Raw genomic sequence first — 132,144 nt, 5'->3', positions numbered from 1 at the left:
TGTATATTTGAGCATTTTTTGAAGTGGGTATACTGTATATATTTGTGCTATTCAAAACAATGGATCAATCAATTTTAAGTGGGTATACCGAAATCCCTGAAATTTAGAAGTGGGTATACTCCGTATACCCGCGTTCTACGTAGACTACACCACTGGTGTCTCATACAGCTACGGTATTACTACATACAGTCACCGGCCACTTTATGTAACCAATACCCTGTAATATCTGTCAGCTGAGTGTAATGTAGAAAAGGCATGGCTGTTGTTGCCATATGGGCTTGGTGTGAGTGTTTCATAAATCGCTAATCTACTGTGATATTTGGCTCAGTCGTGACGACGCAGTAAGATTTTTGTTAGGCAGTGGGCATGTGCCCTTTGCCAGTTTGATGCGCATGCCCACTGCCTAGCAAAAATCTTACTGCGTCGTCACGAACGAGCCTATTCACGGACAACGGCAGTCATGGGTAAACGGTTAGGGTGTCAGACTTATAGCCCAAAGACTCCCGACCCGCCTGGTTGGTGGGAGGAGTAATTTAATTAACCAGTGCTCTGCCCCATCCTCCTCTGAGGTACCCTGAGCATGATAGGCTACCGTCCCACCGCACTGCTCCCTTGAGGCACCATGGGGGGCTGCCCCCTTACACAGGTGAGGCATGAATGCAATTTCTATAGGCACGGTCGCAACCGAGCATAAAAATGCTTGATCAACACGAGATCTGCTTAGTCTAATAAAGGTGGAGTTGAATGCATGTTTTGACAAAGTTTTTGGTGAGAGCCCGCACACCTCGAATGTTTCTTTTTTAGCAGGTGCAGCTTTTCAAGGTACTCCAGTCTTCATTTAACTCAAGGAAGAGCGCGACACTGCTTCTTCACAGTTCACCCCTTTTTTTCTTTTTTCTTTGGTGCTGTCGTTTCGGCACTAGGCCTTCATCAGAGTACTCTTTGGACAGTTGGAAGTTGGACAGTTTTTTCTAACGGGATTTCCCACGACATAAAAAACGCTGATTCCTACTTGGAGCAGCGAGTGAACTGCCTCACTGGGCTACTGGGCTACACCTGCAATTCACGTCAGATTGATGAATGCCAATCACAGCAGATTACCGACGGCATGGAGGAGGTCTTCTGCCCAGCAGGAGCTATTGTGGTACTGCGTGGCTGCTTGACAAAACTTTTGTTCCCGCGATGGTTTAACGCCATGTGACACGACTGCCACGCAGAGGTCACTCCCTTAGGCCCTACCGTGGCCTAACGATAGGGCACTCGTCTACTATGTGGCCGACCTGGGTTCGATTCCCGGCCCGGGTCCTTTGCCGGCCCTACCCCGTCTCTCTCTCCCAGCTCGCTTCCTGTCACCATCTTCACTGTACTGTCATAAGTGGAGTCAAAAAGACCAAAAAATATCTTAAAAAAAAAAGACGTCACTCCCTTAAACTGCGTCGTGAACGGAAATTCTAACCAGGATGCTTCACACGGACACAGTGAGCATGCTCGCTGCCAAGCAAATTTGCTGCCTGGTTGAAAAAACGCCATCATGAACAACCTTATTGTGTGCTGTGGAGTTTCCCAAGTGGGCTTTCACTTCACAACCATATCTAAGGTTTACAGAGAATGGGCAAAAAAAGAGTATATCCAGTGAGCAGCAGCTCTGTGGGCAAAATGCCTTGTTGATGCCCCACACAGCACCTCGAACCTTGAGGCAGCAGAAGACTCCACCAGGTGCCACTCCAGTCAGATATTCCCACAGGCTCACCAAAAGTGGACAATAGAAGATTGGAAAATGTTGCCTGGTATGATGAGTCTTGATTTCTGGTATGGTCCGAATTTATCATCAACAACATGAAAACATGGATCCGCCCTGCCTTGTATCAACGGAGGATGCAAATGAGAACATAACCTCTGAATTGTGCTTTTGTGAGATATTGAATATAACTCTGACCATCAACCACGTCAGCCATATGTCACACAAGGGCCACAAGCGACACGAATGTGCTGGTAGGAACTCATTTGAGCTCAACACATATTCGTTATTCTTCACCCTGTACTGGAGTCAATGACGCCAGTCCCTCATATGACTCGCACAGCAGGTCACCCTCTTATGAGAGCAGTCATGCCACCCAGCCTCAAGGCCTGGAAGGCTGGCACACGCACAGGTCACCAAAACACACTCACTGCAGTGTCAAAACAGCCAGACTTTCCCAGTGTAACTGAGGTTATCCTGCGCTGGTTCTCCACTCAGGGCTCAAACCTGACACCTACCAGTCAACGCTCCAGCATGGGAGGCAAAGCAACTGAGCTACTGTAACGGTCCAGACCGATAGTGCAGCAGTAATACTATATGAGGCTTCAGGAGGGAGGGAAGTTTACTAACGTTCTACGCCAAACTCTGCTAGTTGGCATCCATTACACCAGCAACATATTTTCAACCATAGTGATGGCACCGCATCACACATTTCCATAATTTCCTTAAGGGGTAAATAAAATACTTGTGATCTGCATTCACAATGCACATCAATGAGATTTAAAGGACCACTCCACCCTTTTTTGATTTTCACACTTTTGCAGTGTTACCACATTAATCAACTGAAGTGGACCAAGGATTTTTTTCCTCCAGTCTTTTTTTAACATTTCTGAAATGTTGAAAGGAAACACACAAGATGCACTTTAACAGCATATTTTCAATATACTTAACCGATACCAGAGCCATGGGAAGAAAAGAGATGGAAGGAAAGGAAATGTTCATTATTATCCAAGCAACAACGCCTAAAAATCATGACACCTCTGGGGTATAATTAACCTACAGGATGCAGTAAACCTGCTAATAGACGTACCTGCAGTCCAGACATAATTTAACTAAGAAAACAAGGACTCTAGGCTCTTTTATAAGATTGCTTACCTCTATCACAAGGTTAACTTAACCTGGTTTACTACTGAACAGCTTAGTAGTATACCCCCTCCATCACAGGTGTCTTGGCATGCGCGTGGGCATGTAGCTGACAAATGCCTTAAAATCAGAGACCCATCAAACAGGTGTCAAATAGTGATTGGCTTCCCTTTTGTAGTCGAGTGGCATGAAATGGTGTTAAATTACATCAAAATGTCTTCAAAGCGCTGCAAACTATTAGAATTAAGTTTTAAATCTAATCAATTTATTCAAATTAAATGAACACACATCTGAACACACTACAAATTAAGGCTTGCAGACGCCATAATTGGCTGTGAACATTTTAAAATATTGCAGCACCTTATAAAAAGTTATTATCAATGACTTGGCTAATGTTCCTCATGGTGCAAAATTATACCTCCCTATCAAATGGTTCAGAATACCTATATATTTTGACTTACTTTAGATTTTCTGTTGAGAGATTACTTGGAAAAACGCTTGTTCAGGCAGCATGACTTCACTAGTTGCCCTGCAATCTTGTGAAATATAAAATGCAATTGATTATTTCAGCATCAGGCAAGACTCGTAAACGCGCACAATGTAGCCTACCTCGAACTACATGTGTGAGCACTGTGAGCATCCCCAATCTCGTGGTGGTGGTAGGGTAGTAGAGATAGGCAGGACCAGAGCCATACAGAGGGGAGAGTCGGGCAATCTCCGCCGTGTGCTTAGGCCGACTTCCTCTTTAGCAAAATTAGCTGTTTTAGCTTCTCAGCACTGCTCAGCGTTGCGAATGTTAGTTCCTAGCAGTGGGCGTAGCATAGAGCAAATGTAATGCAGGGAATATGACAAGACTTGCTGTTCATAGTAATAACTTCAGATAAATATCACAGATGGTAAACTGTTGTGATTATCACCACCGAGACAGTTGCTGGTTTACATATTTGTGGTGATTACCCCGCAGTATAGTTCGTTAGTCCTTATTTTTGGCTGTTAATGTGGTGGTTCTATGTTGAGTCTATGGAAAGACAGCCGCTTTAGGAACACCCTTATCTCGCTGAAAGGCGGAGCTGGCGTTTAATTCCTGGTCCCCCAATTGCGTAACTCTCCCATCTGTATGGCTCTGGGCAGGCCATGGCCTACGTAAAACGAAGCGTAGCAAAGGTCATAAGGGGGTCAAGGCCTGGACTCACCTGATGACAAACGCAAATGCTAGGTGTGCAACAAGGGATAGCTCGGCCTTCGAGTTTTATACCATGGTAGTCCTCTTGGTTGAAGTGATTCACGCCAGAGGATGACCATGAAGGCCAAGTTTGTCCTTACACAATTTGGTATAATCTCGTGTTTATTCCTGCTTTTCTCAACGTTCCCCCGCGTATCTGGTAAAATGAGCACAGTGTTTCTCACGGAAGAATCTCCCCGGGGTTATTCCTCCAAACAGACTGCTCCACATCATTCACCGTTTACGGACACAAGAGATGAAGACCAATACCTTCAGTTCATGCTAGAAATGTACAGGAAAGCTGCGGATACAAACGGAAGGCCTAAAGGCCACAAAGTTTTCGGGTCGAACACCGCGCGGCTTTTACGCGCGACAGAACACAAACGCAGACTTGTCTCATCAACAGGTTAGTGTTGAGCTCTTCTGTTGTTTCTTTGTTAATGTGTGTGACGTGACGCGATGTACTGTTCTACAGCTGTGTCCTGTTCCATCGGTGTTATTGAGGAAGCCCTTTCTTATTGTTGAGTGTGTGATTGCCTATGTGGCAAGGTAAAGTTAGCAGGCTTTGGTGTTGCCAAGCAGGTGTTCAGGTGTTGCCAGATCTGATGCTACAAGACTAGGGCGATCTCTCAGCCTTCAGGAAGCGTGTGTCTCCTCTGAGGCAGGGCAAAACGCGCATACTCATCTGCACAACCTTGCTTAAGGACTATAGCCTGCATGTAGAAATGCAGCAATATTTAGTTGGATCTTTTCATAATGACGCTTTAGAAATTGGACACAATGATCAGTAGACAGCACAATGAAAAGTAGCCAGTGGCCTTTAACAGTGTGTGTTTAAGTTGAAGTGTATTATATACAGTATTTAGTTCCTTGAAAATAAAAGTGTGTGTGTGTGTGTGTGTGTGTGTGTGTGTGTGTGTGTGTGTGTGTGTGTGTGTGTGTGTGTGTGTGTGTGTGTGTGTGTGTGTGTGTAATGGGTTGTTGGTAGCAGTTGTGACACTCATAATACTGGGCACTGATCGTTCAACATGGCAAATAACTCTGAAGATTATGTTCTTCAACATAAAGATGGCCTAGGCTATAAGAAGATTGGTAACAGCCTGAAACTGAGCTACAGCAGAGTGGTCAAGACCCTCCAGCAGTTTAGTAGCACCGGTTGGCTGGTGTTAATTTACAGCCCTGTCCAAGACCAAGCAGTGGTTTAAAATGACTGGTTCCTCTCAGAGCAGGCCTTATGGCCGACCAAAGAGGACGATTGCACGTGCTCAGCCTCAGTGTCACATCCAGAGATTGTCTTTGGAAAATGAACACATGGGTGCTTCTATGCTGCTGGCAAGGTTGAAGGGGCGGGCGTTCATCCTGTCACTTTTCAATCCATATGCTGCTCGCTGCATCAAAGCGCTGTGCATGACAGAAAGTGAAAGCCGGCAAAGCACAACTGGGAAACTCCAACTTGTCATTGCGACACCGCACTCCACAGCACACAATTGCACACTGCACACAACGAAATTGCATTTATGCCTCACCCGTGCAAGGGGGCAGCCCTCATTGGTACACGAAATGAGCAGTGCAGCGGGACGATACCATGCTCAGGGTACCTCAGTCATGGAGGAGGATGGAGGAGAGCATTGGTTCATTACTCCCCCCACCACCCGGCAGACTTTGGGCTTCAAGTCTGACGCCCTAATCCATGACTGACATCCCAGAGGAAATCCTCCTCCTCTAAAAAAAAAAAGCAAAAGAAAATCAGTTTTCTTCAGGGGATTACTAGAAACATTTCTTGTGGTCAGATGAGACCAAGATGAACTTCTGTGCAAACTCTAAGTCCAAGTGATCCAAGTAGAGTAATCAAATTCAAAAAAGTTGACATACTGTCTACTCTACTGTGTCTGGTTGTATGTGCAGTGCTTATGTCTCAGCAGAGAGTTAGCTGGATGGAGGGCCACAGGGATATATCATAATGTGCACTCAAGCAGTGATTAGTCAGTGTTGTCCCATGAAAAATAGTAGATTGACTTATGATGGGAAACTCTGTTGTGCCACAACTCTGTTGTGCCATTTCATATGAAATGACATGAAACCCCCAGAAATGAAAAGCTTAGCCTATACGATTGTACATGCCTTCTTTACTTTTCAGGGGTCTAGGTGTGAGGTATTTGCAGTCAAGATGGCTGCCTCATAATTCTGGGGCAAAGTCTGGTTTGTTTTCATATGTATTGTAATGTCTATTGATCCAAAATATCGTTTGTCACTTCCACAGATGTGCACTTCACACTGCGCTACGAGCTGGACAGCCTTCTGCTGGAGCGGCTGGTGCGAGCCTCCCTGGTCCACATGAAGCTCCCCGTGGGACAACTCCAGCCGCTCAGCTGCAGAGCCAAGGTGTGGCACCTGGGCCCAGCTGGCCAGACCATGCCATCCCAAGACAAAGTGGTCCTCGCACCTCAGAAGCTGTGGCTGGAGAGGGACGTCACACGGCAGGTGTCCCGGTGGAAAGAAGGAGGCCCCTTGTCCCTGTCTGCCCAGTACCGCTGCCATCCACTCAGGAGGGTGGGTGGCACGCGTGGCTCGAAGTGGGACTATCAGCCCCCTCAGGTTTACCTGATGGCCCCGGCTCTTCTGCTCTTCCTGGAGGAAGACCAAGATCAGCGTCGGATGAGCAAGTGGCCGTTCGGCGGCCCTACGTCACACGGCGCCCTTGGGAAGCGCCCCACAGAAAGTACGTCGCTCAGTGGGGATCTACTGCCGCCACCTCACGGTTCATTGGAGGAGTACTCTGTGGAGGAGGGGTTGTTTGGCGCCCCACCTGCACCACACGTCCCACCTGCAACACACGCTCATTCCCGACGTCGCCGCTCGCAGATGCCCGGCAGCATTGTGTCGGACATCCTCAACTTCAAGGGGGGCAAGAATGGTGCCCCAAAGAACCAGTGCAAGCGCCATTCCTACCAGGTGTCCTTCCGTGACCTGGGCTGGGACAACATGATCATCTTCCCGGAGAAGTACAACCCGCACTACTGCATGGGCGACTGCCCGCGTGTCCTGCGCTACGGCCTCAACTCGCCCAACCACGCCATCGTGCAGACCTTCATCAGCGAGCTGGGCGTGGCGGACATCCCGCCGCCCTCCTGCGTGCCCTACAAATACAAGCCCATCAGCGTGGTGATGATGGAGAAGAACGACATTGTTTACAAAGAGTTTGAGGACATGATTGCAGAGTCTTGCACCTGCCGATAGAGGCTCTATATAGGAGGAGATGTTATGAGGAGATGATGCGATGTCAAAAGGAGATACTGGGATGTTATCGGCACCTCCCTATGGACATCAGCACCTGGCCTTGTGTGTCTGTTGGAGAACATAAAGAATGTCTTTCTCTTGGGTGCTGTGAGTGAGTCCGTGGCGTGTTTTCACACATTTGAACCACCAACTTCTTTTTTTTGTACCAAATGTATGTACACAGATGGTGGTTCAGAGTCTGGAGTTGTCTGTGCTTGTCTGTGTTTTGTCTGAGTGTACGTCTGTTTACTTGTGCAATGTGTTTCTGAATGTGTTTTTTTACATGTGTATAATGGTTATTGACGACATTGACTATCAGTATGTAGGAGGAAGCAGGGTAGCATGACTTGTGTGTCATCTCTGAAATCCCACTTGGCAATATGTATATAATTCAATAGATTTTGCACGTACAACAACATAGGATTTCTTCCAATAGAATATGTTGACATTCTTTAAAATGTTGTAATTTAAAAAAGAGAGCGTGAGAGAGAGAGAGAGCGAGAAAGAGACAGAAAAAAATGGCAAATACTTTTTAGAGCTGTATGCCCAATGTTCCCGCAACTGTGTGCCCAATGTAGAGGCATATAGTTCTGCTGGAGTGTTGGGCAAGCAAACTCAAACTCCTGTGACCATCTGTGTCATAGATGGCTTGGTCCACTTCCTTTCCTTTTCTCTGCTCCTGGTAAGTTACCTTAGACCAGAGAAATGTTGTGAGAAGTGGAGCAGAGAGAGTAAACTGACTTGGGATGAACTGTTAAAGAATTATGTGTTTAATGAGATGTGAAAAAAGAAATAACTGAAGCCTTGACAGTTCTTTTATTAACATTAATGGGTAAAAAAAAAAACAATGAAATAAAATGCATATTTTGTATGAATGGTTTCGATGTTCGCTATTTATGACTTAGACAGGATGTGTGTTGATCTTGCTGCATAGTGTAGATTAGAACATCTTTACAAAACTGAGTGAAGACTACCCCCCTGTGGTCACAACATGAAAGCATAAATTACAGTAGTTTTAAAGGTCCACTCTGTAGGTTGGTGGCCAGAGTAGGCATTGCAACTAATGTATGCTGATCATTGAAACTGTGCTGTCTTCTGCCAAATTTGATCTTTCCGTTAGTATGACCTGTGCAATTTTTCCAGTCATAATGAACACTTATAATTTGATGGTGGTGGTAAGTACTCATGAAAAAGGTAACGTGTGAATGTGCAGCATACGTTCTGGAAATAAACTACTAAAATGTTACACAGTGCACATTTAAAAGTGAAAAACATTCCTTCTCTTCATAATAGTCATGATGTGAAATGTATTATTTATCATACTGTATCTCTGAGCCTGAAATGTGTACATCTGACTGTTCATTAATGTATCGATGTCTCCTACCCATTGTTTTCTTGCAGCATTGTTGACTGCCCCCATACCCCCCCCCCCCCACACACACACACACACACACACACACACACACACACACACACACACACACACACACACACACCGTAATAGTCTTTCTAAAGTATAGATAACAGGTACAAGGATTGTACAATGTGTGTGCCTGTGTGTTTAGGTGTACATGCTGTGTGAGCAACACTATCATTGATAAGAAAGCTTGTAAGTACAGCTGATGGAGGTGGGCAACTTGTCTGTGGAATGGTTGGATCTGTGGTACACTATTGGAGGTTCCCCATACATCGACCCTCAACAACATCTTTGACCTTGAAGATGCCAGAGTCTAGGGCTCTCCCTTACCTCTGCTGGCCTGTTGAGTGATGGGGTGGGCTGAAGGGGAAGGAAACAAAACCAAAGTTGTCTCTAGGGTAAGACTGGCAAAGTCAAGTGATTATACTGTGTATACATGAAGAGTTTCATTACAAAATGATGTGCCGGTAAGCACAATTTTTATTGGAAATGACTGTTCAGACGTCCTTTCATCTGTGCGAGTTCTTGCCAGTCAAGTAAATGCATTTAGCAATGCAATGGAATCCCCAATACAGACATGTCAATGTACGACAAAGATCCTCACACCCCTTTGCATTGGGTGGGCAGAGTTTGAATCCTCTTTCTCTAATCTACTCTCTTTGATTTGAAGGGTAGCTTAACTGTAACTGTAACCTCAGATGGACAGGATATCATGTTTTTCTTATTGTGGTAATTCAAACAATGGTGATCCCAGTTCTTTATTGTCTTGTCATTGCCTAAACATGTTGTTTCATTCCGGTTCCAGGTGAAGTTTTGGCACACCATCCAAGATGCTGCAAATTTGTGCTGTGCAGATTGGACAACACTGATCATGGAAATGGTACGATTCTATAAGCTGAAGGCCATTGTAGATTTTGGTATATCTGAGACTGATCTGATCATCCATGGTGGTCTTGTGAGTTTTTGAAGAGATTATGAATCAGTTTGTGTGTCATGTTCCTTCTGCCAGCAGTTCTTTGGCACATACCTTCTTAGAGAATGATGTGAAACCCACTGACATAAATGGCACTCCACAAAATACAGTGCACTACTTTGTACACAACCCTCTGCTCATCAACTGACCCCTCAGGGTGCTACAATCAGATACAACAGAATACAGGCATTGAATTTGCTTTCTAATCAAAGATAATTTCCTTTTACACAGGACCCTTTCATAAACCAGACGGTTCTTCGACAGCCGGTGGAAAACCTCAGCTCATCAGATGTACATCTCTGTCTCTCATTTTTTTGAAAGGTAATACCAAAACAACACTTGATATTTCTCTAGACGTAAGCTTCCCCTTTTTCTCATTACCTCCATACTTCTTACATGCATCTGTTTTCTGATTACAAACCTCACATTCCTTTACAAATGGCCCAGAGATATTAATGGCATAGCAAATTCTGAAGAAAAATAGCATGTCAAATGGCAGCGATTTTTGTCTATGAGTCTTGTGACCTGTTCCATTTTTTGTCATATCTGGAAGATTCTTGACGTTCTTCATACAATGAAATGTGTTGTCTGTACAGTTTGCAATGGCCAAGGATTTGAGGATATTACAAGGACGGAAGTAAAACATATTTTATTTTCCATAATAATAATAAAACCATTACAACAACATACCACTACAACATTTTAGAACATCGCTCAAATAAATAACAAAATTGATAATGATAATGTTATTTATTTCTATGCAGTTTCGAGCATGTGTCCATCCACCTCAAGCCACATGTAAGCATGCTGATATACCACTGACACACATGCACTTTGATGCCTTTCATTTATTGAATTTGGAACAATAGTGTGACAGAACTCTGAATCTGGGACAGACCATCCGCTATGCTCATGGGCAGCTATCCCCATGACCAGTGAAGGCAGAAATATGTGGTTGAATGACGTGAATGGAGTGCAGGGAAAAAAGACAGGGCAGAGGCCAAAAACAAAATACCCAAACCATTTAAACTCCGAAAATAAGCACAGTAGCACACAGTGTACTGTTTTTGGTTTTTTTGGTGCAAAAAATTGTATGCGTCACTAAATGAGAATGTCGTAAATGTTGCAGCATCCTGGCTTCCTGAAAGCATCCACACAAACCCCCATCTTCTTATTTTTCTTTCCACATTCATTTTTTCTTAAGAGTCTCAAAGCAATCATGTGTTATGTTGTGAATTTCTGGCTACAATTAAGGTTGTAATAGAAAAAAAACCTCCTAAAGATACATATAGCCAAACAAGTTTGTATTGTTTAAGTACATTACTATCTACTAACCACATTCTGAAAGACATTTTTTTTTAAAGCATGGGCGAATGTACAGTAGATATCCTAATCAGAGTGCTGATGAAGCATTTTTTCCCCCACAGTTCTTATCAGGGCCACTGAGTGCGTTGGATAGGGCCTCACTCAGGGCTGGACTGGGACCACAAGTCGGCCCAGGCATTTTTGGCATATAACAGCCCCTCACCCCATCCCATTTCGTACTACAATTACAGTGGGCTCAATCCACTGTATATTGAGGATGCACCGGTGGGCTGCCCCATCTACATTGGCCTCTAAGGAAAATTTTGAAACAAACAGAAAAACAAAAGCATCGGCCCCTGATGACTGTCGGCCCACCGGGAAAATGCCCTGTATGCCATATTAACGGCAGTCCATCCCTGACCTCAGTCTCTGTTGAACTAGCTGTGATGTGTGGTGTGCGCTACACATGTGCAGCGTTTCACATGAATGCTGTAGTCAGAAAGTGTGGGATGAAGGGGTACGGCCAAGAAACAGATTGATTGGCAAGCAGAACTATAAACATTGGCTTTTGAACATTGATGTGTATAAGCTTTCATTATACACATTTTTTTCAGAGGAGATATAACTATTAAAAGTTCCACTTGTTGGTTCATTGTTTTTTAAGTTTCAGATGCTTTTGTTTTCTTTTTTGTATTTTAAAAAGGGCAGTAATCAGTTGAATTAGTTGAAATGACCCCGTGTTTGGGACAGAACTCAGTTGGGACAAAAAGATGTTAAAGGAATGTCTTGTAAACCATCTCTAGACTGTGTATAGGCTATTACATCATTAAAAAATGTCAAGTTGGCTCTCCAGGTAAACACGCATTGTCTTTATTTTATCAGCAACAGTCTCTAGCCGTAATGTAATTCCTGGGCATTGCTTATGGTCCAGTTGTACAAAAATTGAATAAATATCCTGAGATGAGTTCAAATAAATTCTGATTCTGTTTAGTGATGTAATTTTCCAAAATACAGAACTTCAAGGAAGAAAGGCAAGTGACATTGTATATGAGTCATTTTCAATTAGCACTGTCAGCAGACAGTTAACCAAAGTCTTGTTTGCTATCAATAATTTATCATAACCAAAAATTTGCTACTGTAGAAAATAATAAACAGTAGTTTGGATTTGCACAAAATAATCTGGGCTGACATTAAAGTTAAATGAACTGACAACATTTTGGGGGGCCCAAAGGATCAAGACAGCAGTAGCTTTGTGCTAACCAAAGGTTTGGGGTATTTCAGAGTTATAGGCCTAGTTTGACATTTTAATTGCTCCTAACAACTCATGTAGACTCACGTAGAGGTGCTCCCGTTATAAGACACTAAGTAAATTAAGGCAATGTTATAATTACTGGCAGTCATAAAAAAATCACATGAAATATGAAATATCAAAACAGTAATTTCACTTATTTGAAGTGAGAAGCACACATAATAGCACATGGTTTTTGAACATTTTTGTTTTGAAGATGGGATATATAGCATTTTGGAAAATACCTCTTCTCATGACGCAGGGTGGGACTGTGAACCTTTACCCCCCTTTGGCATAGGGTCGGCTAGTTCAGGACACTGCACTGTGTGTGCAATCTGATGACCATCTGCCAAGACTCACAAACACCAGAGCAAGTGCCAGCAAAGGTCATTTGTGTGTGTGTGTGTGTGTGTGTGTGTGTGTGTGCGTGTGTGTGTGTGTGTGTGTGTGTGTGTGTGTGTGTGTGTGTGTGTGTGTGTGTGTGTGTGTGTGTGTGTGTGTGTGTGTGTGTGCGCGCGCGTGTGTGTGCGTGTGTGTGTGTGTGTGTGCGTGCGTGTGCGTGTGCGTGTGCGTGTGTGAGATGAGACCTTGATGGACTTGTGCACCTCGTGTCTCCCTCTCCTGATCCTGACCTCCTGACATCATGGGCCCACGACAGCTTCAGAAACACTCTCTTAATTAAGAACCACATGTTGTAGCAGGAGCAGAAGGGCCTGCATTCCTGCCATTGCAAAATGTTAAAAGGGTGACTCAAATGTGTTCAATGTCTTTTTTTTTCATTGAGTCACCTGCTATCATGTTTACTATGCTTTGTCAGCTCCGTCTGAACCCTTAAATGGGGAGCTATGCCATGAGCTATGCACAGGTTAGATGGGCAGTTGGATAGGGCAACGCAAGGCAATTTGGATTATAGTAAATTTCATACATAGAGTCAGGTCAGTGTGCTTTGCAAATGTTAGGCCTACGTTGTCTCTGATGCCTCCATGTCCATCTTGAAATGGTTCATGGTAATCACTTCATAGGGTCTGGTTCAAATCCACCCATTTGAAAGTCACTCAAACAAACAAAAAATATGGTGATCTTAAAAACATTGGCCTCTAATGTCTAATCAGTTTATCCATGTGTCCATTTAAAAATTAAAGTGCACACAGTACGCGTACAGTCGAACAACTGGAGGGCAGCAGGACTCGCACCTTCAGAAGAGAAGGACAAGACAAGGGCATACATTTCTATACTATTAAAATTCATCTTTAGCTGATTCAAATGTTTCACGGAATAATTTAGTATCATGTAGATGTAATCTGGTTTCAGGGGTGAATATTTTTTTGGATTAGGGTTAGGGTCAACTGCCGCAGGTCTAATGATTCAATGTTGCAATATTGCCACTAATAATCAATTCATTAAGGCTAAGGTTTAGGTTTGGTTACACTGGTTGGCATTCTACATGCAGGCCCATAACTCATGAAATACTTAAGAGAATTCCGGAAGAATTTTAGTTGTGTTGTAATGCACCCGCCTCTTCCCTCAATGTTATCACGTGGATGAAATTGTCTTGTGTTCATGTTTCTCAACATTAATTACAAACGTAAGTGTCGGCTATATTTATAATATGGACAATTGACAATCAGTCCATTACTTTATAGGTTGCGTAATGTTGTGTGTATGTGTATTTGGAAAGTGCTTTGAGACAACATCAGTGTTGTGATACAGCTCTATAAATACTTATTGTATTGTAAAAAAAATCTGTGGTTGCTAAGGAATGGGGTATGAGGGCAATCTGTTGATATGTTTCAGGTTCTGAGTCATAAGTTTGCCAGTCACAGATATTAACTATTCATTTGTTATTAAAAACTTCCAGGTAAAACAGTGGGATGATCCAAATGTGGATGTCAGCTGAGGGACACATCTTGAGTTCTACCACTTCACCGATCAGTTTACGGACATTGCACCTTCACCATACATGTTCCAGATGTCTTTTTTGTGTGGTAATATTAAGCAAACAGGTGACATCATGGGAGCAGAGCACAGAGAGAGAGAGAGAGAGGGAGAGAGGGAGTGAGAGGCTGGTATGAGACCTTGGGAAAGGGAGTGGGAAAGTGGACAAGGGAGCGAAGAGCAGGCCGCACCAATGTGACCCGTGTGTCTCGTGGGGGGGGGGAGGGAGAGAGAACACATGGCGTATAAAAGCACACTGAAAGTTTGACATGCTTCCACTGGCTCCCTGGCTTGCAGAATCATCTCATCCAGCTCCTTCACATACACTCCCGCCTCCACTTAGATCACCTACTCAGCATGCAGGCACAAACACACATCTGCAGCAGCATGAAACTCAGCACATGGTGCCTACTTGCACTGCTCATCCTGCAGCAGGTAAGAAGCTTTTTTCCCCATTTTTTTATGTAGCTATTGTGTCTGTGTATGTTGTTCTGCATGACATTCATGGCATGACATTTGTTGCATGAAACATGACTGTTCCCAGTGTATGAATTGCACGAAAGCAACAAGAAAGTCACCAGTTCAGTCCAACGACTAAGATTTGGGCCATTGTTTTTAAGAATATGGTGCCACAGAATGCATGGATCTTTAAACTTAAGAATATGATGCCTCCTTGCAAAACAAGGCAGGGTGATGAAAGTTTAACCAACAAAAAATATCCATGCAGTTCTTTTCCATATTTTTTTGTCAGTTCGATGCATCGTTAATGTGATGCATTGATTGTGCAATGGTGAATCTGTCTCGTCAACTAAACAAAGTTTTTTTTTACAAATCATTCATCTACAGTTAACTTAAAAGTGCAAAATCATCCCTTGAGAAACTAATCCTTCAGGGAAGAAGTCTTAACCATGTGTGCTGTATCCCCTTCCCTATAGGTTTCAGCTGGTCCTGTGCTGCAGCCAGACTCCCCATCTGGGTCTGTGCAGAAAGTGCTGACGCGTGTGGCCAGGATGACTCCCTTGTGGAGGATCATGGGTACTAAACCTTTTGGAGCTTACTGTCAGAACAACTACGAATGCTCAACAGGAACATGCAGGTATGCACTGCTCCAGTAATCCTCAAACAAGTCTTCTTTTGAAATTAAGTTGTTTTTTTCTGGACATGAGCCTTTTTGATTCAGACATTTGTGTTTAAAGTTCAGAATGCAATGCATCTATATATTTTTGGCTTAAAAATGCAGCATGAGAGTTAACTGTTGCTTCTGGCGTAATTGGAACTAATGCATAACATATTACCGGTCTCCTTCCAGGAAAGGTCATTGTTCGTTCAACCAGTCCGTGAAATCCTAGAGGTGTGATGGGGCTCCTGAATCCTCACAGCGTGACTGCAGACCCTCTGACACACATATGGTTCTTAAAAAATGCATCTTTTAGGGCTTTCTTGACTTTCTTATGACAGAGATGGTGAAGAGGGGGAGTGTGTGCTTGTGTGTGTGTGTGTGTGTGAGAGAGAGAGAGATGGGGTAGGGTTTGGGATTTAAAGGCCGGATTTAAAACTGGGTCCCCATGGGCAGGCAAGCCCTTTTGTGGGCCGGTGCGTTAGCGCGCTGCGCCACAGCACCCCAGAACACATCTGGTTCTTATCATTGAGTGACACATGTAGGTTGCTAGTAGATTAACTCCGGCTATTAACTAACCTGTAAAGCTTTGGCTGGGCAGGACCACATTGATCTGCCAAGAGCCGGGTTAGTTATTGATATGCATGACTGTGTACAATGAAACGTTCAAGAGATGGATTTTTTGCACAATCTTAGTCATTTAGCTTATTCTGAAAAGTATTTATAGGGAACAAAGTTACCCGATATGTAACTTGATATACTAAAGTACTGTACCAAGCAAGTGCCTGTATTATTTTTTTCTCTTCCTTTCTTTTTGACATGAAACCTCATAAGTAACACTACGATTATAATCAGTAAGCACGACACTTAGGGTGTTAAAATACAGAAATGGCACAGACTGCAAAAGCGTTTTCATCTGGCATGGGTCTTATATTTGAATGCAGTGTTTGCCTGTTGGACTTAAAGCGAAATGTGAGAACAAACCGTACAGAGAACAGAGGTCAGACCTTAGTGTCAGTGAACTTTGCCAAACTTGCAGAATTAGAACTCAAATACTATCTATGACAAGATAAAGAGTTAAAAAGAATTGGAGTATTACAACCCATTTTGCACTTATTTGTTTGTTTTTTAAACTGTCTTTTTGTTACTTACTCTGTTAATATGTATTTTTATATTTGAAATTGTCATTAGAAAAGTGGTGCATCTTCTATGCCTTACAACATGCTCACTGTAAAACAAAACATGGTGACTGGAATATAATTACAGTAGAGTGTAGGTTCTTAATTACCTTGTCATTTCAGCATTATTTTGTGTTGGTTTTGTTATTATTTTATTTGTAAAGACATATCCAAATGAGAACCTTCAGATTGTCTTTTCAGTACGTACTGTGGAACTTGAAAGAATTTGGAAGAATACATGTAGAATGTAGCAGTTTATATTTGTTAAGCCTCAATAAAGCAATCAATGTTTCCAATTCCAAAGAGCTAAATGATCTTGAGACTCTTTCTTTGCTTTCTGTCATCAATGTTTACTTATGTTAAGAACTCCATGGAATTCTGTTAGCAGAGGCGTATATAAGACACTTCATGTGTTAGTATTTCTAGACTTCTGGAAATCATTCCCATACACACATTGTGCCAAGAGACCATCTGTACCAGGTAAAACATGCAATACAATGTGATTTAATGAATTATGTTTAAGATTTATTTGCAACTAAGGGCCTGGTAAATGCTGAATAATTAGGCCTATATTGAAACTGAATGAAGTTATTGCCCCTGCAAATGTGAAGCCTCATAGCTTGTGAAACACAAGCATTGGGCTACTGCCATCACATTTCACCATAACTACATCACTTATACATAATTCTCTCTGGTCATGTGCACTAAAAAAATCCTCCAGAGCTTTCTGACACTCTGGCATGCTCTTCTGGATAACCTGACCTTATGGCTGAAGTCCAAATTCTTCATTGCATAGTCATCTGGCTCAGGGCTGCTGATGGGGTTGGCTGGGCCTGGGACAAAGTCATCTGAAATGCCCTCCCCTCTCAATATGTGCGGATCCCCCCTCCACCTGGGCCTGGGACAGCACACCCTTTTGCCCCCCTTTCAGTTTCCCTCATCTGGCTGATGTGTGGGGGTAGCCAAGCATGTGCGGCACTCTGTGCATGCCTTAACTGAAGACCCATCTCCAGGGACCAATACATCACCCAGCAGAACATCGCAAGGGACCTTGTAGCAGAAATGCTGTTGACTAAGCATTTTTGATTCTTTTTTTCTGAGAAAGATGGGGAAGAGAAATCAACCACAATCAATGGCACACATGAACTTGAGTTGAGTTCCAGTGATTCTGAGCTTTTTTGTAAAATACCAGGCACAGAATCACATTAGTGCTGGGTGGTCAACGATTAATAGAACAGATGTTTAAATGTTTGCATGCATGGCAGAGATGTGTGTGTGTTTAAATGGTGTCAACCTTTAAAATATAATATAAAATTGAAATGACTTGGATTGAGGTAAATCAGGATGGTACTATGATTCAATTTTAATCCCGAACTTCGCAGAGCAGTTTAGCTATGTTGATGTGGTTGTCTAGACCAGGGGATCACAAACTTTCCCATGACAAGCCTCCCCCGTATAGCGGTAGATTCCAGCTGAGGCCCCCCTTGAGGCATGCCACACTATTTTTCCTGTGCATCCCCTTTGACAACCATAGCATAGATCTATAAGTCAAAGCCCCACTGGGATATATAAAATTAACTAATAGGAATATTGTTTTGTTTATTTTGGTGTACATTAGTTATTAAATGTATTCAATCATTTATTTTGTTTTGCTACACATATTTTTCCCATCAACATTCCGTGGTCCCCTATCAACCCATCGTGCCCCCCACCCCGGGGTTCCCCAGCCCCCGCTTTGAAAACCACTGGCCTAGACCTAGACTCTGCCCTAAACCTAACCATCAGGGAAGTCATGCTGCCGCAAGGACGTGGCTTTGAGTGCAGCAGATGTTTTAGATGACATGCACACTTATGACATGCAACATTGCTGCCTGGTCAATGGCGTGAAAAGTGACGCTTTGTAATGATACTGTGTGATACAGAGTGGGTACAGAGTGCACCCATTAGCCTAGTGATGGTGACACTGTCACACTACCTTTCCCTTCTGAAAGCATATGTGTTTCACATACTCAGAGTATCCCTCTCACAACTTACAGGGCCGCTTACATCAGGGCCGCTGGCAGCTCTGGCTGGGCCAAGGACAAAGTCATGTAAAAGGCCGCCTCTTCAAAACGTGCAAGGGACTGAGGACACAATTCCACAATTCCCCTGGGTTTCCTAAGCCTTCAAAACATCTTTATTCTTTCAGAATGCATGTGTCTGCAGAATGGGCACTACAAGTGTCAAGAGCAGTGAAGGACCTTGTTTGGCCTACCTAGGCCTAGCAAAATTGTCCTGTTACTGCACTGCCCTCGTGTGGATGTGGTGAAAAGTTGCCCATCCACACATGCAGAATGTAGTCAGTCAATTCAGATTAAATTAATCACATTTTCAAAATTAATATAGTTGCGTAAATGTATTAAAACATGTATAATATAATATTAGAACCATATATAACACAACAGTAGCTGTAACTGAAACTAGTTGCAGGTGTGGACTAAAATGTATGCTGCAGAAAACAATATTCTGAGCTACTCTGAGGATTCAGAGTATTCTGGGAGACAATTCTGAAATCTATAAAGATGAACGCATACAGTATATCTGAAGACAGTTGTATTTTTGAAGTGGCTCATCATGTAATGACAGGCAGTGAACATGTTTTAAAATGATCCACCACACATGTGCTGCACCATAAACAGTGTGACCTTAAGGTAGAGCGGAACCCAAACCCTTGCACCAACTTCAAGACATTGGATTCTAGTAACCTAGCGTCGTGGTTAAATTTAATTATTGCGCGCACGATTGTAGTGTCGTTGAACCCAGTCTATGCGTCGAGGGACAGGAGCGCGGAAGTTCATTCCAGCCCATTGCACTTCTTCATAGTCGATCTATTTTGCTTCCTAGTTGGTTACTGCTAGCCAGACAGTGTGTCACATACGCGATTACGGTGCTAAGTGTTTTGAGGAACTCTGTGCGTAATGGCTTGTGGATAAGAACCGAACAAAGTTGCAGTTGCGTAAATTAAACTAGCCTTGTCAAGCCAAAGAGACATCTTCAGCTGTTGCATAACGTCAAGCGAAATGAAACGGTGAACTAGCAGCAACAGCATGGCACCTTAGTTTTCTGAAACTACATTTGGAAATAGGAAACCTGCGTAAAAGCAAACGGACACAATGAGGAGCCGCAGTAACTCCGGAGTAAAACTTGACAACTATGCTCGGATGGTTCAGCAAACCATTCTCCGTCACCAGGTAGGTGTCGTCCCCAAACGTTTGACAGTGCCAATTGAATACACTGTTCATGCACCAGTTGTTAACTTTTTGTAGTCCTTGCAAAAGACTGTCATTAATGCTTGGAAGCGATGCTAAGGCCATAATGCAACGCACGGAAACACGTTTTGGTTTTGTGCTGCTTCGTGAAAGCTGTCAACAGTTATTAGCTCAGTCCGGGCGTGTTTTTTTTAATTATTTCCATGGGCCTATCCAATCATTAAAAATTTCCACAGTCCTGTCAAAGATCCACACACTGACGTTCTTCCCCGGGCAGACACACGACGTCATTCTCCCAGTTTCATATCACTTCATTCATCATCCCAGGGCATACACCTCACAAACCAACATCTGTTTGATGTCCATGGAAATTAAAACGATTTGATATGATTAAGTTATAGTTGGGACTGTTGGTTCGAGTGTGTTGATGAGGTGAAATAAAATTACAGGAGGTTTGGTAGTTGTGCGACAATATGCTTACGGCCTACATGGCTGGAGAAGAATCTGTGTAGTAGGCAGATGATTTGGGACTGTTTGGAAAACATGTTTACAGAAGAGGGAAATGAGAGCACTACTATTTGGGTCTCACATGGTGCTTGTTTGGGCTCTCAGTCGTGTTGAGATTGCATTGCTGTTTTCACCAGAGGTAAAGACAGCACTGGGCCCTCAAACTGTTAAGAACCTTCTAAAAAGATGTCTGAAAGAATGAATTGGTGAATGTAATAGAGCACCCACATAGATTCCCTTGCCAACCACAGAAAAGTAAAAACCCTGCCTCCAGTCAACTCAATTCACTCACCAAATGACACCAAGTAATGGCATGATTAACAAAGTTAGACGTTTGTCTTAAGTTTGAAGTGCAGTGGCAGATGGCTTTAGAGAGTATAATGTATTTTAGTATCTGAGGAGGGAATGTCCACCTTTGGGTAATAGACTGGAGTTGAGTAGAGAGAAACTGCATTAACCCCAGAGGGATTGGTGGTGAACAACAGGCAACACAATACAATGCACAATCCACAATCCACAATGCACAAATCCAACATACCATTCATATCTATGTTTTTTATCTGCTTGGGCTGGTTACTGGTATTCGTCAAATTCTAATAATACAGTGTCAATATTTGTTTTGGAATTTCACCCAATGCTGTAATCTCAGTGTTGTGTTTTTTTGGTGTTTTTTCCTCCATGCGTTGTAGGACCCGGTGACGGGGCTGCTGCCGGGCAGCGGCGAGATACCGCATGCCTGGGTACGAGACAACGTATACAGCATCGTCTGTGTCTGGGCCCTGAGTCTGGCGTACCGCAAGAACGCCGACCGCGATGAGGACAAAGCTAAGGCTTTTGAGCTGGAGCAGGTACACTGAGGGGACAGGATGGTATAATGGCATGGTGAAGAATATGGTAGGCCTATGTGGGTACATGGTATTGTATTGTAGACAGTATATTACAATACAGAAGAGTGATTCATCTGACTTGAAATTTGAAATTACAATGGGCACAAATGTTTCTATTTTTCAAGAAAAGCAGGGCACTGGGCATAGGCATATGAGCATAAACTATACAATATTACGCCCTCGAAAACAGACAGGTGGTATAGAAGAAGCTCCAAGTGCAAGTTGGGCGTAAATGTGACCATTTTTATTGTAAAATAAAGTCTGCATTTGTAAAAGTTTGTATGAGATGATTATGTTTGTCTGTATTTGATGTCTGGTTAGGTTGAGTGGTGCGGGCCTCTGGGGTCTCGGGTTACAGTACGCTGTCCTAATAGCGGGAGGGAACAGAGAGAAAGGGCAAAGTTGAACTGGGTGTATGTTTGGTTGCCTCCACCGTCGGGTAAAGATCTCTCTCTCTCTCTCTCTCTCTCTCTCTCTCTCTCTCTCTCTACCGCTACCTCTCCAGGCAGCATGTTAAAAGGTCAATAATATGCACGGTACAGCAATGAGTAGGCATGTTTATTTCTTTATGAAATACCTTACAAATTGGCATTCAAAAGTCATATCACGTGTACAATTAAAATCTTGTATTATATTCAGTTAGTTCAGTGTCCAACAAAACCACAACTTGTTGTCCAAAAACAGATTTGCTGTATCAACCAATCTTTCTGGTACAGGGCTGACAGTAGAATAGACACTGACCAAACTGAAACCCTGGATTCCAGTGTTTTTGCTTTAATAGTTGTCATTGAGCATTATAGTGTTTACTAGCCAGGCTCCGCCCTTGTAATGACGCTACACCTTCGGCTCTGCTACTACTCAGGCAAAGAGCTTGTTCAGGTACATTCTGAGCTCAGCCGGGCTGGGGAACTCCACCCACTTTGTCAGGAACCAATTAACTTTGAGCATCTCCAACGGTCCTGGGTAGAAGTGTGTTCAAGGCATGATGTGGTTTAAGCAGAGAAGTTCTATTGGGACTAAGCAAATGTTTGGTTTAAATTTTGGCTCTGCCTTTTCTGCCCTCAACCAGTAGCAAACCAAGGGAATTGGGTCAACCTTGCCGTTTGAGAATGTGACATTGAATGTGACATTTTCGGAATAGCCACATACATTCATCTTCATGAAAATGTATAAAAGCGATGAAATGTTTTTTTTTGTTTTTTTTAACAATACTTGAAATAGATAATAATGGATGTAGTAATTGATCCATAGTTAATTAATTATTTAATAAGGAAGGATGTATGTGTGAATTGATGAATAATTATATGTATGAAGACAGTTTAGCCTCTTAGACTCCCTTTCCTCAGGCAACTCAGTATTGTTGTTGTTTATTAACCAGAAGTGACACCATTCTTCCCTTTTTCTTCTGTCCCTAGAGTGTCGTGAAGCTGATGAGAGGAGTACTACAATGCATCATGAGGCAGGTGAGTTGCGGCCTAATGGTCAGGGACTTGCTCTTTGGTTGCAGGTTCAAATCCCACCCTCACCTTTCTCCACAAGTGGGGGGGGGGGGCATGTACTGATGCAATTACTTTTTCACCATGCGGGTTTGGATGACATTTCTCTTAACAAACAAAATAATTACAGAAAAACTGCATTTTATGAGTACTTGGGTTATCCTTGTTTAATGTTTACATTTGTTTGGTCATCTGAAAAGGTTAAGTGTGGCAGATGTGCAAAACGGTAAAAAATCAGTAATGGAGCAAATACTTCCGCACAGCACTGTACTGTATATGCCACACTGTGTCGTTTGGTCCATCCATCAGTTGGTCAGTCTGTCGGTCAGAAACCAGTTTTCTTTATGGATAGTTCTGTTGACCTTGTTTTGATGTTGAGCATCTTTTTCTGTCCTAGTTGGATAAAATTGAGAAGTTCAAGTACAGCACCAGCACAAAAGACTCCCTGCATGCCAAGTATAACCCCCATACGTGTGCCACCGTATGTGGGGACGATGAGTGGGGCCACCTGCAGGTGGATGCCACCTCCCTCTTCCTGCTCTACCTGGCACAGATGACCGCCTCAGGTATAGTAGGCCGGGAGCATGCATTCATGAGCATCCTTCATCAGCAATGAAAAAATTTGTGCTGAAAAAAAACATCCCCAAAAGAAAAAAAATGTAGCAAAGGTAGAACAGTCAGGTAATGTGACAAAACATTAGCCTGCCCCATCCATATGTAAGCTGCAATCCAAAAAATGTTCCTTCCGCATTACATCTGGGGCACTTCCCACTCTTCAGTGTTCACCCCTCCCACTACTAATCTTGTTTTGTTTTAGATGTCATGAGTCATGACTAAATTAAGATAATCTACAAATAGCTAACAAATACGTTTGGCATTATAGTGTTCATGTAAGCTACTGCATGATGATGTATCAACAGCTGCAAGCCTTTTTCAAGCTTTTCAACAATCAAAAAAAGTGTGAGTAGATGTGCATTAGGTCACGCTCTACCAATCCCTCACTTGTCAACATAACTATCAAAATGACCACTCTTAGCAACTGAAAGCTATGTTAACGATCATTTAATTGCTTTTTCAAATATTTGTGATTGTGAGGCTGTTTATCCTCCTGTAGAATATGGATAGAATTTTATTAAGTTATTGCTATTATTGGGTTGTACATTTGTTCTTTATTATGTTTGTATGTCACAGGACTTCATATTATTTACACTCAAGATGAGGTGGATATTATCCAGAATCTGATGTTCTACATTGAGACTGCATACAAAGTGGCAGTAAGTACAACCTACAGTACTTCTAGAAATATTTTAAATTCTCTTAAAAAACTCAAGAAAGAGAAACTTTCTACAGGGATTGTTGATGTATGTACAGTAGGTTTGTTTCTGATGACACATAATCTTTGTTGTACATTTCTGGTAAATGTTTTGAGTTGTTTAGTGGCTGATGGGAGATTAGAGTCTGTAGCCTCTTATCTGAATTGTAATTAACCCATTTTAGCCTTGGAAGGCACTTGGAAAAAAATACCTGCTTAATGCCTAAGCCATTTTTGGGAAAAGGTTCCCTCTGCCAATTAAAACCTAAATATCTCAGCTTCCGAAGCACATAAAAACATGAAATGAGTTGCATTTAAAAGCCAGTACCCCCATCTTGCATTAGAATGTGGTCATCCAGCTCTAACATACCCACATTTTTCATTTAAAAAAAAGCTTACACTGGTTACATTGATGAAGGCTCTTGCAGCCGAAACGTCTGTCTGACCCGGCAATGTATGACTAAAAAGAGAAGAAAAACAAAGAAGAAAAAACAGAGTGCGACTTATTCCCTAATTAGTTAATAAAAAAAGCTCAAATCTGAAGAGCCTGAATGCAGTGTATGCAGTATGTCTCTCCAGGTGGCAAAGGTCAAAGAACGTATGCAGCATCAGGTTAAAATGGGTTAATTAAGGAAAGGATTTGTAAAGAAAACGGAAAACTTTGAAAATAAACTGTATGTGTATCTCTCCCTAACAGGATTACGGCATGTGGGAACGAGGTGACAAGACCAACCAGGGCATCGCTGAGCTCAACGCCAGCTCTATTGGAACTGCCAAAGTAAGCCCAGTTCATAACGCAAGACCAATTGGCAGTAGCTTGACTAAGCTGTGCATGTAAATAGCGGTTTGCATTGGCATTGCCATTACGATTTGATTTGATTACGACTTGGGAGGTAACATTTAATGTAATATAAACATTTCTACTTAAAGCAAGGCCCTTTTTTCATCAGTCACGAGGCAATACGAGAGAGAGAGAGATCACTTTGAAGCCTGCTGACCTGCCCATAACACAGGGGAGATTCAAATAAACTACAGGTGTATTTGTGTGGATGTGTGGTACATTCAGTTTGTGGTTTGAGTCTGCGTCGAAAATATTCTGGGTCACAATTCTGGGTCGTTTGCTGTTTGTTGCTGCTCTATACTTTAAATGCCCCATCATTCCAAGTAGAAGAAGAGGCTCACTGAAGTGAACTGCAAAAGCTGTCGGCTTCAGCATTATTTTCTTGCAACGGCGAACCAATTGCATCAGTACATCCGACTTGGAGCAGACAGGGGTAAGGTGCGAGCTAGAGTAACGTAGAATGACATTTGGGATTGCAGCCTTGGCCAGAACACGCTGTCTCTCTCACTCTGCCTGTGGCCTTCCACTGAGCAGCTGGGAATGCCAATCTGGTTGGCGTGTGAGGATCCATGAACTGGGAAGCTACTCTGTGGGCATGCTGACCTTATATAACCCCGCTTTAATGACACTGGTGTGGGGTATACGCTTCTCAACCTGGCTATGACTCCTCCAGCCTCATGATGAAGAGCATACATTTGTATTTGAGTAGTGGTTTAGTGTGACCTCTTCTGGGTCTTGTGAAAGGCCTGTGTCGCTGGGTGGGATTACTCGTGTCGAATCCCTTGTCAACCAGCATGATAGCATTACAAACTGTCTATTCATACATTCATTAAAAATCATTTGGGGTGCTGTGGGTTGTCATAACTATTGCAGTGACGGTCAATGAACCTGCTTGAGAAATTGAGTCCAGCAATGTTCTCTTACTGCCTGTCTTCAAGGTGGTGATTTCGCACATTTATGTGTGCTTTTACGTACACATACACCTTACACATTCACTGAAGAGCTGGGCTCATTTGCATCTGTGATTTTAGTGAATTGTCTGAGAGAACATGTAGAATTGCTTTCCCAGAACCCAGATCTTCTACAGTAGGGGCAATACATATTTGATCACTTGATTTTGTAGGTTTAACTGTTAGACCCTGGATGTGCTTGCTTGCTATGTTACTTCACTTCCACGCACAACTGTGTGTGAACGAGTGCACATACTTGTTGAAGAACTATCAGAGCAGCAGGTACGGTACAAGTAGGGGCCAGATAGCTAATGGGTGTGTCATTAATATGTCCCACCATTGTCCGTTACTGCGACCTCAACACGCTGGACGTTTAGTGGCCAGGTTGAGTGAAGTTGGTGGCCAGCCTAATGATTAGGGAGTTGACCTCGGAATTGGAAAGTTTGCCAGAAAGTTTGGACTGAAGTGCTGCTGAGCAAGGCACCTCACCATGCATTGTTTCAGGGACTGTACCCAATACCCCATGCCTATATTACTGTAAAGCACTTTTCATAAAATTGATTCAAGATTCAAGATTCAAAAATCTTTATTGTCTCACAAGTTGCCATGATGGAAAATGTTCTTTGAATGTTGTGTGTGTGCGTGCGCGTGTGTAAGAGTATTTTGTTCTGTATGTGTATTGTATTTGGCTTGTCAGATTTCCCACAAATTACCTTTTTCGCCAAAGGCACTATCCTCTGCCTAAAGGAAGCAGTACAATGTAATGTAATGAATGGATGCCTTCTGCTGTACAGGCTGCTCTAGAGGCACTAGATGACCTGAACCTATTTGGGGCCAAAGGAGGCCCAGGGGCTGTTGTCCACGCACTACCAGATGACATCCAGAACTGCCAGGTAATGCCAGTGTAATTGATTTAAAAAAAAAATTAAACAAGAAAGTGACTACTTAAACCAGACCTAAAAATATGTTTTGATCATTTATCATCATCGTCTTTGTCTTTATGTTGCCGTCAGATCAGAAGTGACTAAAGCCGTAAAAATCGTTCAAATGAAGTGGCTAAATAGTTATTATGTTTACTTTTGTTGCTCACATAGATCATGACATGAGAGATTTAAACATTCACTCAAACATTCAATGTTGTGGCATTTGATGTTGCTGCATTGCAATCATTTCTGAATTCTGGTTGGTTATCAGTGTTTCACCGCCACCGCATGCCATAACTCATCTGTTTTAACTCCTTTTGCTCTTAGTTGCCCTTGTGTTATATGTTTAGCTGCTGATCGCATTCGTAGCCTTAGTTGCTTGTTTCCATTCAATGGTAAATACTTCCCAGTGATTTTACATCTTTTGTCACTTTTGCTCTGAATGCAGCCTCTGACCTTTCCTCACATGACACATTTATCTGAGAAGGTAATTTATCTGAGAATGATATTGAAGTGTGTTTGTTTCTTGCTCAGTCCATCCTTAACTCCTTGCTGCCCCGAGCTTCAACATCCAAGGAAGTGGACGCAGGTGTCCTGTCCATCATCTCTTACCCTGCTTTCGCAGTGGAGGACATAGAAATCGTCAACCTCACTAAAGAGGAGATCATCTCCAAGCTGCAGGTCTTTACTGTGTAATCTTCATCTTTTACTCTCAACTATTCAGCCTTTAGGAAGAGTAGTTCCTATTCAAATGACCATGTATCTCTGTCTTCAGGGACGGTATGGTTGTTGCAGGTTCCTCAGAGACGGCCACAAAACACCTAAAGAGGTGAGGGTTGTGGGGGTTGAATGGATTTGATTGTGAAATAAACAAAAAAGCTAATAGAAAGCATTGAAGTGCAGCACGATTGCTGAAAATATTGCACAAAAATACACTACATTGTTCATCAAATATCACTGTTGATGACCTGTCTGACCTGTGATGCATATATTCTTTATCAATGTGTTTTTTTCATTAAAGGGACACTGGGTGAGATTTTTAGTTGTTTATTTCCAGAATTCATGCTGCCCATTCACTAATGTTACCTTTTTCATGAATACTTACCACCAGCATCAAATTCTAAGTATTCATTATGACTGGGAAAAATGCACTTTTCATACATGAAAAGGGGGATCTTCTCCATGGTCCGCCATTTTGAATGTCCAGAAATAGCCATTTTTAGCTGCAAAAATGACTGTACTTGGGCCATACTAGAAACTATTAGTTTATTACTTAGTAAACTATCATGAAAAGGTCAAATTTGCCAATAGACAGCCCAGTTTCAATGAGCAGCATAGTTGCAGTACCTTTTTTGACCATTTCCTGCACAGTGTCCCTTTAAGGTAGTTTCGCTTTGGTGTGTGCATTGTTGGAATTTTATTTGTCTTGTGAATCCTGAATGTAAGTAAGCTTTATCTTTTACCATTTCTCCAGGACCCAAATCGCCTGTATTATGAATCTGCTGAGCTGAAGCTTTTTGAGAATATAGAGTGCGAATGGCCTCTCTTTTGGACCTACCTAATCCTAGACGGCATCTTTATTAAGAGCCCTGAACAGGTTGGTTCAGATCAGTGGTTCTCAACCTTTTTTGAGCAAACGCCCCCTTGACCAATCAATCCTATAATAAAATAAAAATGCAAATGAATGATTGCAACCCATTTTCTGTAAAAATCAGGTGCAGGAGTATCGGGAGGCTCTAGATGGTATTCTTATTAAGCGACAAGATGGTATTCGTTTGGTTCCTGAACTGTACAGTGTTCCAGCAGATAAAGTAAGAATGCTCCCTGGTCTTCTAAACGGCATGCATCATTTATATTTGGTATATTTCAGTTTGTTTACACAAATGGCATGCACCATTTGTATTTGATACACAATAATTTTGTTCATTTACATTAATGGTGTCATGTGCTCATCCAGGTAGATGAGGAGTATGTAAACCCTCACACTGTGGAAAGAGTCGCTATGGGAAAATTGCCTATAAAATGGGGCCAGTCTCTTTACATTTTGGGAAGCCTCATGGCTGAGGTAAGATATTAATTTTTGACGTGTTTTTTTATTATTATTTCAAATGTTTCATTGATTTTTTTTTAATTGCTACATCAAAAATTATGTGCTTTTGCTTGTTATTGTGCAGTATATCAGTAATGTTACAGTTTTCTTGTTTGAATTTAGCATAGAATGGATAATATTAACTCGGGTCTAATTGCCCTGAAGTTACGGAAGATTTGTGAATAACATTCATCGTGTTTTGGGAAAGAGCTCTTCATTTGTTATAAATGTGTCCTGTATTGCCTCAATCGATTATGTGTAAAGAAAAAAAAAGGACTTTTGATTGTTGCCTAGGGTTTCCTGGCTCCTGGAGAAATTGATCCCCTGAATCGCCGCTTTGCCACCATCCCCAAACCAGATGTTGTTGTGCAAGGTTTTTCCTATATTTATACTATTTCTTTTAAACATTCTCTTTTTGGATGTATGCTTGTTGTGTATGGCAACGACCTTATTGTCATATAATATAATATTTATGAGCTTGTCACATTATTTTTTTTTTGCGTTTTCAGATTGATATCCCACTGCGATGTATATTATATAGTGTTTATAGATATGCAACATGGTTGATGCTGTGATGGATTTTTTTTTCCACTTCCAGTTTCCATCGTGGCAGAGACAGAGGAGATCAAGGACCTGCTGGTGAAGAATGGCATTGAGGTGGAGACGGTGTCCGACATCCACCCGATTCGGGTGCAGCCCTCCAGGGTCCTCAGCCACATATATGCAAGGCTTGGTAAGGGCTGCTACTATCGCCACTACAAAGCTCTCAGAGCTAGATCTCTGGACTAGCTGTAGTCATTTCAGTTCTCAGACGGCGGGCTTAAGTTTAACATTAAACAGCTGACACTTTCATTCACAGTGAGTTAGAGTTACTAGGCATCAAATGCCTTTGTATGGTAATGGTCGAAGTGAAGTGTTTCTTTTGTATTTATTTGTATTAATCTGCACAAAGTGTCCATAATTTAACACTCAAGTGTTTTATTTTACGAGTTTCTCCCCAGGAGCTTTACACGTTTTTAGACAATATTCATTTGTGTTCTAGCCTTCCGTTTTCAGTATTTGTATGGCTTGGTCTGCAGGACGAAACAACAGACTGGGCCTGACTGGTAGACCGTATCGCAGGATCGGAGTGCTGGGAACCTCGAAACTCTACATTATACGCAACACCATCTTCACATTCACTCCTCAGGTTTGTGGCAGTGAATGTCTCGGAGTTGTTCACAGCTTCGGATCCACTAAAGAAGATTCGTCTTTACTACATTTGTCGACTTGTTTTATTTCCACTGTGTGCGTGTGTGTGTGTGGATGTGCCCATTAGTGTGTGTGTGCATATTAGTGTGTGTGTGTGTGTGCGTGTGCATGTGCGTGTGTGTGTGCGCATATATATACATTTATGTATGCATTTATTCATATTGTATTTCTATTTATGCTGTTGTTTGTTTACAGTTCATTGACCATCAGCAGTTCTACCTGGCCTTGGACAACAGGATGATTGTGGACATGCTCCGTACTGACTTGTCTTACTTGTCATCCCACTGGAGGATGACCGGGCGGCCCACAGTCACCTTCCCCATCTCACAGACCATGCTCAGTGAGTTCATGCAGCCTTTGCAATGACATTAGGTCTCATGAAGAATTTCAGCAGACTGTGCACACTTAAAATCACCTTTCAGTGATAGGAGACAGTGGCCACGTTTACATTATGTTTTTAATTCTGGATTCAATAGTTTAGTTGAATAAAATTATTTTTACATGAAGCGGTTTCGTTTAATTCTGAATGAATGCCTGAGGATCAAAAAGCATTTCGATTGGACAGAGGATGCACACGCTGGGTCTGCAGACAATGAGTCTGGGTCTGCCGCTGCGTCGTTGCCTATTACGTCATCACAAAGCAACGAGCATACGCGGAACTGCCAGAATTGTTTTTAAAGCGGAATTAAAGTATATATGACGGAGGAATAAAGTTATTCAGAATTAATAGAGGAATAAACCACCCACTTTATTCAGAATAGTCAATGTGTGTGTCTTTGTGTTGTGTTCCAGCTGAAGACCACAGTGATCTAGATCCAGCCGTTCTTGCAACACTCAAGAAACTCCAGGATGGGTATTATGGCGGAGCGAGGTGAGAACTGGAATGTTGGTGTATGACTTTGTGATTGGTTTACAAGGAAGGTAAGCCGTATGCATTGAGAAGCTACCATGAATAACATTAAAGGACTGTGAAGGCAATACTTTATTTTTTCCTCAAATATTTTTTAATTAATCAAGACATTAGGCAGCATGCATGCATTGTACCTTGACGATGGGTGCAAAGGGTTTGATGAAAGTAGGAATCTTTTCCATTTTTCCTAAAAGCATTTATATTTTGTAATTAACATTGCTAATTTTCAAACACAGAGTAACACAACAATTACAATCAAGGTATTCAATCAATACCGTAATCCACTCTACATCTAAAAGCATATCTTCAAACCTATCTCCCTCTCAGGATACAGACTGGAAAGTTATCAGAGTTCATGACCACTTCCTGCTTTTCCCACCTGAGTTTCATGGACAGTGGTAAGGTGCGGGCCAGTGAAATGGCCTGGGATGAAGATGATGAGGAGGAGGAGGAGGACAACAGGGACTGCTTTGATGAACAGTCTGTGCATGAGTACAACTTTGATGATGGTAAGGGGTGGGGCCAGGCAGTGGCATCAGCTTCCAGCACAGGCCTATTGTGGCTCTAGGGCGGCACTGGACGTGTTCACATCAAAGGCTTACGATCTGCCGTAGTAATTAGCTTCCATTGTAATCAACTGAACTGCTATTACACATGGCAGCGCAATGAACATTTTTGATGCAAATTTGCTTAAAGTAACGCAACGCACTCCAGTGCAGTCCTAGAGTGATTGAACCTGGATTTTTAGATGCTGCATTCCAATAGCACATATTCCAAATCGCCTGTGTCTACCTGTTAAAAACAGGTGATTTTTTTTAGTAATTAACTCCGTTGACTGAGTGGAGAGTTGATTGATATTAGTGTATTAGATTTTGTGAATTAGATGTAGTAAATAGTTAGAAAGAATATGGGACACTGGAATGCAGCACCCTAAACTATCCTTGAGGTAGCCTGGCCTTTGCCACTCGTAAACCTCCGGTTGATTGCCATTTCCCTCTACCTTACAAATGAAATTTAGTACAAGGGTATGGAAGGACCAGGCTATCATTGTGGCCCCATTAGACAATTATTTATCAGAAATGCAAAAAAAAATCATTCTTCCTTACTTACTGAAAGAAACCTAAAGGGCTGGTGCCACTGACTTCAGGCTGAATTGTCAGGTTAGTGAAGAATGAGTGCGATGCCATTCCACAGTTAAGTACGTTTGCCCCAGTGGACTTTTAGAAAGGCTCTATACTGTTTGTATTTTGGCTATTTCGTATTTGTTTCGTCTCAAATCGTTTCGTGATGTACATGTATGTTAAAGTATTCTGCATAAATCATGACCTGACTGGTAAGCAAGTCTTTATGCAAACTGTTTATAGAACTTGTGTCATATTTTGTGCGTCATTTAAAAATGTCCCTTTGTGTTATCTGAAGCTGTCTTTTGATGTTTGTGTGGTTGAGTTGTTGCTTTAAGTCCCACTTTGTTGCTGACAATGATCGAATCACTAGTGCATTTCCAAAGAACGTCTTGTCGTTGCTGTCCTGCTGCTGTCTGCTCTGCTTTGTTCACCACTGGTATACTTTGCTTCCCTGAGCCAATTAATTGCCCCGTGGCTGAGAGCCCAATTACCCCTACCATCATTATGTGACTGCTGTGTAGAATAGCTCAACTGTTGCCTCCTTGCATGCCAATGGCATGGAAAGCACTCTGGCAAGGTGACTGTGACTGTGTTGACTGCCAAAAGATTGAAACATTGAGAGAATGGATGCTAACAAGAATGAAAAGAATGGGGGAAAAAATTACAAAAAGCTTGTGAGTGCTTGTGTGGAACTTGTGTGCATATATTGATCTATTAAGCATGCCCTTTCTCCTGCTTTGAAAGACTGAACATGCAGAAATTACTTTTGTAATTGTACAGTACTGTAAATTGAACATGTTTATACTGTAGCTTTATTGCGGACATTGAAAGCATGATTTTTCACCTGCTTGGGAAGTCTGAACATGCAGTTGTGACTTTTATAATTCTGAACGTAATAACAATAATAATAGTTAGATAATTAATACTAATTAAACATATTAATCTACAGGTACTCTACTCTACTCTACTCTACTCTACTCTACTCTACTCTACTCTAATTAATAATGATTAAACATATTAACAGGGAAGTAAGCTGGCTTTCTAATCCTTGGATTTTGACTTATTTTTAGAGACAGACGACCTGGCTCAATATCTGGATCACCTCTTGGCTACTTCAGTTCCCCGGCGAGCGAATCCAGCCGCTCCCAAACTGAAGGGGCTGAGCCGTTTTAAAGCGGCAGCCTCAAAGACGAGAGATATGGTCGTACTAATGCGTCAAGCAAAAGAACTCCAGATTCATGGTTAGTTGCTGTGATTTTCTATCGACTCAAAGAAAGTGTTCCCTTGGGCTTGTAGTACACCTCCAGGAATCAGACAGGACAATGAGAGAGGCAGGAAATGAATGGGGAAAGGAAAGGTGGGTAAGGATCTGGGAAACAACCCAGAGCGCGAATCAAACTCGGGTCTGCTGTACAACTGCGCTACACTCAAGGCCACTAGCCCAATGAGCTTCATCACCCAGTCGCGATATTTTTCATGTGTCAGTGTTGGTGTTGATTTTTTGGTGTGCTGTTGCATACTGTGCTAAGGTATCATACCATACAAGTGGCCAGTGAGACCCCAAACAGAGAGACTCTAGATGAGATAGAAATGAATGCGTCCATAGAAATGAATGGGCTGATTCGTATTGCCAGTATGGCGTGTGCTTGCACATCTCCCACCTTTCTGGCAAAAAGAGCCAATTGCCTATTGAGCTGCGCTGTTATTGATCCAGTCATCCCAGAAGCAAATGCTGCTTATGCACAGTTGAAAAATGATAGAGAAATAGCTGCCCTGAGACGTTGCTAAGATGGCTTCCAAGTGGAGGGACCTATACAGAAGGACTTTGCCCCAGGTTCAAATTCGGCTTGGCTAATTTTTTTCAACTGTACCCCATCTCTTTCCTACTGTATTCATTTGCTGTCATCTCTTCACCGTCCCTATTAAATAAAGGTATAAATCAAGAAAAATATAAAAAGATGGAGAAATGTGTTTCAGTTTTTGAATATTTTATTATATTTTATTTCATATTTTATTATGTAATTTAATACTATTCTATATTATTTCAGATTGATACTCATCTGTGCATCTTGTCCCTCTAGATTTCCACATGTACCTCCCCTCGAAGCTCTTCCGCTCCCCTCAGCCTTCCCTGCACCTTAGAGATTCTATGACTCAGGTTTGTCTTGATTTGCATTGGTCAGAAGAAGACAAAGTTACATCAAAAAATGGATGAAATTATTTCTTGATATAGTACTTGTACTTGTAATCCACTCCTCCTGTCCAGTATTTAACACATGTCTGGTCCTCAGGGTCCTGAGCTGTTAATGACGGCCGCCGAGAACCTGCCCCGGAATGCAGCGGGTGCCGTGGACTACGATGCTCTGGCTCGGCTTCTCTCCGAAACCCACAACCTGCAAGACCAGGCCGACATTTTATATATTCTCTTCAAAGACAAGTTAGTATGACTTTTTAAAATGACAGTGACAATTTTTTAAAACTTTTTTTTTCATCCCTTTACATAAGTTGTGATAGGCCACCGCTCATCTGTTTAAAAGGTGCAGGATTCAGTAGAAATTTCTGTATAAAAAGAAGGCAATCCGCACACTTCAGGTCTATTTTTGTGCAAAGAAGCTTTACTTGACTTGCAAGCTTTCGGTCCTTAGACCTTCATCATCCCTTTACATGAAATGCCAATAAAAACAACAGTGATGGGTGTGTTTTAGAAAACTTTGGTTGAAAAAAATCTCCATTTTAGGAAGCTAATGCTCCATTAACGTGCTAAAGGCCCAAACAGATGTGATTACAAAATCCACGTGTGTAAACGGTGTTTAAAAATGTTAACCTCTTACATAAATTATCCCTAAGAATTAAATGTTGTCATGAAAGTAGAAAAGACAAAAAAAAAATTAACGCTTTATTTTAGTGTCCACATGTTGGCTACTAACACTTTTCTAAATGTTTGTATAAGTGATGTATAAGATAAAAAAATCAATCCTTGTTAGGTGTGTATTTAAATTTTATTTTTCTTCTTTGACAATAAGGCTTTTATTATTGATATTCATAATAAGGACCCTCTAGGCCAGTGTTTCCCAACCAGGGGTACGTGTACCACTAGGGGTACGCGAGCACACTGCAGGGGGTACTTGGAAAGATGTTCTTATAATAACAAATGTATGGAGCAGTCACATCAGGACAGAGAAAGCGATGTAGAACATGAATTAGGGGGTACTCAGAGCACAACAAAGAGGTTTAGGGGGTACGCGAGACAAAAAAGGTTGGGAAACACTGCTCTAGGCCCCTGTTTTTGAATAGAACATGTTTTCGAGTCACTTATGCAGGGAGAATTATATGTATTAGTGTGTAAGGTGTACCCTAAAATAATAAAATAATAATCTTTCGATTCAAACCTGTATGTTGGAAATGTACTAATTTTGCCATATGGAGTGTCTTCTCTTGAGTCACATCTCTCTCTCTCTCTCTCTCTCTCTCTCTCTCTCTCTCTCTCTCTCTCTCATCCCTGTGCATAGAGGGATGGATTGGGACACGCAGCTGCATGGTAAGGGTACCACGGTGCGGCGTCTGCTCCTGGAGCTCTATGAGAAGGCAGGCGACATGCGCCAGTGGGGACTCATCCGCATGATCTCGGGCATGCTCCGCAAGAAAGTGGAGGAGCTAGACTGGGTGAGATCACGCACACTGTTTTTTTTTTTTTTAAATGTTTTTTTTTTCTTGCCTTTATTTTGGACAGCACATTGAGACAAAAAATGGGTGGGAAGAGAGAGGGGAAGGATCAGCAACCTCTGGCTGGAATCAAGCCCGGGTCGCCACCGTAATGATACGGCGTCAGCTCATTGAGCCACCACATAGATAGATAGATAGATAGATAGATAGATAGATAGATAGATAGATAGATAGATAGATAGATAGATAGATAGATAGATAGATAGATAGATAGATAGATAGATAGATAGATGGATTATTTATTTGTCCTTTCGGAAAATTGTTCTGTGCCATTTTCAGTGCATCTGATACAATTACAAAGACATTACAATAAACAAGAACACAATAGACAAACACAACCCCCCCCCTCCCTCTATAGGACAAAAAGACAGGTTGACAAAAAACCCAACATAAACACAGTAAAGTGCAGTATTCAGTACCAAAGTGCAATGTGCTATTCAGTCTAAGTTACACAATGCCCACAATGTTGTTATTGCATTACATGACATTATATTGCATTTAGCGGATGCTTTTATCCAAAGCCACTTCACAATGAGGTGTGGAATATCAGAGCATGCAGTCCAAGCAGGATCAGTGCAGATGAGCTTGCAGGTTATGAACGTAACATCAATGTTTCCAGCGTAGCAGTATGTGTCATACCTTGGGAAAGAGGTGACATGCGCTCTAGCTTTCTTGGTGCTCACAGTCCTCCAGGACTGTAGACAGTAAGAAACAATCGGTCCACTTAGGAGAGATTGGGCCAAGGATGACTGGAGCACACAGGATACGTTTTTAATTTATTTTATTGTGGTGCAAGCATGACTCGTATGTCCTACCTTATTCACACAAACACAATGCATTTAATTTATGTTAGATGAACACCCTGGATTCAATCGGCATGTTATAACAAAACAAATGTAATGTCCTACTTACAACACAAATAAACCTAAAGCTAGTATACTGTACAATTTATGATGCATTTACCGACTTACTGACACCTATTGCCCTACTTTGGGGATACACAAATTTCAGGGCCACAAACGAGTGCTGTCATACCAGTCCTGGGCTACCTCGTAATGATATATAAATATGTATAATAAAGTCATTCTTTGTTGTTGAATTGCTGTGAACAGGCTTGTACTGACCTGCTGGCGCATCAGAAGCACCTGACCGTGGGACTACCTCCCGAGCCCCGGGAGAGGACTATCTCTGCGTCAGTTCTTCACCACATCAACCCTAACACACACAGCCACTTCACACCAACCCTAACACACACACAGCTACTTCACACCAATCCTAACACACACAGCTACTTCACACCAACCCTAACACACACAACTACTTCACACAATCTCCAGAAATTAGTGACGGTTACTGTGATGACCATAACCTGTCACCATAAATTGTGAGTGTGCTCTGTCTGTTATGATAACGAGCCTGGTTACAGCCTCTTTGCTGTAGTGGTCAGAGCTCCAATTTGGTACCTCAGAAGGTTTGGGTTCAACTCTCGGTAAGGCAACTCCACTCCCCTTTGCTACAGTTACCATACATTATTTACATCACTTTTGTGACCCCAGAAACTCTAAATAAGCTGTATAGATGATTTAAAATGATGAAACGGAGAAGAACAAAGACAAAACTACGAGAATTAGGAAGAACATTAATTAAACAGTACAGATCAACTATAAAAATCCACAACTTAAAAAGAAAATGTTGAACAGTTCAATTGAATTGAGTTGGTTAACCTTGTATGACTGTTATATTAATTCCAATATATATTTGGATAAGATATTGCTGTCCACTTAATGACACAATAGAATACCTACAGTATGTGTGAATATAAAGGTGCAAGTTAGTTCTACATTTTTGATGGTGTGTGTGTGTGTGCCTGCGTGTGTGTGTGTACACGTGTGTGTGTGTCTGTGTGTGTACACGTGTGTGCGTGTGCGTGTGTGTGTCTGTGTGTGTGTGTACGTAGGCCCATGCCACCAGATGAGCTGGTGCGACTTATTGACAAGGCCAGCGAGAGCAACCTCACCATCGCCATCCTCACTCAGGTAAACTCATTCTCATCACAACCTACAACCTACATCTCAACCTTAAACAATAGATAGATAAATAGATCTATTTGTTATTGAGAAAAGTTATAGTCTTGTACTGAACTTCTATCAAAAATGTCTCATTGCGCCTGTGAGTCCTTATCATAACATACATCCAGTGGTTGTGAACCTGGATTCAGAGGCCATCATCCAGTGGCACATACAGTATTCCAAATGATCTGGTTGTATCTATCTAATCAGGACAATCGCCTGCTTGAATTGGACAGGTCATACAAACAGGTCATTTGCAATGCAGTATGTGGTACAGGATTGTATCTTCTTAATCCAGGTTGCCCATCACACTGCCTACATCTTGTCATTTAGAACCACTATATCGATGTTTTTATCATTAAAAGATATTTAGTATTTTTAATGAAGAAAAGTTTGTTTCTTAGTGAATTTGTGTCAATAATGTATCATCGTGCCTTGTAACACAGGAGATCATGGTGTACTTGGCCATGAACATCCGGACTCAGCCGGCACTGTTCAGCGAGATGTTCCGCCTCCGCATCGGCCTCATCATCCAGGTCATGGCCACCGAGCTGGCACAGTCCCTCAACTGCTCTGGTAATCCTCACCAGCTGACAGGTTTTCTCGATGGGTCCATTCCAAATTGGTAATGTGCCTTTCATGTGCTCTCGGAATTAGATATCATCCAGTCTTGGCAACTCGTACATAAACAAGTTTTCAAGTTTCAACCACCGCAAGGGGGCGTTCATGTGTGCTTCACATGTCGGCGTTTGGTATTTACAATAATTCCCAGAGCACACGAAGGCACCATAACTCTCTTCCTCTCCTTTTGCTTTTGGCCTTGTGATGCGACAAGGCAAGATGTCAATGGCGATGAAGTTTTATTCAATGTCTCGCAAAAGCACAATTCAAATGTGATTTCCTTATTTGCAATTGGGATGTTGAACGGGGAAAAGCTGTCTAATAGTTGAACTGCCAAGTCTGACAGCGGGAAAACTGCTGTTTTCTCCACGGAGGCGGGCGACACCAAAGAAGCTAGAGGCCACAGGCGAAAGAAAAGAACGGGATTTACCAGTAAGAGTTGGACTTTCAGTAGTCCTTTGGTGCAGAGTGGACCACCGGCAATCAGACTCACTGTGTGCCCAAAAAACCCAAAAGCTTGACTACAACATGCCAACATTATTATGACATTACTGGCAGTCTTAAGTAGCACTTTGGGACTTGGACAGTACCATTTTGGTACCAACAGCTTGCTTTATTACCCAAAATGTTTTTTTTAACATTTCGAGGCAGGCTGTGCATACTGAAGGTTCCTGTCTTAGAATTTAGTTATCTGATTACAATTAAAATAAAAAATAAAAAATACATATGTATTAAGTTCATTATGTCTAACTGTTTAACTTAAACACTTAGGGGTTTCTTTTGCCTTAAGACATGTAAAAGTTTTTATCTTTTACCTGACATGTTTCGACGGTGTTACTTCTGTCTTCATCAGAGGGTCACTGTGATGTTGATGAGTGACGTGCTTTAAAAACAGCTGATGTTGTTGTGGAGGTGTGACCTCCCTGCCAATAATGACAGGTTGGTCACACCTCCTGCTGTTAGAGTTGTCCTCTTAGGATGGTGGCCCTACATCAAAGGGATCACAGAACGCATACAGCGAGTCATGAAAAAACACAAGATACAAACACCAGTAAAGCCACACACCAAACTACGACAGCTGCTAGTACACCCCAAAGGACAAAATAGACCAACATAACAAATGCAATGTCATATATGAGATCCCGTGCCGGTCATGCAACAAGTCATATATTGGGGAGACAGGGAGGACATTCAACATAAGAAAAAATGAGCATAAGAAAGAGTGTGAAAGGGAAACAGAACAAAGACATACAAGAGCAGTGAAGGAGAGAGCCACACATGAGAACCTCAAATCAGCAATAACTGACCACTGTAGGAGGGAAAATCACATCATGGACTGGGACAAGGCAAAAGTCATACAGCAAGAGAACAACAGATACCACTGCTGGATTAAGGAGTCTATGGAGATCAGAAAGCGTAGCCCAAGTACCATGAACAGGGATGAGGGGGCATACATGCTCTCACACACCTGGACCACCATCCTAAGAGGACAACTCTAACAGCAGGAGGTGTGACCAACCTGTCATTATTGGCAGGGAGGTCACACCTCCACAACAACATCAGCTGTTTTTAAAGCACGTCACTCATCAACATCACAGTGACCCTCTGATGAAGACGGAAGTAACACCGTCGAAACATGTCAGGTAAAAGATAAAAACTTGTACATGTCTTAAGGCAAAAGAAACCCCAAAGTGTTTAAAATAAAAAATACATTTTTTCAACATGTTTCGGAGTGGTGAATCCTAACTGAAACAATTATCTGAGGTCATTAGATTAGAAAGTCCCAAAGACGACCTAGTAAGTAACCAAGGCTAAACTGTAAACAATAAATTGGAAACTACTGCAAGTCAAATTATTCCTGTAATTTGGCTCTTTAATCCCAACTACAGAAACAAACACCTTTCGTATGTCAGTGATCTTACAATGGTGGCAGCTGTGGCCCAATTGTTACCCAAACAAATGTATGTCACTTTGGAAAAAAAGTGAGATGTGGTAAATTAGCCTGTTTCACCTTGATGCAAGATAGGTTCTGTTTCTGAAGTAAAGCGGGGAAAAATTACCTCCGTTTTCCATGGAAAATGGGGTGTAAGTTTATGTCTCTGCCACCGGATGCTACTTTTCCTGCTTTGAATGCATTGAATTGAAAGTGTCTGTCACTCATTAGTAAATCCTGAACTGTGTTTTGTAGGTGAGGAGGCCACGGACAGCCTCATGAGTCTCAGTCCAGCAGAGTTGAAGACTTTGTTGCATCACATTCTGAGTGGCAAAGAGTTTGGCGTGCAGAAAAGTGGTGAGTATATGACTGGTGTTAAATTACAAAATCGTGTGTAAAATTGTTTCAGAAGTTGTGCAGAAGTGATGGCGGTATTCCAAGAAACTGGTTCAGTAGTGATCCAGGTTAAGTTATCCTTGAAGTTGTGGTTAATCATCTAAAAGAAGAGCCTGGAATCCCTATTGTCTTCAATAAATGAGGTGTCATAAATAAATGAATGAGGTTTACCACTTACTCATAGGTTAACATAGCCCGGGTTATCACTTAACCGTGTTCTTGGGATACCACCCATGATTCAGAAGGTACAGTACATACCAGCACATATTCCAAATCAACCTGTACCTGTGCACAACTTATCTACCTGGTGGGCTGTCAGAGTTAATTTTGTGAATGGCATGGTATTCATGTGGTATACAGTGGTGCTCATATGTTGACATACCCCAGCAGAATATACGCTTTCTCTGCGATTTCTCACAAAATATGAAGGATTACATAAAACCTTTTTTCCACTCATTGCTAGTGACTGGCTTAAGACATTTATTAGCAATCTTCTGGGTTTACTCTTTTGAAAGCATGATCACAACCCAAGCTACCCAAATGACCCTGTTCAAAAGTTTACATACCCTAGTTTCTGATGCTGAATATGGCCCTGTTTAACATCAGGCACCACTCTAAATTGTTTGTGGTAGTTGTGGATAAGGCTCTTAATTTTCTCAGATGACAAAACGGCACATTCTTCCAGGCAGAATGGTTGTTTCCTATCATTTCTTTGGGTGTCTTGCTGAAACCTCACATTTGAGGTTTACCTTGTCAGTATTTAACTGTATAATAGTAGAGTAGAGAGTAGAATATAATTTATTATTTTAACCCCCAAGGGGAAATCAGTAAGTTATCAGCAAGTGATGACTGTCACTGGGCCTAACTTATGATTTTGTGTGTGTGTGTGTGTGTGTGTGTGTGTGTGTGTGTGTGTGTGTGTGTGTGTGTGTGTGTGTGTGTGTGTGTGTGTGTGTGTGTGTGCGTGTGCGTGTGCGTACAGTTCGCGCTGTAGAATCAGGTGCTAGTCCTGCCATTTCTATCCATGAAATGGGCAACGTGGGTGCAACAAAAAGCGAGAGAGCTGGCATCAGCAAGCTCAAAACCGACATTAAGATGGTATGAAACCCTCTCCTATATATTCTTCTATTTTCTGCCTCATAAGTTGTGTGATATGGCAATTCACTTATTGGCTATCGACTCGGACATGTACAGGTGTTATCCCTTACCTGACGGTGATGGTGATGGTGTAGCTTCCGTCTTCCTCAGTCCAAATAAAATGAGCGACTTAAGAAGAAATAATATAGTAATAATCGTAGCAATGCCTTGGTATTTAAGTCCAGAGTATCCATGGTTGGAGAAAGACACATCTGTAACGTGATGTTTCCCTTGTAGTTGGAGGAACGTAGGTGGTCTTGGTCAGCGGACACAAAGATATCCCCGTTGTGGTCTGAAAGAGACCAGGTTTGGCGAGTTGGATCGTTTCTTTGCTTCTGGTGGTAATTCTACCAGGTCTAATCCTACTGGGGAGTAATGAATGCTAATTGGATTGTGGGTAGGAGCAACAAATTCAGTCACAATGGATAAAATCAATCATAATGGATAAAATCAGAATAAAAAAAGATTATGATTAATTCAGTTTGATATGTCAACATACTAATTTTCTTTTGACTCAGACTTATCTTTTCACTGAAATTTGTATTATTTACCTGACATGTTCCGATGGTGTAACTTCAAAAAAACAGTCAAAAGAAAATGAGTTACTTAAAGTATATCACGTAAGTGAGTACACCCCTCACAAAAGGGATTAAAGAGAGGTCATCTGTGTGTGTTTCAACCTTTTTGTACATTGAACTTTTACATTTTGAGCAGATCATGATACTCTCAATAGGATTGCATTCAAATCTCACACCAATCTATCTATCTTAAGCCAGGTGCAGACTCAAAATGTAAAAGTTCAATGTAAAGAAAGGTTGAAATGCACACCAATGACCTCTCTTTAATGCCTTTTCATTTCGAGACGATTCGAGCCAACACGGCCCCTTCTCTACTGGATTGTAATCTGGGGTGTACTCACTTTTGTGGGCAATGTTCAAATGTTAATGGCTGTATTTTGATTTTTTCTGAGTGAACAAAAAATGTAAGCAGTTATATATGTTGTTAAAAGGTCATTAATCATTGTGTCAAAGTGACATTTCTTTTATACTCTCCTATGAAAAGATGTACTCACAAATCTGCAAAAATCTGAGGGGTGCACTCACTTACGTGATATACTGTAACAAGAAGACACACAATGAATGTGGCACATTTATTTTGTATGAAATATGTTGATGATAAAGCAGGAGTATCCATGGTTAGAGAAAGACACATCCATAATGTAATGTTTCCCTTGTAGTTGGATGAACGTAGATGGTCTTGGTCAGCGGACACAAAGATATCCCTGTTGTGGTCTGAGCGAGACCAGGTTTGGCGAGTTGGATCATTTTTTTCGCTACCGGTGCTAATCCTACTGGGGAGTAATGAATGCTCATTGGATTAATTGGGTTAATTGGTAGGTAGAAGCAACAGATTCAGATTTGTGTCATAATGGATTAAAATCTGAATGAAATAATATTGCGGATCATTCAGGTTCTTGATGAATCGGGGTGGTTTTGGAGTGTAATTTATATCGATCACACATTGATAACATTGATGATGCCTTTTCTTTCACAAGACAGGATTTTGTTCTGAAGAACAGTCTTAACCTGCTGCTCCTGTCTCCTTTGCAGGGCCAGCATTCACAGCATCAAGACGCTGCTGAGCTTTCGGTATCAGCCGGGGTAAGAGGACACGTCTCCAGAAAGTCCTCAATATCAGTGTCAGCTACATGCAAATATGTTGTGCTACCCTACCAAGCAAAAAGGCAGTAACTGCGCAGATATCCAAAATGAGGAAAATTACTATTAATATCTATTGTGTCTACCTTAAGTTTTAAGTAGATTATTGTCATGTGGTAGTTTTGTCACTTTATATTACCACACAGTCTTTGTAGATGAATCATTTTATTTAACTTTAGATTTTGGTACAGTATGTCATTAAATCATTTTCACCAACAATGCAGTCACTGCCTTTTTGCTTTGTAGGGCAGTTTAGACTACACAACTGTAGCATCTTTAATGGCCATTGATATCATTTCAAATGGACTCTCTTTCTTTGTAGAAAAGTCAAAGTCGCTTTCCGTCCATTGAGTGTTTCGATGGGACGGGGGCGTCCACTAAAGACAGTCGCCAAGGCCAGTGGCTGCGCAGGAGAAGGCTGGATGGGGCACTCAACAGAGTCCCCGTGGGCTTCTACCAGAAAGTCTGGAAGATCCTTCAGAAGGTCAGCAACATCACTTCAAAGATCATTTAGTATATAGCGCTTTTCTATTCCTAAAGCGCTTTACAAATGTGACTCACAAACCACAAAACCCACTGTCTAACACAACATGGTACCAAAAGCAGAAGCATTTGCGGAGTGGAATTTCAATTTTTGCATTTGCTTTTGCATCTGATGAGTCCACTCTTCCAATTGGTTTGTAGCTCAATCCACTGTTTCTGTGCGTGCTTCATATCCCCTGCATTGCTCTGTGTAGTCAGCTGCCACCACGTAAAATGCCTGGAAAAGAATACGGTGAATGGTAACGGCATGTGTTTTCTCAATGATGACTTCTGTCTTTGTATTTTCCTCAGTGCCATGGCCTCTCAATCGAGGGATTTGTGCTCCCATCCTCAACTACAAGAGAGGTAAAACCTAGTTATAACAATACATGTAATAGTTTTGGTCTCTCCCTTCACTGGTATTTTTAGGTACTCTGACAACCTCATATTCTGGAGACACTGATGATGGTCTAGACTGGAAAAGTTTCTCTCCCACAGCCACTTCTGTCAGCTGTTTGTTATTTTCGTCCTAGTTTTTCTGATTTGCATTGAGCTCTTTTGTGCGCACACAATTCTTTTTTCTTAGATGTACTATAACATACATTATGTCTGAAACTCTTCAGACTTGACTTAACAGTTAGACATGTTAAAGTTCCATCCTTTACCTGACATGTCTTTTTCTTGTTTCTCTACCGCCCACATTTTGAAACTGCTTCCCTGTTCCCTTTTAGATGACCCCGGGAGAGATCAAGTTTGCGGTGCACGTGGAGACAGTCCTGAACCGCGTGCCGCAGCCGGAGTACCGCCAGCTGCTGGTGGAGGCCATCCTGGTGCTCACCATGCTGGCCGACGTGGAGATCCAGAGCATCGGCAGCATCATCCATGTGGAGAAGATCGTGCACATGGCCAACGACATGTTCTACAAGGATCAGGTGGGTTAGCGTAACTACAACACTGAGGCCTATATTATCTTATAAAACAAACAATCTGGTGCAACCAGAGTAGGACTAAAACATAAGCAAAAAGGGAAAGAAATCAGGCGCCACACGGATGTCTATTTTCTGTAATTTATTTTTTAGTGCAGTGAGACTAACGCCCCAACATGCGTCTTCATCAGAGTCCTCAGAGGACGCATGTCGGGGCGTTAGTCTCACTGCACTAAGAGATAAATTGCAGAAAATAGACATCCGTGTGGCGCCGGATTTCTTTCCCTTTTTGCCTGTATTATCTTGTTTTCAAATATTATTATTGAGTTAATGACAGGTTTTTTGGGGGCTCAGATGTCATGTAGCGCAACCGCTGCTAATGTCCATAAATTAATTAGTAGTTTGTAATTAATGTACGGCAATGAATGTGCTTCTTAGGTAATCCACTAAAAACAAAATAACTATCCATACAATAGTGGCATTATGTCATTGACCCTATCGTATTTCCTCAAATAATTGCCCGGGCTACTACTATTGACAAAAAAAAAGAATTGGACCAGGCAGACTACAATATGAAGGAGTCTACAATTTGGGGCAGTCTTTTAGTACAAATGGAAAAAAGCTTTAATTTATTGAAAATGTTTTCTATCAGGCTACTTAACGAGGCAGGCTACTCCTATTAGGGGCCAGGCTATACAATGAGGAATTTTTGGCATTTCAAATTAGCTACGGTAACACTTTAGAATAACATTCTTTAAAAATCTTTTAAAACACGTAGAGAGTTAACTAATTATCAACTACACATTTGCAAATGTTTATAAAGTATAACGTAAGAATTACTAAGCGAACACAGCAGACACAATAGAGCCGCAACACTCCTGGAAATGCATCCTCTAAAGAGCAAAAGATATGTAGCAACTAGATATAGAAGAGTCAGGCTGGCAAACGCATGATAAACTCATTCTGGAGGAGCCGATTCCCACTCTGCTGTGCAGACATCGGTTCATTCTAACACATTTATTTGTAAATGTTTTGTTTATTGTTTATTTTTTTGATAAATGTTTTGTTCAGTAATAAATGTGAATAACGTGTTACTAAAGCATTTTAAGGGACTGCTATTCTAAAGTGCATTAATCTACCGCTACCGCTGCATTAGTCATTAGTTCTGATCATATAATTGTGGTAATATTTTTTTGGCCTTAAACCTTTGCTCTTTGCCTTTTACAGAAAGATCTGGGCGCGGAGGATCATATTCTGGAAAAAGAGCCAGCTACGGGCATTTGCAGGCAGCTGTATGACAGCGCCCCAAGTGGCCTTTATGGTAGTATGACATACCTCACCAAGGCAGTGGCCATCTACGTTCAGGAATTCCTTCCAACAGGGTCCTGTGCATTTCAGTAACTCTCCCGTCATGTTTTTTGTTTGTTTTTTTGTTTTTTTAAAGATGGATCGACCGGTAGCTTTCTGCCAGGTAGCTGTGTAGTTGCAGTTATGACTTTTAGATGTCTGTGGAATTAATTTTAGTAAATGCTTGCATCGAGCATCTCTGAAGGTGGAATTAGTGAAACAGTTTTGGAGATTAGGAAAAAAGTTCTTACCTTTGTTATTAGGATGATGTGTGTTACATTACATTGCATTTGGCATATGCTTTTATCCTGGCTACTTCATCATGGCTACTTATACCACTAGAGGTAGTGTGGGAACTACGGAATAAAAAGGGAATGTTATTACACAAACATTACACAGTGTGTGGAACTAATGAAAATGTCAGGGTGGTTTATGCTAGCCTATATACTAGCATATTTTAAGGAATTGCATGTGTGTTAGGGCATTTGTGTTACAGCACGAGACTGTTGACTGTTGTGTGATCACCTGATTTTTTTTTTTAAAAAATCAAAGAAACTTAAGAATGCATGAGCCCTCGCAGTTCAGCACTTTAAATAACTGTTCACCACAGGAATTACTAAGTTTATTTATTAAAATATTTTTAGAGTGCAGAGAGAACAAAAACAAAACTTACGGAACCTCACTGAAGAAAAAAAAACCCACTGTGTTTCATTTACCTCTGTACAACTGTAGTGTGGTTATATTTTGCTGTGTTTATTAAGTGCTTATTAAAGAAGAACTACTTACATAAATGCATTTTTTGTTGTGGAATTCCTTACTGATAGCATGTCTAGAGACAAACGTACAAACATGCCAAACAGGGCAAACTTGCCAAACAGGCTGGCATACACAATAACTCTGGGAAGAAGAAGCTTTTAAAAATAGTGGAGTGCATTTATCAGAAAAATACACCTAACCCCAACAAAATTCTAACAAAAGGTTTCTCAGTGGTTTACAGTAGTATCTGATGTACTTAACAACATACTAAAAATCTGACAAAATCTGACTTCAGGAAAGGCCCCATTTTCAAGATGGCCGCCGCCTGGCCCTTAAATTGACTCTGGTCTTAAAATTGCATTGAAATTACCAGGAATAGTGTTGTTTGATGCATGTTTCGACATTGTAATGTTGTAATTACAACATTTCCTTGATGTATACATGGTTATAAGTGCAGTTTGCTGTAAAAAAATCGATTTACAACTGTATGGTATTCTATTGTAATATTAGACAAATTTGGCGTAGCGCCTGTAGGCTAATTACCGCTAACCTCTTCTTTATAGCATGTTTTCTTTATATCAATTTTTACAAAATTATTAATACTAGGCTACCATACAGTTGCAAATTGATTTTCAACAGCAAACTGCACTTATAACCATTTATATATCAAGGAAATATTGTAATTACAACATTACAAGGGACATTCCATAATTAGAGGACATTTTGGCATATGAATATCTGAAAAAAATCTTCTGTTTTACCATGTTTTGATGCATATTTACAAAATGTGGGTCGCAAACTACTGATTTCTATGATTTGTCAAGCTCAGGCATCAACTGTCCTTTTTGCACATTAATGCCCATAGGCTACATTAATTATCGTAACAGGGTTGCAAATCCATGCTAATATAACATCTACCTCAGGAACAAAAGCTGGTTAGGAAATTTAGCTATTCTACCAAGGTCAAGAACAGATATGACTTCACAAAAATATAAGAGTAAAAATTATATTACTTAAAATTATTTGTAGAATATGCGTAACAGGGTTGCGTGTCTATGCTTTACACATGCGGTTATCCCACATAAGAAAAAAGATATTTTAAAAATGTAAGCCGTCACTCCTTTGGTCTACCCATGGTTTTTGACAATACTTTGAAGATGTCATTTCATGTTCATAATGTGTTGTAATACTTTAACCCTTTGATAGCCAGGCAAAAATGCGAGCATATTCAGGGACACAAGTTCATGGCACAATAAATAGTATTTAGAATACATTAAAATGGTAAAAATTAGTTTTAACAGATAAAGTAGATACATTTAATGATAAATAAAGTAAAAACAAGACATTTAATATGTTAATTAGATTTTAAAACTGATTTTAAGTTTGCCACCAGGAAGCTGGGACAGAAGAAAAAACTCATTTTAAGGGTTTCTAACAACTACTCTGCATTTTTAGTCCTGTATAGGAACCACTATTCGATGAAAATTGTCATATTCTATGTTAGGTCATATTAATTTGCAAGTAAAGTGTCTTTTTTTCTTATTTTGGTCACAAATATTTGTAATATTAGGTGCGGGACAGCAAATGTCCTCTAATTCTGGAATGTCCCACAAGGTCGAAACATGCATCACACACCACTATTCCTGATCATTTCAATGCAATTTTAAGGCCAGAGTCAATTTAAGGGCCTGGCCGAGCCATCTTGAAAATGGGGCCTTTCCTGTAGTCAGATTTTGTCAGATTTTTAGTATGTTGTTAAGTACATCAGATACTACTGTAAACCACTGAGAAACCTTTTGTTATGTTTTTTGGCGAGTACATTTAGGGTTTAACCCCAACAAATTGATACAAAAGGTTTTTTTCATGGATTCTATTACTATTGGACCTGGTAAATGACATACTAAAAATCTAGTTAAATCTGACTTTGGGAAATTAGTTATTATTATTTTCAACATGGCTGCCATAGGCTTATTATAAGGGCAGAGAGACACTCCAGGTGAATAGGCCAAAAATTTTAGCTTGCCGATATCACCATGAAACTTAACCCGGTGATTACTCACATATTTGTGAGAAAAAAATGTATTGCAAGTTTTCTGAGATGTTATGTTTTAATATGGTAATTAGACTGTCTAATTAAATATGCATTAAATTTCAAAATGCAAAAACTCAAAATCTGAAAAAGCCAGGCTCAAAATTACTCTTTTATTTTGTTTCTAGTAAGCCAAAAGATATCTTCAGAAGAGATTATGGACATCTTTTTTGTTTTGTAGTAAATCTAAAGATCTTTGTGCAGACACGCCAGCTAGCAATGTTTTTCAAAACATTGTTATTTAACGCCTCTCTAAGATTTAAATAATTGAGTTTCATGTTTCTCATGTTCTTCCAGACATTCTATGAGTCTGGTAATATCATTCTTAGCATGTATCATGGCAAGGTCAGCTGTCCACAACTCATAGCCTCTCCACAGGGCTGTCCTAAGGGCTGGTGCTTGGGCTCTTATTTGCCATGTATACCGCGTCACTGTGTCATGTCATCTGTACTCACAGCTTCTCATACTACTGTTACACTGATGAAGCACAGTCATATATGTCATTTGTGCCAGATGACTCCACGGTCTACGCACACCTTACCGCTTGCCTCTCTGAACTATCCACAAGTAGGCTATGAAGGAATGCCACCTGCAGTTGAGTCTCGCTAAAATAGCACTGCTGGTGATCCCAGGCAAAGAATCAGGCTGCCACGATATCAAACTCAATATGGACTCTGCTGTTGCCCCAAATAAGGCCACAAGAAACCTAGGTGTCATTATTGATGACCATCTACCATCCTCTGACCACATAGCCTCAGTTTCCCAGTCATGTCGCTTCTCAGTAACTTCAATATACATACAATCAGACTGTGCCTGACCTAAATGACTCAACTTCTGGTAGGCCTACTGTCCATCTGACCTCAACTACTGCAACTCCCTCCTGACTGGTCTTCCAGCTTGTGCAATAATACCTTTGCAAATGTTACTGCACGTCACTCCTCTTTTTCATGCCAAATTGAATACAAGGCCCTGACCCTTGCCGACAAAGCTACAACAGGCCCTACTTTGGCGTATCTGAAAGCTATGCTAAAGCCCCATGTTTCTTCCAGGACATTGTCTTCAGGCTACCAACCATTTTCACCTTGCCCTCTACTTACACAAGTGGCTGCTCCTGTCTGTTCAGTTCAGCTGCTGAAAGACCCAAAACACCCAGTGACACCATGATTCATCACTGATGATGTGCCCTGACAAACAGCACATGAATCTTACCATAGCAGTAGTGTCTTTATCCACCATAGAGAAGTTGAACAATATAAGGAAGTTAGTATCTGGCAATTTTGACAAATATGTATTGCTGACAAAAACGTATTAACATACACAACATTTCTGGGTTTCCAATATAAAATAAATAGGTCTTTTGAAGTTAGCTAATAATGTAATTATCATGTAATAACCTTTATTTAAAAAAAAAAAACTTTGATCTTGAAAATGACACCTTTCCTGAAGTTAGATTTTCCTAGATTTTTAGTATGTTCGTAAGGACACCTGGATGTATTGAAATCAGTTGAAAAACCTTTTGTATCAATTTTTTTGAGGGTTTAGTGTATTATGGCCATAGATGTACTCGACTATAAGTCATAAATGCACTTAACTAAAATGCTGCTGAACAATCTTGTCATGGTGGAGCGCAAGAGACGCCCCAATACACCAGGAGGCGCTATAACACGTGTCTTAAAGGTAAGTCCTCGGAAATCAGCGCAAGTAATCCACTACATCTGGAAAGCTTCATAATAAAGTTTGTTATGATTTATGCCAGACAAGTTTGTGCTCGAGCCAACAGATATTCTCCTCTCGTTTCGGTGACCCATGTTGGATAGCTCACTTTTTTATCGAACATAGTGGAGGAAAATGTTGTCGCACACAATAAAATATAAATTAGCGTAGCTTTATTTTGAAACCACAAGCTACGTAAGTCAATATATCCGGCATTGTAACTGAGTGCACGCGCACCCAAGGCAACAGCATTTCCACTATTCATTTTTATTTATCCTAAATGAGTGACGATCTTAACCTCCGCGATGTCAGAAGAAATGTCCACTACATATATAGCCCCGAATACATTGAGATGTGCGATTCTCTCTCAAAGGTTCAAAACCGGGTGAGACCAGCATTGATGATCACAGTCCATGCTAACCTATTGACTAATGCTAAGCAAAGTTGTTTCTTCAGTGAGCCAAACTGTTGTTGATTGTTTTTAAACTGCACGTTGCATACTCCGCAGTCGATAATAAGAAAACAACTGTCTCCCTCACAGGCATCAATGGTACACTCCCTGATAGAGGCATATGGGCTAACGAAACACATGAAGTAAGATGTTCTGCACAGTACACTCAAGTGCATTGTGTGCAGCATTAGTTATGCTGATGATGACAGTGGTGTTAATGGGGTCGCGTGTGCTCAATTATTATTTTTTAAATAAAATATCAGATTTGATTTAGGAGCTACCATAGATACATAGACTCGTGACTTGATCAAAGTTTGCGCTTGTTTGCAGGATAATAAAACCACAGCTTGCCTCAATGGAGCAGATGGCGGCATTTCATACAGGCTCTTACCTGGAGCACCTGCACAAAATCAGTCAGGATGGAGACAATGATGATCCTCAGTCTTCAGATTTTGGGTTAGGTATGACACCACAGACTGAAATCCGATTGATGCACTTGCATGGGCTCTGTTGCAATGCTGCTCATGATTTTGTATACATTTGTTTACATCTCATTTCCTCTTCATGAAGAGGTCAACAGGGCCTGTATGTTGCTCAATGCTAGACCTGCCATTATTAACATGAAAGATTTGTGAAAACTTGAAGTGAACGCATATACAAAACAAAGTCCAAGTTGATCGAGGAGGATACAAGTATGTTAATTGTAATCCCATTCTGATAGTTGCTTCAGATGGGTCTATGTTGGATCAAAACATCATTCAAACATCAATCATCACCTTTCGTAATAAAGAAACCTAACTAAACCTAACCTAACCTAACCTGCTCGCCCCTTAGGTTACGATTGTCCAGTGGTGGAGGGCATCTTCGACTACGCTGCAGCTGTTGGTGGTGCCTCTCTCACGGCTGCTCAGTCGCTGGTGGATGGCAAATGTGACGTCGCCATCAACTGGGCCGGGGGCTGGCATCATGCCAAGAAGTAAGGGGACACACAACTGGACTACCTAGCCTGATTATCATCGACGTTCAAATCTCTTCGAGACTTGGTCTGACCAAGAGCATAACAATTAACGTTTCCCAAACGGCATGGTTGACCTGCCTCCCTTAGTTTGCTTATGGTTGTTTGCTTATCGACAAAGTGGAAGGAGTTCCCGTATTTGCGGTAACTCAGAAAGTACTTGCATTGCTCTTGACCTGACTAGTTGCAACGCTGAAAGTGTTGCGTCACTAGGAGGGCACAGCCCGGCTAGGAATACCAGCCCTATTGTTGAAGTAAGCTGGATGCTATCACGACAAGTGGTGATGAATTCACCTCCGAATTCAATTGGACAAATGAAGCCTCCGAAGTCAGTTGGACAAATTTGGTACATTTCAGTGGATGACTGCAAAAACTGGCATACATGTTTTCTTCACTCTCTGTGAAGAAGGGGCACAGTTGACTATTTTCTACACACTAACTTGCATAGCATGCTAAGTCCTGTTCTGTATCTGCCAGGGATGAGGCATCTGGATTCTGTTATGTGAACGATGCGGTCCTTGGCATCCTGAAGCTGAGGGAGAAGTACGACAGAGTCCTTTACATAGATGTGGACCTCCATCATGGAGATGGTAAAAGCGGCCACGCCACTTTTTCCATTACGGTACCAGTACGCTAACTCAGGGATGTCAAACTCAGTACCCAGGGGTCCAAGTTAGTTCTTTTATTTGGTCCGTGAGATTTAAAATGTTTATAACTGTTACACCATAGTATATAGTAACATGACTTCATCAATTTTGGTATGTCACAGGAATGTGAATGGGTTCCAGGCCAGTGTAACATATCCCAATCATTTCCAACAGGTTATGTGCAGGTGCATGTGAGCTACCATATACAGTATGAATGTTTGTGAAATGTATTTATTTTAAAGAAATTCAGTCTGGCCCAATACTTTGTCTTAGATTTAGATTTCGCCCCCCTGTGAACTTGAGTTTGACTCCCCTGTGTTAATTTGCCAGTTAATTTCCGATGTATTTACCAGTTATTGTGACCACATGAACAAGACCACTGTTATTGCACAACTGAAAAACCCCAGCAAACACCCCATGACTGTTGCCATGAGATGCTAACCCTTTTTGTGTGCATGACACATCAAAGTTGAAAGTTCAGTCTGGTGAAGGAAGGAACTCACAAATTACTTTTACGCATCTTGACTACGAGAGGTTACATTAATCATAAAACATACGTACATCTATTGGGGGACACATTGGCCCATTACTTTTAAGCCCGATAACAAGAAGAAATATTTTAGGGAAAAACATATAATGGTGGATTCAGTAGTTCACTCACAGCAATGTTAGATGACTTGAGCTAGGGCCTTGCCTGTCAACAGTTTGTCCAGTTGATAATAAATGTCTCTCCACAGGAGTGGAGGATGCTTTTACATTCACATCCAAAGTCATGACTGTGTCATTCCATAAATTCTCGCCTGGCTTTTTCCCTGGTAAGTATTTATAAGCAGTCTTTCTTTGCCTTTACTTTTACTTTAACCCCTCGGGACTGTGGTGTAATCTAGAACCTAGAACATTGACAAATACTGAAGGTATAGGTTATAATATCATCCCTGATGATGATGAATTGGAGACAATACATTATACTGTATGTATTGTATACCTATGATACTATCAGAGGTTGAGGTTGCCTCTCATAAGCATTCTCTACTGTAGGGACGGGTGATGTGACGGACACAGGCCTGGGGAAAGGACGCTGGTATACGGTCAATGTCCCACTGGAGGATGGCATAGGAGACGACCGATACTATAATGTGTTTACCAAGTACGTTACCCATGTATTTTGAAATTAGACCTATTCATTGATGTAAGAGCTGTGGTCCATTTAAGTTATTTTACCACAAACATAACATGTAAGATTGTGTACTTGCACTGGACCTTAGGGTTTACGTTTGGTATGTTCTGTGTACAGTAAGTACATACAGGTCCTTCTCAAATAATTAGCATATTGTGTTAAAGTTCATTTTTTTCCCCATAATGTAATGATAAAAAAATAAACTTTCATATGTTTTACATTCATTGCACATCAACTGAAATATTTCAGGTCTTGTTTTGTTTTAATATTGATGATTTTGGCATACAACTCATGAAAACCCAAAATTCCCATCTCAATAAATTAGCATATTATGAAAAGGTTGTCTAAACAAGCCATTAACCTAATCATCTGAATTAACCAATTAAATCAATTCTAACTTGCCAGACAGAACATTCCATTGACTTTCAATGGGGTTTCATGTCTGGCAAATTAGAATTGATTTTTCTTAAAAATAGACAAACTTGGTATGGAAATCTATGGAGTATAATGAAGAGGGAAGTGTGGGTCACCAGATCAAAGAACAAAAAACAGCTGACAGCTAAGCATCAGTGATATCTGGGCTTTCATAACCCTCATGCAATGCCACTGCCATTGACTTCAATGTTAAACACAGTCAGGTCAGCAGTCTAACCCATGACTGCGATTTGAGTAATGAACAAGGCTGAGACTTTTTAAAGCCTCAGGAAGCTTTTACCAGTGTTTAGAGTTAATTGGTTAATTCAGATGATTAGGTTAATGGTTTGTTTAGACAACCTTTTCATGATATGCTAATTTATTGAGATGGGAATTTTGGGTTTTCATGAGTTGTATGCCAAAATCATCAATATTAAAACAAAACGAGACCTGAAATATTTCAGTTGGTGTGCAATGAATGTAAAACATATGAAAGTTTATTTTTTTATCATTACATTATGGGGAAAAAATGAACTTTAACACAATATGCTAATTATTTGAGAAGGACCTGTACATTAGATGTTGATGCATGAAGTGGCACTAAAAAAACACTGTAAAATAATGTGTTGTCAACAAATGTAGCACTACATAATTCTTTTGATTGTTTGCTTGGTAAGTTATTTTGACACTAAGTTGGAAGCCTTGTGTGCCTAAATTGTCCTTTACTGTGCCCCATGGACTGGAGGCAAATGGCTGGTTATTATGAAGTGCCATCAGCAACAGACACATAACTGGTGAAATCTGCCAGCTACTTCCAAATTTACCGGTTTATGCCCATGTCCACGTCACATACACACACAGTTGTCAACGTGGCTGAATACCAGGACATTTGCCTCTAGTCAAGTTTAGCCATGGGACAGAGTTAAGGCCCATTTTAGCACACAAAGCTTCCAACTTTGTGGACCAGTAAAACAAAGTGTGTATTTTCCGTTGTCTTAGTGTGATGCAGCAGGTGCAGACGCTGTTCAATCCCGAGGCGGTGGTCATGCAGCTGGGGGCCGACACCATCGCCGGGGACCCCATGTGCTCCTTCAACATGACCCCCGTGGGAGTGGGCAGGTGCCTGCAGTACATCTTGGGCTGGGAGCTGCCCACACTCTTACTCGGTGGCGGTGGGTCTGTTTTTTTGTTTTGTGCATGGTGGTGACGCATCCAGGCAGGGTGAATTGGCATTTAGCCGTTATGCTGCCTAATGCTGCTACCAGCTTCCTGTTGAAATTAGAACAGCTCCAACAGTGGTATATTTTAAAAAGAAATTGAAAAACAATATATATCCACATGCCTTTGATTATGGTTATTTCTCTACCGTGTCTTTAGATAGTATTATCTGTAATATTTTTCCTCATTTCTTCCTTCTGTTTCTCAAGCACATTGAATAACAATTTTGTATGATAATGCGCTATACGAATCAGTGTTAATTTTGTCAGCTTTTTTTGATTTAGTCGTAGTCTTAGTCACAATGACGAAAATCAATTTTAGTCTTAGTCATATTTTAGTCATTGCCTTCCCAATTTAGTCTTAGTCTTTGTCTAAATGACGAAAATCAATTTTAGTCTTATTCAATTTTTAGTCATTTTAGTCATTTTAGTCAACACTGTACATAATAGAACTTCTCCACACACTGCTTCTCTTTTTAACATATATCATTGACTGGACATAATAAACCTTCTCCGCGCACTGCTTCTCTTTTTAGCATGTATCACACTGTGCAGAATGAAACACTGCTTCGCTTTTTCTCTATTGTATTTAACACCAGTGTTAATTTAGTCAGTTTTTTTCAATTTAGTCTTAGTCTTAGTCACAATGACGAAAATCAATTTTAGTTTTAGTCATATTTTAGTCATTGCCTTCCCAATTTAGTCTTAGTCTTAGTCTAAATGACGAAAATCAAAAAAGGGCTTTGACGAAATATTTTAGTCTTAGTCATGGTTGACGAAATTAACACTGATACGAATGTGGCTGTTGTTGTTTTAAGTCTGCCGCAAGTTATTTCAGATGTTTCATGTGATATGACGTACTGTTCCTTCAATCAGGAGGTTACCATCTGGCCAATACTGCGCGCTGCTGGGTGTACCTCACAGGGACAGTGCTCGGCCAAGACTTGGCCTCGGAGATACCAGACCACGAGGTAAGACTCGTCTCTAGCCTTGCTTCAGTTTTGTTTTTATTTCACCGTGACTGGCTCCTTTTCCTTTCTTCTATGGAGTCTCCTATTTGTTCACCTTTGCTGAGTCATCCGCCCCCGTCTAATCAAAGAGCGTCTGCTTGCTCAGAATAAATGCCTCTGTTTTCAGGGAGAGCGAGAGAGAGAATGAAGGAGGGACTACTTCGTCAACAATAGTGTTTTGTGTTCTCTGCGACCCATGCACAGAAACACTTCACTCTGAAATGAAGTGGCTTTTTTCAAAGGGACATTGTAACTTCTCGATTATAACATAATGACTTGAGTTAGTAAAAGAGAGGAGACAGGATGGAGGACTTTTATTTATTTACTTCTTCATTAAGGCAGAGATATCGTTCTGTCCTCCATTGCCTTTACTGGTGACTGACAAAGAGTCCCTGTCTGTGGTGGCGTTGGAGATTTTTCATGGTCAACTAAATGAAAGCTGCTCTTGTCTGTGAGCCTGACCTTCTAGCATGTGTGTGACCTATGGTAACCTCATTAGGGGGTGCCACTGAAACACAGACACCCTCTGTCTGCCACTGTCTGCAGACTCCTATGACACAGAGCAGAAGCGAGGACAGAAAGAGATGCAGATTCAGAAGGATTGTCAGTGGTAGTATTATCCCCAGCTTTACACATGAAAGCCATTGTTGAAAACTATGCAGTGTATTCTATGCAATTAGAACATTGACAATCATTTGGCCAATGCTAATTTCGAGGTGGTCTCGTTTTTTTCCGCAGCTGTATATATCATTATGCTGGGGGAAATGTATATAAAATGGAGCAAAAGAACTTCAAAATAAGAGGAGGAAGAAAAAGTGTAGATGTTTTCTTCAAAATCAGTTGCATTTTTAACCCCTTGTGGATCATGGTGTCCGGCATGGTATTCCATAAATGTGCAACAGCAGCCGTATTCAGCCCATTTGCCTGTGGAGGTGGTGGTGACTGTGTAGAGTCTGATTTTGGTATGTGGAGGAGACAGTCAGAGTATGCAAAGTGTAGAGAGACCGTGTTGTGGTCAGTGGAATCCACTGATAACTCTTCTAGGGGAACGAATAGCTATAAGAGTAGAGAGGAATTTGGAACAGAAGTGGGATGAAGAATAAAAAACAAGGAAAGAGATGTGAAACAAAAGAGACTTTGTACACGCGGTTTCTCTCTCTCTCTCTCTCTCTCTCTCTCTTTCTCTCTCTCCCCTCCTCTTTGTGTCTCAGGTGTAGTGGTCAGAAAGCCAGGCCTCTTTTACTCTAATGCAGGCATCACACAACTGGTTCATTCATAGGTCCAGGTCTCCTGCACTCCAGTACAGTCATTCTCCATCTGTGTTAAGCAAGGAGTTTTTAAGCAATCCTAAAGGTGCAACTGTGTAGGGGGGTGGGCAGAGTAGGTACTGCAACCAATATGCTGCTCATTGAAACTGTGCTGCCTATTGTCAAATTTGATCTTTTCATAAATATTTGCAAGGTAATAAACTAATATTTACTTGTATGACCAAAGTACAGTACATTTTGCAGCTTAAAAATGTCTTTCTTGAAATTCAAAATGGCAGACAAAGAGAAGATCCACCTTTTCATGTATGAAAAGCGCAATTTTCCTATCATAATGAATACTTTAAATGAATTTGATTGTGGTGGTAAGTATTTGTGAAAAAGGTAACATTTGTGAAAGAGCAGCATGAATTACTAAAAATATACACAGTGGACCTTTTAATATTGCTGATAATGATATTGGTTGGGGTTTACAGGTTAAAGCATACACGGGTGGGAGACATGACGCCTTGTTTTTTCGTAACATTGGTTAAAAACCGACAAAACTGCTATTTTTCCTTTAAAAAACACATGTCAATGAAAGAAGATGTGGTACATTATGTTTATGCAGAATACGATTGTTCATCGCACCTGGCTCAACTTTACAGGCTTCTCCTCCTGTCCCACCTTTGAGCCAGTGGCTTGGTCATCGTAGCCCCCCCCCACCCCCCAAACTCCAGAGGCACCAGGTCCTGAACTGAGAGGCTTCAGTGAGTCGTCAGGTGGGCACCCCCTTTCAATAGCGTGTTTCGCCGATTTAGTCCCACGACAATTTTGGGGGCTCGGCGGCAGAACCAGCGTCCTGGAACTACCCCCACCTCCACCACTCAGCTCAGGAGTCCCTCAATGACCTATAGTCTACCCTACTCTACTCTATACCTCCTGACACCCTGCTCTGAGACCTTGATGTTCCTTTCTCCCATCGCTTATCACGGTTCAGCCAGATCCACCGGGATGCCACCTCTGCCTGTTTTGTCATGCTGCTTATGAGCTGTTTTCTTGCCAGTCCCTCGATGCCGAGTTGTCCTAGCGTCCGCCAGAGTGCTCTCCCTGCGAAGCCGCGACAACCCACTTCCACCGGCAGGTTCCAGGCTTTCCAACCATTCTGCTGGCAATCAAGGATGAGGGCCTGATATTTCCTTCGCTTGAACTCATGCGCCTCCTCCATCCTCTCTTCCCATGGCACGGTTAATTCCACCAGTGCGACCTGCTTGGTGGCTTTGGACCAGAGAACGACGTCTGGCCTACAAGTTGTGGTCGCTATCTCTTCTGGGAACTTCAGCTGCCTTTGTAGATCTGCACGCATTTCCCAGTCATCTGCTGTAGTCAAGATACCTTTCGCTGTTGTCTGTGGCACACTGGTCTCTCCTGCCCTGAGAAACTTGATGTACTGTGGTCCTTTAAACAGCTTTCTCTGCTTCCTCCTGGCTTGTTCCAGACCTTCCGCCAGCTTGGTCAAGACCTGGTCATGTCTCCAGCGGAATTTCCCATCTGCCAGGTTTGAACGGCATGAGGAGAGGACATGTTCCAGGTTAGCTGGTTTTCCACAGAGTGTGCAGCCAGGACTTTCTGCTAACCCCCATATGTGCAGATTTGATGGTGTTGGCAGGACATCGTACACAGAGGACAGTAGGAACTTGACTCTGTACCCCTCCATGTTCCATATGTCCTGCCATGTTAATGTCCTTTCCTGCACCCCCTCCCACCTTGTCCAGCTGCCCTGCTTGCCCATCGTCACTGCCTTGGCCTGCCTGGTTTCTTCTTCTCCCCTGCGGACTTCCTTCTGCACCATCCCCCGGCGTTCTTTGGGGGTCGCTTTTGCCCAGCTTGCCCTTGTAATGCATCCCAGTCCCAGCCTGCCTTGGGCCACTGTGCCAACGATGTCGGCTTGGTGCAGGCGGTCTTCTGCCTCTCTCAATGCCTTATTAGCGGACCATTTACGGCCAGTTTTTACTTCAGTTCCTGCTTGCCAAACTTTCTTGTCCTTGCTGTCCCTCAACATCATTGCCAGGCGTGTTTTCGATACCTTGAACTCCTCCACCACCGAAGTCACTGGCATCTGCAACTTGCTCCCTGTGCTGTAGAGTCCAATTGAGCAGAAACTTCTTGGTACACCAAGCCATCTCCTCAGGTAGGAGCTGATCTTCCTCTCTAGCCTTGTCCACCGTGGGACACAGGTACCTCATACACAAGTAGTGGCCAGAGCGCTCTCGGGAGGACCCCGTGCTGGTACCCCCAGGCCTTGTATTTCCCAGGTAATCCGCTCTTGTCCAGCGCCGTCATCCACTTATCCACTTGAATGAGTGTCTCTTTGATGCTTTCCCTGTCATTGAGGTCTGCCCTGAACCACTTGCCTAAACTCTTCACAGGCTTCTCTCGAACTGTTGGAATTGTGACATCCTTGATGTTAAAGCGCATACTGTCCTGGACTCGTCCCTTCCTCAGCACTAGGCTCCTGGATTTTTCTGGCTTAAACTCCATTCTTGCCCAATCCATGAGTTCCACCAGATCTTCCAAAATCCACCACCCCTCTGGTACTGACTTGGCTGTAATAGTCAGGTCATCCATAAATGCCCTTATGGGTACCTGCTGGACGCCACTTGACAGTATCGCGCCCCTGCGTAGTTTCTCAGCTGACTTCACAAGTAGATTCATTGCTGCAGAAAACAGGACCACTGATATCGTGCAGCCGGTCACAATCCCCACCTCTAGCCTTTGCCAATTGGTGGTGAAGTTCCTGCAGGTGAAGCGCATGTGGAACTTGTTGAAATATTCCTGCAAGAGACTCTGGAATTCGTTGTGGAACATGGTAAGTCCTTAGGGTTGTTTCCACTAACTTGTGGGTGATTGTACCGTAGGCATTAGCTAGGTCAAGCCACAGTACTGCCAGATCACCCCGGTTCCTTTTAGCGTCCTCTATGATTTTGGTGACTACACTGGTGTGCTCCAGGCACCCAGACACCCCTGGGACACCTCCTTTTTGCACTGATGTGTCCATGTATCCATTTTCCAGCATAAAGGTTGTCAGTCTCTTTGCCAGGATCCCGAAGAAGATTTTCCCTTCCACATTGAGGAGCGAGATGGTACGGAATTCCTTGATGTTTGAAGAGTTTTCTCCTTTTGGGATGAAACACCCATCTGCTCTCACACCCATTCTTTCTGCCAGAAAGTTCTTTCTCCATGCTGTCTTTAGCAACTTCCAGAGGCGTCTCCTGAGCCTCTCACAGTTTTTGTACACCTTATATGGAATACCATTAGGCCCAGGGGCTGATTTTCCCCTGGCTTTCCTGATGAAATCATTCACTTCTTTCCAGCTTGGCTCATCTACCTTGAAGGGGGTAGTAGGTTCAGGTGGTGTGATGATCTTCTCCATCTCTCTCAAGTTTTCCTCTCTCTTAGGGTCGCTATGCACTTTATGAAGGTAGTGCTCTACCTCCTCCTTAGTTTCCTGCATCTGGCCTGATCTCTTGTCCCCTAAGAGCTTGGATAGGTACTTAAAAGGGTTTTTGGTGAAGTTCGCACTTTCCTGCATCCGACGTCTCCTGTCTCTGCGATGGTACTCTGCTTTTCTCAGTGTCTTTATACGCTCCCTTAGATGCGATCGGATCTCTGCGAGCCCTGCTTTTTCTTCCTCCTTAGCTTCGCGGAATGCTTTCTTTAATCTCCTCAAGTCGCCTCTTAAGGTAGATATTTCCTTCAATCTTCGGTTTTGTCCTTTTGCTGGAGCTAGATCCTGTTCTCACCTCCGCTTTCCCAAACCGCTCGATCCCCATGCTCCAAATGATTGCAGACATAGCCCTCAACTTTCTATCCACATTCCCTGTGCTTGATGCTTCCAATATTTTGTCGACATCCTCGTCAAAGGTTGCCCATTCCTTCCGTTCCCTTGAAGTTGGCCACTTCACCTGTTCTTTCCTGGCCTCACTGGTGCTGTTGTTCTGGATAGGTCTTGTGGCTTGATTGGTCTCAGCCTCTTCCTGGTGCCTCCCCACCTCCTCTACATCAGCGATGACTGCCCTGCCACTCTCGTCGTCCTGTGCTTGGAGATTCTGCGGACTGTGGTTTGGCTCCTGCCTCAGCCTCTCCTCCGTCTCACCAGGTTGCCCTGAGCGTTGCGCATGACTTGTGAGCTGCTGGCACTTCATCTTTGCCTGATGTATCTTTACTCCCCTTTGGTTTTTGCATATCCTCCCGCATCGGCAGACTCGGGATGGGTCAATCTGAGCCGTTGTTGATTGGTCGTTGCCAGGTGTCGTATCAATGGTCTGTCCGATGGGTCGATCATCCTCCCCCGCTCTCGCTCGGCCCTGGGGGTATCTCACAATAAATCTTTCCATAGCGTGTAGTGGTGGGTTTCCTCCTTACGAAGGAAGTGCTTCAGCTTGCCAGGCCTCCACACCCCAGGTTTGGTCTTTCCCAACGTCAGCAGTCTTTCCTAGCTGTCACCGTTCTTCCTCGGTCGCCAACTAGTCTTTCCTAGTTGTCACTGGGTCTACCAGGAAGGAATATGCAGAATACGATTGTTCATCGCACCTGGCTCAACTTTACAGGCTTCTCCTCCTGTCCCACCTTTGAGCCAGTGGCTTGGTCATCGTAGCCCCCCCCCCCAAACTCCAGAGGCACCAGGTCCTGAACTGAGAGGCTTCAGTGAGTCGTCAGGTGGGCACCCCCTTTCAATAGCGTGTTTCGCCGATTTAGTCCCACGACAATTTTGGGGGCTCGGCGGCAGAACCAGCGTCCTGGAACTACCCCCACCTCCACCACTCAGCTCAGGAGTCCCTCAATGACCTATAGTCTACCCTACTCTACTCTATACCTCCTGACACCCTGCTCTGAGTCCTTGATGTTCCTTTCTCCCATCGCTTATCACGGTTCAGCCAGATCCACCGGGATGCCACCTCCGCCTGTTTTGTCATGCTGCTTATGAGCTGTTTTCTTGCCAGTCCCTCGATGCCTAGTTGTCCTAGCGTCCGCCAGAGTGCTCTCCCTGCGAAGCCGCGACAACCCACTTCCACCGGCAGGTTCCAGGCTTTCCAACCATTCTGCTGGCAATCAAGGATGAGGGCCTGATATTTCCTTCGCTTGAACTCATGCGCCTCCTCCATCCTCTCTTCCCATGGCACGGTTAATTCCACCAGTGCGACCTGCTTGGTGGCTTTGGACCAGAGAACGACGTCTGGCCTACAAGTTGTGGTCGCTATCTCTTCTGGGAACTTCAGCTGCCTTTGTAGATCTGCACGCATTTCCCAGTCATCTGCTGTAGACAAGATACCTTTCGCTGTTGTCTGTGGCACACTGGTCTCTCCTGCCCTGAGAAACTTGATGTACTGTGGTCCTTTAAACAGCTTTCTCTGCTTCCTCCTGGCTTGTTCCAGACCTTCCGCCAGCTTGGTCAAGACCTGGTCATGTCTCCAGCGGAATTTCCCATCTGCCAGGTTTGAACGGCATGAGGAGAGGACATGTTCCAGGTTAGCTGGTTTTCCACAGAGTGTGCAGCCAGGACTTTCTGCTAACCCCCATATGTGCAGATTTTATGGTGTTGGCAGGACATCGTACACAGAGGACAGTAGGAACTTGACTCTGTACCCCTCCATGTTCCATATGTCCTGCCATGTTAATGTCCTTTCCTGCACCCCCTCCCACCTTGTCCAGCTGCCCTGCTTGCCCATCGTCACTGCCTTGGCCTGCCTGGTTTCTTCTTCTCCCCTGCGGACTTCCTTCTGCACCATCCCCCGGCGTTCTTTGGGGGTCGCTTTTGCCCAGCTTGCCCTTGTAATGCATCCCAGTCCCAGCCTGCCTTGGGCCACTGTGCCAACGATGTCGGCTTGGTGCAGGCGGTCTTCTGCCTCTCTCAATGCCTTATTAGCGGACCATTTACGGCCAGTTTTTACTTCAGTTCCTGCTTGCCAAACTTTCTTGTCCTTGCTGTCCCTCAACATCATTGCCAGGCGTGTTTTCGATACCTTGAACTCCTCCACCACCGAAGTCACTGGCATCTGCAACTTGCTCCCTGTGCTGTAGAGTCCAATTGAGCAGAAACTTCTTGGTACACCAAGCCATCTCCTCAGGTAGGAGCTGATCTTCCTCTCTAGCCTTTCCACCGTGGACACAGGTACCTCGTACACGAGTAGTGGCCAGAGCGCTCTCGGGAGGACCCCGTGCTGGTACCCCCAGGCCTTGTATTTCCCAGGTAATCCGCTCTTGTCCAGCGCCGTCATCCACTTATCCACTTGAATGAGTGTCTCTTTGATGCTTTCCCTGTCATTGAGGTCTGCCCTGAACCACTTGCCTAAACTCTTCACAGGCTTCTCTCGAACTGTTGGAATTGTGACATCCTTGATGTTAAAGCGCATACTGTCCTGGACTCGTCCCTTCCTCAGCACTAGGCTCCTGGATTTTTCTGGCTTAAACTCCATTCTTGCCCAATCCATGAGTTCCACCAGATCTTCCAAAATCCACCTCCCCTCTGGTACTGACTTGGCTGTAATAGTCAGGTCATCCATAAATGCCCTTATGGGTACCTGCTGGACGCCACTTGACAGTATCGCGCCCCTGCGTAGTTTCTCAGCTGACTTCACAAGTAGATTCATTGCTGCAGAAAACAGGACCACTGATATCGTGCAGCCGGTCACAATCCCCACCTCTAGCCTTTGCCAATTGGTGGTGAAGTTCCTGCAGGTGAAGCGCATGTGGAACTTGTTGAAATATTCCTGCAAGAGACTCTGGAATCGTTGTGGAACATGGTAAGTCCTTAGGGTTGTTTCCACTAACTTGTGGGTGATTGTACCGTAGGCATTAGCTAGGTCAAGCCACAGTACTGCCAGATCACCCCGGTTCCTTTTAGCGTCCTCTATGATTTTGGTGACTACACTGGTGTGCTCCAGGCACCCAGACACCCCTGGGACACCTCCTTTTTGCACTGATGATGTGTCCATGTATCCATTTTCCAGCATAAAGGTTGTCAGTCTCTTTGCCAGGATCCCCGAAGAAGATTTTCCCTTCCACATTGAGGAGCGAGATGGTACGGAATTCCTTGATGTTTGAAGAGTTTTCTCCTTTTGGGATGAAACACCCATCTGCTCTCACCCATTCTTCTGCCAGAAAGTTCTTTCTCCATGCTGTCTTTAGCAACTTCCAGAGGCGTCTCCTGAGCCTCTCACAGTTTTTGTACACCTTATATGGAATACCATTAGGCCCAGGGGCTGATTTTCCCCTGGCTTTCCTGATGAAATCATTCACTTCTTTCCAGCTTGGCTCATCTACCTTGAAGGGGGTAGTAGGTTCAGGTGGTGTGATGATCTTCTCCATCTCTCTCAAGTTTTCCTCTCTCTTAGGGTCGCTATGCACTTTATGAAGGTAGTGCTCTACCTCCTCCTTAGTTTCCTGCATCTGGCCTGATCTCTTGTCCCCTAAGAGCTTGGATAGGTACTTAAAAGGGTTTTTGGTGAAGTTCGCACTTTCCTGCATCCGACGTCTCCTGTCTCTGCGATGGTACTCTGCTTTTCTCAGTGTCTTTATACGCTCCCTTAGATGCGATCGGATCTCTGCGAGCCCTGCTTTTTCTTCCTCCTTAGCTTCGCGGAATGCTTTCTTTAATCTCCTCAAGTCGCCTCTTAAGGTAGATATTTCCTTCAATCTTCGGTTGTCCTTTTGCTGGGAGCTAGATCCTGTTCTCACCTCCGCTTTCCCAAACCGCTCGATCCCCATGCTCCAAATGATTGCAGACATAGCCCTCAACTTTCTATCCACATTCCCTGTGCTTGATGCTTCCAATATTTTGTCGACATCCTCGTCAAAGGTTGCCCATTCCTTCCGTTCCCTTGAAGTTGGCCACTTCACCTGTTCTTTCCTGGCCTCACTGGTGCTGTTGTTCTGGATAGGTCTTGTGGCTTGATTGGTCTCAGCCTCTTCCTGGTGCCTCCCCACCTCCTCTACATCAGCGATGACTGCCCTGCCACTCTCGTCGTCCTGTGCTTGGAGATTCTGCGGACTGTGGTTTGGCTCCTGCCTCAGCCTCTCCTCCGTCTCACCAGGTTGCCCTGAGCGTTGCGCATGACTTGTGAGCTGCTGGCACTTCATCTTTGCCTGATGTATCTTTACTCCCCTTTGGTTTTTGCATATCCTCCCGCATCGGCAGACTCGGGATGGGTCAATCTGAGCCGTTGTTGATTGGTCGTTGCCAGGTGTCGTATCAATGGTCTGTCCGATGGGTCGATCATCCTCCCCCGCTCTCGCTCGGCCCTGGGGGTATCTCACAATAAATCTTTCCATAGCGTGTAGTGGTGGGTTTCCTCCTTACGAAGGAAGTGCTTCAGCTTGCCAGGCCTCCACACCCCAGGTTTGGTCTTTCCCAACGTCAGCAGTCTTTCCTAGCTGTCACCGTTCTTCCTCGGTCGCCAACTAGTCTTTCCTAGTTGTCACTGGGTCTACCAGGAAGGAATATGCAGAATACGATTGTTCATCGCACCTGGCTCAACTTTACAGGCTTCTCCTCCTGTCCCACCTTTGAGCCAGTGGCTTGGTCATCGTAGCCCCCCCCCCAAACTCCAGAGGCACCAGGTCCTGAACTGAGAGGCTTCAGTGAGTCGTCAGGTGGGCACCCCCTTTCAATAGCGTGTTTCGCCGATTTAGTCCCACGACAATTTTGGGGGCTCGGCGGCAGAACCAGCGTCCTGGAACTACCCCCACCTCCACCACTCAGCTCAGGAGTCCCTCAATGACCTATAGTCTACCCTACTCTACTCTATACCTCCTGACACCCTGCTCTGAGACCTTGATGTTCCTTTCTCCCATCGCTTATCACGGTTCAGCCAGATCCACCGGGATGCCACCTCTGCCTGTTTTGTCATGCTGCTTATGAGCTGTTTTCTTGCCAGTCCCTCGATGCCGAGTTGTCCTAGCGTCCGCCAGAGTGCTCTCCCTGCGAAGCCGCGACAACCCACTTCCACCGGCAGGTTCCAGGCTTTCCAACCATTCTGCTGGCAATCAAGGATGAGGGCCTGATATTTCCTTCGCTTGAACTCATGCGCCTCCTCCATCCTCTCTTCCCATGGCACGGTTAATTCCACCAGTGCGACCTGCTTGGTGGCTTTGGACCAGAGAACGACGTCTGGCCTACAAGTTGTGGTCGCTATCTCTTCTGGGAAACTTCAGCTGCCTTTGTAGATCTGCACGCAATTTCCCAGTCATCTGCTGTAGTCAAGATACCTTTTCGCTGTTGTCTGTGGCACACTGGTCTCTCCTGCCCTGTGAAACTTGATGTACTGTGGTCCTTTAAACAGCTTTCTCTGCTTCCTCCTGGCTTGTTCCAGACCTTCCGCCAGCTTGGTCAAGACCTGGTCATGTCTCCAGCGGAATTTCCCATCTGCCAGGTTTGAACGGCATGAGGAGAGGACATGTTCCAGGTTAGCTGGTTTTCCACAGAGTGTGCAGCCAGGACTTTCTGCTAACCCCCATATGTGCAGATTTGATGGTGTTGGCAGGACATCGTACACAGAGGACAGTAGGAACTTGACTCTGTACCCCTCCATGTTCCATATGTCCTGCCATGTTAATGTCCTTTCCTGCACCCCCTCCCACCTTGTCCAGCTGCCTGCTTGGCCCATCGTCACTGCCTTGGCCTGCCTGGTTTCTTCTTCTCCCCTGCGGACTTCCTTCTGCACCATCCCCCGGCGTTCTTTGGGGGTCGCTTTTGCCCAGCTTGCCCTTGTAATGCATCCCAGTCCCAGCCTGCCTTGGGCCACTGTGCCAACGATGTCGGCTTGGTGCAGGCGGTCTTCTGCCTCTCTCAATGCCTTATTAGCGGACCATTTACGGCCAGTTTTTACTTCAGTTCCTGCTTGCCAAACTTTCTTGTCCTTGCTGTCCCTCAACATCATTGCCAGGCGTGCTTTTCGATACCTTGAACTCCTCCACCACGAAGTCACTGGCATCTGCAACTTGCTCCCTGTGCTGTAGAGTCCAATTGAGCAGAAAACTTCTTGGTACACCAAGCCATCTCCTCAGGTAGGAGCTGATCTTCCTCTCTAGCCTTTCCACCGTGGACACAGGTACCTCGTACACGAGTAGTGGCCAGAGCGCTCTCGGGAGGACCCCGTGCTGGTACCCCCAGGCCTTGTATTTCCCAGGTAATCCGCTCTTGTCCAGCGCCGTCATCCACTTATCCACTTGAATGAGTGTCTCTTTGATGCTTTCCCTGTCATTGAGGTCTGCCCTGAACCACTTGCCTAAACTCTTCACAGGCTTCTCTCGAACTGTTGGAATTGTGACATCCTTGATGTTAAAGCGCATACTGTCCTGGACTCGTCCCTTCCTCAGCACTAGGCTCCTGGATTTTTCTGGCTTAAACTCCATTCTTGCCCAATCCATGAGTTCCACCAGATCTTCCAAAATCCACCTCCCCTCTGGTACTGACTTGGCTGTAATAGTCAGGTCATCCATAAATGCCCTTATGGGTACCTGCTGGACGCCACTTGACAGTATCGCGCCCCTGCGTAGTTTCTCAGCTGACTTCACAAGTAGATTCATTGCTGCAGAAAACAGGACCACTGATATCGTGCAGCCGGTCACAATCCCCACCTCTAGCCTTTGCCAATTGGTGGTGAAGTTCCTGCAGGTGAAGCGCATGTGGAACTTGTTTCATATTAGTCTAAGATGAGAAGAAACATTTTTGTTAAGATTTATGTACAGGTTTATATGTCAAATATCCTGCGGTGTGACTGTAACATTAATGAAACCTGGAATATAATATATATATATATAAATTAACCAACAACATTTTGAATAATGTATGAAGCATTTGGCATGATTGCATAAATATTAACTTTATATTAAGATATGTGAATGTGAAAAAAAACTCAAGACAGTAATATTAACTACAAGTTCAATTTCGTAACACAAATTGCATCCTGTGGGGTGACATGTATGTCAATGTTTGTGAATGGGCAGCTGCAAGGCCAACTACAAGGGTCTTAAAGACTGGCTCCTAACCAGTCTGTACCTCAGTTATTGGAGACTGCTGTGGAAGTTTAAGGTGACTCTTAACCTCTTAATATGTCTTCATATTGCAATGTTTCTGTCACACAATGCTTAGGTTGATTTTATGGTGTCCTGTGGTGTGACTGCTCTTATAGAAGGAAAACAAGTTTTTTTTATAAATTAAAACACATATTAAGATTAAACACAATATCATTATCAAGTTAACATGAGCTCAGATGTCAGCTATGTATACAAAAGGATTAAAATGGCCATAATGCAGTGAATTCCCTGTGGTGTGACTCCATTTTCCTGCAGTGTGACATGCCTATGCAATGTGTTGATGCAGGACACATTTTCCCAAAAAATGGCAAAAAATAAGGTGAAATTCCACAGACCACTAAGTGCTTTATTTTTTTCTAGTTTTTTCCAATTTTTATCCATCATTTTTTTTAGGAATTTGAACAACTTTTTTTTTTTTTTGCGTTATGCCCTTAAACGTCAACCACCCACACACAGTTTTGCCCGGCACTATTTCCACAGAAGCTCTTCAGATCAGAGGTAGCTGCAAAAAACCCGGCACCACACATTGGGTTGGTTCGTTCATAGGTGCAGATTCACAAAAAAACACCTTGTGGCTTTCTCAGTACTGAAAATGAAGTGATATTATTCTAGTTCATGCATAGTACTGGACTGGTAGTAGTATTATTACAGTACGGTAGTAAAGCTTTGCACATTGGTTTCTGGTCTCTCTGTTTTTACATGTAATAACACATTTTATTATGTTATCATGGAACATGGACCTTCTTTGAATGTGTGGTTTTTTAATGATGTATGTGTGTCTCTGTGTGTGTGTGTGGGTGTGTGTAGTTCTTTACAGAGTATGGACCGGACTATTCACTGGAGATCAGCCCAAGCTGCAGACCCGACCGGAACGAGGCCCAGCACGTAGACAAAGTCATCAGCACTGTCAGAGGTGACTACCATTACAACAATCGTTTCCTTATCACCTCATTTAATCATTCATTTTGTATTTATAACTACATCAAGTATGGCAGGTAGCAGGCTTCACTCAGGTTTTTTGAGGGTGCTGGCCCAAATAAAATACTTAGAATCAAAGAGAAGGGGGCGCACCTTGCATCAAACCGTTTTCTTTATTTTTGTGCACAGACTAGTTTTGGCGTGTGCCTTCCTCCGTGTTCTTCCTCAGTATTTATCACTACCACATGAGCAGGGGAGCATGTAGTTGTTTCAGAAGTAGGTTCAGTAGTAATCCAGGGTAAATTAGCCTTGACGTTGTAGTAAATCACTCAATAGAAGAGCCTGGAGTCCACATTTTCTTAGCTTACTGCAGGCTATCCATTTACCACATCTTGTAGGTAGGGATGGGATATCGGTATCGGTGTATCGGTATCGGGTTCAGATATCAGCATAATTCAGAGATCGGATCGGATCGGAATTTTCCCAAAGTATCGGAAATTTCCTGATACTGACATCGAGCCATTTCAAATGTTAATTTGAAATCATAACACTTTCATATTCGTTTTCAGTATGGGATTGTTACTTTTTTACCTGTTACTTTTTACTTATTAATTGGTGTCCTGTTCTTCTAACTTCCTTCTCTGACCAAATAGTCTACTTGGGCATACCTCAAGTTGAAACTCATGCATATATGTGGTTTTGGCATAGGATCGGAGTAGTATCGGTATCGGCAGATATCCAAATTTAGATTTCGGGATCGGATCGGAAGTGAAAAAATGTGTATCGGTGCATCTCTACTTGTAGGTTAACTTGGTCAGGTTAATCACTTAGCCATGTTCTTGGAATACCCCCCTGGTTTTGGTGATGAAATGTTGTGGCGCCCCTAAACTTGGGGTGATGTTTGGTGGAGAAGGTGGTGGAATTGGCAGAGAGACCGGACTTTCACTTTGACCATTACTGGTTACTTATCCTTCAAAGCTCATTTGGCCATAGCACACCAAATGTAAACTTGAAGTAAATTTAGCAACTCTATCACTATCTCCCTGACAACCCCCTCCCTCCTTAGCTCAACATGTGCATGACATAATGTATACGCAAACCTAAGCACAAACAAAATAACTGCAACAACCCTCATCAACAACGCGGGGTGCATGTGTTCATATTTGATTTACTGCGTGTCTTTGTGCTTTCCCAATTTCGACTGAGCTTCCCCTCTGTCCTTGTTTACAGCGAATCTGAAGAATGTGGTTTAAGAGATGGCCGTGGGCCCGTGTTTTCCAAATCAACCCTGCTTGCCTAATGAAGACAGTATGTCGCGGAGCCTTTGCCAGAAGGGGCTTGGGAAGTTTGGAGGTGGGATGGGGTAGCTGGTGTACGAAATATCTCTGCAATGTTTCCAAAACATCCCTGCAATGTTTCCAAGGAATCTGCTGTAATATGCACATGAAAATATTGAACATAGATTTTTAATCCCGTTTTTAGCAGTTCAGGTTATAATGATGTGTTCTTCCCAAAAACAAAAACCCACATTGGATGAATATAGACAATATTGGACCAAAATTCTGCCTCAGTCTATGAACAGTATGTAAACTAAATCAAACTACATTTGGACTGTATGGTTCTGCTACACCAAGCTATTATGTATTTGTAAATAAGCCATATTTTAATGTACTTGTAAATGAAAATGATGAATCCATGCTGAGATGTACTGAAATGTTTGATGGTTAGTTGTATACTGTTGCGAAAAGGGGGTGCATGTTGTGCTATGGGTAACAGACATCACTTTTGCCTTTTAGTTATAACTTTCTTTTTTCAAAATGTATTGCTTTTAATAAACTGTTGCCATTTTAAATAAAATCTTGTCTAGAGTGAATATCACACTTCATCAAATTGGTTGGTTACCCCATACAACTTGTGTGACCAATATCAAAATGTAGCAGAGGGGCCAGAAAGTTAAAATTCCACACCGTACTTTCCACTGTACCTAACCTGACCATAACCTTGATACACTTTACATACCATGGACAGTTCAGTTCATACAGTTGAGAAAGAGTGATCAACACTTGCATAAAAGGATAGTACAGGCTTCAAGCATGATTTGGGGGATTGGGGCAAAACTTAGTGTATTCATGTTGCCACATGTTGCCGCACGGGGGGGTAAAGTGTGACTTAAGTTACCAGGGCCCCATGTGTATAAAGGGGCCCCACACAGTGTCTGATTTATGAAAATATATGGGGGGCATTGGAGCTGATTGTGCATAGGGCCTGAGTAGAGGGTTTTGGGTAAAGTGGACATTGTTCTATACAGGACCTCAAAAAAGAAAGCAGTTTCACAGAACAACTCAACCCAGACATGTAGTTTATTATACAATGGTAGTGGGGGAAAAAAGCCTAAGCCAGGAACATTATTTTGCACTGAGACATTTGTGGAAAATGTAAGTCTTAAGAAATCAGAATAAACTTAAACATCCTGCTTTCTTAAGTTTGGGATGCTTACTGTCCACATTATTTAACATTATTTATTCTCGCGTATGATCATATAAAGTGGTTTTGCTAAACAAAGCCTGAGGGGTGGTACTATTTCAGAAGGTGTCAACCCAGACGGTCAAGTCACCATCATCGTCGGACCGCACGAACTGAGGAGCGTAGGCTATTGTCAACGTCTAGACTCTGGTTCTGGCTTTTAAAAAACCTTCAGTGAAGAATCTTGTAACATTTATTCGTGCCTACAGCAACGCATTTACACGAAACAACGGGTGATATACGATGTTCTGTTTGTAATTTTGCGCACCATGCGCAAACTGCTGCGCTCGAGTTCTCTTTCCGAATTAATTATTTAAGTAGAGCGCGTGGTATTTGGATAATATTAACCTTCAGGGTTTACCGACATCGGATGCATGGTCAAAGATTCTTTTCATTCATGGACCGTCTCTGAGGAGGTAAGTCGGCTTGGTGTAACTTTTCTGTTAGATGTGGTTCAGCATTGAACAAATAGTTAATCTCTGCAGTGTAGTAGTCGGTCATGAGATATAATTTACAGGTTACACAAAACGTCAGGGTCAGTTATCATGACCAAAATCAAAAGTACAAAACGCTATAGGCCTACACTCTGATGTGCGTGGACAGAAATGTAATGCCTTAAGTAGCTTGAGAGCACAAACAAACCATTGGCTGGACTTCCATGGCTTCTCTTTTGGGTTGGTTGTGTTATCCTTGATTTTTTTTAAAAAAATGTTTAATTTGACAAGTCATTGTTAAGCACATGCTATTTATAGATGATGCTTCAAAAGGAGGAGTAATATCATGGGATGCAGCATAACAATGTGACTCCATGAGGGCTACTCCGGCCAAAAACAACAGTTACATCTTTCTCAACAAAAGAGGCTGTGTGTGTCAGTGATGGAGTTCAGAGGTTGGGTCCCATTAAGTGATTGCCCTCTCTTCGGCACCCAAAGATCTATTGTGCATGATTGTTTTACTGACACAAACTAAGCTCAACACATAGATAAGATTTCCTGGGGCACAACAACTGTTGAATGACCGGTGGTTGCTTATCGTGGTTGTGTGGATTATGATTGGCAGAGTAACAATACAGGGCAGCTGTGGTTTAATGATTAGGGTTGCAGGTTCTAATCCCACGCTTAGATCTCCCTGTACTGCCATCGACATTGAGCAAGGCACCTAACCCCACATTTCTCCAGGGGCTGTAACCAAGTAGCCTACCTAATCTAAAAGGTTGGTCAAGGCCAAATTGATTGTTTAGATTCAGCAATATACCCTAAATACATGGGTGAGTGATAGAGTGCCTAAACAGAGGATTTCCGGTCAAATTTATAACACTAGTTGAGTCAGGGGAGTTAGTTCTCCCCTACCTCCATGAGGGATTTCCCCTAATGGCATGCCAATGTCTGGCCCCACGGCCTCCCTTCTGACCGGCTGTTGGCCTTGCACGGGTGAGGCATGCAATTTTGCTGTGCACGCTAGAGGTGTTGCATGGTATGCTGTGTATCCCAATGGCAATGGGACTTTCTCAGGATGCACTGAGAGGTTATAAAGGATCTGGTGAGGGACAGTAAGTTCTCCAGATTGTGCTCCGCTTTTCCGCACTAGAGGTCTGCCAAGATGATGAGGCCTATTTGCCTGGTTCATGAATTTGCACGGTGGATTTATTATAATTACATTTTTGAATTACAACATGCTGCCAATGACGCCCTTTTTCATCCAACCCAAAGGTGTCTCCTGGAGATGACATGAACTTCGAATTCCCCTACTGCAGCATGAAAGACTCGGACCCGGTCAACATTCGACACTTTCCCAGTGCTGGAAACACCAGCTCACCCCAGTTTCCCCCCTCACGCTCATCACCTCTCCGCAGCGGGGCCACTGCCACAGGGAAAGCTGCAGCACCACCTCCTCCCTCATGCCTACAGTCTGGTCCACACCTGCTGGCCAGCATGCAGCTCCAGAAACTCAACAGCCATTACCAGAGTCTGGTCGGTGCAACAACAGGGGCAGCTGGCGCGTCTCCGAGGGGGTATGAGATGCTTCCGCTGGGGAGGCAGGGCTCTGCTGTCCCTAGAGCGAGCCAGGTGACTCCTGGGATTGTGGACCCCATGCCAGTGGATGAGGAAGTGCTGATGTCACTGGCTATGGAGTTCGGCCTGGACCAGGCAAATAAGGAGCTACCTGAACTTTGGCTGGGACAGAATGAGTTTGATTTCATCTCTGATGAGCCAGGTGGATGCTGACACTTTGCTTGTGCGCACGTACCCACACATGAGGGACTGCACATTGTCAAAGTGTTATATCTGTGTTGGAGGTGGATGGAGCACACATATTTACAGCTTGAACTTTTAAGTCACAAAACTGTTGTTGTGAGATGTTATATGGTAAATTGCTTTTGTGTTCATCTGTTTGCATGGAGATTATATGATATGATAACACATCAGTGTTAATTTCGTCAGCTTTTTTAAAATTTAGTCTTAGTCACAATGACGAAAATCATTTTTAGTCTTAGTCATATTTAGTCATTGCCTTCCCAATTTAGTCAAATTAGTTGAGATTTGGTACTTTCTACATAACATGTCAATGTTCAATACTTGGTTAGGACCGTCTTAATCTGTCTTAATCACTGCCCTGATGCATTTAACATTGACGTCAATGGCAGGGGCTTAAATTCTAAATAACCAGTAATAAAACCCCATTCATTTTCAATGGTTTCAACGCCTGCGTTACTCGATTTTCGCACTCTGGAACCCATTATTCAAAAACATCGTTTTGTGCCACGTTTCTGGTGGGTTTCATATGGTTAGTCCAGGGGAACGTTGTCACTGGCATAGAAAATCATTCCCGTATAGCCAGCCCCTTAAACTGGGGAGTTAGCACCAAAACATGGCATGGAAATCTACAGGGTATATTGAAGAGTGAAGTGTGGGTCACCAGATCAAACAAACAAAAACAGCTGACAGCAAAGCATCAAGGATCTGGGCTCCACAAGTACAGACAGAGGAGGGAGTTCGCATAAATACACCCCGGGGCACTGAATGGAGGATACCATTACGCACAAGGAGAAAGGTTGATTGAGTTTGAAATGTCCTCCAGGGTTTGTTTTTTTTCGGTCAGACAGAGGTGGCTCCCCAGTTTGAAGCTGGGCAGGGTGGCTGGACAGGGTTCCCCTTTTAAGATTTGACACATTGGTAGTATGTCTTGGAAAGGAGATGGCAACCAAAAAGACAGACTCATGCAATGAAATCGTTCATAAAAATATAATTTCTGCTTCTTTCACAAAGGGGTTTGAATCAACATATGAATGAATGAACATATGAATACATGTCTGTATTTAAAAGCGATATTAAATTACTGATTTGACCCATTGAAATGGATTACATTTCACTGATTAAAAGGTTACATGTATTAACAAAAACTGTAAAATAAAAAAGAACAATGTCTGCACACATCCTTTTGTTCATTTAACAGCTGAGTGTAGTGTGCAGACATTTTTTGTCTTGGTACACATAACACACATGACATTATCTCTGTTACGGAAATGTTATACACTATGTTGACATCTGATTTTGGTGTGTGCCTTTCCATATACTTTTCATCCATCATGGATGATCCATGCATTGAAATATGCAACTGAAGTTATATTTGGTTAGTGTTTTAATGTCTTTATGTCTTTAATGTATTTATGTCTGAAATAGGCCACTTTACCATGCAATATATCATGCTGCCACCTTGTGGCTTTTTTGGACAATTTCTGTTAATTTACTGCATCTGAAGGTTGGTGAGGGTGATGAAAATAGTGGGGTCGTAGGCATGTGCATTTTTTCTCAGTCATTTCAAATTTGTGTTAAAGTTTGTTTTTCACTCCCAAGTTGAAGTTTAGGGTCTATAGAACAATTTGGGTTCGAGTGTCAAACACACAGATAACAAAATGGCCTGCGGGGGGCGCTCTAAAATATATAAACTGCTATAACTTTTTATTAGTTTAACCAAATTTAACATATGAGGTATGCATGGATTCAGCATTAAGAGGAGGAGCTGGTGAGCTAAGTATTTGGTTACCAGATTAAAGACACACTATGTCATAAACACACTTTTAGCCCATGAACAGCAAAATTCAGGGGTTTTTTTCAGATAAAGGGTGGAAATGCCCTCCAAGTTTCAATGAAACATCATTTATTGTTACAAGTTATTGTAAATTAAGCCTGGTATATCATTCATCTTGATTTGTTCAGAATATCCCTGAAGCACAAAGATACCTAGGATACCTACGCAAATATGGCTGCATAAAGCCTATGTGATATTTAGGACCCAACTTGCAACTTTGAGTTTATGAATTTAGGATCACGAGTATCAAATTTTTTCGATGAAGCCATATTCTATTCACACATAAAATCCCCCCAAAAAAAACGTTATATCTGGAAGAAAATAACAATAATAATAATAATAATAATAATAATAATAATAAGACTGCATTTCCGGAGAAACAATGCTGTTGGTATGCTTGCGGATTATGCACACACACACACACACACAGAGAGCTGTTGTATACACACACAGAAACACGAGGGAAAGAGATAGAGGTGTGTGTGTGTGTGATTCTGTGCGAGAGGGAGAGAGAGATGTGAGTGTGTGCGTGTGCGTGTGCGTGTGCGTGCATGTATGGAGATGCTTCAGATGCCTTTCAGCAATGGGTGGGTAGGGAGAGGTAAGGGTGGGATTTGAACCTGCAATCTCTGACAGACCAACACCCTACCCAGTAGGCCACTGCCACTTACTGACAGCAGAGGTCTAAAGTTCTACAAGGCTGCATGTGTGTGTGTGTGTGTATGACTGAAGATTCTAAAGGTGACAGTTTGGCAGTCAATAGCTGAGTAATATGTGCAGCCTTATTTTTACGCTGTCATATCTCCAAAAGTTTTGCAAGTTGTCAGACACACAAATGGCACAAGCCTGCTCTTCATGTCAAAGCTGAGATCACTTTTCTTGGCCAAATTGTTCAGTCAAAAAATGGACATATTCAGGCCTATGCGCTCAGCTGTTCACACATTTTTTTGTAAGTGAATGGGGTCACATCATAGGGATTTTAAAACTGCTCTCTCTGAAACATTTTTAAGAGTTGGCTTATGATCTTCACACAGTTTGTATTCAGAGCCAAGACCTCTCTGACAGTGCCTTTACCTAGTTGATACCTATAAAAACCCCAGGACAGGTCACCTCTCACTCTAACTGCCACAGTTTGTGACATCATCATCTTGACCATTCTACCATTCATTTCAATGAGGGGGAAAACAGAGAGAAAACTGAGGAAAAACAAGACTGATGAACGAAATGAAAGGGGTAGGCCAGCGAAAAATACTCCACCTGAGACCTTTTTCGAGCCGTTCTTTTTGGCACTCGAACCGTATCTCTATCTCGAACGCTGCAACGATTCAAAGCTGCCGTACTAATGAATGGCGATTCTCATATGCCGAGGGTGAATGGAAAAATGTAGAATAATAATAAACTGTTGATGAACAATTAGGCCAAATATGCTTTCCCGCAAGCATACTAAAGAAACTGTTGGAGAACTATTAGTATTCTTGCTGGGGGCAAGCAGAGGCCTTTGGCAAGCATACTAAATAATACTATAGGACTATTTCATACATGGTAGACACAATCATCTGCTCTGGGAACTGTCCATTTGTTACCAGCGTAGTTGACAGGAATGAAAACCTTATTATCTGCATTTGCCAGAAATGCCTGCCAATCTGGTAACAAATGAACAGTTCCCAGATTTGGACTACACTACCAAAGCAATGCAGTTGCCAAAGATGTTTTCCAACTAGAGGTGAAGTGCAGCTGTACTAGTACTTGTACAAATAGACCTGCCAGATCTCGGTGCAAGTGCATGAAGGCAGAGTTAAAGTGCACACGTCTGTGCAAGTGCAATATACAATTTCTAAGACTGACCACTGACTGTTTTTGCATCTGTTCTCTGTCATAGTTATTGTACAGTGGAGTATTGGAATAAATGTTAGCCCTATGGTCTTCTGTTTACTTTTTGAATGCAAGAAAAAATGATGTTCCCCATAGTATTTATCATCATCATCATCATCATCATCATTATTACTATTATTATTATTATTATTATTATTATTATTATTATTATTATTATTATTATTATTGATTTACTTTCTTCCAGATATAAAGTTTTTAAGTTGTGAATGAAATGATGACTTGATTGAAAAAAGCTGGTACTCATGATCCTAAATTCATAAACTCAAAGTTGCAAGTTGGGTGCTAAATATCACATAGGCTTTATACAGCCATATTTGTGTATGTATCCTAAGTATCTGTGTGCTTCAGGTATATTCTGAACAAATCAAGTTAAGTGTTAAATAAATTGTAACAATAAATTATGTTTCATTGCAACTTGGAGGGCATTTCCACCCTTTATCTTAAAAAAGCCCGGATTTAGCTGTCCATTGACTAAAAGTGTGTTTATTACCTAGTGTGTCTTTAATCTGGTAACCAACTATTTAGCCCACCGGTTTCTCCTCTTCATGCTGAATCCATACATATATCATATGTTAAATTTGGTTTAACTAATGAAAAGTTATAGCAGTTTATATATTTTAGAGCGCCCCCCGCAGGCCATTTTGTTATCTGTGTGTTTGACACTCGAACTCAAATTGTTCTATAGACCCTAAACTTCAACTTGGAAGTGAAAACCAAACTTTAACATCAATTTGAAATGACTGAGCCTATTACGACCCCACTAAAATGCTTTCACTGCCTTGCAAACGTTTTAGTAGAATAGTGGCGGTCTACTATTAGTTGAACTCACAAATTAAAATGGACTTTTAAAAAAATCTAGAATGAATGAGTTGCCTAAATGACGTGGTGACTATTGCAGTAATTGTAAGTATTTTTTCATGTAAACACATTGACACAAGGTGAAGCTGATAGATTAAATTAGGCCTCCATATATTTGGATTCTTAATCCTAGAACATCTTCGCTATCTAGGCCAGGTGTGTTTCAACATTCAGATGGGACCTACTGATAAGAATAGAGTAATAGAATAGGCTATTTTTCTTTTTAAGAGCATTCCTTGATTTAGAAGCATTAAAAATGTAATGTAATTAAAGATAATAATGAATTAATTAAAAAGTAGAAAAAACTAGGCCTATGATTTGTTAGGAGAAGGGTGACTTTTGACCTCCTACAATATTCTGGTTTGAGCTTCTACTACATAAATGACTTCTGGTGTTTGGGCCAAGAACAGGTAATTAATTAAGTAATTAATTACGTGATTTTCGAGGTGCATGAAAAGCATGTTACCCATTGACAATGCCCCAATACCCCCATAAAAATCTCGCGTTTATTTAAACCTCCTGGTGGTGGCACAGTTTGTCCCTCCACTTCCGCCGTAGTTGCGCTTATCTTCTTTGAACAGGAAGTGAATAGTCCTTTCTGCATACTCCAACATGGTGAGTGGCCTTGTCCTGAAATCCTATGAAATGTAATCACAAGTAATCAACTGTTTCACGATATCTAAATCAACATTTCCTCAGTGAGTTTTGTTCATATACAAGTGGAGTGTATTTCCATTTGTATATTGAATCAAAATAAGCAACGATGTGGATAAAACGATTAATTCAAGACTGGGACTGGGAAGCTACCATTACCGAGCTAACCATACCAAGCTAGTCGATGTGGCCACCGGGTTATTTGATGCTGAGTTTTTACCCACTGCCTTGCCGCTTGCTTTGCCGACAATAACGTGCAAACTGCTGAAGGCTTAAGTGAAGTTTATACGTTGTGGGCATCTCTTTTGCTGTCAAAGGGCATACATTTGCTCTGTCTGACTTGAAGAACCTGGAATGCTTCCTAGGCCACGGTCTCCGTCAGAAGTTGGATAGGCTACCGCTACATGTTTCACTTTAGCGTACTGTAGCTGTGCATTAGCTCGTCAACCCTAGTTCTTCGCAACAATGTATAAATGGTCTCCTGAAATATTTCGGCGAAAGCGGAGGGACGTGAATACGCACCCCATCACATTTAACCCTCGTTGTTTTCTTTAAGGCCCGAGGACCCAAGAAGCACCTCAAGCGTGTGGCAGCGCCCAAGCATTGGATGCTTGATAAGCTGACCGGAGTATTTGTAAGTGAACCGTCCTCAGTTATTTAGAGTACATCGCCTACCATTGATTACAGCATTGGACCTATTGTAAGTAAGTGTTCTTGCTGTCAACTGACCGAAATCCATCCCATTTCAGGCTCCTCGTCCCTCCACTGGGCCACACAAGCTCAGGGAATGCCTGCCCCTCGTCATTTTCCTGAGGAACCGGCTGAAGTATGCTCTGACAGGAGATGAAGTCAAGAAGATCTGCATGCAGAGGTTCATCAAGATCGACGGCAAGGTCCGCACGGATATTACCTATCCTGCTGGATTCATGGGTGAGTTGTTGGAATATGTGAATGGCAATATGCGGTGTCTATGCTTCACAAACAAGTTCAGGATGAGTCGAGCACATGCTACAGGTGTGTAAACCGCGCTGGATAGTGTGGTTTAAATTCTGCTGTGTCAATGTGCTTGTTTCTATGTCAGTGGGTGCATCTTGTTGGGCTTAGCAGATTTGCTAAGGCATGTGTGAAGGTTTTATTTAACAGTTTGTGTGGTCAGTTGTATTCACCTGGAAGGCATGTTTGTGTATGGTGCGCAGAACAGCATGGGTAGCACAAAAATATTGTTCCACAAGTTTTGCTGACTGAAGAGGATTGTGCGTGGTGATGGGCACACTTGTGTAGTAGGATGAAGCACTTTGGCAGAGATTGATCCTCTGTGTTGGTGTGAGCTGCATGTAGCTATTCCACATCCCAAGTCTTGGTTACCTGGGCATTGTCTCCCAAACCTAATGGCAGTACTGTCGTAAATAGTAGAGGGTATTGGACATTGCTAGCACTGTTGACTCCAGATGCTGCAATGGAAGTGAATGTGGGCTTTCCTGTGGCATACATGGCAAGCCTCTGCAAGCCACATTCAATTGACCGGTAGTTTTGATGGAGATGGTGGTTTGTCAGTGTTAAATAGTCTTGTATGGAGTGGATGTTGACATGTTGTTTAACATAGAATAGGTACGTGGATATGGGAAAGTCATATTTTCTGGGAGTTAACTTGAAATCTAGGCAGCACATGGATTTGTATGAGAGTGATGGTATAATTGTGTGTGTGGTTGTCTTCTGACAGATGTCATCAGCATTGAGAAGACCGGTGAGCACTTCCGTCTGATCTACGATGTGAAGGGAAGGTTCACCGTCCACCGCATCACAAATGAGGAGTCCAAGGTGAGATCCAAATCTCTGGTGCTGATGGTGGCTTTCCATCCTGCCTGAGTCCATCAACTTTTTAACAATGTCCTGGGGTTCTTTCCATTTTCCTAACTCCTGTCCACCATTGTGCTTGTGGCCTGTCTTTGACGACAGAGGATAAATTCGTTGTCTTTCAAAAATGCAGTTGGAGGACATTTTTCTCTGTTGCTATCGGGATGCTTAATGGGGAAAAGTCCCCTATAAAATTGCTGTAGCTAGGCTGACAGCGGGGGAAACATGTTTTATTGTTGATCATTTTATCCATGGATGCGGACCATCAGCCATGTGCGAGGCCACACGCACATATTGAGGACGGGAGCTAGGATATTGGGAAGAATCCCTGATGTGGCATTTTCATTGTGCAGGGTGAAGTGGAGCGGTGTTCCATCTCTATTGCTTCACATTGAAGGATTAGATTAGACAAAGTGCATGTATATTGAAAGAATGGGAGTTTTAAGGATGTTTTTCTGATGGTGTGCTGATGCATTGCCATGACATGAATCAAGGTTCTATTTCGATGCAGGTCATTTCCTAACACCACGCCATCTCTCCCTTGCATGTCCAAAATCTTATTTGTGCTTTTAATAAAAATACTTGGAATATGTAAAGATATCATTTTAACATGTGGATGTGTTTCTCTATTCTCTGTAGTACAAGTTGTGCAAAGTGAGGAAGCTTATCATTGGCACCAAGGGCATCCCTCACCTGGTGACCCACGACGCCCGCACCATCCGTTACCCAGACCCCCTCATCAAGGTCAATGACACAGTCCGCATCGACCTGGCCACGGGGAAAATCACAGACTTCATCAAGTTTGACACTGGTGAGACATCGACCTTTAATATGTATACTGTTAGCAATGATGGCTGATTGTCCATGTTTGATGCTGGGTGTTATTTTAGATGTGCCGCTTTGCCAGCAGGTTGAAAAGACAGCTTGGGGCATTAACTTCATAAACATGCTCTGACTAAGCTCTGGTTACCTTCCACATGTTTATTCAGCTGTACTTGATCCTTGCCTCCTCTTTTTTGCAGGTAACATTTGCATGGTGACTGGTGGCGCTAACTTGGGGCGTATTGGCGTGATCGTCAACAGGGAGAGGCATCCTGGATCATTTGACGTTGTGCACGTCAAGGACAGCAGTGGCACCAGCTTTGCCACCAGGCTGTCCAACATCTTTGTGATTGGCAAGGTAAGAGGCCTCAGGGTAGGCCACAACATTAAGTGTGTGACTGGTAAATGGCACTCTGGAGATTTTCATTTTATACCGGGGCGCACTGAGTTGATGGTGCAGTATTTGTACACAATGGTTGTGAGGGACATGACTTAATTGCTGGTTAGATCGATGGAGTGATGTTTGGCCATATTAGTCTGCTACTTGGTTGAAACGCCTAGGCCTATACAGCTCTTTTCCTTTGCAAGAATCAGTGCCTGTCATAACTGATTTGTTGCAATATAGTATGTTGTATGTCTACCTATGGCACAGGCTGATGCAAAAAATCCCAGTTAGACTTTTACAGAAACTGTTTATGGATGTATGGCTGGACTTATAAAAATCCACGTCATGATGTATGGCTGGTTCTGTATCTAGCAATATTTGTGTGCTACAGAAAGCATGGTCCTCGTAGGCAAACAAATATAAATATATAAATTATACTACTTCATATATAGCAATACAATGTAACTGGAGTGCGGAGGAAAACTTTTCTTTTCAGCTTGCAAATTAACTGCTTGATCAGCTGTGTATTTGATACTCTTAAGGTCTGTTAAGAGTTGAAGAGCTGCATAATGTTGGCTAGGGGGTGGAAAAATCACTTTTGAAATTAATTTTGACATCGCATAGAATTCAGATGAATGCAGCAGTTTTGTAATCCAGTCCTTCACACTCCATCTGTCAAAAGTAACTGGCAAGTTTGGGAGTCTTGCTTCACTGGATTGCTCCCTGGCACTGGCTCCACTGCATAGGCCAATCCTACTGAAGTATTCATTGCATAGCCCCGCTGAAGAACTAGAAGAGATATCAGAGCTTGAATTTTGCTGACATTGTGTGTTGCTTTACGGATAATTATTTTCTGTCATGATGCACCATATAGATGGCTATCTAAAAGGTGTTTCTTTAAATGTAGGATTTCCACAGCAGGGTTTCACACATGCAAATGGATTAGAATGGTTGGAGTGTTGACACCATCAGAAATGGTGTAGTGTTTTTCAGCATGGCCTGAGAATGGACTTTCAAGCCAATTGTGACTTGGCAAACGTCAGATGCACGGTCATCTTGGTCCTGAATTCTTGAAGAAAGAAAAGAGAAGAATATTTCTAGTGAATGGCAGTTCTCTGCTTGGAATTGGGAATGTGTTACTATAAAAATGATTTGTACGGTACAGTTGCTGCCATTTGAAGATGTCCTCGGTGCTGCAGATGTTGTGGTCAAGTTAATGTTCTTGGAAATAAATTGATTTACCACTAATGGTATTTGCTGTGATGGGTCAGTTCTCACGCCACTGGATTGTAGAGGGGTGATGTTTGTGTTGCGAGTTAGAAAAATTAATCCCTCCTTATGGCATTAAGTTGACCTTGACTTGAATTGGGGTGGGGAACAGAAAATGACATTGTTTGGGTTTAGTCTTACTTGACCAAATATGATCACAAACATTTTATATTAGACTAAGCTTTGCATTCGGTTATGGTTCTACCGATGACTGTTGGTTCACACTTGCTGTACCTTCCTTTTGCTGTGAAATGGTCTGAGCATCTCCTGCTTTCTCTGTCTACAGGGCAACAAGCCATGGGTGTCCATTCCTCGTGGCAAGGGTATCCGTCTCACCATTGCCGAGGAGAGAGACAAGCGCCTGGCTACCAAGCAGACAACCAGCTAAATCCTAAATCTTTGGACTTACCAGCTATGACAACATCCGGCTTTTCAATAAACAGAAAAAAGTGGTATTTACAACTTTGGTGTCATGTATTATGTTCCTGCCTGCAGTGGCATGTTTGTTAAACCTTTTTTCCCCTGCAATATTTAGATTTTTTTTTTATATTTAGGTTTAGTCTCTAGATTAAAAAGTAGGCGCATTTATGTGGTTAAGGTCACTGGCGGGGGAAGTAAAGGCATTAAGGCCCATGCAATGGACAGATTGGAGGTTTGTCCTTAAATGAGATTTTAAAGGACCGGTTCAGTCAATTTCAATATGCTGTTATATTGCTCACGCTACCCTTGACTTGTCAGTACCCGGTGATGCCACATTTTTTGGCTAAGCCCTGTCCGAGATAGGAGCTATTCTAATGGGGGCAGCGTTTGTTTACATTTTTTTTTTTTTAAATGAACATAGGCCTAACTCCAAATATTTTCCCAAAAGGTACCAGTGTTTGCTAGTTTTCAGCTGATGTTGTATAACCTTTTCGGATGTTTTTGGGAATAAATAATGTTTTTTTGAAATGTAAACAAAGCGCTGCCCCCATTACAATGACCAAGATCTCGGAAAAAGAAGGGGGGGGGAAAACTCAGGTACTGACAAGTCCAAGGTAGTGTAAGCGTTTCAACTGCATTTTAAAATTGACTGAAACAAGTTTTTTTTTTCCAACTTACAGGTTGGATACAAATGGTAACAATGGTATTATAGATGCTAGTATTTTGTTCTGAAGGGCTGATGGAATTCAGGCTCAGCACCTGATTTCAGGCTTCAAAGTTTGTTTGCAAGTAAATATAGCCATATGGTATTACATGTTAATGGTTCAGGCTCAGAATTTTCTTCCATCAGGGCTCTTTAAGGAATACAAGTGTCATTTGATATACAGGAGATGGCACTCTGCTTTTCCGAACTCAACGCAGTTTTAACCTAAAGATGGCAGCAATACCCTGTAACAAGATGATAGTCTACTTGCCAGCCCATAGGGCCCTATAGTGAACCCGGAAATGTTCGGTACCCCAAAGTTTTTTGATGGAAATGTATAGTATAGGTCCCCAGTACATAGAAACTGCCGGATGCTACTTTGTAAATGTTGAGCAATTTTTTTTATTAGCATAATTAGCATAAATTAACATAATCGCCTTTATGGCCTTATTACAGGATCAGTTTGACCAATCTACACAATCTTGGTGTGGTTTTGGGGGTTTTGGAGGATGCTGAATTCATTTGTGACATTTTCAAATGCCTGTCAGATTCAAAATGCCTCTTAATGTCAAGGGTAGACACATTTTATGCCTTTATCAGCTGATTTTGGCAACGTTTTTGGGGTAATTTACATAACCATAAACCGTACTTATTTCAATTATTTCTACCCATGACCCTACCATATGAAGTAGATGAGCTACATCTATTGCCAAAGACATAGAATTAAGGTAGAGACTTGAGGTGCAGTAGTACAGCCGATGTGGAAAGTGAGTGAGGTCCTTATTTTCAGGTGTTTATTTTATGCAATCAGATATGAAACATTTCATGGTTTGTGCTAACTTCAGTTAGGTATTTTAGTTTGAGGATCACTTGTTTTTTTTCTCACTTTTTGGAGGGGAGGGGGGGCACTATTGCATGTGTATTTTTTATCAGCATAATTAGCATACATTAGCATAAGCGCCCTTATGGCCTTATTACATGATCAGTTTGGCCAATCTACTCAATCCTGGTGTGGTTTTTGGGGTTTTGGGGGATGCTGAAGTCACTAGTGACTTTTATAAAATGCCTGCCAGGTTCACAATTCAAGTCCATATCAAGGAGGGAACTTGATAAGCTGATTTGGCAATATATTTGGTGAAATACACACCTATTTTTCACCAAATGTAGAAAATAGAATGAAAAGATAATAGATGATAATGCAGGTCAAGTGCTATTCAAAATGTGCAAAGCCACTGTACAGATTTTTTTTTATCACAATAAGAGAAAAAGCTAATTAAACTAAAAGAATAAAATAACAATAAACAACGTAATTATAGCAATATAATTTCTTAGAGCATACATTACAAATTTTATTGGAACACCATGTAACAAGGGTGCAATGATGGGAAATTGTTATCTATCAAAGAAATATGACCTGAACCAAGAGAGTAAAGGTAAAGCCCCTTTGATGCCTGCATATGATACGTAGACATATATCAATTACAACAGTAAGAACACACACAACACAATTACTCACAACTTGGGCTGGTTGCTATGCTAGCCAGCATCCGTAACTATGACACTGTATACATAGCTTCTCTACAGAGCCATCATCATCATCGTCATTGTCTTCATCTGTTATGGTCTCTTCTTCATAACAAACAGGTGTGATCCAACTTGCATTAGGGTGCTGACCAGAAGCATTTGGTAGCATATGTTGAAGACAATGTTGTTGAAAGAGCCAATTCTGTGAGCTATGAAACGCTGGGGTGATGAAGCAATCACCTAGCCGGCCCATGAGCCAGAGGCCTGATTTAAGATTGAGGTCATTACCTCCATATGCAGTCCCTATGAGCTCCTCCAGGCCATTAAATTAATCATATGACCGAATGAGCAAATGAATGACAGGAGGGTCTGCATCATCCCAGGTCTCTGTATGACTGATCATTGTTGTGGATCACGCCATTTGATCTGACAGACAATCATGTACAGCTTCATTTTTAAAAATCCTGTATGTTACTGTAGCTCTTGCCAAGGTGAGTATCTAGGTAGGTATGTTCTAATAACTATATGTCCTTGCTGACTTGAAATGTCCTGAGTTTACTGAGTAGGTGAAGTAGGTGTTTTAAATATCAAGTCCATATGCTGTGAGAAAGACAGGGAGGTGTCCATTTCGGTGCCTAGGTACCTAAAAACTTCCACTTACTCCACTGTCTGCCCTTGGCTGGAACAGAGTTGATGTCTTGTCTCTGCCCCCAGCTCCTTTGTCTTTGAGACATTCAGCTCAAAGGAAAGTTCTACAAAAGTTTGGCGCTGGTTGTCAACTACCTCCAGGTAGCGATTTGGAGCATCAGGGACAGACATATGTGCCACCAAGTCAATGTCATGAGCATATTTACCCCATTGAAAAATACTTGCTGTGGTCTGTCCAGCAAAAAATATTTAATACACTGGGTAAGTGCTGGATGGAGCTGAAGGTTGGAGAGCTGCTGGAGGAGTGTGTCAATATGCACAGTGTTGAATGCAGAGGAGATGTCTGTGAACAGGATCCTGGTGTGTGGGTGTATTGAGTCCAGGTTCCTGGCTACTGTGTCCAGAAGTGAGAGGCTTGCATTCTCCACACCGGCATTCCCTGTAGGCGAACTGGTGTGGATCCAGCTGGTCTGACACCATAGAGAAAAGAAGGCCACACGTCAATCTCTCCATACACTTACACAGCACAGATGATAATGCCACTGGTCTGTAGTTATGGAGATCTTTAGCAGTTGACTTCTTCAGGATGGGGATGGTGGTGGATTCTCTCCATTGGTCAGGGGTCCAGGAGATGCTGAAACATCGTGGTGAGAACACCACTCAGCTGGATGAAGCATTCTTTCAGTTCCCATTTGTCCCACTCATTGAGTGAGATGGATACAGAAGCACTGGATAAAACCATGAAGCCCAAGATACACAAAGCGGATGAGGAGGGACAATGTTATGAGAAAACTCTAACTCACTCACCACAGACTCCACAACCCTCCACCACATTATCAGTGGGCAGGTGACAGTTGTAAAGGTCAATGTGCAAGATGCAGTGGAAATTGGACAAAGACAAGACCCGGTGGGATTTCATACAACAACCTCAAAATAAGTTGTGACAATGAAAATAAAGACAAAAAGGGTTTAAAGTTGAAAGAAAGATCATATATGCATGGTTTGCTCAACTGCTGATGGCATGAACCAAGTAAAGTTGTCTACAGTCTTTGACTATGAGCTGAATCCTGTCCCAGTTTCAATCAGAGATGAAAATGGATGCCTAAGGAAGGGCAACAAGTCTACCATTGTCCAGCGTATTGATTTCTTCTCAGCTTTCCTCACCTCATCCTTACATGTTGCAATATACCTAACCAATAACAACAGGTTACAAGAATCAAGGGGATCATGGTGAGACCATAACAGATGAAGAGAGTGACAATGATGATGATGGCGATGATGATGGTGGCGCTGTAGAGAAGCTACGTTTATGTATACAGTGTCATAGTTACGGATGCTGGCTAGCATAGCAACCAGCCCAAGTTTTGAGTAATTGTGTTGTTTGTGTTCTTACTGTTGTAATTGATATGTCTACGTATCATATGTAGGCATCAAAGCGGCTTTACCTTTACTCTCTTGGTTTAGGTCATACCTCTTTGACAGAGAACAATGTCCCATCATTGCACCCTTGTTACATGGTGTTCCAATAAAATTTGTAATATATGCTCTAAGAAATTATATTACTATAATTACGTTGTTTATTGTTATTTTCTTCTCTTAGTTTAATTTGCTTTTTCTCTTATTGTGATTACATTTTTTCTGTACAGTGGCTTTGCCCATTTTGAATGGCACTTGACCTGCATTATCATCTATTATCTATTCATTCTATTCTCTACATTTGGTGAAAAATAGGTGTGTATTTCACCAAATATATTGCCAAATTAGCTTATCAAGTCCCCCCCCCCTTGATATGGACTGGAATTGTGAACCTGGCAGGCATTTTATAAAAGTCACTAGTGACTTCAGCATCCTCCAGAACCCCCAAAACCACACCAGGATTGAGTAGATTGGCCAAACTGATCATGTAATAAGGCCATAAGGGCGCTTATGTTAATTTATGCTAATTATGCTGATAAAAATACACATGCAATAGTGCCCCCCCCCCCCCAAAAAAAAAAGTGATAAAAAAACAAGTGATCCTCAAACTAAAATACCTAACTGAAGTTAGCACAAACTATGAAATGTTTCATATATGATTGCATAAAATAAACACCTGAAAATAAGGACCTCACTCACTTTCCACATCCGCTGTACTACAGCACCTCAAGTCTCTACCTTAATTCTATGTCTTTGGCAATAGATGTAGCTCATCTACTTCATATGGTAGGGCCATGGGTAGAAATAATTGAAATAAGTAAGGTTTATGGTATGTAAATTACCCAAAAACGTTGCCAAAATCAGCTGATAAAGGCATAAAATGTGTCTACCCTTGACATTAAGAGGCATTTTGAATCTGACAGGCATTTAAATATGTCACAAATGAATTCAGCATCCTCCAAAACCCCCAAAACCACACCAAGATTGTGTAGATTGGTCAAACTGATCCTGTAATAAGGCCATAAAGGCGATTATGTTAATTTATGCTAATTATGCTAATAAAAAAAATTGCTCAACATTTACAAAGTAGCATCCGGCAGTTTCTATGTACTGGGGACCTATACTATACATTTCCATCAAAAAACTTTGGGGTACCAAACATTTCCGGGTCCCCTATCCTGGCAAGTAGACTATGAACCACTGTAATGAATAGGAAACATTTTCTCCGATTGAGAATTGTCTAGTGTTTTGATGGCTCAATTTTCATGTGTGTAGGGAGTATGTGCAAGAGATGCTGAAGGCTTCAGAGCAGTAACATGAGGGCAGATGTAGAGAAATGCACACCTGGATTAAGAAAGCAGGACTACATCCAGCTAGAGTGAAATGCTGCCCTCCAGAGGTGGGTGTTGGTAATAAAAAAACATCATTACTTCAGTCCCTTGCCACAAATCTGAGAAAGTAGTGGTGCAAAGGTCAAGGTGAGGCGTGGGACATTTAATTAGCTCAGGAAGGTTTTTTTCCCATGAGTTCTATGGGACCCCTTTTAACCAGAGTGCTTTCATAGCCTGGGAAACCAGGCTGGAATGTAAAATGGTAACAGTTCATAGCCCCTGAAATTAGATTTCTTTTCGAGGTAAATGTGCAAAATCTTTTCAATCAAGGCAACCAATTACTGCTTACCACTCATTTAGTTTGAAACAGTTATTCAGGTACGTTACAGTTCAGAGAAATGAAACCATAAGTAAACCTAGTTGGCATTGTCTTAAGCATGCTGCTGGGTTGACCATTAAACCTAAATCCTCCTTTCGCTTTAAAAAAAAAATGAAATATGCAGTTTGATTATGCTCAAATTGAGCCTTTGTTTTCCAGAAACGGGCATAGTAATTGGTGTATCTTTTTTGTTTGACAATCTGACAATGGTACACTAAAACAGTGCCTAGTGTAGCGAGGTGTGTGTCTGTGTGTGTGGTGAGGCGAGGCTCTCTTCCAGAGCCCTGTATCATGCCAAGGTGTGTGTTTGCGCAAGTGTGTCCGTGTGTGTGTGGCGCGGCTCTTTTCCAGAGAGCCATATGGGCCCTGCTGTGTTGCGGGCTGTTCCTGCTGCCGCCTTTGGCCTGCTGGTCAGCCTCACCTCAGCACGCCTCAGCTCTGCTCAGCTCAGCCCAAAACAACACTCGCAGTGGGGGCCCTGGGCCCGGCACAGAATGCCAGCAGCTCAGATGTCCTTGGTTTGGTTGGTTGTGCTGTTAGGTTTCGATGTGTGTATTTCTTTTATTTCGGTCATTTGGGACTACATCAAAAGGAAAACGTAGGTTTTGTTTTGTCCTTTCCCAACCCTTGAGTTGTTGGAGGCTTCTCTGATCAGGGCCTAAAAATTGAGAAACTGGCTCACTGGTTTTTCGCACATCCCCAGAAAGATGAGCACCTGTTTTGTGATTTTGATGTATTTTTTCATTTAAAATATATTTTACAATGTAATTTGCATAGGGTCCCTAGAGACATTTTTTTACTTGCTTAATATTATTTGTCATATTGCTGTAGGCCTGTTAAAACTATCAAAACTCTGTAGTTGAGACCATGAAATGGGAAGAAAAAGCCGGCCGTTTTTTTCATGAGCATATTTTGGAAAGCTATGCGCACGCCCTTCCTCCAGTCCTCCACAAAAAAGGGCAGGGTCTTGGAACAATGGCGATGTTGATAAAGACACTGCTCTTACCCCTTCAGCCAGATGTTTCTAATCAATAGATTCCATGTGATCGACATTCGCAACGAGCCACTGAAACAGTGCATGCTGCCATTTGAGGGCTGGCAACGTGAAAGGCTTTCTCCTCCCCTCCTCTGACCATATTTTCTTTTGCACCCGTCATTCAGTCGCTGGACTGATGTAAAATGTGAACGAAACAAAAATACCGGACATTGGGTATACCTAACTAGTATTCACTACAGTGTCCTAAGGACTGCCAGATGTGTGTGCTAGGAGGGGCTGTCTGGAACGAACTTGGGAATTGGGGGTGGGGGCGCCTTTAGCTGAACTTTAGTGTAGGAATTTTCTGGGTTTGGTTTCCAGGCACAACAGTTCAGAAACAACTGAACATTTTTACTCATTAGGCCTACTATTGTATATGGTGCCGTACTTCTTTTTTTTTAGAAAGTCGTTAACATTTCTTGACATCTACCTTAAGTGTTGGACTTGTTTTAATAATGATGGAGGACTATCCTGAAGGCAAGATTAACATTTGTAAACATGGAGATTGTTTAGTTTTGCGCCTGACACGTGGTGCGTTTTGCTCTTACTCTGGTTAGTAAATAACTAGAGGTAGGCCTAAACACAACAGGGACATTTTTTTTGTTATTGCGCATATACCGAGGCATGAAAGACACAATGATGTGTGTATCAGCTCGGCTAGGACTCCCACCAGACTTCAGTCGCAAACATCTGAGGTTTGGAGAATGACACTTTGCTCAGTTCTTGAGCGAGGGCTCATGCGCTTTTTGGGACATGAAGGATATATTTCGATCTAGGGAGAATGTAAGGCCAGGTTTGATGGTGCTTGAGAGCTCCGCGTAGTGGACAAAGTAAAAAAAGAAAAACGCAATGTATTCCCAACTCTTATGATACTAACACAGGAGGTAATCTCGCGCGTAACATTTTTTCACCCAACACGTCGATCCATCTCCTTGGATAGTAAGCGGGGAAAATGCCATTCTGCAAAAGGACAATATATCCAAAGGATGTATGCAAACGTGACATTAAAAGACAAAGCGCGATTTTCACGGACTTGGTGGATGTGTGCGGTTTTACTTTGTGCTCCGTCCTCCGGCAGCTCTCGGATTTATCCCGGCAGTCCGTCAGCATCTTGGAGGACCTCGAGGGTGAACTTGTGTCTATTTGCCATCGGTCCGGAACGCTGGAGAATAAAGTCATTAGTTTACAAAAACACATGGCTGTTCTGGCATGCAAGCCACCACCGAAGAGTAAGAAAATCTTGCTTTCATTTTTTTTTTGTAGGCTACCTTAGTCAATGCATTAAGTCCCTTCAATGTGTAGAGTTTAATGTGGTGCATGGGTACGTGTGCGATAGTTGCCATAGACAGTAAGTTCTCTGGGCAAGTTATCTGTAACTTTTCACGTTGTATATGAAGTGTCCAAACAAACATTAACAGCCCACTGCCAGTGACGGACGAGTGCCTCGGCAGCCAGCCAACTGGACTGTGCGTGTTCGCAAAGTGGACATAGAAGACATCCATGGCACATGCAGGCCATTACTTTTAATAGAATTGAACAGGGTGAAAAACGGGGGGAAAGATGAAGTATGCCTAGTCAGGGAGAAAACTTATAAGACTCAGTCCCCCACCCTCCAATGTTCTTATAATATCGGCGTGTACGAGTGCGATTTTCTCAACACTTGCCCTCAACAGAGTTTGGACATTGCGACATTCCATTGTTCTTAATTTCCCAATTTAAGTTTCGGCAAAGTTTGTGGCCCCTGAATGACTGTCTGTCTGTCTGTCTTACTATTTTGTGAATGTGCAAGTCAGGTGTTGAATAGGTTGTTGAAGTGAACTCTTTGGAAGGCGCTGTTGTGACTTGTCATGTGTGCGTAAAAGGCAGCTTTCCACAAATGTGTTATCTTCTAATTGAGAATGCTGTGCGTTATGGAGAGACATCATCTGTCAAGAAGACGCATTTGCCAGAATGGTGAACTGCGCAAAGTTACACTGTTCAGGCAGCTCTGCACTGGGCTATGTCAAGGTCATTAGACTGAAGTTCATGAGAAGGTTTGAGCAGTCACAAGACAGATGCGTGGTCAGTCAGTGAGTTGAGAGAAGCGAAGCAGCTCACTGTATGTTATCTGACCCCATAACATCTTTTCTTTATATTTTTCTAGACATCACTGTCATTGCCAAGTGTTTTACCTTCAGCATTCTAGATAGCCTCTGAATCTACTTATGCAAAATATTCCCAATGAAGTATGTGTATAGGCCACTTTTTTGACTTTTTGAGAGAACACTGCAATATTCATTGCATAAGACAAGTAAAGCATGCGATTTGACACTGTCAGATAGCCTATAGGTTTTGTAATGCTGACTATTGTGGATGTACTTTTCTGCCGCATACATTCTAGGATGGCGGTTTGTGCAAAGGGACTGGATCTGCTGTAATTTAAATATTCTTGCACCTTTTAGATTAATCTTCAGATACATGAGAGGAAGCTGAGAACAAGACTGGAAAAGAGACAAAAGCATGTTTAAGACATTTGTCTTCTGAGGATTAAGCAAATCAAGCGGAACGGAGAGGCTTAACAACTTCTTATCTTTGCTTCCCCCCCCTTTTTTCGTGTTCAACCATTATCTTGCCTGAGCTGTGGGAAAAATGTTATAATTTGGTTCAGCTCTAGATACGTTATGCTCTACTTTTTCATGAGGCCTAAAGTACTCTGTTGCCTCTCACTCTTGTTGTTGCTGTGGCAGCATGGTGATGTGCTTCCTTGTTTACCCCTGCTGGCCCGGCCCCCTGTGTGTCATGCACATCATCTCCATTCACCTACAGTACACAGGCATAGGCATAATGAGGGTTTCATTTGCAGTCTGTTGAGTAAAGTAAAGCCTTTGCCTATGAAGAAACGGATAATAAACCTGACTTGACTGGACATTGCACACATACACATACAGACAGTGATGGGAAAATGGATTCGTTGGTTACAATCTGGTGCCACATATTCCAAAAAACCTTGTTTTACCTGTCCAATTAAACCTGGTGATCATTCAACCTGTCAATCTGGTTGATTTGGACAGGTAAACCAAGACATTCGGAGCACGTAGCACTGGCACAGGAACTAATGAATGCATTTTACCCATCACTGCATACAGACATGCTGTGTTCTGTACAGAGGACAGCTTATGACAATGAAAACAGTGTAGGCCTAAGTGGTCACTGGTCAGCATTGTTTTTCATTTGAAGCCGTAGTGACACATGAGTATGCTCATAACCTCTATGGTCTCAGCTCACTCACTCAGTCAGTCATGGCTGTGGCTGCTCACTATTTCTCTCTGTCTCTGAATATAACTGGGTCATTACATAACTGACATTCAGTTTTCCACAACAAAGAACAACTGGCAGAAATAATAAGACACTGAGAACATTTTGATAGCTTTAATGGCCGCACAAGTCCATACTAGAAGTTGAATGACAATAATTACTACTCTGTTGGTGGTCTTTAAAAGGATTAAATTTTTTGGTATCTGAATCCCGCAGCAGATTTTTGCATCCGTTTATTCTGTATTTAAAATGGACTGTGCGCACAATGTTCCCTGCATTAGGTTTTACCATAACCTCAGGTTTAAAGCATTTAAGAGATATTTCCAAAACATCATTTGTGTGGACAGTTGACTGGCAGCATCATGCAAATTACAATATAAGCACTCTTTTACGTCTTGAATGGACAGACAGACAATTCTAAACATAAAAGTTTCTAAGCTTGTGAGTGTAAAATACGAGAACACCCCAAAAAGACCAGAGCTGCTCACGCAGCTTCCCCAAGGTGGTTGTAGGTAGGTGTGGAGTGCATTCCAATCTGCCGACTTCCGTCCTCCCTTGCTCACTTGCCTGCTTGTGACCTCATGATGATGTCACTGACGACACAATATTAATTCAATATCTTGCAAAAGCACAATTCTAATGTCATTTTCTTCATTTGCAGTTGGGATGGTGAATGAAAAATAGTCCCCCAAAAATTGTTCTGGCTAGGCTGACACCTGGGAAACTTTATTGTTTTCTCCAAGGAGGCTGGGCCAGGAGGCAGGGCGAGGCCACAAGCACAAGTGGAGGACGGGAGTGTGCATATTGGAATGCACCCGTTGTGTAGTGTTTTCCCCAAAATGGCTGCTCAGTGTGCTGTGACCCGAAGACAGGTCACCGCTGATTTTCCGAGTCACCTCCAGCGCTCCAGACACCTCAGAGGCCCCCGCGGGTTGACTGTTGAGAGTTGGCCTTCCCAGATTTATGTAAGAGCAAGGCTCCAATGGGTTACGCCCCTTTATCTCTGTCTTAAATAATGTTAATCTGCACTGCACTCAGTACTAAGCTTTATATTCCTTAAAATATTCAAGTCTAAAATCTGTGAACAACAGGCAATGTATCATTGTGAAATCCAGAGGAAAAAAGTTGGAGAATACAACAGCAGCTGTACACCAGTGCATAATTCATTTCAGATCTGCCTTTAGTAGACATAGTTGTCACTTAACAGTTTCCAAGTATGGTCTGTCATGACCTGACATGACCTTGTGCTTTTGACGGAGGAGAGAGGTTGTTGGGATGTGAGATTGTTAAAAAAAAAGAAAAGGAAACAAAAAATTCATCCCTTGTTTTTTTCACTATTGTTGGCTTGTGATGACGAGTACAGCCAGGGACAGAAGAGAGCCAGGCTGTTCGACAATCTCTCCTCAAAAGTTCTTACTGTCTTCAATAGGCGCACGCACAGTCTCTAAACCCATGCATCCTGCACTGCTGAACATAAATTGTTTCAAATACTCCATCGTAAATCTTCCGGTTAATTAAAAAATACAGTCCCATGTATGTAAAACTCTGGCATACGCCTTTGTTTTTTTTTCTGGCTTGATCCGTTTATTATAAACTTTGCGGGAGGAATCTATTCTAATTGGAAAATGGCACCTTGTCAAGATCAACAAATGGCTAAATGGGCTAGTGGCGTAAAAGTCTGGAAATGGTTTCCAGATGCAGTTGGGGTCCTCCTGGGCTGGTCCTGGACCTAGTATGAGGGGAAAAGAGGGGAGGAGAGGAGAGGAAGTATAGCTCGGGGCAGAAGAGTCGCTCTGTGTCATGCTTCCTTGCTGCCATGCACTGCAGCCAAAATGGTGACACTATTGTTTTACAGTTCTTTTTATGTTATAATACAGTGTACACTACATACACCTAACCCATATCCTAAATCAAGGGTACACTACGTTGTAAGTGCATGTTATGTGCCATGTTACATGCCATGTCATTACATACATTATTAAACAATAACTAATTAATTTCACAGGAAACTTAAAATAAAGCGTGACTGTTAAAACAACACCGTGTGCCTGTTGTCACAGGTAGAGGAATGAAGAGCAGGAAGGTGAGAGAGAGAGAGGTGGCGGCGCCCCAGAGGGAGCCAGTTGCTCATGCCAGTGCCAATGCCAATGCCAATGCCAATGCCTGGCTCCAGCTCTGCTGCTGCTGTTGCTGATGAGGACTGGATGTCCTCTCTACCTGCCCTTACCTTGGCCTGCCCTGCGGCACTGCAGTCAGCACAGTGCACTCACAGGGCTTAGTCTGGATTTCTGCTTGGTTGTTAAGACAATTGAGGTGGGCTGTAGCGATGATATGACATGCTTGTGCTACAATTTTAGTCATGTGCAATGACTATATGTTGCTCTGCTGGTCCGGCTGGTGGAAACTGGTTTAGTTTTTGGATGGTTTGCACACAATATAGGTCCATTGAACTTGTCGCTAAGATATACAGTACAAATAGCTGCGGAGTAGTTGACAAGTCCTTGGCATTTAAACAAGCCTCTTGCGCCCGTAGTATTTGTGACATGACAACACACACAGTAGTAGATGTGCCAGAATAAGAGATGCCGTTTATGGTTACCAGACCAGTTGGTTGGTTATGGTCTCATTCATTATAGTTTTGCTATTATGCCGTTATGACTATGGTGTTATGCCACCTCAACGGTCTGTGAAGCAGTTTGGATGTTTTTACACTGACAGATCAAATCGCAAAAACATGTTGTCATGCAGACACAACGGCTGGAGAGTGTAAAATGTCTGCTTTCATTTTGCTTCATGTACTGTACCTGGGTTGGACATAATTTACTATAATTACTTAGTTATTCATTGATCCACATTTTTTTGTAAAGAATTAATTTGCATGGTCATATGAACTGTTTGATTGCTTACAAGAACAGGTATGGTAAGTTTGATTGGTAATCTGTCTGTTGACAAGGGGCGGTCGTCCCCACTAACATTAAATAAAAGTGCCGCTTGCTGAGTCACTGCAGTACAGCGTGAGCCACAGGTCCCCATAGCGCTGTAACACTAACTGAGAACGATGCTTGATCTGTTGTATATGTTAACCTGTTCAAATAGCAATTGTGTTATGACGAAGAGGTGCTGAATATAGACTTGATGTAAACGCTACATGCAGATGACATTTGAAAGTGTAAACATAGTTACGTTTGTGGGCTGGATTTACCTCGTGGTATCTTGGTCCGTCGTATTTCATAGTGTGTGCGCGTGTGCGTGCGTGCGTGCGTGCGTACTGTTGAGTTTGTGAGGCTGACGCGGCAGAAATTGCTGCAGTGTGCTGAGATGCTGAGACGACGGGAGGCAGAGAGAGAGAGAGGGGGAAAGGGAGAGATGAGAGAGACAAGCTAGACGAGAGAGAGAGAGAGAGAGAGAGGCGTGAACGCCAATGTCATCTCTGACTTAATTTCAACCTCTTCATAGGTGTGAACAGGACAGAAAGCAGGATGTGTGTTGAGCGCTCTACATGTGATCTCGGCACTCACCGACCCACGCGAGACAGTACCACTGAGCCCGAATAACTGAGTGAGCAAGAGTGTGCTGCATACTGACAGAGTCAAACAGTGGAGAGGAGAGAATCAGGAAAATCATCAGAGCTGGGTTGATCTGGGAAGTGACTGAGTGCAGGGAATCGTGTTTGGGTTTGCTGTGTTTTGTTGAGGCAACTCGGTGGTCCGGCGGACAGACCCGCCGTGTGTCAGCATCAGCATGCGCTGGAGGCGGAGGAGATCACCGGGGCAACAGGGAAGGCAGGAGGAGAGGACCTCTGACTCTACCTTCTCCATGCCCTTCTCCAAAGGTACCCATGTGCTACCATGACTACATGCACTGTAGATGACTGCCGGGCGCACAGTGATAGATGGGACTGCTGGTTGCAAAGTGACCGTGTGTGCAGTGTATGTGTGTCTGTGTGTGTGCGTGCGAGTGCGTGAGTGAGAGAGAGTGTGTGTGTTTGTGGGTACACCTAAACTGGTTGCATGTGCTATATCCTGTGGTTACTCTGCGCACACACGGCACATCAGTAATTTGTAGTGTAACATTTGAGCTGTGGCATTTGAAGGGCTGTTATTATAACCTGTTAGTGTGCACCTAAACAAATGACATGTGTTACTTTTAAACATTTTAACACACACACAAACGCACACACACATACGCACACACACATCCGTAATTTTGAGGGGAGAGATCGTTGTTTGTATTGCAAAATTTGAACTGTTCCACCTTTAGAAGCTGTTCTCTAACCTGTGCATATAAAGGAGGGTTTCTGGAGTATGTATTGATCGGCCGGTAGGGCACACAGTGCTGATGCAGTCTCAGCATCAGACCGGCTCCTCATTCATCACATATGCTGCATGCCTGCCTCTCAGTGGTACCCAAACAGAAATAGCTGCAGTGTTCATTAAACACTTACAGAGTTGAAAGTTACACTCTTCTAGTCGGTCTGTACTCTTAAAGTGTACTCGTGAAGTTAACAGATTTGCAGTTAACTGAAGTTAACACTGCTAAATCTACATAATTACATGATTGATGCGTACTGCATATGTGTTCAAACCTGCTTGCGGAAAAAAACTCCTAGCATAGGTTCAGGAAAGCCCAGAGGTTTGTGTGTTTACATAAAGATTATTATCCTCTTCATATGAAAAAAAGAGACCTGTTTGCCAATCTGGGCCGACTTGTTATTTTTTTCATGCAATTGACATTCATGGAATTGATCAGTATGTCTGTTAGAAGACATGGAAGGCTAGATGCAAATAATCATGAGTTTTCTTTTCTTTTCTTCTTGTTCCAGGGATTGTAATCAGTTGTATTGATTAACTGATGGGGGAGGGGAAAACATGCCTTCTATACTGTATGCATTAAAATGGCTCGTGAATGTAGAGTAGACTGATGGACTACCAGCTGGTTGATACGTGTATGTTGTTTCCACATCCACCAACAGGTATACATATTGGGTCCTGCAGTCCCAGGTATCAATCCTTCTATGTTAACCAGGACTTGCAGAATACCTTCAAGCCCATTTGCAACAACAGTTGATGTATGTGGTTTCCTTAAAATTGGGAAGTTGAGCATTTTTTACGCTCTCCGCTTTTAGGGTGCTTCTATTCATGGTGTTATGGTCTCTGTTGATTAACTGCTTGCTTGCTTTAGTCATGCTTTTACAGAGACAATAAGAAAGCCTCTCCTATATACTGTAAACTAATAATGTACTCTCATAACTCATAACTCATTTGTCATACAGGAATCAGTAAAGGAATCTGTTAAATAGTTAGTAATGAATTGCTCTGTCTTGTCAGAAACTTGTACAATGTTTTCACAGAATGCAAAGGGCTAATATAGTATTTAGGCTTTTTTAAGCATCTTCATTTACTTGTTCATTTGGTTATACAAAGCAACCGGTTGTGTAAGGGACATCTATTTCAAAAGAACCGCAGAGCTAACAGGTGTAAACATTGACATTGAGGACAGACAGTGTGAGGTGATGCTGTTACAGTAGTACTGTCAAGGGCTTTCAGTATGACAGTGGAACTCCACTCACTTCTGATCTGAGCTTCTTTCCTGATCCCCTCCCCAAGCTTTCAATGCCTAGACTTTGATTCATCCATGTTTTTTTCTTGTTGAGTTTTTTTCCTGTTTTCTATGATGAAAAGGGCAAACATGAGAGCGTTAATTCAACTCGTGCCCTCCGGCTATTGGGCACTGGAAAGCAGCATTTTGTTCACATGACAGGAAAAAAAGACAGACAAAAAAGACAGAAAAGGGAATGGCAAGCAAGCCGGGTCAGAGAGAAGACTTTTGTACAGACTGAAAAACAAATTCCACCTCTCATGTCATTCAAGTCTGATGGAAGACGCTGCTGCACAGGTGTTGTTTTGTGCATTAGTTTACCTTTGACATACTTTGTCCGTTAATACATGGCCCATGCATGTTATACATTTTCTGTTACAAGAATGGCAAAGACCAAGTCATAATGTATAATTAAAGGCCCCTGTGTAATGTCATAGTAGTGTATTACTATGGTATTTAAGTATTTTCAACTACTATTACAGCACTGGCAGAACGGTGTGCCTAATGGGGTTTCAACTATATCATACTCTCATTGAATCTTGAAAGAAAGACCTACGCTATAGGCTGTGGATTTTACATGTTGCAACAAAGGACTATCCTACTTTAGAGGAGAGCATACTTGATATTTATTAAAAAAATAAGGAGGTACAAAAGTTATTTTGTTATTTTGTGTATATCATTATTTCTTCAGCCCCATGGATATTCAGCTTTAGCTTCTCTTATGTGCTGTCTCCAACTTGCAGTTTAGGATTCTGTTTGCCCTGTGCTGTGTAAAGGAAGTGAATCTTGAAAGAAAGACCTACGCTATAGGCTGTGGATTTTACATGTTGCAACAAAGGACTATCCTACTTTAGAGGAGAGCATACTTGATATTTATTAAAAAAATAAGGAGGTACAAAAGTTATTTTGTTATTTTGTGTATATCATTATTTCTTCAGCCCCATGGATATTCAGCTTTAGCTTCTCTTATGTGCTGTCTCCAACTTGCAGTTTAGGATTCTGTTTGCCCTGTGCTGTGTAAAGGAAGTGTAAGTGTGAATTCTTGAGCACCCTCTGTATTTTGTGTTTACCTGTGATGTCATAGCCAGCTGATTTCTTTATATATAGTATATTTCCTAGATTTCTCATAGATTCCTATGAGCTGATGTTTTTTTTAAATTAAGACAAAGTCAAAGTGGTGAAACTCTTGAGACATGGCCCCTGATATAAATTAGCTGTTACCAGAATGACCAAGTCAAGTCAAGTCAAGTCAAGTCAAGTCAAGTAGGTTTTATTGTCAATTTCTTTACATGCACTGGCCATAGTGGTGTGGATCGGCACTGCCCTCACGATCCGATTCGATCACGATTCGGGAGGTAGCGATTCGATTCGATTCGATTCTATGCGATCCGATTCAATTCTACAATGCATTGCAATGCATTACATTTCTACTGAAAGCAAAGCAAATGTTTAATCAGTCATGAGGCAATACAAGTAGTCAGATACTGAGCAACAATTTATTGGCTGTTTTCTGTATCAGTCTGTATCAGTCTTGCAATGTTTTGAAGTGCTTTTATTTAATTTAACATTCATTTGCTCCCGAAATATCCATGGGAGTAATAGGGAGGGAAAGTAATCTCATCGCCCCCTGCTGGCAACGTTCCAACCCCCTGCAACAAATGAATGTTTTTTTTCTTTGAAAAATTACATCTCGGCCCTGACGACGAAGTAGAAGTAGTGGCAGTCATATTATGGGCATGTTGGCCCGTTTTATCGAACCAGGTGGTAAAATGTTCGGTTTTTCACTGATCTGAGCTGATTTTAATATTCTTTAAAAAGCTAATACAGAACTACACTGACTGGCATGTGTGGCTTGTTTACTCCATGTAATTAGCATAGCCAAATTAGCATAGCCAAACATGAGCCAGAGAGGTGGTTACTCGTCACCACAGAAGCCATCATATCTACTAGAGAATTTAAAACCATACCAAAATGATCGCGTGTATATATGTGTAATAAGAAGACAATGTGGAACTCATAGGATTACAAGAATGTGAAGATATGCGAAGAACTTGCGTTCGTTCGCGTTCATTTGTTTCTCTGTGTTGTCAACGAGGCGCGAAGCACAGCATGCTGGGAGCTGTAGTCCGTTTCCGACCAGATTGGCACAATTTCTATTTTTCTTAAAAGGGCAAAAAATGACTTGAGATTTTCACAGGTAGTAGTTCATGCTACTGTGTACGCTGAAAAATGTGTCTGGTGTTATAGTTCCAAGTCATATCTTTGTGGGTTTTTTTTTTAAAACTTGTCTATGGGAGTTTCAATAGGATCACCCTGGTGTTTGGAACGTAACCGCTAGGATCGCTGTTTTCCACTTTCCCTCCCAATTGAAACTTACAAAAAATGCCGGATCGATTCTGGTACTTACTGGATCGATTCTGGATCGCCCATGCCCCGCATCGATTCGGATCGCTGAATCGATCATTGCTGACACCACTAACTGGTCATACAAAGAATTTTAAATTACATTTCTTGCTTTCCCATGCAGACATAGACTAATCTAGGTAAGGACATAGACCGTATAGACATAGACAGTACTTATACATGGACATAAGACAGTATGGACATACAGTTGAGGACGATATTACTAGCCCCCCTCCTGAAATTAGACATATCTCTTCATTGATCATTGAGAATGATCATTATTAATAAATGTGTGTTATTCTGGAAACAAATACACCATGGAGATAGTATCCAATAAGTTAAATTTGGACTTTTCCATTTTCACAATGAGTTTAAACAAAAAAGTGTAAAAATGGCAAGGACAAAATTATTAGCCCCCTTATCATTAATAGTCAATACAGTGCCATTTATGAACAAAAATTGACACCAGGCACTTTGATTAGTTGTTAACTATGTTGGCACATGTCCTACCAGGGATTTTGGCCCATTTTTTTCATCGCAAATAGTTAAGCTGGTCCAAATGGCATGGATGTTGAGGATGGACATTCATTTTCAGCACTCTTCAAATACTATCTAAAGGATTGAGGTCTGAACCACTCCATGACCATGGTTTTAGTATCCTTGAGGAACATTTGAACTATTTTGGATGCAAGTTTTGGGTTATTATCTTATTGAAAGATCCAGTGAAGATCTTAGCTCCCTCTATGAGCATATTTTTGCAAGGTCACTTTCCACATTCTATCATAATTTTCAGTTTTTATGGTGCCGTACACCCAAACAAGGTTTCCTGTGGCTGATGCTGCCACAGAATGATGCATCCACCACCATGTTTAATTGTGGAAACCATTTTATAACGATTCAAGGCCTATCCCTTTCTTCACCTGACAGAAGCAGAATTCATGCATCAAAGCAGGTGCAATTGAATATCATCAGATGAAAGCAGAGATGTTCAAAACTCATTTTTGACTTTCAAATGTTCACAGGCAAAGCTCAATAACACTCTGATATGCACTGCCTTTAGTAAAGGGGTTCTTCTGTGATGATGGCCCCAAAGCCCAATATGATGACAAGCCTTAACAGCTGTCTTTCTTTGTGGGGGAAAAAACTCCAGGTGAGGCCAGGTCAATAACAATCATCTAGGCAGGTGTCCAATGCTTCTTTGGTCTAATGAGGCCAAGCAGTTTCTACAGTTACATACAGTGGCTGGGCATCAAGTTTAGTCTGTTATTCAGCCTCAGACACAGGGAGTCTGGGTCTGAATCTGGATTGCTGGGTCTTCCAACAACATTGTAACCCAAAGCATACATTTAGATTAGTTCAGAGGTTCTTCAAGGACACTAAAATCATGATATTGGAATCACCCGCTCATAGTCCAGTCCTCAATCCCACTGAGAGTCTGTGGTTAATGTCTATGCTCAGCATCCATGCGATTTGGACCAGCTAGAACACTTTGCAGTGAAGAAATGGGCCAAAATCCCTAGTGGGGCATGTGCCAACCTAGGTAGCAACTTATCAGAGCCTGATGTCAGTTTTGGTTCATAAATGCCGCCATATTGACTATTAATGATCAGGGGGCTAATAATTTTGTCCTTGTCATTTTTGCCCTTTTTTGTTTAAACTCATCGTAACAATAGAAAAATCCAAATTCAACTCATTGAACATTATCTCCATGAGTGTATTTGTTTCCAGAATAACAGAAACAATAATAATGGTAATTCTTACTGAGAAATCAAGAGAAATGTCTAATTTCAGGAGGGGGGCTAATAATATCGTCCTCAACTGTAGACAGTGCTCATACAGACGTTTAAAGTGCAAGACTGGACAACAGAAGACTTGTAGAGAACATACATTAAGAGGAGGTAATTGTTGTGCTTTTCCTAAAAGTCCTTTATAGCGTTCTGACATAGTAATAGTAGCATTTTGAAGAAAAATAAATAAGTCGTAATGTAGTACTACAGACTCTGTCTGATGTAGTAGTGCAGCACTATGATAGTCTTTTCAATGACTTGTATCCACAACATTCCAGTGGCTTAACGTTGCGTATTCTGAGGCTACATACCACAGCATCACCTGCACGCTGTTGAATGTTCCCCGGAAACATTCCCTGTCACCTGTTTACATTTGGTCATAGTTGGCAGCGAAGGCGAGAACGCCACTGCTGAGTCGTGTTATTGTTTTTGTTTATTTCTGTCATTGCCTGCTGTGCGGAGAGAGAGAGCTAATAACTCTGCTCCCCAGCTGACAGTGACGTGAGGCCGAAGCGCCGGCCAGTGCCAAGTGCACGGCATGCTGGGACAGCCTGTCCTCCCCCCCTGCAGAGATCGAACCTCTAATCCTTAGACAACGCGGGACGTTTTGAGTACTGCTTGTTCATTTGGCAATTTCACCTGTTGCTGGGGCGGAACGCACTGCAGGAAAAGACAGTGAAGAATTACAGTGAAGAGGTATTATATCAAGTCTGTGTGCATTCAGAAACAAAAGCAAATCAGTGCATGTTGTACAATCGAATAGGTATTTAGTTATGCGTGCCATCAAAACTATAGTATAATCCAATGCCGGAACAATTGCACACAAGGCCCAAGGCCAAAACACTGATAGTCTTGACCCCCCAACAGCCTGCCATGGTCACCCCAACACCAATACAGGAGGGCACTAGGCCAGGAGCAAGTGCCCTGCTTGCCCCCCTCTATAGCCCCGCCCCTTGTTTAATCCACATTTTTGTTTAAAGGAACAACTGACACGAGGTAGAGCAGCCAGACTGACTTGATTGTGGAATTCCAAGCAGCATCACAGGCAGAAGAGACGAGTGTATACAAGCTGTAGTCAAGTGAAATCTCTCTACCATCAACATGGCTTCATTGTTGCCCTGTGCCCTGCTTAGAGACACTACACAAAAGCCCTTTGCATAAATGATACATGCCAATGTAGTATTTGAGGAGCAGACGTGTCATAACAGCAGGAGTAATGTGGGTGCCTTCCAACACCCACAGACTTGGCTGAAGTGCCCTAGAGTGAGCACCTAACCCCACATTACTCCAGGGCCTGTATCTTAAATAACTGCATGGTGAGTAAGCTTTGATGAAATGATCTTATAAGTGTATTGTAATGCTGCAACGGTTCTAGTCATGTGGGGGACCGAGGCAAAATAAATACACGGGGCCCTTTTCAATTACTTTCACTGGTATTTGCCACAGCTGGTACTGACTTTTGGGGGGCCCCCTACAATGGGGAACTTTGATGGGGCCCTAGGCAACTGCTTATTGTTAAAGCCAGCTCTGATGTAATGTAATTATATTAGTATGGTATATTGATTGATTTATGGTCCTGCCTTTAGAGTATACAACAACTGAAGCACCTGCTCGTTGAATATGAAAGCCTGATCCCTTCTGTCGCCTCTACCATGCATCCACACATACCAAGTTTTACGCTGTCTGCAATATACCTAGTTCTGTCTCTGCTCGGACCCCAACTATGTCTTAAGAGTCATCCTCTTCCCTCTAAATATACAGCCAAGGTGACAGAGAGCATTTTTGTGCTGCCCATACCACCAATTATGTCAGCGACTTGAAAGACAAAAAATGGATGGAATGCACACTTGGAAGGAATGTCATGACTCATGACGTGACTGTCACACCAGAGTCATAGCAATGGTAATCTGTAGTTAGCGTGGTGTTGCACTTCCATAGAACTCTCTGTACACATGTCCATGCCCTGAGGCCCGGAGACTTTAGCAAGATCAGCCATGGCTCAATGGTTGGAGAGTTGGTCTCTAAATCAGAGGGCTGCTGGTTCGAATCCCACCCTTACCAGTACATTCAACCCTGGCAAAAATACCCTTGAGCAAGGCACCTAAAACCCACATTGCTCCTGGAGCTGTAAACTCAATATCCTGTACGAAATGTAAGTAGATTTGGATGAAATCATATAATGATGACTTTTAGTGGTTATTTGGCTTTTGTACAGATAGTCCAGCGGATTGGTGAATTGATCATGCACTTTTGAGTAAAAGCATGAAAATTGGTACACATATACCTCTTCCTATGCTTATTAATATAAGCGTTGGAGGCGTCGCGAAAAATGAAGAATTTTCAAGATGGCCGCCAAATCCAATATGGCCAACCCAAATTAATGAAACTACTTGACACGTTGTTGTAAAAGCATGAAAATTGGTACATATATCCTTCTTGATATGCTGATTAATATTAGCATTGGAGGCGTAGCGAAAAATTATGAATTTTCAAGATGGCCGCCAAATCCAATATGGCCAACCCATATTAACGAAACTACCTGACACTTTGTAGTAAAGGCCTGAAAATTGGTACACATGTACTTCTTAATATGCTGATCAATGTTATTGTTGGAGGCGTCGCGAAAAATGCTGCATTTTCAAGATGGCCGCCAAATCCAATATGGCCAACCCATTAGCAGAGGTGGAAAGAGTACAGAAAATGTGTACTCAAGTAAAAGTATCTTTACTTTGCCTAAATTCTACTCAAGTACAAGTAAAAGTACCTATCTAAAAATCTACTCAAGTAAAAGTAAAAAGTACTTCACTTAAAATGTAATTTGAGTAAAAAGTACTTAGTTAGGCCTACTTTTAATTAGCTTTCCTCTTGAGAATGTCATGTTTATTTTTCTTGAATATCGTCCTCCATAACCTCCATCTCTTGCTTGGCACCAGCCATCATCCAATACATTGATACAAGATAGTAAAATAGTGGAAATGCTATGTGCCATCCTGCACAATCTTTCATTTCTGGCGGATTGTTGTATTATTTTGCATGGCATTTTCTCAGTCTAGTTTTTTTACCCAGTAGTCAGGCCAGGTTCCATGTGTAAAGTACTTGGGTCAAAATGCACTCAAGTACAAGTAAAAGTATTAATTTAAAAATTTACTTAAAAAGTACAAAGTATTCATAAAAGCTACTCAAGTACAATATTGAGTAAAAGTAATAAGTTACTTTTCCACCCCTGCCCATTAGTGAGAAACCATCATGCACTGCGTCATAAATGCCTGAAATTTGGTAAATACATACTCTATGATGTACCTATTAATGTTAGAAATATTTGCGTAAAACCAAAATTGAAATGTTCAAAATGGCCACCAATTGAAATATGGCCGACCCATATAACAGGAATTGTATAGAAGATGAGTGAATCCATTATGCACATAGTAAAAGCATGAAAATGGTTACACATTTCCTTCTTTTTCAGCTGATTAATATTAGATGTGTAAAACACAGAATTTTCAAAATGGCCAACCCACATTAACTACCGGGCACTTTGTGGTAAAAGCATGATAATTGGTAGCCTACACAGTTACATCTTTATGTGCAGATTAATATTAGGAATAGAGGTATGAAAAAAATATCAGAATTTTCAAGACAAATCAAACATGTTTGACCCATATTAGTGTAACCACCATGCACTTTGTGGCAGGAGCATGCAATCAGCACACATATACTTATTGATATGTATAATAATGTAGAAGGGTTCACGTGATGGCCCCACATCAAATATGGCAAACCCATATGTATAAATAGGCATAAAATATACTATATTTATCTCAGTATAAATTTCTCTGTACTTGTAGTAGAAACATATTTGTAGTCTTTGATGAGTCAATAAATATTTTAGTCACATTTTCAAAGGATTTGAGCCATTTATCATTGAAATAAATGTGCACAACCTTCACTCAAGTACTGTAGGTAACAAAACAAAATTGTCCCCCCTCAACATGGGGGATAAATCAAATCTTATCAACTCCACCTTGCATATGACGAAGTTTGCATACCTTGAACTACAAATACAGAAATGGGGGTTCACCATAAGCCAAATCTTGCACACCATTATTATAGCCAAAAAATGAATCCTAATACTGTCCAAGTACAATTTCACTCAAGGTTACTCAAATTTACATACCCTGAGTTGACTTTGCACCAACTGTGCCATTCACCATTTATTCAAAGTTTATGTGTATCTTTAAATTAGGCATTGTTGGCAGTTTGATTGATGTTGGCCATAGGATATACCACAACCTGGGGAATCCCATGCTGCAACGCAATCGTTCTGATCTGAAAGACAGCATGGATTCCATCCCTCAGCAAAGTACTAGATCTTGGTCTCCATTCAGAGAGCAGGGAAGGGTGGAAAGGTGACGACTGCAGTTTGTTGCAGTTTGTTACAGTTTGTATGCCAAATGAAACATTCGTAACACCCAATTAACGGCCATGGGCAATTTTAAACCACACCTTTCCTATGAGAAATTGCATATGTAACCTTCAGAGTATCTCACTTGTGAGATCAACTAGTGTTAACCAGGCAAGACATACCCATACAAAATGCATGGGACAGGATTGCAGTTCGTTTGAAAACCTTGAAGTACAGCTAGAAGTAGTAATTAATTATTGGTTTCTTTTTTTAACCATGTCTTAACCATGTCCATGAATTGACAAATCTTCCTAGCAACCTTGAAATCTTGACCCTTTTGAATTTGTAGTCATGAGAGGCATATTAAACACAAGGCCTATGCAGTCGTCACTAACTTCTAGAGGTACTGTATATCCCACAATGTGCCTGGAGGATTAATTAATATGGGTTGGCTATATTTGATTTGGCGGCCATCTTGAAAATTCTGGTTTTATTTGCTATGCCTCCATTTCAAATATTAATCAGCATATCAAGAGGTAAATGTGTACCATTTTTCATGCTTTTACTACAGAGTGGGTGTTAAATTCATCAATGGTTTCATTAATATGGGTTGGCCAGATTTGATTTGGCGGCCATTTTGAAAATTAAACTTTCTTGCAATGCCTCCATTTCTTTTATTAATCAGAATATAAAGAAGTAACTGGCCACCCATTTTCATGTTTTTACAACAAAGTATCAGGTAGCTTCATTAATATGGGTTGGCCATATTGGATGTGGCGGCCATCTTGAAAATACAGCATTTTTCACGGCGCCTCCAACGATAACATTGATCACCATATTAAGAAGGACATGTGTACCAATTTTCAGGCCTTTACTACAAAGTATCAGGTAGTTTCATTAATATGGGTTGGCCATATTGGATTTGGCGGCCATCTTGAAAATTCATAATTTTTCACAACGCCTCCAATGCCAATATTAATCAGCATATCAAGAAGGATATATGTACCAATTTTCATGCTTTTACAACAATGTGTCAGGTAGTTTCATTAATTTGGGTTGGCCATATTGGATTTGGCGGCCATCTTGAAAATTCTTCATTTTTCGCGACGCCTCCAACGGTAATATTAATCAGCATATGGAGAAGGATATGTGTACCAATTTTCATGCTTTTACTCAAAAGTGCACGATTAGGCCCTTTTGTGTGTCTAATCCGCCGGACTAAGAGGGCTGTCCCCTCTTTACTCACAACTTTGTTGTGTGCAGTGCTGAGATAAATATTTTCAATATGGTAACCAACATAAATCGTGTCACCAATGCAACAAAGTGGGATCAATTCTCATCTTCTGATTGGGCGTGACTTTGGAATTTCCACTTTGAATTTCCCCCTTTGAATTCCACTTTTTTATTCTGAAAACCCTATTCTCCTAATATGGCATGGCAACTCATAGACATGCAGCTTAGAACCTCATACTTAGAATGTCATACTGATTCTGGAACAAGCTAAACTAAACTAAACCATCTCCACCTTATCAATCGTCTCTGGCTGAGCTTCAGACTTGGATGGCTTCACCTTAAACATGTGAAAGCACCCTTTGACCTCTGCTAAGGTTCTGCAGATAGCCTGCGTGTGTCCTGTTGTCGGTTGTCAGCGTTGGGCCTCCTTGTGTAGCGGTTGGCCAGGCCTCCAGTACCAGCTGTCCTGCATTATAGGGAACTGTGAGAAGTCCAATGACGCTGACAGCGTGAGCTCAGTGCTGAGCGGGAAATATGTGGTGTGTGGATTTGATCAAGTCATAGTGTGATAGGGGGTGTGGTAACTGTCTATTTTAAATATGGACATACTGATTTCATCTCTCTCTCTCTCTCTCTCTCTGTGCGTGCATGTGTAGCGTAAAGCACATTGAATTGCATTTGTGTATGAAATGCGCTATATAAATAATACAAATAATACAAATGTGCGTGCGTGCGTGTGTGTGTGTGTGTGTGTGTGTGTGTGTGTGCATGCATACGTGTGTGAGAGAGAGAGATAATGTGTGTGCGTGCGTGTGTGGTTGCATACATGAGAGAGAGAGAGAGAGAGAGAGAGAGAGAGAATGTCCGTCTGCTCTAGTGTGTGCGTGTGAGAGAGAGTGAGACAAGGGGTGGGTGAAGGTCTGCTGCTCCAGTGTCCTGGTCCTGGCGAGTGAGCGGGCGAGGGAGTGCAGTGTGTGTAGCGAGTCCTGGACATCCCCCGATGTCTTATAATGCAGCGCAGATGTTTTCCACTTTCCTTCTGCTATTAACGCCCAGTCATGTGACTTCTGGAGCAGAAAGCATACCAGAGGAATAGCTCTCCTTCCTGCTCTCTCTCTCTCTCTCTCTCTCTCTCTCTCTCTCTCTCTCTCTCTCTCTCTCTCTCTCTCTCTCTCTCTCTCTCTCTCTCTCTCTCTCTCTCTCTCTCTCTCTCTGTCCGCTCCACTCCACTCTGGCCCACAATCCAATACTGATACTATTACTCAGCCACAAATTAGGCCAGCAATATGTAACACAAACACAATGAAGGATAAGATGGGATAGGAGAGGATGGGTCTGGTTGCTCAGACGCTTAGTGTTTATTAAATAGCACCAGCAATATATCAGGGTCCTCATCTGTGTTGTTTGTACAAGGCAGATTTACAAAGTTACAGAGAATAGATGAAGATATGTTTGATCGTGACCAATTTACCATCATAAGCAAGGCTGCATTAGGATACACATATTTTTGTACCCTTGCACTGAAATACTACCATAATACAGTTATAACATGCAGTGACATTAAGGGCTGCATTCTGTATACTGTTGTCTGAATGCTACCCTTTTGCAGTTGAAACTTGCTTCTCTGTCTTTCTTTCTACATTTTTTCAGTGCGAGGTCCCCACCCTTGAAAGCCTTTTTGCTTTGTTTGGTTTTATTCCATGGCAGAATAAAGTTTCGAGCACTTGGGTCTTCTTTAGAACTCTCTCACTGTTCCTGTGAGCTTGAGAGACGAATGTTGTTGTAGCGAGGTTGGTGTGCATCAAACTGTATCCTGTGATTCGGCCCCTGGCTCTCTCTCTCTCTCAGACACATAATTTCCTGTCCAAGATAATCTGAGATAGCAAACTCTGTGTATCAGTGACAAGGCTTTAGTAGTTGAAAGTCATTTCAGAACACACAAGTACACAAATATATTCACATCATGGAGGATTATCTTTACTTTATAGTCCTGCTTAAATTCTCTTCCTTCAGATGTATTGCATCTTATACTGTAAGATTAACACTGCTTTCTCTCATTCTTCTGGATTACTCTTGCGAAAATTCTGAGCTCTCACGGATTGTCTATCCCTGTCTCTCTGCCTGTCTGTGTGTATTTTCATCTCCACTGTGGTAAACACAGCTTGTAGTAAAATGAATTTGACCTCGTTGACAGAGTGGGGGGGATGGAGGAGAGACTATCCAGGAGGGCATGGTAGTAGATAGTGAAGGTCCTCCCTGAGTGCGTATGTGTGTGTGGCCCAGTGCAGTGGGTGAATGAGAGGTTGGAGGGAGAGGAGGAGCAGGGTATTTGCCCTTGGGCCCAGGACACTCTTGCATTGGTGGTGGGGGCCCAATTGTGATCTTGTCAGGCCATAAAGGGGGCCTGATAAGTGTTTTGCCCTTGGGCCCTGTGTGCAATTGTTCCGCCACTGAGGAGGAGTAATATAGCCTCACAACAGGCCTTTTAGAGTGTCTCTCAACAGCCCTCCATTAGCCAGCCAGACAGCGCCTGCCTGGGGTCAGGTGGACACAGAGATGCTGCTGCTGCCCACAATAGTGGAAAATAAGTAGGCTGCATTAATTGCACTAAGAGTACCCTTCAGCAATAAACTATACCATTACCGTACGCTATGCAGTTCCTCTTTTCTGTGATATTGTATGCCACAGATATACAGTAGCTGTTGTTGTGGGATATGGTATGGTACATCACATGTCATGTTTATTGGCATTCTGAAAGCATGTTTGTTTTTTCTTTGTCATTGCTAAGGCAAATATGTATTTTGTTAAAATCAGAATAGCATACCATCACATGTAGAGAGATTGAAGGAATATACTTTCTCAAAGGGGGTCAACTAAAGGTGCCTTGGGAAATAAGTAGAGAGCAACACGCTTGCTCGTCTCTTTTGACAGTATTACCATATATTGGCAGTGATACTGCTTAAGACTTTTTTTTGCATTTTTTCGTGGGCTGAAGTGACCTGCACCGCAGAAGGAGGCAGGCATGTTTTTCAGTCCTCCACATGACCATCATAAAAACTCAAATGGGAAGATAATGCTAAGTGCTTAATGTAAAATCTCAAATCATTGAGGCATGTTGTTTCCAAATCACAAGACGTTTTTATTTATTATTATTATTATTATTGCAGCAAACGTTTTAGCGAACTGCAATTTGAACTTGGCCAGTGCGTAGAGACAGCGGTTGGGCCTAAGTAGACGGCAGTAAGCCTGTGGGTTGTGTGTGTATACATACGAGTCATTCCAGAGGCTTTTTCTCTCTGAAGGTTTAGTGAAGGGTGTGATCTGTGTGTTTCCCCAACCGCAGGGTTGATCAGACTGGTTCTTCTAAAGAGCCAGCTGCCGGAATGCGCTGGAATGTCACTCTGCCACCTTCAGTCAGTGGTAGGATATTATGAAGCAATCTTGCAGTCGGTGACAAGAAAGCGTGCAGTGTTGCATCATACTGACAAAGCTATGAATAACATTAGATCACATTCCACTCAGAGCAGATGCTTTTATGCAAAGCCAGACCATGATAGACAACACAAATCAAACTAGCTACACATACACAGAGAAGAAGCAGTGTAAGCAAGAAGTAATGCAGCATAACACACCCAGCAAAAGCATAACAAGGTAAGACAGTAGATGGCTGCTGGGAAGTGGAGTTAGGATAATAACAATATTTCATTTTTTTGTATTGCCTTTCAGCAGACTCAAGGACACAATGCAAAGATAAAAAACAGCTAAAACATTCTATATTAGATAAAGACTCAGAAGTAAGTTAAACGTAAGCGTGAATTTGTATGATTATTTCGATTCTTTTTATGACATGCCTAAGTTGAAGAGCAGTTTTGGGACTCAGACACCCCTATTCTGTTAGATGTGAGTGCCATCTCCAAGGGAAAAAAACTATGGTATGGCTTTTTCCCCTTCAGATACTGCTGACAGCTTGCACTAGCAGAATTGGAGGTGCAGGCAGTTGCAAATATTCATGTCCAGTCGGTGAGCTCTTAATCATAGTTCATTTCCTTTCGGATGAATTAAAGAAACCACACATCTAATATGCTGAGTCATGTCCAGATATTTTGCAGTGCTAGTTCGACCCTTACAGACCTGAATTGAAGTGTTGCTCATATTCTCTCTGTGTTGGACATACTCACTCGCTTAGTGTTATACATGTTTCAAACTGTATCTGTAGGCCTACACCGTTGAAAAAAACACAAGTTGCTGTGTCAGTGTTTCGTACATACAGTACATACAGTATAACCTAATTGTGTTTGCGTTGCTGCTTCCAAAACTACAACATTATGCCTTTCAAGCACTTTTCCCTCTTGTCCATGATGCATATACATAGCAATTGGGAACGTTTCAGGACAGTTTTGCAGTAGTGCCAGTAGTCTGAATAGCACCTGCAACAACACTTTTGAGTTTAAATTCCTGGTGTTCACGTTTTGTATACACACTCTGAGTCTTCTTTGGAGTGGGGATGGGGCTGTTGTGGGAGAGCAGCAGGTGGCCTGGCCAACTGAACCCACTGTGGAAGAAGTGTTGCCAGATTGGGTGGTTTCCTGCCCAATGGAGCTGTTAAGGATGGAGGTAAAAAGGGCAAAAAAAATTCCTGTGTATTTATGGCCCTAGAATTTTGTTCAACTTGGGCAGGGTTTAGTGCCTGCAGGCTTTTTTTGAGCATTTTATCAGTCACATCTGGCAAGCCTCGATCTTAGAACATTGGCAGTTTTTTGATCCTCAAAAAAATCTGTCTCTGCGTGGATGAAAGAATGAAACAACACCAAACATATTTCCACCTACTTTTGTGTTTTCTCTGTGGGCAGTATTGTGTGTGGCTATCGCAACTACAGGGCATGGGCTGTCCTGGCCAAGTAATAGAAGGGAACTCATCAGAGAGAAGGCTTAACCTGTCTATCAATTACCTTTACATGTGTACTGGTCGAAGCTACAAGTCAGGGCTGTTCAGGGCTTATCATGTTGACAGGTGGTTACGTAGGTAGGTTTTCCAGACTTCCACAGAACGACTGCCTCATCGTGTTGCTTATAATTTCTTTGTAAATTTCATCATTGTCTACACCTCCGGGAAGCAAATACAGTAGGCCTATCTCTGAATAGATCACAGCTAGGTCCTCTGCATAAAAAAAATTTGATTGGAGAGGGCCTCTTCTGTGTTGAGAGATTTGTTTGTGTAGGAAGTGTTTTGTTCTCTCCGATGTGTCATTCTGGACACTGCTTGGCAGGCGCTGTATTTCAACTTTCCTTAACTTGTGTTAATGGGGAATGTCGCTGGGGGCAAGGGTGGATCAATGAACGGGCCTACCGGGCCCAGGCCCAGGGGGGGGCGGCCAGAGGCTCTAAGGGGCCAGGCCAACTTGGCCCCGCGGCCATGACCCAACCCGGCCTTCAAAACCACCTTTGCACTAATAATCTTTCCAAGGTGCTTCATGTGCCAGCCAGTATACTGTACAACAATGAACTGGTATAGTCCCTAGGCCAGGCCAGGTCCTTGGTTGATTGAAGTTGCTACAAAAATGACTGTGTTGTGTGTACCTACTGTTTGCTGGATTCAGCATTCAAAATTACGCTTTGGGGCTTTCAGTCATTACTGATTGGTCGTAATCTCTCTGACTAGCATCACATGTGTGGCCATGTGACATTAATTTTGTCATCTCAACATCTCAAATCTGAGGGAGTGAGTGAGATGGGATTTGCCATTCCTTGCTCTAAAGTTGATTAGAATGCAGGAAATTGCATGTAAAAAATTCAAAATTGTCTGGGGGAGGGCCCACACCCCCCAACACAAATTGTCCACCCACCAACAGCATCTCCTGCCAAAAATGTGTTGCCATGTCTCTGCGCACACACTATGTAGGTACGTGTATAGTTCTGGCCACACTCTACAACATAGGAAAACTGGTGTGTATCGTAGTGTCCAATTACCTGCTAGCTGTGAGCACTGTGTATAGTTCTCTTAGCATGTCCGATTAGCAGGGTCAAGGTGCGTTTTTTTGGGGTTGGGGGGCCAAGACAGTGTCTGGCCCAGGGGGCCATCATTTCTTAATCCGCCCCTGGATAGGGGTAGGCTAGTGTCTTTGGTTGAAGTGGACAAAGCTGTTACGTTTTGAGAATGCTGTCCTCTGTTATTAGGAAATTGTTATCAGGACTTGCCTGGTGAAAGGAATGGTAGAGAAATATAATAATAAAGTTAAAATTGCAGATGTTTGCTGCACAATATCAGGAACAACAACAACAGCAACATGTATGTGTTCTCTTGTTAGTCCAGATTAAATACAGAATATATCCATGCCTGTTGTGCCCCTGGTGCCTGTTATGAGGGCATTTTTTACATTCTCCAGGTGGTTATGGCTGTAATGTTCGAAGGTCTTTGGCTCAGTCTGCTAAAGCCTCGAAATTTCTAAGTTTTTCAGTTAAGTCAAAATGGCCTCCAAGCTTGAATGAACTCTAGAACTCTCAATGCGTTGTAGACATCTTCCACAGTGTTTGTTGTCTACAGCACAATGCAGATTACATCAGATAACATATGGTCTCTCCAAAGTTTTCTAGTGACTTTGCCAGCACATTTGTGTTTTTGGATGAATAGTAAGCATTAAAGTCAGGTGGGCTGTGTGTGTTGTTGGGCAGTCATGGGTGAGCGGTTAGGGCGTCAGACTTGCATCCCAGAGGTTGCCGGTTTGACTCCCGACCCGCCAGGTTGGTGGGGGGAGTAATCAACCAGTGCTCTCCCCCATCCTCCTCCATGACTGAGGTACCCTGAGCATGGTACCGTCCCACTGCACTGCTCCCCATGGGGCGCCACTGAGGGCTGCCCCCTTGCACGGGTGAGGCATAAATGCAATGTTGTTGTGTGCAGTGTGCAGTGTTCACTTGTGTGCTGTGGAGTGCTGTGTCACAATGACAATGGGAGTTGGAGTTTCCCAATGGGCTTTCACTTTTTCACTTTACGGCATGATTCAAACTTACATTTGCTATGTTTACATGAGACATTTAATACGGAATTAACTCCATGTAATTTTGACTAAAGCTTAATTCCGCTTTGAAAATGTCATGTAAACACGTCTTAATTCGGAATTAAATGAAATATCAAAGGAAACTCGACAGAACTATTTAATTTTTTAACTATTTTTTATTTATTTAACTATTTTAATTAAAAACATCATGTAAACGTAGTGATTGAACTGCACTTCAACCCTGCAGCTCATCCTGCAGTTCCTTCAATCCGGACATGCAAACCAAGTGAGCTTAGCAGAGTTGTGGACTCGAGTCATGTGACTTGGACTCGAGTCTGACTCGAGTCGTCAATTTGACGACTTCTGACTCGACTTGACAAAATGTCTGAGGACTTGTGACTTGACTTGGACTTGAACATCAAAAGACTCGACTTGGACTTGGACTTGCACCTCATGACTTGCAAAGACTTGCCCCTTCTCATGATACGTCCGTTAGAAATATTTTATCTATCCAGTTAAAACAAATTGAAGCATTTTACACTTTCATTGAGCAGACAGCGTGAGCTGGTAGCAGCAGCTACATTTCAACGTTCTCTTTTCAAATGCCCAGAGCACTTTAGCCTGTTGTTGCCAGATTGTGCAGTTTCCCATCTAACTGTGCTGCTTAGGATGACCATGTATGCATAAAAAGGGCACAATTTGGCTTTTTCCTGCAGATTTGTGGCTATAGAAACTAATTGAATTGTGTTCAAATTAGGAGGGATTTTGTGCTTCCAGGCGAGTTTTGAGCATTTTTTGAGTTTAAAAGATCACACACATTTGGCAACCCTGGCTTCAGCATTACGCACAGAAGAGTTTCGCTAAATTCAACACCGTAGTATTTTATTGAACATGCTTCTGAAAAGATATGTTACATGGAATGCAGAACCATTTAAGATGTGTTCACAGTCGATTTTTCTATTAATGACTTGAAATGAAATGGCATGACTTTGACTCGACTTGTGACTTGCCGCCCTATGACTTCTGACTTGACTTGGACTTTATTTTTTAGTGCAGTGAGACTAACGTTTCGACATGCGTCTTCATCAGAGTCCGAGGACTCTGATGAAGACGCATGTCGAAACGTTAGTCTCACTGCACTAAAAAATAAATTACAGAAAATAGACATCCGTGTGGCACCAGATTTATTTCCCTTTTTGCCTATGTTTTGGTCCTGCTCTGGTTGCACCGGATTGTTAATTTAGAAGCGCGGAGTGCGTATCTCCTTTGTTTGACTTGGACTTGCTTCGTCTTTTGACTTGGGACTTGAGGTCAACGACTTGAGACTTACTTCTGACTTGCTCTGCAATGACTTGTTCCCACCTCTGGAGCTTAGTGATGACCTGATTTGTCCTATATCTAATTATCCATCATGACCACAGTCACTGAGGTCAGATAAGCCCTTAAGCCGGCATGAAATCTCCAACGTTGAAAAATGGAAGTAAAGTGGTGTGAGTAGATAGTGGTGGGAAAATAGCATGATCAGTTTGATGATAGACGGCTCAGGAAGAGGAAAGGAAATGTGAGGGGATGATGCTGTCAGAAATAAGGATGGGACTGTTGACAGGACCTGTGTTTGGTTTCGGGACAGGATATCGTTTCGTCTTTATGTACTGGACAGATAAGACCATGTTAACCTCACACAGGGCCGCTGACAGCTTTGGCCTGGCCCAGTACAAAAACATCCGAAAGCACCCATCCCAAGTCATGATGACCTAATTTTTGGGCCCTCTCTCTCCCTGGGCCCAAGAAAACGGATCCCTTTGTCTCCCCTTGTCAGCTTCTCTTGAACCCACACCAGGACCAGCCGGCTGGAAGAATGCTGCCATGTCAGTCTTGTGGAGAGAGAGAGAGAGAGAGAGAGAGAGAGAGAGAGAGAGAGAGAGAGAGAGAGAGAGAGAGAGAGAGAGAGAGAGAGAGAGAGAGAGAGAGAGAGAGAGAGAGAGATGGAAAAGGCTGTGTACCACTGACCTTTCGTCCCCTAATGACAGCTAGTTTGACCCCATTTCCTCTCTTCTCATTTCTGGTACTCTCTCTATAGCTGCATATTTCTTCTTTTCTCCTATTACACATTGTCAACACTTAGTGAGTAGCACCAACAAGAATAGTGTTCAGTTTGACTCTCCAAGTCTTGAATTAACTGTATGTGGTAAAGTGATTGTGAATGTGGGTTTGACGCAGATGGTGTGTGGAAATGTAAGTCTGTGTAATGGAAGGGCATATAGGTTTTCTTCTGTTTCCTTGTGCTCATCTCGGGATATAAACAAGTGCATTCAACTGAGTGAGTCTGAGGGTGTTAGATTGTGCGTTAAGTGTACAAAAGTATTCGGACCCATTAGGAACACTTCATTACCGCCTCCTAAATGTTCCTTTTACAAATCAATATTTGAAAGACCGAAATTACAAATGAGGTTTTGATCTTGTCTTGGTGCTTCTGATGTCCTTTTTTGTTTACTGGCTGAAAGGCTCAGTCAGAAAGGCCCCATTAGTTATAGTACAGTATATTGTTATGGCTATTTAATTATATCAATGAATGCATTAATAAATGATTATTCTTTCTGGACTGTTCTCAGCAACAATTGTGTGTGTGTTGTGTGCGTGAGTGCGCATGTGTGTTTGCGTGTGTGTGCTCTGCATGAGAGAGCAATAGTGTGCGTGCATGTGTGCATGTGTGTCTGTGTCTACACTGTATATATGACAGACTGCTGTGCCAGTGGAACTAAGTGATTGCATCCATTGTTAGCATAACGCAGTGAGTCACAAGGCAGGGATATCAAACTTTTATTTTCAAACATGTTTTTCTCAAGTTTGATATTTCTCTGGTTTCAAGATATGTGTCTCCACCTCACTCCCCAAAACTATACAGGTGTAGGACCCTCGCCAATGGACCAAAATTAAAATGATAGTCTGGGTCATGCCCAAGACATTGGTTCAATTCACTGAACATCGGTCACAAACAGCTATTCATTGTGGATTAGATTGAACGGTGACACTGAGTGTCAATGCTATTGTCCATGCTGTTGTGTATTCAGAGAATGCCGTCACTGTTATGCTTTCAGGAGAACACGGGCTGCGAATGTGTGCAAGAATGAATAGTCCTCTTAAAGCAAGATGAGGATTTATTCATGCAGAAGGGAGCGCTCTCCCCTCCTGTCACTTATTTTTCATTTCAGGTGATGTAGTTTGACCCATACGCGTTAGTCAAATGGCCTTTCAGTTATCTGGGATTATTCCAAATTCCTGAAAGTTGACTGACTGCTATGTTTTCTGTCCACTCAATGAAAGCTCTTTTCCACAAAAAGAAAGGTCTTTTTGTATTGTAAATAAGGTTACTGTCTGACTTAGAGAGCCACAAAGAAGAACATCTCTTGAAAACAAGTAGCTGGAGTTGATGCCAGGTTTTCATGAAGGCTGCAATCCTCATCTTGAACACTAGATGGCAACGAGGCCTTATTTGTAAACGTACTTCTAATTTTGACAGGGCAGTTTATGTTACTGTGTTTTTTGATGCGATGGTGCGTGCGTGCGTGCGTGCGTGCGTGCGTGCGTGCGTGCGTGCGTGCGTGCGCGCGTGCGAGCGAGCGAGCGAATATGTCTCCAGTTAATGCAACCAACTTTGTACTGGTGCATTTTCTAGTCTTCTCTCTACATCGTTTTATCTACATCGATTGACTGTCAATATGTGGCCATTTTCATATCTCCTAAAAATGATTATATTTGGTCCAAATTAGAATTCTTCTTGTCTGTCCTCTATCCTTTTGGCGCCCTGCCCAAGCATCACATACAATGAGACAGATACTCTGAAATTTAGGGGGAAAATCTCCAGCTTCTTTATTTGAATCCCTTTTTAATTTCTTTTTGGCTTTTGGGAGACTAGTTTCTCATAATGGGAACCTCAGTTATTGTGTACAGAGGGACTGTGGAATCAGATTCAAATTGAATTAAGATTCTGCTCTGAATAAAACATAATAGTTGCTGGTGGTTTAGTGGGTTAGACTGTAGTGTATGTGCTTTACACATCGATAGCAAGCCTGAATGTGTATCACAACTGATCTATTAGCTTCTGTTTGTGTGGCTTCACATTTTTTTATTGATATGTTGACAATACAAACAAAAAAGCTTTCTGATCAATTAAATGAGTCAATTACTTAATACTTGCTGTACATCGTTAACCTGTCAGTGTGTTGATCGCGCTGTATTTCCTATCAAAGTTCTCAGCATAAATTAATCAATATAAGAGTATAGGAGGAGGATTAAAGAGTAGACTGTCTTTCCACATGAAAAAGAGCTTATACAAGTTTTATCAAATCTTACATAAGAAATGGGTCACTTTCATAGTATAGGTCATATACCTAAGCACTCATATAGGCCTTACATGTGTGATGTTTACTTTATGGTGTATGGGACGTGTATGCCTTCCTTGCTGCCTTACCACAAGCTTCCACAGAGAACCTTCAGGGGCTCTCCCACAGTAGCAGAAGGGCTTCTCTAAAAACCTGTAGGGGGTGTTTCAGTTTGCCACTCTGGGAGGAACCCCAATAGGTTCTCCGAGGAATCCTCAAAGAACCCTTGGTCTTCTTCCAAGCACCTAGATTCATCTGATAACCTTTAGTGGTTCCCCCTACTGAGGGCAGAGACTTTCTAAAGGGAACTTAGAACTTTTGCTGAAGAATCTTTGCTGAGGGTTATTTGAGTTACTGTGTCATTTTCACAGTGTGGTAAGCTCTCATCTGTGAAAATACTATCGTCTGCTGCGGGCGTCTTCATTCGCTTTCCTACAGAAAACATCTGGATGCTCAGTGGAAGAGGAGCAGCTCCAGTGTCACTGTTGAGCCATTTTGTTAGCGTTTTTTTACTGTCAATGCAATTAGATTTAATGCAGAATATTTTTCCTCAAAAAAGATAGCACAGTCTAATAGGCATGGTTGTATAACGCCATACAGTTCATACTGTAGTGGTGTGGCATTTGTTTTAGTGAGTTTACTTCTTGGAGTCAGCAAGTTGGAGAAGTATTATAAGCAGGGAGGGACAAATGTGTGTGTGTGTGATAGAGAGCAAATGGGACAGGAGGAAAAGAACACTCCGAGGGAAAGAGCAAGGAGAGGAAAACAAGATTTAGTTTTTAAGAACCTCCTCCTCCTCCCCAGACTTAATCCTCTCAGAAGAGAGCAGAGCCCATTTTAAGTGATTTCGTTCACCCGAGGTTGCGCTCTCTCTCTCTCTCTCTCTCTCTCTCTCTCTCTCTCTCTCTCTCTCTCTCTCTCTCTCTCTCTCTCTCTCTCTCTCTCTCTCTCTCTCTCACACACACACACACACACACACACACACACACACACACACACACACACACACACACACACACACACACACACATACACACATACACACATACACACACACACACACACACACACACACACACACACACACTCTCTCTCTCTCTCTCTCTCTCTCTCTGCTTTTCTTTCTTCTGTCATGTGCAGATTTTCTCCTATACCATTTCCAGCCAGCAACAGTAAGCAGTAGGCCAGGTGCTGCACCCTGCACTACAGCATAGCCAGTGACTCTCTCTCTCTCTCAATTCAATTCAATTCAAATATGCTTTATTGGCATGCCTATTGGTAACAGTGTTGCCAAAGCTTACAGATAACATAAAGTGGGTAACAGAACATTACGGTCAATTAAGAACATTAAGCATACATGTTCTCTCTCTCTCTCTCTCTCTCTCTCTCTCTCTCTCTCTCTCTCTCTCTCTCTCTCTCTCTCTCTCTCTCTCTCTCTCTCTCTCTCTCTCTCTCTCTCCACACTCTGCACTATAACATAGCCAGATACCCCCCCCCCTCTCTCTCTCTTCTCTCTCTGTCTCTCTATCGCTCTCTCTCTCTCTTTCTCTCTCTCAGTCCTAGGCCACTGTGTCTCAGGTTTCACATGGTTTCCCACAGAGGTAATATATACCACTCCCCCTCAGAGGGGCTCTTTGTCTCTCCTCTCCTCGCAATCCTCTTCCCTCCCTTCTCTGTCCTTGCACAAGACAAATTTTGTGCGTGTGTGCGTGCGTGTGTGCGTGTGTGCGTGTGTGCGTGTGTGCGCGTGTGTGTGTGTGTGTGTGTGTGTGTGTGTGTGTGTGTGTGTGTGTGTGTGTGTGTGTGTGTGTGTGTGTGTTTGGGCCAGGCAGTAAGTGAAATGACTTGTTGAAGACTTTGCGTTGATCTTTCAAAACTGTACAAAGTTGAAGTATGGAACCAAGTTAAAAACTAGGTCACCATGCTCCATGTTTTTTGTATATCTTGAAAAACGGTTAGAGCAAAGTTGGAAGAATGAGCATATTGCCTCAGTTTTTTTAGTTTCAAGTCTATTCAATGTTTCATTTTTACAGTGTATAAGTCACCTCATCTGTTTCCGTCGATATACTATACCGTGCACCCCTTTCCACCTATAGCAGTCATTCCATTTATGTCTTGTTCTTTCATAATAGTTCCAGTCTTTCTTTAGTGCTATTTATGTCTTCATTTCTTTATGTATTTCACCATCCTCCTGTCTTTGTCTGCATCTGCACATCTTAATGACAGGAGCAAGTGTGCACACAATCACGCTCACACTAATGTGCTCTCAAGATTGTTGTCGTCTATACATATCGTATGCATGATGTATGAGACAAACAAAGGGGAAGAAGGGACATGAAAGAGAGTGTTATTATTCACATATACAGCAAATCTTCAGGCAGAGTTTAAAGGCATTTCTATCCAGACAAAAAGAAGGAGGTGTTTTACTTCTTATACGTAGCTGCCCCTCCCACTGCTCCTTCTCTCATAGATTCTCTCTCTCTCTCTCTCTCTCTCTCTCTCTCTCTCTCTCTCTCTCTCTCTCTCTCTCTCTCCCTCTCTCTCTCTCTCTCTCTCTCTCTCTCTCTCTCCCCTCCACTCCACTCATTTCACTTGTATGGGCTTCAGCCCCCCCCCCCCAAAAAAAAAACTTTTAGCCTCTCCTCTTTCTTTCTTTCTTTCTTTCTTTCTCCACTCTCTACTCCTTCAACTCCTGAAACACAACACAGGGCAGCACCCACCTTCCTCCTCTCCTCGACCTCCTCCTTCTCATCATCTTCCTCCCCTTCCACTCATTTTAGCGCAGCACTTCTCAACCAAGCCTTTTTGGCTGGCTATCCCAAAAGGTAAGATAGACATACTTACACTTGTTCATGTATGGGGAATTAGTATGCATGGCCTTAAGTGTATACTAGCATGAGAAAGACAGAAATGAACTATGAAAACCTGTTTGTCTGTTTCTCCTCTGCTGGCAAACTGTAACTCTAGGCAGTGCAGGACTTGGCTTATTGTGCCTCTCTTTTCTGTGGCCAAAGTCGTCTTCATTGTTCCATGCTGCACATGCTCCTCCTGGGGCTGTTGGTCAGTGGGGGGTTATAGGACAGTTAGCTACTAACGGGGCTACCTTCACAAAGCCAGCACACAGCAAACAGTTTAGTGTTAATTCACAAGGGCAATACTCTGGGACCGTTCTACTCTCTATGTTAAATGTTAAATCGACTCCCTCAGACTGAGAGTTGAATTGACACTGCAAAACTAGTGACTGGACACAGGTGTGGTGGAGTCGGGCTGGAGAATGTCCTTAAAGGTTTCGTAATGTGCCACTTGTTTTGCTGATACTGTGGATGATTCTAATAAAAAGTGCATTTTCACATTCATTGGATATTTTCAGTCTCTCAAAACCAGCAATTATGCTAGAAAATGTCCTTAAAGGTAACCTTGCCACTTGTCGTTCTGATGTTTCTGTTGATGACTCTGCCAAGTGCATTTCCAACATTCAGAGGACGTTTTTGAGTCTTGCCTTTCGGTCCGGTAAGAGTGGCGGAGGGTATGTGGATAAACAACAATGGCTACAGTTAGCCTAGATACAATCTGATAGCCACAAAGGTGTGTAATTACCTGCATGGGGGAGGCACACCTGTAAGACTTTCATTCATGTGTAGTTTACCTGGTGCCATCATGATAAGATCACATGTCCATTTCTATAGTGGTATTTTGACACAATGCATGTAATCTGAGCCCCTGAGGTTTGAGATGTTGTGATTGTGTTTTGCAGTAGATTAACATCTCAGGGTTGAGGCTCTTATCAGGTTCTTTGTTGCAAACCAACATGCACCTCTTATGGGAGCATTTTAATTGTCTTGAAGAAAACAGGCTCCCTCAAGCTCGATGGTCTTTTCATAAAATCAATTGCTTTTCACAAGATGACACAAGATACAGAAATGAATTGAAACAGAAATGTAGGTCATACTGTACAGTGCAATTGTAATGTAAAGATCCAGTGCGAAGAAAATAGATTGACTTTGCAGTACTTTCCTTTGCCAATATAGATCAGGGTTAGGTTTGGGGTCAGACGTTTCTTTATGTTACCTCCGCCAAGGAGGTTATGTTTTCGATTGCGTTGGTTTGTCTGTCTGTTTGTTTGACTCTTTGTCAGCATGATAGCTCAAAAAGTTATGGATTTCCAATGAAACTTTGTGGAGTTGTTAGAAAGGACAAAAGGATTAATGACACATTTTGATGGTAATCTGGATCACGATACGGATCCAGGATTTGTAAAAAGATTCTTCACCATTTGGGAATTGGGTGAATTTTGACATTCCAGTTTCTAACTCCACAAATAGAAGGCAGAAAGATTTTTTCAAGTCTATCAAGCAGCTTCCTTGGCGGAGGTCTGCACTCTCTGAGTGCATTTCTAGTTGTATAGTGTTAACAGTTTGCTCACATTAGAGTATGGTTCTTGGGTTCTTGAATGTCTGCACACATCTTTAGATTTGGCTTGTCATTAAAAACAGTTTTAGTCATACAGTTTGAGCTGAAGTTGGGATGAGATCAAATAGCCATTGCCACACTGAAGTAATGTTTAAACAATGTACAGTATCACCGAGCCCAGATTTAACCCACAACACAGCACAGCTTTTCAAATAGATCTACCCACTAATTGTGGTGTGGGAGGGTACATAGTAAAGCAGGTAAATGGACTGCATTTTACTGTATAGCACCTTTACACTTCTTTCAAAATTCAAAATTCATTCAAATTGCTTTACAGTACATTGTATGCCTCATTTACCCATTCACACTCACATTCACACACCGGTGGCAGTGGCTGCCACACAGGGTACCACCCTGCCACCAGGAGCAACTTTGGGGTTAAGTATCTTGCTCAAGGACACATCGATGGGGTCGAACCTGCAACCTTCTGGTTTCTGAACAGGCTCCTCTAGCACCTGAGCCACCGCCGCCACAGGTGCAGCTTACATGTGACTCTACAACAGCCGTGGGCAGCCGTGGCCTAGTGGTTAGAGAGTTGGTTTTTCAATCTAGGGGTTGCAGGTTAGAATCTCCCCTGACTTCTCCCTACATCTCAGTCCATGGCTGAAGTGAGCAAGGCACCTAACCCCACATTGCTCCAGGGACTGTAACCAATACCCTGAAAAATAATATCTGTTAGTCACTTTGAATAAATGAAAGCGTCAGCTAAGTGCAATGTAATGTAATGTAACACAGTTTTCGTCTTCTTAAAGAATGAATGCTTGAATACTTGTGTACAGGTATCAGTTTCATAGAGCACTTGTCTTACAGACAGATAGGCCTTGCCTTTCTCAGTAAGCAAACCCACAGAGGAAATGAATGGCACAAACATCAACATCCTTAGCAGCATCAAGGAGCAGGAATCACCAGGGATGCTGGTGCTATAATCCATAGATCCAGGAAAGCAGCAGCAGCAGCAGTCTCAGCATCAGTAGGGGGCAGGAGGAGGAGGAGGAGAGGGGGGTTGAAGTGATTGTGTAATCCATAGATACTGTGGAGGAAAGCAGTGGGCTGGAAGGCTAGCTGGGGTGGCTGGGCTGGCTGGTTGGGTAATCCATAGATAGAGAGACCATAATCTCACATCTTTGTCTTCCTCGCAACGGGGCAGGATTATTGAACGGTGGCTAATTACCCGTAATCCGGTGCCCAGGCCAGATGTCCTCTGTTCCAGATTTCCAGATTTCGCTGCACGGTTCTGAAATGTGTAGATTTTCCACAGCACTGTGCCATGTTTGCCCATATGAACAAACACATTGGCAGCGCATCATCCTTTGATGAGTGTTTGTTTGTTGTGTTTGTTGTGCAATCCAGCTCTGCCTCTGCAATCCTACCCTTACTCTCCTGGACTTCTACACTCCACTGTGGCCATCACTGACAGGCTAGAGAAGATTCAAAGGTATTTGTGAATAACATGATTGGATTTCATGAGCTCTTCTGTGTCATTTATTTGTTGTTTGTTTGCGTTGTTAGTTGAGCTGGTCAGCGCAGGTGGCGAGGTTATCACAAATTCCACTACCATGATGCAAAGGTTATGGTGCATGGCACGATGCGAATGGATGTTGTGTGCTCATCTGTTTCGTTTGTTGTTGTTTGTTTGCGTTTTTTTGTTGTGCTGGTCAGTGCAGGTGGTGAGGTTAACCCTTACATGTGCAGCCTCTTGTTGTTAACCAAAATGGTCAAGAACATGTCTGAAACTCTCACTGTAAGGTTCTCGTTATTGTCATAGCAACGTTGTTACTATGTTGTTGAGTTTTTTCAACAAACAGAGAGTTGGATTGCCGATAATTCCATCTGCGCACCCAAGGGGCTACACAATGCCCACTGCGATGACCCTATTGTTTTTGACCAGTGTTAAAGTGAAAGCACACACTTATGTTGTGTTTCATTAAGATCTTGTGTAGGAGCTAGGCAGTTCAGCGTTGAGTCTTATGCAATATATGGGAAAAGTCTGTTTGCATCCTGCTACAGCAAGAGGCTCTATAGGAGGGAGACCCTTGCTGGGAGGGATATCTGGGAAAGTGTGAAATATCGGTAACTTAAGTTCCAGGTGATCTTGGTGTTAAACCAACAAGATTGTGTTTTTTTTCTTTTTATTATCATGATTGTGCTGATCTTATTGAAACATTATCTCTGTGTGACTTGATGAAGTATTGTTACCATGCCTACAATAATCTCTTAAAATGAAAGATTCATATGAATACATGTCGGATTTCATATAGTACTTTGCACTATGTTTTTGTGTGTGTGTGTGTGTGTGTGTGTGTGTGTGTGTGTGTGTGTGTGTGTGTGTGTGTGTGTGTGTGTGTGTGTGTGTGTGTGTGTGTGTGTGTGTGTGTGTGTGTGTGTGTGTGTGTGTATCAAAGTGTACATCTGTCTGAATGTGCATGTCTGTATGCTTGTGTTTGACTGACAGCTGTGTATGTGATGGACAGGACCAGGTGCCTCAGCACCGCACACAACAGCATTGTTCTTGATTCTTGGCTTGGCTGTTAATCCTGCACACAGTCTTTCTCTTCAGCAACATCAGTTCCATGAGCAGCTGTGCTGAAACCTTGCCAAATAGTTTCACTGCAGTAAAAAACAGATTCGTTAACAAGCTCACCAGAGGGGAATAGTATAAATCCATATGGAACTTAAAACAAAATAATAATATTAACAGCTGTGCCTGCATCATATTTTAATGATATTTTCTGAACAGATTTACAATGATATTTTCCAGTCAAGTTTTTAGTGAGTAAAACGGGTTAAAAAGGTTTGTTCAGCCAATGATCTGAATTCTACTTCCAAGTAGTTTATCTGTAAGCAACTGCGTGTCCTCTTTGAATTGGAAAACGTTTCGTTCTTCTTTTTCAGTAGCTTCAAAGTTTTTCGACAAAGCTTCTTGGAAAGAGAAGCGAAATGTCTTCAGACTCAGAGAGGGTGTCCAGTTACTTGGCTAAAGTAGAAGGTTAAACAAGACCACCAACATTTTTTTGCATCCTCTAGAGTAGGGCCTGACCTTTTTTTTCAGGGCCGATACCGATATCGATATTTATGGAAATGGGAGATGGATAACCGATATGTTCAACCGATATATAGAAATATTGTTCATAATAACATTTAATGAAATATAAAGTATTATTTTATATACACACATATTTAGTTATAATAATGAACTCTCATGGACTTAAAGTGGGGAGAGCAGAATAGAAGATGCATTCAGAATGAAATGGCTGCAAAATTGGTTGTGAAAGTTATACAAACTTATCGGTGGAAATTTATTGAAAGTATGGCCGATACCGATATCCCAAAAATGCAAAATATCGGCCCGATATATCGGTGGGGCCGATATATCGGTCGGGCCTTACTCCAGAGTTAGCCTGCAGTTCAACAAGGGTGGAAATGGGTTACTGTGCACCGCTGTTTGCACTACTGCCTCAAATCTACCTCATAAGTTATGTCCTTTATGCCCTGTCTTGTCCTACAACCCCTGCAGTTCTGCATTTATTGTGTCTGCTACTGAAGCTGAACACTTAATAGACCGCTCTGTTGAAGTAGTGGGATTTGTTTGACCTTTTTCTGCATCGATTTTGAGCAACCAAATTAACCAAGGCTGATCAAGTTACCCGATCCCCTCAATAAATCATGCCAGCTTTGAGAGCAGAGGTTCACTGCTGTGGAGCCGAAGGACTGAAAACTCTAAAAAAGTGACTAATATAAAGTGACTGAAAAACGCTCAGAGTGGAAGAATGAATGATGCCTATCTGAACAGACAACAGAGGTGCATTTTTCAGTCATCTAGGTTCAATGCTGTGGAGCAGGAGGGGTGAATTGCGAGAAGTGACTAATTTAAAGTGAATGAATAATGACGCCAATGGAAGAATACAGCCTTTTGGAACGAACAGCAACAATATGATTAGTGATGGTCTGTCACCATGCACTTGCCAAACAGGACATGAGCAAATCCCTTACGAAAAGCGTAGGGGTAAAGGTGGGATTCGAACCTGCAACTCTGTGATTTTCAGTCCAACTCCCTAACCATTACACCACGGCTTCAAAGAAGTTTTCATGCTTTTTTGGTTGACCATGAAACCCACATTTAACCATGGTTTTTAAACCGTTTAACCGTGGTTAAACCATAGACACAAACCATGCTGGAAAAAAACATGAAAACCATGAATAACCATGATCCATGGTAAGTCAGGAACCACGGTTTTCATGGTTACCCAAAAAAACATGGATAAGCCATAGTGATACTATGATTGGTTCAGAGTACCGGTACTTAGAGAAACCATGGTTTCTACAGAAAAAAAATGGTTACTACAGTAAAACCATGGCCAATTTTCGTAAGGGATCATTACCACAGCAGCAGTGGCCATACCTGTGATCTGTAGTCTTTTCTGGCGACATGGATGCTGCCTGGTGTTTGTATTACTGAAGACAGCTTCATGGCTTCCTTCCTGGCGCACTCCCTTTCCTCTCTGTTTGACCAACTGACTGCAGAGTAAGGAAAGTATGTCAGTGTGTTTGAGTTTAATGCAGTGTTAGGATAACCTCTAAATCATGAATATTGTTCTTGTAGCCACATGCAAATATGAAAATATGTGTGCATAATTGTGGGATAGTAGCTGGTTTATATATGTGAAAAGACCAACGGATGGGGGTGGTGGGGGGTTGCATTAGTCTTGCATTCTGTCATTTATCTGAGTGTTCTAAGTGCCAACTTTCTTGTGTGACTGATGCCAAAGAAGTAACGGAGGTCCCTGATGAAGCTTTGCCATCAACACCTTTTTCTTTCTTTTTTTTGTTTATTTGCGCCATGCCATGGTGTGCAGTCCAGCCCAGGCTCAAATTTGCAACCCTACACAGCAGCAAAAGTGCCCCTCTGAGACTTATCAATGTTCTCATGTTGAGCGATGCTCGCTAGCATCCCTTGCACTCGCGCCTCTGAATCGCACTCTCATTCTCTGTAACTAATGTTACACTGCCAAGGGAGCTCAGAGCCAGGCTTTTAATTATGTCAGTGGGGTATTCCTGTGAGAGGTCAGGAAGGAAGGTTTACTAATGTTCTAATGCCCAGTAATGCTGTCTGGCACCCGATTGGCCAATGCATTATGTGTGCTTGGAAAATGATTGGTTGGTGGAAGTCTGTGATACTCTGGTAACTACATGCTTTCCAGATTCTCACTTTTGGGCATATGGTTTAAATTGTGGCATAATGCTTGTGTAATGCTGTCTAGTTTTATTCTGATTGCCTTTATCTTTTGCCATTGTGCTACAGTCTGTTTTTTATAAAACTGGTAGTCCGTAACATACGCTTTATTGTTCATTACACAGATTAAAGAGGGGATCATTCTCATAACATAGGACAATAAAGAAATATATAAATGAATACCTCCACAATATATAGCAAGCAATCAATAATCAGTATGTAGTGGACTACAATAAATGAAGTAAACAAAATATTTTCCACATAGCCTACTACTAC

General features: G+C 42.2%; 7 protein-coding genes across 11 annotated transcripts in view; all 7 read left to right on the top strand.

The window, feature by feature from the left end:
- The first annotated feature begins 4,091 nt into the window (after positions 1-4,091).
- bmp15 (bone morphogenetic protein 15) lies at positions 4,092-8,254 on the top strand. Its single transcript, XM_063186996.1, has 2 exons — positions 4,092-4,509; positions 6,364-8,254. Exons 1-2 carry the CDS (start codon positions 4,176-4,178, stop codon positions 7,338-7,340), a joined length of 1,311 nt encoding a protein of 436 aa, XP_063043066.1. The 5' UTR covers positions 4,092-4,175; the 3' UTR covers positions 7,341-8,254.
- A 6,325-nt stretch (positions 8,255-14,579) lies between these two features.
- On the top strand, positions 14,580-16,903 carry leap2 (liver-expressed antimicrobial peptide 2). The gene is made up of 3 exons (XM_063186994.1): positions 14,580-14,732; positions 15,233-15,393; positions 15,607-16,903. Exons 1-3 carry the CDS (start codon positions 14,655-14,657, stop codon positions 15,644-15,646), a joined length of 279 nt encoding a protein of 92 aa, XP_063043064.1. The 5' UTR covers positions 14,580-14,654; the 3' UTR covers positions 15,647-16,903.
- A 2,364-nt stretch (positions 16,904-19,267) lies between these two features.
- Positions 19,268-47,315, top strand: phka1a (phosphorylase kinase, alpha 1a (muscle)). 2 transcript variants are annotated; one of them, XM_063187461.1, is made up of 32 exons: positions 19,268-19,822; positions 21,037-21,195; positions 22,650-22,697; positions 23,128-23,296; positions 23,922-24,004; positions 24,740-24,820; positions 26,628-26,726; positions 27,291-27,437; positions 27,532-27,585; positions 28,231-28,353; positions 28,472-28,567; positions 28,714-28,821; positions 29,140-29,218; positions 29,444-29,578; positions 29,925-30,034; positions 30,292-30,436; positions 30,889-30,967; positions 31,334-31,515; positions 33,201-33,371; positions 34,212-34,288; positions 34,422-34,567; positions 35,640-35,793; positions 36,966-37,045; positions 37,811-37,889; positions 38,369-38,498; positions 40,732-40,833; positions 41,855-41,970; positions 43,620-43,670; positions 44,050-44,211; positions 44,562-44,615; positions 44,981-45,181; positions 46,403-47,315. In XM_063187461.1, exons 1-32 carry the CDS (start codon positions 19,745-19,747, stop codon positions 46,574-46,576), a joined length of 3,672 nt encoding a protein of 1,223 aa, XP_063043531.1. In that variant the 5' UTR covers positions 19,268-19,744; the 3' UTR covers positions 46,577-47,315. The 2 variants fall into 2 exon arrangements, with proteins under 2 accessions (XP_063043531.1, XP_063043532.1); XM_063187462.1 differs by having other exon boundaries at positions 19,269-19,822; positions 31,334-31,404.
- A 3,968-nt stretch (positions 47,316-51,283) lies between these two features.
- Positions 51,284-72,127, top strand: hdac8 (histone deacetylase 8). The gene is made up of 11 exons (XM_063186993.1): positions 51,284-51,465; positions 51,622-51,674; positions 51,862-51,992; positions 52,366-52,507; positions 53,024-53,136; positions 53,931-54,008; positions 54,232-54,340; positions 55,784-55,956; positions 56,878-56,972; positions 70,160-70,265; positions 71,501-72,127. The coding sequence occupies exons 1-11, from the start codon at positions 51,361-51,363 to the stop codon at positions 71,521-71,523; spliced, it is 1,128 nt and encodes a 375-aa protein (XP_063043063.1). The 5' UTR covers positions 51,284-51,360; the 3' UTR covers positions 71,524-72,127.
- An 804-nt stretch (positions 72,128-72,931) lies between these two features.
- Positions 72,932-76,545, top strand: cited1 (Cbp/p300-interacting transactivator, with Glu/Asp-rich carboxy-terminal domain, 1). Its single transcript, XM_063186992.1, has 2 exons — positions 72,932-73,209; positions 74,503-76,545. The coding sequence occupies exons 1-2, from the start codon at positions 73,168-73,170 to the stop codon at positions 75,016-75,018; spliced, it is 558 nt and encodes a 185-aa protein (XP_063043062.1). The 5' UTR covers positions 72,932-73,167; the 3' UTR covers positions 75,019-76,545.
- Positions 76,546-80,172: 3,627 nt separating this feature from the next.
- Positions 80,173-85,079, top strand: rps4x (ribosomal protein S4 X-linked). Its single transcript, XM_063187460.1, has 7 exons — positions 80,173-80,248; positions 80,844-80,921; positions 81,037-81,217; positions 82,008-82,105; positions 82,781-82,952; positions 83,164-83,321; positions 84,904-85,079. Exons 1-7 carry the CDS (start codon positions 80,246-80,248, stop codon positions 85,003-85,005), a joined length of 792 nt encoding a protein of 263 aa, XP_063043530.1. The 5' UTR covers positions 80,173-80,245; the 3' UTR covers positions 85,006-85,079.
- A 6,238-nt stretch (positions 85,080-91,317) lies between these two features.
- The window catches only part of nhsl2 (NHS-like 2), a 75,715-nt gene continuing 34,888 nt past the window's right edge, over positions 91,318-132,144 (top strand). For 2 of the 4 annotated variants that reach the window (XM_063187454.1, XM_063187453.1), the window contains exon 1: positions 91,318-93,303. In XM_063187454.1, the coding sequence (XP_063043524.1) occupies positions 93,027-93,303 (277 nt within the window). In that variant the 5' untranslated portion in view covers positions 91,318-93,026. Of the gene's footprint in view, positions 93,304-124,831; positions 124,994-132,144 lie in introns of those variants that run through there. The other 2 variants (XM_063187459.1, XM_063187458.1) reach the window with 1 other exon arrangement.

The sequence above is a fragment of the Engraulis encrasicolus genome, chromosome 21 (genome assembly GCF_034702125.1).
Source record: "Engraulis encrasicolus isolate BLACKSEA-1 chromosome 21, IST_EnEncr_1.0, whole genome shotgun sequence".
Lineage (NCBI taxonomy): Eukaryota > Metazoa > Chordata > Actinopteri > Clupeiformes > Engraulidae > Engraulis > Engraulis encrasicolus.
The sequence above is the reverse complement of the archived record's forward strand: the minus strand, read 5'-3'. Positions and strand labels throughout refer to the sequence as shown.

What these genes read in the sequence shown, in the direction of transcription:
- bmp15 (XM_063186996.1), top strand. Translation starts at nt 4,176, where the DNA reads ATGACCATGAAGGCCAAGTTTGTCCTTACACAATTTGGTATAATCTCG. An exon ending in CAGACTTGTCTCATCAACAG is followed by an intron (nt 4,510 to 6,363) that starts GTTAGTGTTGAG and finishes TCACTTCCACAG; the next exon opens with ATGTGCACTTCACACTGCGC.
- leap2 (XM_063186994.1), top strand. Translation starts at nt 14,655, where the DNA reads ATGCAGGCACAAACACACATCTGCAGCAGCATGAAACTCAGCACATGG. An exon ending in CACTGCTCATCCTGCAGCAG is followed by an intron (nt 14,733 to 15,232) that starts GTAAGAAGCTTT and finishes CCTTCCCTATAG; the next exon opens with GTTTCAGCTGGTCCTGTGCT. An exon ending in TGCTCAACAGGAACATGCAG is followed by an intron (nt 15,394 to 15,606) that starts GTATGCACTGCT and finishes GTCTCCTTCCAG; the next exon opens with GAAAGGTCATTGTTCGTTCA.
- phka1a (XM_063187461.1), top strand. Translation starts at nt 19,745, where the DNA reads ATGAGGAGCCGCAGTAACTCCGGAGTAAAACTTGACAACTATGCTCGG. An exon ending in TGGGAAGCCTCATGGCTGAG is followed by an intron (nt 28,822 to 29,139) that starts GTAAGATATTAA and finishes ATTGTTGCCTAG; the next exon opens with GGTTTCCTGGCTCCTGGAGA. An exon ending in ACATGTTCTACAAGGATCAG is followed by an intron (nt 45,182 to 46,402) that starts GTGGGTTAGCGT and finishes TGCCTTTTACAG; the next exon opens with AAAGATCTGGGCGCGGAGGA.
- hdac8 (XM_063186993.1), top strand. Translation starts at nt 51,361, where the DNA reads ATGAGTGACGATCTTAACCTCCGCGATGTCAGAAGAAATGTCCACTAC. An exon ending in TCTCAAAGGTTCAAAACCGG is followed by an intron (nt 51,466 to 51,621) that starts GTGAGACCAGCA and finishes TCTCCCTCACAG; the next exon opens with GCATCAATGGTACACTCCCT. An exon ending in CACACTCTTACTCGGTGGCG is followed by an intron (nt 55,957 to 56,877) that starts GTGGGTCTGTTT and finishes TCCTTCAATCAG; the next exon opens with GAGGTTACCATCTGGCCAAT.
- cited1 (XM_063186992.1), top strand. Translation starts at nt 73,168, where the DNA reads ATGGTCAAAGATTCTTTTCATTCATGGACCGTCTCTGAGGAG. An exon ending in CATGGACCGTCTCTGAGGAG is followed by an intron (nt 73,210 to 74,502) that starts GTAAGTCGGCTT and finishes TCCAACCCAAAG; the next exon opens with GTGTCTCCTGGAGATGACAT.
- rps4x (XM_063187460.1), top strand. An exon ending in ATAAGCTGACCGGAGTATTT is followed by an intron (nt 80,922 to 81,036) that starts GTAAGTGAACCG and finishes ATCCCATTTCAG; the next exon opens with GCTCCTCGTCCCTCCACTGG. An exon ending in CTATCCTGCTGGATTCATGG is followed by an intron (nt 81,218 to 82,007) that starts GTGAGTTGTTGG and finishes GTCTTCTGACAG; the next exon opens with ATGTCATCAGCATTGAGAAG.